Source organism: Excalfactoria chinensis, chromosome 3, assembly GCF_039878825.1.
Source record: "Excalfactoria chinensis isolate bCotChi1 chromosome 3, bCotChi1.hap2, whole genome shotgun sequence".
Classification (NCBI taxonomy): domain Eukaryota; kingdom Metazoa; phylum Chordata; class Aves; order Galliformes; family Phasianidae; genus Excalfactoria; species Excalfactoria chinensis.
In genome coordinates this window covers 66,617,955-66,762,133 of record NC_092827.1, presented here as the reverse complement: position 1 = coordinate 66,762,133, position 144,179 = coordinate 66,617,955, and the positions used below count along the sequence as shown (strand labels likewise).

General features: G+C 42.8%; 2 protein-coding genes across 2 annotated transcripts; one reads left to right on the top strand and one right to left on the bottom strand.

The window, feature by feature from the left end:
• Nucleotides 1-28,117: 28,117 nt before the first annotated feature.
• Nucleotides 28,118-72,142, bottom strand: FAM120B (family with sequence similarity 120 member B). Its single transcript, XM_072333217.1, has 10 exons — nucleotides 72,063-72,142; nucleotides 68,425-69,470; nucleotides 65,847-66,027; nucleotides 61,410-61,505; nucleotides 54,743-54,915; nucleotides 51,733-51,825; nucleotides 38,853-39,059; nucleotides 34,687-34,795; nucleotides 32,862-32,975; nucleotides 28,118-29,862 (listed from the first exon to the last, which is right to left on the bottom strand). Exons 2-10 carry the CDS (start codon nucleotides 69,442-69,444, stop codon nucleotides 29,801-29,803), a joined length of 2,055 nt encoding a protein of 684 aa, XP_072189318.1. The 5' UTR covers nucleotides 69,445-69,470; nucleotides 72,063-72,142; the 3' UTR covers nucleotides 28,118-29,800.
• A 5,101-nt stretch (nucleotides 72,143-77,243) lies between these two features.
• On the top strand, nucleotides 77,244-85,625 carry DLL1 (delta like canonical Notch ligand 1). Its single transcript, XM_072333216.1, has 11 exons — nucleotides 77,244-78,236; nucleotides 78,353-78,664; nucleotides 78,781-78,841; nucleotides 78,960-79,217; nucleotides 81,431-81,491; nucleotides 81,954-82,084; nucleotides 82,250-82,419; nucleotides 82,558-82,774; nucleotides 83,468-84,260; nucleotides 84,375-84,492; nucleotides 84,886-85,625. Exons 1-11 carry the CDS (start codon nucleotides 78,177-78,179, stop codon nucleotides 84,889-84,891), a joined length of 2,187 nt encoding a protein of 728 aa, XP_072189317.1. The 5' UTR covers nucleotides 77,244-78,176; the 3' UTR covers nucleotides 84,892-85,625.
• Nucleotides 85,626-144,179: the final 58,554 nt, after the last annotated feature.

The following is a 144,179-nucleotide window of genomic DNA, read 5'->3' as shown; positions in this document are numbered from 1 at the left end:
TTATTGCTGGGGAGTTGGACTAGATGACCTTTAAGGGTTCCATCCTACTCAAACGGTTCTATGATTTAATGGCTAAAATATGCAAGTGAGGGAAATTCAAAAGAAACAAACACGGAAGAACACCTCCACAAATTCAGCAACTTAAAGTGATTATGTTAAGAGGAGAAAAAAATGTTTCTGTACCTCACTCAAGGACTGACATAACTGTGCCTTTTTGGCAGCCTCCCATCAGATCTGCACTCCTCTCAGAACAGCTACAGCAGTCCAGAGTTGGAAAATACTCCTTCCTTTACCCTAACTTTGTCAGAAAAAGCCCTTTCTTAGGTAGCATTAAGCCAGAAAAAGGCTTCATTGCTAATTCTGTTCAGCAAACTGACAGTGAAGAGAGGATGTGAAGGCTAGTTGTTGGTTCGTGGAATGACTACACCAGCATTCCCTGAAGGGCAGACGAAGCCTTGGCCCTTCTCACTGTGCAGCTGCAGGAGTTATTTGCCTCCCAGACACCATGTGGCATCAGTTCCTCTTCTTAATTAGAAGCAGCATGAGCAGGAGAAGTTTGCACACCCAGCCAAGCCCCCTCAGTGTCTTACACAACCGCTCAGGAGACATGTAGGCCCTTGTGGTTGCTGAGACTGGTCTGCTTTGCAGGAAATGCATTGCTGCAATACCCATGCTACTTATATGCTGTAGCTCTCTGTCTCTCTAGCCTGTAGGTTTGTGGGAGTGTGTGGTGCCCAGCACAACACAACTCCCCTATCAGCTGCGGTTTCTGAACTCTTACACAAACAGTTGCTAATGATAAGATGTCCTTTGTTCTCAGTGTATAAAAATAAGCAAGCAGTTAAAAGCTTTAAATGTTCAGCTCCGGCTTACCCGCATACAATGGCAAAGTGGTCAGTGGACTTGGGAAGAAACAAACCCAAGCCCTTTAGCAGTGCTTTCACTCACCTACCAAACTCTTCTCCATTTTTACTGCTGCCTCTTTGGCAGTACAGAGCTCTTCACTCAATTGTTAATACACTGAAGGTCACCATTTCCTAACTTGGCCTGTTGGCTTCTTCATGGGATTTACAAGCCCTCTCCTTCTCCTGGTGATCTGATTTCCATGTGTATGAGATGAGGTGAGAGTTTGGCCACTTCAAAGCCTCGGAAATGGACTCCCAGCACCGGGATGCTGAAAGAAGGCAGAGGAATCAGCATGAGAATGTTATCCTGACACCTTGGCAAGCATGGGAGCCCTTGAAAAAATGTTTATTCAGAGCTGAGGGATGGCCTAGCTGAGGAACATTTTATTTTTCACTCCTAGGAGTGCGAAAGGAGGGCACACAAAGAAATTTATGACTTTCAGTTCCCCTTCTGAGACCTCAGAGATGCTACAAAGTTGTGGGAAAACAAAAGGGCTTTGCTGCTCACAGTTAGCTTGAACCTGCAGCTTGTTCTTCTGACTGTATTCAGGTAAGATTCAGGGGAAAAAATGATGTTAGCAAGAAGAGTATCAGAAAAGAGAAATGGGATTTTACCCAGGCTTTCAAAACCAAACATTATCCTTCTTTTCTCTGGCTGGGAACGCTCAAGGCACGATATGGTATGGCCACAGGGCTGTGAAGGGGGTGAGATACCTAACAGTGATCAGCAAATCTGGTCAAGTAATGAAAGTTACCATCTGCCTAGCAAAAGCTGTGAGCACTTATCTGGTGTTCTTGAAAGAGCACATGGCATATTAATTAGTGTTAGACACTAATGAAAATCTGGCCCAGTGATTACTGCTGAGCCAAACCAGTGGCTGCCGCTGCTGCTCAGTGAGTGGTGCAGAAGAATGTGTCACACAGATTGGATATTTCTAAACGTTTTGTTTTGAAAAAGGGCAAGCCTCTCCAGCCTCCATAACACCTCTCAGAAGATCATCCCATTAGTATATTTGACCTTCATGGAATGGCAGCAAAATGTAATTGGAACTACCTCAGTCTAGAGAGGCTTATCTGAAACCCAGAAAGCCCACTCCATTCTTCTTACCTGAACACCTGTGTCCCCTAGGCCACGGGACTGCAGCCCATTCCTGTGCACCAAGCGAGGCTTTCACTTTGGAAAGATGATAAATTGCTGTGCCCTAGTGGAGATTAAAAGCAGGTAAACAAACAGCGTGGCCTTGACCTATTGCTCATACATTTAACACAGGAGAGTTCACCCAGTTTCTAAAGTTTACCTACCTGTCAATGATAAGCAGTGTACATTGAGTTTCCTGTTTTAACCACCAGCCACTGTCTACCCTAGAAATGCGTTACGGGGAAACACTTCTCTACTCCAGACCATCGAGTCCATTCCATGAGCAATCTTCTGACTGAAGCCAGACCTGCTGTGGTGGAGCTAAAGTAAACAGGTGTCCTAGTACAGTAGTTCTCACTGCCTGGTCTTTCAGGACACCTGAATGAAACTGATACATCCATCTATACATCAGAAGGTGGTGGCATAATCATGCCAACATGACTTGAACCCATGTGGGCAAGATCTCTTCTATGGAGCACTTTTATGGGAAGCGACAATTCATTGCGAGTCATTTGGTTTTCAAAATAAGAGCAGCCCACTAAGTTAAGTCCATGCATATGTGTGCCCATGCTTGGTAGTCACAGCAGACTGTTTTCCAGTTGATACAGTGTACATTTTACCATCAAAAATTAAAAAAAATATAATGGTAAGTCATAATCTTTTGGTAAGGCATTTGTGTCTCAGATGGTATCATTTGTAGATCGCCATATTCGGAAGAACAATAGGTCCAAGAAAGAGATTTCAAGTACCGGCAGAGCTCTGGGGGAAACAAGTTGTCTTTCCTTCTCTGGCAGTGATGTGGCTTACAGGGGGTAACATTCATCTCAGGCCAACAAGCCAACAAAAATCAGGTTTCTAGTTGGATGTAACACTTCAGTCTCCCTTTGCATTCAGAGACACAACCAGCACATGCTATTTTCCCACATGTTTTAGGATGGAATGGACTGCACTCCGGAAATTCCTGTTATCTCTCTATTGGCAAAGGAAAGAAGACAGTGTTGATTTAGATTTGCATCAGAGCAAGTTTCAGACAGCTAATTCTGGGTGAGAAAGCTCCTTTAGGCTTCGTAGGTCAGGTGCCTCCAATGAGTTGAGAGCAAGTGGGCCAAACGTCCTTGTCAGCTTCATATTTTCAGTATTACGCCTCTTCCAAAACTGATCAGAGCAGAACTGCAGAACAGATGTACACATATTACAGGCTGTTTACTTGGACACTTAGAATTTTAAGTCTTCAACTGTGTGAAGGCAAAACAAGAGCAACCAGAAACAGCTGCGGTGATTTTGCTGGAAGAACTGAAACTTCCAGCCTGAGCTAAGATCTCACAGACATGCTGGCCACTGTGGCTAGTGCTGTACTCACCAATGTCTTGGAAGATCAGATGATAAGCTTGTACACCCACATGGAATTTTCCACAGTAGCCACAGGAAAAAAACTTAATTCCCTGAATGAACCTCAAACTTCCTAGCAGGGCATTTTAATTCTTACATTACTGAAGACAGAGCACAACTGACTACTGCATTTGGTGGCAGTAAAATTGCACTGAAAAAACGGGTTATAGGTTTAAAGAGCTCCAGTAATTATAATTGGAATCCCCAATGAAATCCTGAATTCCATGCCTGAGTGGCAAGAGTCATATGCAAAGAACTTATAGGAAAACTGAACCACAGAAGTTCATCTTTCTCAACAGTGTTACAAAGAAATGTTCCCGATTTCCTTGTAAATCATCAAGCTAAGCCTGTATCTGAGCCAGATAACCCAAACTGATAATCTGATCTGGTGCAGCAAATCCCTCTTGGTTGTTATTTTGGCCTCTTTTTTTTTTTTTTTTTAATTTTTATTTTTTTCCCCAGCATCAATAGTTATATTTGATATGCAAGGCGCTGGGATAATTATCACATCTGTTTTCTCTATTACAGGCTGCTTTTTTAGCCATATAATCGCTTACAATCGGATGGAGGATCCTCTGTGTGTTTACCAAAGAAGTCTACCAAGAGGCATCTGCTTCATTTAGTTTAGAAGGAAAAAAAAATTAAAAGTCAAAACTGAATACTTACCCTGGGGCAATGCTAAAATTAAGCTACATACTGAAGTTCAGACTGCTGTTCCATTAAATACATTTTTAATGTCTCCTTGTTAAACCTGCTAGCCTCTCCTGCACCAGGCATGCCGAGATCTCACAAGCATCCTTGCCAATACTATGAAGCGACTGATGCTAACCAAGAATAAAACGCAACAAAATTCAATTCCCAGACTAAAATGAGCTTGTATTTTATTCTGTTATAATAAGTAAACTCTAATTAAATGTACTAAGCAAAGCTCTGGCTCGCAGAAGCTCTGCACAGACTGCAAAAACTCTGAAGGGGCAGGAGATGCTTTATTTGACAGCTTCTGCTAAAGAAAATAAAAATAAATACTCACACGGAACATTCACATAACCCCTTGCTCATTTCAGAGTCTGTGGTTTGCAGATCACTGCAGAAGAACTACAATTGCAGGACTTGGCTAAGTGAATTCCCACACATCTGTCTCTAAGTCTTGTTGTTCTTTGAAGACGAAGGAAGTTTCAAGGATTAAGATCATATTTAAAATCTTTATGAGGCAGCGTGACAAGGTACTTTGTGCCTGTGTGGAGATGGAAAACCAAAGATTTATGATTTCTTCTATCTTATGCTACTAGCAAGACTAAACTAACAGAGCACAACCTTGGGTTGCAGAGCAGAGACATCTGCTGTGTGAGAGATGGCACTTCTCAAGCTGTGGGCATCTCAGCTGTGATCCACACTGCACCATTTGGCCTTCTTGTAGAGACGTAGCCAGGCTGCGTGCCCTGCGTTCCTTGTTCCCAGGAGCAAACAGCCACCAGCCTATGATGATGAGCTGGGCAGGCACGGGCAGAGGTGGCCACAGCCTGATGCTACCAGGAGGCTGCACAGCTTTGCAGGACGTGGGGCATGCACTGTGCCATCTGGCTCACAGCTGGGGTTGGGTAAAAATCGCTGTATTCACTCCCTGATAAATTCCTGACTGCTGGCAATATTCTCTATTTCAGCGAGGTTCTCTAGCAAGCAAACACAGAGGTACTACAGAGCTTGGGACAGAATTATACTGAGAGCTACAGTGCTGTGGTCTTTGATAGGAGCACAACAAAGAGAGAGGCTCTCACACCCAGCTTTTTCTGATGGTGATCACCTGACAAGAAAATACCCTGAGAAACCTGATTTAATTGAACGAGTTTGAGCAGACTGTGTGACTAAATGAGCTCCAGAGGTCCCTAACAGTGTGAATTATTCCGTGCCCCAATGATTTCATCTCCTTTTTATTCCTCAGATTTCCTAAGTTTAAGAAAAAGTCATCTCAGGTTGATTGTGACTATGTGCTCTTTGTATAAACGCAACTAGGAAAGTGTTCCCAGGAGCTAAAAGCCATTGCCCTGGGTCCAAACCCAGGGAGCAGGTTTACTGAATTAAAAGCATCTCCTCCACTGGGGACACTCCGTTTATACTGTATATGTCTTGCTGCTTTTCTCTGGCACTGATCAATTGTTTATTTCCGTAGCTGCCTCCTCAAAGCTCCTTACCTAATAGGGTTCTGATTGCTAATATTCAATTGTCCAGTGCAGAAGATGCTTTGCACGGGTTTTACGTTTGCATGAAAGGTCAGGGATGTGTGATGGCTTCCAAAGGGATCTGAAGCTATCCACCAAGAGCTGTCAGTGTCTACTGATGTTAATAAAACACTCTGTAATATTTCAAGCACAGCTTCACGCTCATTTACTGCTATTTAGAAAACCCAACAGCGTGAGGTGGGAGTTAAATAAAAGCACATGTTCCAAAGTCACAGAAATGACTATCAGAGATTGACTTCTGGTTCCTCATTCAGCTGGCTGCTGTCAACGTGAAGAACGAAGCAATTCCATTTTTTAATGCCATGTAAATTATACCGCTGTGTTGTGATACATCAATTAAGTTCTTTGAATAAATTAATCAGAAAATTCTGTAAGGATGCTTCTCTGCTTTCTGAAGGGAAAAAACAATAAACCCAAACACAAACCCGGGCTTGTGTTTATCTCGTGATTTGTTTTCCTCTGGAGTTAATTCACGGGTTGAAATCTCCATGCATATACATTCACACATGTAAATAAGGAATGAAAAGCTTCACGTTCTGCATGAAAGGCCCAAAAACACTTCTCATAATTTGACTTAATAGATGTTAGCAACATGCCAACTAAACAAAATGCCTTACACGCATTTACATGAAGCATCAGTTTTGCAGCTGACTATTGCTCCATTATTTCTACTAATTACATATTTAACCGCCTTAAGGAGCAGTTATACTATTGATTCAACTGGAAACAGCTTGCACAAAGCCAAAAATAAAGCAGCATTATGAAGTCGGACTTTTACATGCAAATACAGGAGCCAGTCAGTGATGGTATCAAGCAACAGTCACGGAACTGCACTAAGAGCTGTGCCACCTCCTCACAACCACGTTTGTTTCAGCTCAGGTTTTAACATGAATCAGATGGGATGGTTAAAGTCAGATGAATTTAGGGATAATATGGTACATGAGAACATCTTCCGGTGAGCGTGAACACACCAGTTCTACACAAAAGAACAAGAGTCAGCTTCACAAGTCCTGAATATCAGCAAAGCTCTCATCGCTGCATTAAGAGCTTGACTCATTTGTATTGTCAGGAGCAATGCTGGCCTAATTTATCAGAAAGTAACAGCCTCTTCTCCCTATGTTAGTGCAGTCAAATAAAGGTTATGTCCAAGTTCTGCAGAAGCATGAGCCAGACTGAAATACGGTAAAACCCAACACTCTTCCTCTCCTGCGTTTGACCGCTTCATCCAACATCTAAACATTTCTTGCACACCTCCAGTGACAGTGGCTCCACCGCCTGCCTGGGCAGCCTGTTCCAGAACCTGATCACTCTCTCAGAGAAGAAATGTTTCCTAACATCCAACCTGAACCTGCCCTGGTGCAACTCGAGGCCATTCCCTCTAGTCCTATTGCTAGTTACACAGGAGAAGAGGCCAATTCCCACCCTTTCAGGGGCTCATGGAGAGCAGAAAGGTCTCCCCTGGGCCTTCTGAGCAGCAGAGTGGCTGAGCTTTGCCAAAGAAGAGGAGGACATTCCCTTGTATGGAACATGAACTGCTGATTTGTATTTCTCTCACTTTGACTTTTTTCTTTGCACATTTCAGTTGAATAAAAACCCTCATTGCTTACGTGAGAGGATCTCTTTTGCCACTAAAATTTCTTGCCTAAAATGTTTGAAAACTGTGCTAAGTTATTCTTTATTTTCCTCACTGGACCCACTTTGCACCTATGATCTATCTGACACTGTTAGAGACTAGACTGAACAGTTTACAGATAAGTCTAGCTACATAGCCTAGATGCTAAATTGCTGCCCATTATCAAAACTGGTCCCTGTGATGTTTTCCAATAGTCAGAGTCCAAAAGGGAACGCTATAGCCAGATCAGCAGCAAAAATGAGCTCTTGTTGATAAGGAGACAGTGGGTTTGTTGTTGTTGTTTGGTTTTTGGGTTTATTTTTTAATTAACCTATGTGTCTAGGGATTTTGTCTGGCAAGTGAAAGATACACATTGAACTCCATACGCAGTGGGAGAAAGTGTAGATATTGCACACTTTTAGTGTATTCCTGCAAGTGTGATTAAATGTACAATATGTGCCACGTACTTTCAAGGGAATGTGTGATTGTTTCTTTTGGAATAATGAGCAGAGCACTGCTTGATGGTGGGACTGAAAAGCTCCCCCAATCCCTTTGCAAATTCAAGCCTCGTCTACTGCATTCTGGCAGAAAAACATAAGCATTAACGCTCTTAAACAATGTGGGGTTGAAGAAAAGGGATGGATGGACCGAGGGAGGGGAGGTTTGTAAATATTGCCCACAAATCATTCAGTGCTTCTTTCACAGAGCAGTACTGAAGCCAGACTAAATTGTCAGTCCACTTCCCCCGCTCTCCTTCCCACTCAAGTCATGTCTGTTTACCCTCAGCAATGACAAAATGTAGACAACTGTCTGCGAGGACTGTGGTGACATTGGCACACACATACCAGACAAGCAGAATGTTGTGGGAAACAGAGATTGAAGCATCTTGATATACGAGAAACAATTATCATGGGAATTGTTGTTTCTCAATGCAACAGCTATAATAAATAGTTGCCATATGCTAAGCACAGATGCCTCCTTGAAAAGCAGCCCTGTGATGGCACAGCCCGTGTTCTACGGAGTCTGGGGCTTTGATGAAATGATCGGCTTTCTGCAAGCAGATCTGCGGCCCCATGGAAAGGTATCTGAGGGAAAAAAAAAGGCTCAGTAGCAGCTTTGTGTTTTGCTGGTGGGTTTTGCAGGGGAATCTGAAGCCTGACCCTTCAGTCAGCTGGGAGAACTGGGATGGCACTTTGTAAAATGGATTTCACCTCTGCTTGCTTCTCAAAAACAGATAAAGGGAGAGGCACAGAAAGCTCTGTGGGGAACGAGTGCCAGTTGCCTGCATTATGTGCTTACCAGAACTGCAAGTGCATTTAGTGTCCTGCTGGGCTTTTGGGCTTTGATTTAAGGATGTAGAGATGGAACACTTCATACGCATGTATGCACACACATGCATGTATATATATACATTTCCACCCCTATATCATAGGATTGTTCTGTCAGTCTTGATAGGAAAGAGGGAGAGGCAGATGAAGATTTCTGTAGCAGAGGCAGATAAAGGAATGAATGGAAGACAGTGAGGTTCTCCCTCCTATTTCACTAAAACATCACAGGTGATGGCACTGTTCCATGCAGAGAGCAAATCAAAACAATAAAGAACCTTAACAGGTCGAAGTAAACCTGTCAGACCAACTACAGCTGGCAGGACCAATGCTACCTCACCATGCAGCTAAATCCTAAGTTTTCCCTGTGCCACAGAACCCCACAGGCACATCTCTGGCCTTTCCCACTGATCATTTTTTAAGGTGAGATTAACAATTTCAGTGCCTAAAAAGGCAGAGGGGGCCCAGCCCATAAAATACACAAAACCACCAGATTTCAGTCAGAGCTAGAAGGGCTGGTTCCTTTGAAACAAACAATCAGAAGTGTTATCTGTACCATTACTGTCAAATGGTAAAGAAAAAAAGGAAGGGGGGGTGGTGGTGGAGGGAAGCACAGCACAATTGCCTCTGTGCTTTCCAAGGCAGTAAGCATGACTAGCTCTTACAGCACTCAGCACTCCTAGCTATTGCACTATAAACATGCCTCTTTACCCATGTGCAAATGGGATGGCAGGCTCAGCCTGGCCATCTAGGCACTGCCATAGTGCAAACATCTGCTTGACACTCAGTGCTGTGCTGCCGGCACACACCAAAGCTGCCATTCAGACAGATGCCGCTAAGTGAAAAAGCCAGGGGTGGACATCTAAACTTGCCTGCAATCTCAGTGTGTGTGTGTGTCACTTTAAGGGGATGGAAGGGCATATATTTGGAAAGCCAGCTGTAAGACCCTTTAGATAGGCTTTGGAACAAGCCAGCCCATCATGCACAGCAGATGCCGGCTTCATAAATGTCACAGAAGGCAGTGATGTAACCTGCTGCACTTCTTGGCTGACATAATTTATGTGTGCAATCCTACAGAATGCTAATTGTTTATAAAATACATTTTTAAAAGGTTGGTTATTAGCCAAATTACTAAAACAGAAACCTTGGCTCTTTTCCCCTTTCTCGTGCTATTAACATACGACAGCGATTAGCGACAAAAAGAAATTTCCAATAACTTTGAAAAAAATAAATAAATGAATGTTCATTCATACGGTCTGTTTTAATCAGAAACTTTCTTTTTATCTGCATTCAGCTGCGTGCTTTGTCAAGTACTGTAACATCAACAATACCGGGAACTTCCTTATTATTATCCCATTTATGCCAAGGGTTCTGATTGCTACCCCCCACTCCCATCCCAAATTTAAAGGAAAATGGAAAACTGTTAAGGAAAATTAAACCCTGCCGAGTGGTTGCTATGCATTTTGAATAGCCCTTTTGTGCGTGTGTTATACATACATACATACTACATGAACCTTTTATTGGCTAAATTTGTATCCAGTGTATGTTTATTAAACAGCCCCCAAAAAGCCCCCGTTAAGAGGCTCCCGCTTCCAGCACGTGCTGAGTTTGCAGCAGCACTTAGCAGATAGCTGAATAAAGGATGAACGCTCAAGTGTTAAAGGCTCTTTTTATAGCATATGAAGACTTTACAGCTTGACATGTGGAGTTCTCTCAGTAGTTCCCGTTTCCAGGACGTTTTTTGCTCTCCTTTTGAAACTTCTGAAAGTTTGTTGTTGGGTTTTTTGGGGTTGTTTTTCTTTTTTTAACAATCCAACTCAACGGTCATTAACATAAACAGGACTTTAGGCAATGGGGGCACCGATATACAGGCTACTTTAATTCTGTGAATCCCACAGCGCTGCTTGATGATGGGCCATACAGATGCAGCCCCCCTCCTGCACCTGGCTCCTTCCAGAGAAGCCCTTCCTGCCTCATGGGGCTGCAGAGAGGGAATGAAATTCCACACTGGCACCAAGGTCTGCTTAAATTTAGCCATGGGATTGGAGCCACTTTACAGTCTTTACTTAAACCTTCTCCAACAGCACCTGCACTGAAATTAAGGGAAGCTCTGCAGGAGTAAGGACTGCAGGACTCAGCCATTCAACACTTAGGTAACGCTGTGCAGAGCAAACTGGCTACTGGAATAAGGCTGCCCTTGGCTGGAGTGATAAAAGGAAACCACTGAACCCAACAGCACTCCCCAGCAGTTCAGGACAGTGCATGAAGTGGAGAAATGAAGCCAGAATGAGGAAGACAGAGAAGCAATGACCAGTTACTTTGAGGTGCAATTCAGCTGCAGTGCAAGAGTTGGTACTTGATAACTGTGAAAAGCTTCAGGAGATGTTTCAGGACAAGAAACATTCTGGCTTCGCAGTTTATGTGAAGGGGGAGCTCAGACGCATCAAACAGCACCCACGATAGACCCAAACTGTGCTCTTGGAGGGCAGGAAGGTGGGAAGTTTTCTTCCTCTTTAGGTTCATGCTCATTAAGGGAGGCAATTTCCTTCTGCTTCCCCTGGATGAGAAGGCTTATTTTGGAGATGTTTGCAAGTGAAAATTCTCACACTCAGATGAAGGGAAGGGTAGAAAACCAGTAGCTGATTGAGTTCATGACAAGATGTGGGTGCTCCTGAATGGTAAATCATGGGTGTATCCAGGAGAAGTGACACACAGCACTCTATGGAATAGATTAAGTAGAATGCAATGGCATTAATTTCCTGCAGGTACCCTGCCCTAGCCTTCCTGTACGGATCCTCCCAGCTGAACACACAGCTCAGGCACCAACACACAGTTGGCTCATGATCTGAGATTAAAAAAGATACATCTCCAAATAACTTCTTCGCATCTTCTTACAAGCTCGGGTTGAAACCCTTTTATAAGCATTTCCCTGCTGCCACAGGACTTCTCCGCAGCTACATCATTTGTACATTTATTTCCTCATTTGTAAGCACTGCAGAAAAATTATTTCAGGTGCTACACCAGTATTTTTCCTTGGCAGATAAGATGTTAAATAGCGCTTACTGCATGTTCTGGATGTGGGCTATCACGGCTCTCCAGAAGCAATACCTGCTGCTCACATCACTCGCTCAGTCTGAAGGGCAGTGGCTGCTTCTGACTGTCCCTTTCCATCACTTTTGTTGTCCCTGATGACTAACTTCTGATAGACAGTGCTGGGAGCCTGTCTCAGGCTGCTTGACCCAGCAGCTATTGTTAGCTCTGCTTTCTGTCAAGTCTAATTCAGAATGCTCCTTAGTCGGTGTCTGCTGTGTCAAGAGTTCCTGTAGAGGGATCTTCACCTAATCTCCTCTGGGATATCCCTAAGTGTCTTGTTTTCTCTATTCCTCCTGCTCAGGCTCTGTCCCTTTTGGTTTGCATGCCAGCTACATTCTCAAGTTGACAGCAGTTTCTAAGAATCTGGAGGTAACTTCAAGTATCTCTATTACAGGAAGAAATTCCTCCTATTTTCCCCAGCTCAACTTTGCATGGACTAAGTAGTTTCCTTGGCTAATTACTGTTCTTCTCAAAGACAGACATGGTGTCTGTGTTTGACCCCTGAGTCTTCCAAGGTAGGAGAAAAGAAAAAAGAGGCAAGAACAACCAGTGGTTTCAGGCACGCACTGTGTGTTTTAAATAGGACCAGAGCACTGAACAACTATGTCCATTTTTCTAACAGCTTGTCATCCCCTGCAGTAGGTTTTACTTACCAGGAACGGATGCAGGAACTTGATGTATCTCACTATGTTTTCAAAGGAGACAAGGAGAAAAAGTGACATTAACATTAGATTCCTAAATGCGCACAGAAGGATTTAAGAAAGTGCCTGAGGTACCAAGGAATCAGAGCAGCAGTCACCAGGATGTCAAAATTACACTCTGGGGTTACAATCCTTTAAGTCTCATGTAAACAAGCAGCTGGATTGAGGAAGATGGTTCCATTTGTGCTGTTATTGAAGAAAAGGCATCGGCAGAAGCTAAACCTTACTAGGTGCAAGCAATCCGTATGGGAAACATTATGAACGTCTCAGTCATGGGAGAACCCTCAACATCAAGCACAAAGCAGAAGTCCTGTAGTGATCATGCTCCTTCAGTTCCTTCACTTCTGCCATGGAATATTATTTCTTAGCTTTTTAACAAATTTTCATATGTGGCTGATTCTCAGGTTCACCTGTCTTAGTTATTATGGGCTACTTTAAAACATCTAAATCAAAGCAGTACAAAGTATTACATAGACAGTCTGTTTGCCTTATTTATCAGACGAGGTAATCTGTTAGTACTTGTAAGTTTGTCTGCTCCTTTCCACTGATTGTCTATGTGCAAGTAATCAAAGAAACATTACCGGGAGGTCTGTGCTAACACTGTTCTGCCTGGGAAATTACTTTCTGAAGATAATCTTTTATTTAACTTCTTGCACTACCAAACACTGCTGGCCGGGCCTGGTATGGGTATTTCCAACAACATGAAATTTAGCCAAGTATGTTGTTTTGCTGAAGATGAAATACTTCTCAGCTACATATCCATTTCAACAATTTTCTGCGCCAGACCCCTCTAGTCACTTCTTATTACAGAGAGACTGGAGAATGAACTGAAAGGGTTGAATTTGCAAGGCTATAGACATGAAAATCCAGTAAAAAGGGATTTATTCATCTGGTACAGAAGGGAAGCCAGAGAAATATTGGTAATATCAGGAATTTATGGGAGTCAAATAACACAAAGAATTGCATGAAAGCAATCTGTTTTGAAAGGAACCCATTTTTGCATTATTTTTGCTGTTGTATCTTAAGAGTTGTTGAATTCTGCCCTTTCACTAAAATTTCACACCCTCTACTTGGTTGAAAATAAGCTGAGATAGCACATCTGTCACCCTCCTGTTACTGACTGGTTGCTCATAAAGTGGAGGTACAACACTTTCCCTCTTAATCAAAGACTCAAAGTAGTGAGTCGTATCACTTGAAAGGGAAAATGTCGAGTTAGTTGTATTTATTTATACAAATTAGCAGAGCCTGCATTATCTCTGTGCTTGGCTGCTGTAAGAGAACATGTCTGTATGGTTTAGCAGTCTGAAGGTAAATCACAAATGTCAAGCTGATCAGCTTTTCCAGAATGGTCACCAAATGAAAACTGAAGCATTCTTTACCTGTGCTCAATCTGCTTACATGATAGTGAGCTTTGCTGAAACTTCCAATACGAGCATCTTTTACTGACAGTTTGAAATATCAGTGTCATGTCAGTGAAGGCACACTTTGTACAACTTCAGAAGACCAAGCTCTAACCTACAGCCACATCTGAGCACGTGCTTGCAAATGCTCTTCCGAACGCTGCGTAGACTTGCAACTAGATTCTGTTTCAGGATATTGCTAAACAAAAATGTAGCTCCACAGATTTAGTACTGTGAGAAGCATGAATAACTGTGGCAAAAACAAATGGTCTTTGGATACATCACCGGGTCAAAGTTTTATATCATAAAGTATATCTTTGTCAATCTGCGTCCGATGGCAATTTGTGTCTTTGAATTTTTTCCCTATGAAGGGGAAAAATTCAAAACAATAAATAATGTTTCAATGGAGAAAAAGATTCTTTGGAACCTGAAAGACCACGTTTGAAGGAGATACTAGGTATTTATCAGCCAGAGAGACAAAGGAGAAGGGCTCACTTATCCAGACAACCTGTTGATGGATATGCTTGCCAAACATAATTTAGTGGTGAACACTGAGCTGAAAGCAACCAAGTAAAAATCAATAGGCATCCAAGTGGTGCTGTGCAGAGCAGTTTTACAGAGGACTGCAGACATCAAAGTATGCAGGGAGAGTGAGCTGTGGCCTTTTCAGCTTTCAGAACTGAATTAAGTCAAACGCACATGGTTTCTTCATACAATGCTAACAGGATAGAAGGAAGACTTAAGCTCATCAGCAAGAACAGAGCAAAGGATAAACCTCTTTGACTAAGACTTAGTTTATTTAGTCAGATGGGGGAAAAAATGGTACACCAAAGCCCCCCTGAAACTACCACTATCCCATCTGTCTGTGTTATTAACAAAGACTCGTCCAAAGGCTGAGTGGTGTTAACAAGGCATCGCTGCTCATTTGAACTATATGAAGGTGTAGAAAGCCATAAAGTTAAAGCATTCACCAGACAAAAACAACAAAAGGTGGTGAGAAATCCAAGAGGTCCACTACCAGCATTCATTTCAAGGGCACAAATGCAGGCCACAAATGCAGGCCACAAAATCCAAGTAACAGAGCTTTATTTCTCTTGTCCCATCAGCAAGTTAAACCTCATCACATACGAAAAAAAAAGGTGCGCGTGTGTGTAAATCACAAGTATATTATGGAGTTCTCTGTTTAACTATGATCTTCTTTTATTATTAAACCACACATCACCACAAGAAAACGGAACTCAAAGTGCCATAAGAGAAGGAAGACGTGTTATATTGTATGCTGAAACGATGGGTGAAATCCAGCAGTAATGTGGATCTTGGCTAACGCACAAGAAAGTTGGAAACCAGACACAAAACATCATTCACTGACAGTAATACAATAACGTGCCCCCCTGGGACTGGTGCATGCAGGGTACTGATTGGCCCACACGTCTTTTTGGGATGCAATGCTGTTAGTGTTTTTTTCAGACAAAGGAAAATTGGGAGCCCTAGAACCCACGCAAAGAAAATGGCATTATCAGTATAGCTTTTCAGAGTTCGGACAACCCTGGGAGATTTCATCAGGCTTCTTTCAGAAATTACAAGTATTCACATGCCATCTGTTTGTCCCTAAAAGTGCAACAACTGATGCCATTATCAACTTTTCTCGGCTAAAGGGGATGAAATTGACTCCAGCCAGCTTCCCCCATGCAAAGATTGCTTATTCCAGCATGAACTGCATGCAAACTATTAAGCCAGAATTTGGAGATGATTCCTGCAATGTGAACTCACTCTGCTGGATCCAACAAGTTATGGCTAGACGATGGATGCCAAAGGGAATTTGGACATTTATTGGAGTCATCATCACCCAAAACAGTCTTGAAGCTTATGAATTACAGATGTGTAATGTCCATTCCTGCCAAACTGACGAATTCTTATGCATTAGTAATGGATTCAAATGCACAAAGATACGCAAGTTCCAAGCCATACCAACTAAGTGACTGGCAACAGAGTCTTCAGTGAAGACATGGAAGAGAAATATGAAAAAGAGAATAATCATTATCTGAAATGCCATCTGCAAAGCAGCGTAGTGCTATTCAAGACCTGTGGCTCAGTGGCTGCTGGCTGGACACCCACCTGTACTCTGTAAGATTTCCTCAATGAGTTTCTTTCGGTAGATGAACCTGCTGTTAGAAATGGGTAAATTGTCCTTTATCCCCAGCTTTCCCTAAATGGGAAAACGTGTTTCATTGGTGATTACAAGCTAGTGCTAGCACTGAAAGAAAAGGTTCTGTTCTCTCCCTGCTGTCACTGCTAAATTCCATCCTTGTGGTACCATATCTACTGACACAGGGGTTTGCATAGTCATGTAGTGAAATAGCCTGGAGAATGTGGGTGCAGATACACTCTGCCAGCACACCCCTCCCCCTCACAACCTCTGAAATAATCTGCAAAGCTTATTTCCAGCTGAATTTCTTCCAGTTCGCCATTAGGCCGCAGAAAGGAAAGTACGGTAAAATAGGACAAGAGTGTGAACAAGCAGCCAGAAGCTGAGGAAGTGTGGAACAACTTCTTTTATCAACACTGACAGCTTATGCCAGCTTAAAACATTCGTCTGACTACAACTCTGAGATCCTCCAAATAGCATCTCATTTCAGCTTATGTATTACCATTCCATAACCCTGTCGTCACTGCCTGAAGCTGGTCTAAACGCTGCAGGAGAAGAGGGTGGGTTTTTTTGAAAAGAGAGTGTTTGAAGAAACTCAGACTCAACTTAGGAAAGCCCAAACTGAGTAAAATAAGATCACACTTATTCAGAGAGTGATTATTAACCTAATTTCAGCACTCCTCTCACAAGTTACAGAAGAGCTGCTCCCCATTTGCTTCTTTACTTGCACAATACACGCAGTTTGTTGTGCAGGTCTGGCAGGGTCCAAAACCTGTACAGATCTCAATCTCTGGTGGGAAAAGCAAGCCATCTCCCCACATCTCGAGATTGCTTCTTTCTGCTCACCAACAGCATCACAGCAGCAAGTGTCATCTTGAAAACTTTAGGCCAGGGTTGTAAAATAATAAACATTTTTCTCCCCACCAGCCTCCATCCTCAGAAAGTTTCAGTTTTGACAGGGCTATGAGAAAAAACCTCAAACATTTATGTTATCCTTTGCATATGGTTCATTTCAGATGAACTTCTTAGCTTCAATTCACTTGCACTGTCTTTTGCTAATAAAATATTTTAAACGCGTGCCATGAAGTATTATTTTTTTCTTCATAATTTGCTTTATTTCAGCACAATTTAATACACATGCTAATATTGCATCCATGTGTACTTTAACACAAAAAGGATAAGGAAACTGACATAACTGAAATTGAGAATTTCAACCTTACAGAAATACAAATGATCAGTGAATAAAAGTGGCACATCTATAATGCAACAAATATACATTTCTGCTTTTTTTCATTGATTCTGAAAATAAATACCCCTAATATTCATTTTCTGTGGATGCCTACTTGCCCTCCTAGAGGATAGCATTGGAGCAGCTGTAGTGGTACCCCAGAGTCCTGTTTGTTGCTGTAGTGGTACAGCTGGTGACAACTTTTGGACAAACAAAGCATCCTGCGGCACTGTCCCAGAGCTGCCCCTCACTCACTGGTTACAATCTGACTTGTATTTTTTTGTAACATTGATTGTTGGGGCAAAGTTGAACATTCTGAGCTGCTGTCAGTCCTCTGACATCTGCTTTGGCTGAAGCCAAAGTCTCTTTGAGATCAGGAGGTTTTACATGCAAAACAGACTCAAGCCAATTCAGATGCTGATTTTAACCTCCACAGCATTCAGGTACAGAGAGATCTCACTTCAACCCAATGATTCAAACCCACCTTTATGTAAAAGCTCCCACCCCTTCCATAGGCAGCCTACAAGACTCCAAAAAACTTCTGGAGTTCCAAGAATCATTCTTTTCCCTCACAGCCCTCTGCATGCACTAGCAAACATGGTGATGATAATACCAAAACCAACAACCAATTCCTACCCAAAGGAGGGTCCTCACATTTGGGATAAAAGCAGGTGATGCCTTTCCCCTCTCCTCCCCGGCACAGCCTCCCCTCAACAGGAGCAGGCAAGAAACATTCTCTGAAAGTGACATATGTCTAATTGGCTGAAAGGTAATATTCAAAGGCCCGCTGCTCCTCTCTGAGCTCAGGGACTGCAGCTGGCAGAGTGTTAAATCAGTTAACAGTTGGGCCCATTACTGTGCTGCACCACTGCTGCTGCTGCTGCTGTTACCGGGGCTGCTGCCGAGCTTGGCTCATTGAGCCCCTCAGTCAATGGAGAAGGCATCTCTATTGTGCACCTCAAAGCATGCTCACAGCCCCTGAAAGAGAAACAGGCCCCAAACTACTGGGGCAGATCGTATGACAGGATTACTTGCTTGTTGTTCCTCTTTCTTTCTTTTTTTTTTTTTTTTTTTTTTCGCCTTTAAAGGACTTCTATTGGACTATAGGAAGGAGTTACGTGAGGGGGAGACCGTATTACATAGCGACAGCTGGAAAATTGGGGACTGCGGACTAGTAACAGAGCTGGGTTCCTTCTGTGCCTGCTGGACACCTACCTACGGCATCTTTTAATTAATTTGTGTGGAGAGAGATCTGCGTGGCTCGGGCAGCACACAGCAAATCCTCATGCAACTGATGTTAGCAGCAGGCTGCCCCCAGCCATAGGAACGATGGGATCTTTTCCCAAAAGCGCACACAACAGCCTCACTTTGCACTGAGAGCACAGCAGTGCAATCAGGGATGTACTGTTTATTAATCACACTACAACACCTACTACAGTTTACCTTTTAGACCTCTGCTACCATTTAAGATAAGGACAGTAGCTGTTACAAACCTATAAATGAAAAACAGCAAGAGTATACAATTCCTATTTGGAACTCTGGCATGACCCTTAGCCACTTCCCTTTCCTAGAAATGCTCAGGCATTACAAATTACAAATTACAAACTGGTAACAGATAGGCATCTGTCTCATCTCACCTTGTTTTGTGCCACCTCAAAGGTTTGTAGTTATTTAGTTGAACACTCTTGCTGTTCATAAATCACTCTGTAAATCCACACGGCAATTTAGCTACATAGCCACATGTAGAAATTAATGTAACTGCTTAATCTCAGTCAAAACACTGTAAAAAACATGCAATCCTGTCCTGCATAGAAAGGCTGCTGGAGGCTGGACAGATAGCGGCTCATACTATCAGTTTTCCCTCATGTTCCTTGATTTGTGTTGTCAGTTCTTAGAGCAAAGTGTTAAATTCTGCATTGTTTTGATTCAAGATGCGTAGCAGCCCAGGCCTGTAAAATCAGCAACCCCCCGAGCTTTATGAAGTTCTTGGAAGGGATCAAAAGTTGGCCCTGTTTTCAATCTATTTATTTTTTTTTGGCACGGTTGTACCATCCTGGCAATGTAAAGGGACACCAAAGCAGATTGAAAAGCGGAATGGCACCAAACGAGTCACTACAAGAGAAGGTATGAATCTAGAGTGCCCAGGCTCCACTGTGGTAATTGTGATGAACTGAAGATAAGCGCCTTTATCATAACCACAGTAAACACAAGGCAAAAGACTCAGCTTGCTGCTTGACAAAAGCACAGCGCCTCACGCTCGCCATGGAATACAAACCAGCACAGGCACTTACCACAGTGAGGCAATGTGAATCCCCACCCTTGCTGGCCTTGTGGTAATTTGTTCATTGCTCAGCCCCAGGGTGAATAAAACCAACCCATCGTGCCAGAACATCCTGAAATAGCAACATACGCTGAAGCTGTACGTTATTATTGTTAACACCTAGGATTATGTCAGTGTGTATCATATCTTATCCAGCTCTGCCACGCGTGCCATGTAGCCTCTGAGCGCACAACATTATTATACTGTTCAGTCATTTAATTAAAACAATAATTGGTGCGCAGGGTGAAAAAGAAGTAGCCCTTTTTCTTCTAACTCTTACAAGAGCCTACAACACTTGTGGAAAGATGGCACAGGTATCTGGAAGGATGAGTTAATAAGAAAAATGGGAAGACAATTTCTGTGCTAAGAAGAGGATTTCAGAAACAGAAGAAGCGAGGGGAAGGAGTGGAATGGCCAACCAGAGTGAGCAATTGCCAGGAATACTGAGAGAGAAAACAGAAAGGACAGGCTGGAGGAGAGAGCCTAAAAACTCTACTTTTTGCTATACGGGGACTATGCATAGGAAAAAAGATTTTGGTAAAACAGAAAAGTGACAAGGCTGTATGGAGGGAGATGAATGGAATCTTTGGTGCTGGGGCTGAGGGATGATGGAAGTGCCTGATGTACTCCAGGGACCAAAACTGTAAGGTCAGCAGGGAGAAACGCCAAGGAGTACCAACAGAAAACAAGAGGTTGAGGCATTTCACCACCTCACAGTGTTTAACACCTACCAGCCATCACTTCTTACCCCATTACCACACTGCCGAATCTAACCATCACAGCAGCCTTCCCAACAAAGTTCATTTGTCGGACACTGCTCTTTTGCCTTCACATTAAACACAGAGAGAACTAAAGGGGACAGCCTGCCCGGCCCTCATTTCTGGTATGCAGCTCCTGTTGGCACCATGGCTGAGCAGGGGCCCTTGGTGTACAGTGAAGGGCAATATGGTCTAGTGATCTCAGCAGGCGAGGGCTGGGAGGTGGGCATGCCTCGGTTCTCATGCCAGCTCTCACACTTTGCTTCTCTCTCTCTAACATGGGAATACCACCTGCCAGCCCCATAGGCTTGTCATGAGGATTGATTAACGCTTGCAGACATTTTTAAGAGGGGGGAAAGCTCTCCAGACAGAGCTGCAAAAAGGCTGTGTGCGGGCAAATAGTTTTATCACTGCTGCTATAGCTTATCATCGCTCCAGCCCTACAAACCAAGGCCGACGTTGTAAAGAGATAACTACATTTGGATCCAGTTATGCCTGTAAGACTTGTGGCTGTCAGACACAAATACAAATCACAATAATCACAGAAGCAAGTGAGTCTGGCTGAAGGGAAAAGTCGCTTTTGCTCAGCCCCATAATCAGGTCTGCAGCCCTGCACAGCATCAGGCCTACAGCACCTCTGTGCTGCACCAGCCACAGCCCACAGGCCCTTCCCACACACACCTCCCTGCCAGCAGACCTGTTCCTGCCCTTAGATCTGAGTTTGCGATGGCAACAGTTGATCACAGCCACCACATGCACGTGGGTTCCGCTCCAAACTTCCACGTTCGCCCCAAAACGTGCAACTTGAATCCTGTGGAAAGCAACCAGTGTAAGGACAAGGCAGGGACACGGTAACCCGTGCCCACCCGGGGCTGCCATTCCAGAGCACAGATAAAAGTGAAACCCGAGCAGAAAATGTTTGTGGTGCCACTGGCAATCAAGGGCTGGGTTGTCCCAGCAACGGGAACACTTCATCAGCTCAGCTAACAGATGGTCAGTGAGCAACAGGCAGCATATGTTCCAATAAGCACTGACATCAGCACAGATGGAGGGTGGGCAGGAGGCTGGCCCTGAAACATAACCTGACATTTCCTTCTCATTTGGTGCTGCATTGTTATAACTCACACAGGAAGATTAGCAGGGAAAAGTGAATAGCATTAGGGAATCTGCTCAGGAACCGATTACTAACACTTCAGTGCAGTTTTAGATTTTTACTTAACCAGAGTGCAACATTGTTAACAACATTCAGGGGCAGAAAATGAAAATGCAGTGGGCTTTAAGGACGGGCTTTATTTTCATCACAGGCAGGTTTTCCCAAGAACACTAATTAACAGATTACCACCTTCTAGGGCTCTGGATCTCCAGTTCCACTGATTTCTACAGCTTTTTCTTTTACCCTTTCCATCCCTCCCCCAGCAGAATGCACCCAAATGCCCCACAGGATTAAATAAACCCCCACGACACATTGTCAGAAAGGGTATAACTTTCCTCTGCCCACAAATAAACTTTAATGGTTGCTACAAAAGACAGAAAAACTAAGAGCCATGGAGGGGAAAAAAAAAGGACAAAAAAAAACCAAACCTCAAGCATATATCCTTGCTGATGAGAGTTCAGTAAAAAGCAGGAATCAAAGGGGACTCTACTGCTTGGAAAGCAGTGAGAGATTGATCTGGGAAACAGGGAATCAGTATGCAAACAGATTGCGTGCATGTTGTATATTTATAGTCTTGCACTGAGGATAATGGGAAAGCATGCTGGACGGCTCCAAAATGCCTCTTTGTGACAGACAGCAGGATTTCGAGCAGATCTATCCAAGTGATGTTGGCACACCCCCGTATCACAGGCAAATAGTAAAGAAGTGCAACATGCAGCAATAACCTTTATTTGTCTTGTAACATGCCTTTGGAAGACTTTTCTTCCATTAACACATGGGAAAGTTTAGTAGGCAGCTTTCTTTGACTCTAGTGGGGCTTGGATGCACATCCATTTCTTGAGCAAGTAGAGGAAGAGACACTGAAGTGAAACTAGTCTTCAGTCCTAGAGGTCTCTGAAGGAGTTCTGGGGATGCCAAATGCTTTCAGCTCTGTTCATTGTATCTTTCTTAGGTGTTTTTGCTCAAAGACTTGCAGTCTGGAGCCCACCCCCCAGTTCATATTTGATTCTGAAACTGTGCTTGGATACTACAGAGTCCTACAGGCCATTCACATTAGGATCTCCTACTTTTAGCAAAGGGTAGCACAGACAGCCAATTGCTCACATTTCAAGTGGCTTCTAACTTTGCACACGTCAGTATCTGCCTCAGCAATGCATAATTATTAAGGGTAATGTTACACTGGCATTTAGTAGCCACTTGCTACAGACATTAACAGTGTCAGTAGATCTAAGCTCCATACAGACTTCTAGAGAAAAGCAGGCTGTGCTCTAGCAGATCGCAGCGAGTGGCACAAGAAACTGGATGTCTTAACCAAGGTCATTAAGTAAGCAAATGACAGGTCTGGGAAGGTGCATGGGAATTAATCAGGTTTTCTAACTCTGTCCCACAACCTGTTGGTTAGACAGAATCTTCTTAGAGAAGGCCAAATTCATTGAGTCTGAGAGACTGAAAAATAGACTGAAAAAATACCACCCGTATCTTTATTTGTACTATTTGAACCAAAATAAGAAGTAAGCAGTGCGTAGTCAACTGAGATTGTCCCTTGATTGACACAGTTTGTTCCCCAACACATAGAATTACTTTAGTCAGCCAGGACTGAGGTAACACCGTGCTATTCATGGAACTCATACTAACATTGGTGTGGATACAGAAGTGCTTTCAATTCCAGATGGCCAACATTTTTAATGTTTTCCAGAACAAATCCAGCGCTTCCAAACAGTTGCATGTGGTTAGATAAATGATCAAATAAGTGATTCATTAGGTTACTAATGGTTTTATGTACAAAAAGATGTATGCTAGATACTAACTCAACTCAAGCGGCAACTGTAGAGCAGCTGTACAGATTCTAAAGGGCAATTACAAGCCAGTTTAATGGCTTAAAACTGGAAGGTGTATTTAGTTTAGATATCAGGAAGAAATTCTTTACTGTGAGGGTAGTGAGACACTGGAACAGGTTGCCCAGAGAGGTTAGAATGCCCTCTCCCTTGATGTGTTCAAAGCCAGGCTGGATGGGGCCCTGAGGAGCTTGGTCTAGTGGCAGGTGTCCCTGTCTATAGCAAGGGACTGGAACTAGGTGATCTTAAAGGTCCCTTCCAACCCAGCCCATTCCACAATTCTATGATACAACCCATGTATTCTCTTGAACGTGGGTTGTGTCAGCTCATTGCAGCGGACATTTAGTCAACACCTTCTAAATAAACACTGTTTCTTGGTGGAGCTTTTGGATGTGGAACCAAGTGCGGTCTGGGGGCCCTGGGCAATGACCAATGTTTAGGTTTTGGGAAGAGAGGCTGGGATACCTCCATGCAGAGTTTTCAGCCAGTCTGATTCCCTGACCATAAACAAGGCATGAGCAAAGTAAGCCAGATGACAGCAGATTTCAGTTTGCTACTGCCCACCAGGAATTTTCAGCAGCTCACAGACCAGTAAAGGTTCCAGACTCTCATTCTTCTTTATCCTAATAGCTTTGCTGTACACAAACAGAGCAGGAAATATTCCCCAGGAGATCAAGCAGGCAGAAAAGGATGTGCAGTGGCAAACACCTGGGAATCGCTGCAAAGTACTAGTGCAGACAGCCTATAGCATATGCTCTACACCTACAGCTACCATCTCTGACAGGACAGACAAAGCTACAGTCATCATAAATTAATACAGGACACCCAGAATCAGTTTACGGAAGACTTCCTGTGCAACTGCCTTTGGGACGTGGAGGGCAGGGGTCATAAAATATAGAAGAATCCTTACTGAGCACAGCGCCTGAGGCCTATGAGAGATCACAGCAAATGGTGTACTTGCCTTGCCTCGCGTCCCCATCGATATGAGGGCTGCAGTGATACATTAAAGCATCGCTAATAGAGGGACCTCAGCAAAATTTGCTCGGAGAAAGCATAAACAAAGCAGTTCTAACGAGACTCAAGCAATATTAGGAGCATATTTGTGCAGGGACTGGCAGTGTTTTACAAGCAATTGCAGGTGCCTGATCTTAATGCTAGCAACCGCTCCTTTTTGTCTGTACTGTAGCCAGGACTTGTGAGCGTGAGAGAGATTGAATGCTTTGTAATGAAGGTATATTGTAACATTTCTCTCCAGGTGGCACTTTGTTAACAACAATTAGATCCTGATTGATCTTTGAAGGGCTAATTCTTATGTGGTTTGCAAGGGTCCTACAAGGAGCAAGTGTTGAGTGGGGGCACTTTAAAAGTATTAGTGAAGGGGGAAAAAAAAGAAGAAGAAGAAGAAAAAAAAAAGAATAGTGCCATAAGAAATTTGCAATACAATGCTCGAGCCTCCTTTGCACCCCACAGTAATTTGTTCTTATTCCTGTTATTATCCCCTCGGGCACTAATGGTCACTTTATTAATTAGTTGAAAATTGCATTCTAGGTCAAATGGCAGCTTTTTTCCCTCCCATTGTTGCAAATTGCTAGTGGTATGGCCCAGTAAATGGCAGTGTTACTGCAAAATGGGAAAGATCCTTTGCTTTTCAAGATAAAGCCCATGGACCAGCTGCGCTTTCCATGACATTTCTAAGCAGAGCATTTCCCCAGGCCTGCTTTTAAGCAGTTAGAAATTAAACAGAACTCACTGTCATTGTTGAGATTTCTAATCATAGGCTGTTACTGTATTAGCTCTCACTCTCCTCACCCTCCCTTCCCCCCCCCCATTTTAATTCTAGCTGAGCCTGTTTTCTAAGGTGCATCTCGGCAGTGCTTAGCCCCATTTCTTAGTAAAGGAGGCAGAGTGTTTAGGTGCCTTCGTTTATGATGCTCTAATGGAAATACTTCTGAGACATCTGCTTTAGCAGAAGAGGACAGATGCTCAGCAAGTGCAGAGAAATATGGTCCTGCCTGTGGCACCTGAAGTTAGAGGCTCAAAAACTAAAAATCACTCTTGCAAGCATTGCTGGCAATGTAGGATTAGAGCAAACCGCAGCCTCAGAAAATAAAATTGGAAATGACAGATTTTTGTGAGAGCTTTTCATAAAGAAAACTCCTACCGAGGACAATAGGTGTTTAGCCTTTAGACAGGAGGACCAGCCCACCAGAAGTGAACATCAAAGCATTCTATTTTCCATTAACTCCTTTCTGCAGCCTACTGTGCTGGATGCAATCTGTCACGCGAGTTGTAGCCCAGCAGTCAGGACACCTACCAGAAGTCAGGTCTGGGCTAATTTCCCAGCCTAACGAATCTAAAAGGATGCGGTTAATCTGAAGATATTTGTGCAAGGCATCTAAAATCAAACATAAGCCTTCGTTTCTGTTTTTCAAGCAAAATTCTCATATTCTCATTCTTCTGTTAATCCTCTTCTGTAAAAACACCTTCACACTGATTTATCACCTTTTTTTTTGGTGGGCCCAATCTAAATCCAACTTAATGCAGGAAAGAAAACAACCCTCCCTGTGTCCTCTTAGAGATTTGAAGTCATACAGAGAAAGGAAACCTGTAAAGGAGGAAGATGCTTCACCGCGTCTGACAGGAACTTCACACATGCTACCCTCACATACCTAGAATTATAACCATTATAACACCATTCCTTTTTGAAGGCTTGTATCACATCTAGCACATGGAAAGGAGAATGCATCGCATCCTCCAGCAGGCTGGACATTCACCCTCTCAAAATCCAAAAGCTCCAGCAGGCCGTAGCAGCTGGAGCCCCTAGTTAATATTACATGCACAGTTAACAACCCCTTGAATCACTGCACTCTGGGAGCACAAGCACCAGAAGAGCAGCATTTTTATTATTATTTTCTCTTTCAAATCCTAATTTCTAAAACAACAATTTATCAGCCTCGGCAGTTTGGGCTTTCTCTGTAGACAGATGGGAGTGTTCATCAGGGAGAGGGAGGAATAACGTGGAGGACTGATCAAGCAATAACATGTCAGTGTAAACAAATGCATAATCAGAGACTTGGGATCTCTTCCTTAGGTCCAACAGGCAAGTGCGAGGACACACAAACTGGCTCCTACTAGCACTACTTTTTTATTACTGGGAGCCAGTATTTCTTGCTGAACTATTTATTATCAAGAATTAACACAGTAACCACTAATGCAAATGAACAGAAGTCCGTTCCCAAAGTAAGAGACAGTTGAATTTACAGGTTACTGACTACTTTTGTTTAATTACTTCAGGAAATCAAATGTTACCTGTATGTAAAGCACAAACCATGGTTGCTGCCAAGACTTGCAGAGGGGTCTCAAAGCTGCCAAACAAACCTAGATGTGCACAGAATCTGTTCTCACAGAGAAGGCAGCAGAGAAATTATCTAACACCTACAAACAGAAGCTTTCTCAAAGGCATAAGTACTGTGATTTGGTCAAATTAATGGGTGAGAAAGGTCTGGGTGTCAGCTCTAAGGTCTATGAAAGCAACAAATGCAAGCTCCTAACTAGAGAGAGCTTTACAGTGACAAAGCTGGTGTAACTTTTTCAGGTTTTCAAGCTGCTTTCAGTGGCAAGCTATTCCACAGAACATATTTCTTACTTTTACCTTGTCCAGTTACTATGGTGCCTTCAAGTCATTCTTACTGATAAACCTGTGCTGTTTGGGCCTTAAGCCCCACTGCCACAGAACAGCTGGAAGCGGGAAGGGCAGGTGCAGTGAAGGTGCAGGCCCACAGTACCTGATCAAGAGCAGAGCAAGTCTAGTGATGGCAACAAGGTTCATGTGAAGTCTCATGATTGCTGGACAAGTCCACAGTAAAGAGGCACAACCACAGTGAAACCAGGAAGCAAAACATCTCTTGTTGGTCACTATTTCTGTCGAGTCAAGGTAGACCAAATTGCTGACATTAATGAATGTTCTCTGAGCTTTTCTTCAAGAGGAGACGATAAATAAATGCACAGTTTCAATGAACATTTGGTGAAAGGCAGCTACACTTCATAACGGCTAGAGAAAATGGTAAGCAATCTAATCAAACAAAATAAGAATGCTTTTCCTGCATTTTGTTTTAAATTCACATAGATTCCTTCACCGATTCAAAGTAACCCTACAGTCCAATTGTTAATGCAACACTATTAGGCTGGAAGCTTTAAGGCTGTTTTCCTGTACATGAATTCCTCCTGCTTTGTGGTACTCTGATCAATTGAAATTTCAGTAACACTGGAAAATAATCCCTTTATCTTTCAGCTTCCTCCTTCTACTTTGGCTCTGTGATTCCAAGTGGGAAAAAATCTTAGCTTGGAATCAGTAACAGCAACTTATGCTTGAGGTCTAGTATTAGGAGGAAAAAAAAAAACCAACACAAATTCTCAGTCTTAACAGTTATTCAGTGGTCAGGGTAATTATTACCAACAATTCATATCATACCACAGCTAGCACAGCAAAACTCCCACTCTAACCGTATTTCATTTTCTTTACTGAGGCCATCAGAAATCTTTCCTCGTATCGGAATCGAAAGGGGAATTACTAAGAAATTCTGGCTCATAGTGGCATTTTTTTCATATACACTATTAAATGTGACATTCCTGAAACTAAAGTACTTTCCATAAAACTCAGACCACGTTATTCCAAAAGCTTTGAGAGTGGGAGGGAGAAGAAAAAAAGAGAGGAGAAAAAGAGAAAAAAAGAGAAAGAGGAAAAGACAAAAGAGGTAGTGCAATTAGAACCACTGACAGATCAAGAGGAAAGCAAGCAGGAGTATCCCTATCGAGACAGGAGTCCTGCAATGCCAATCAGATACTATACTGTATAAAAGCTGTGTCTGCTCAGAATTAGAAATCCTGTGCTGCTGTCAATTTATTTGTTTAGTTGTTGTTATACACAGAGTACAAAAGAATGTATTTATTGTGTTACAATCAGAAAAAGACACATTAGAAAATTACAATATTTTCATCTACTTCCAGTATTGAGTAGTGTCATCTGGGTGACCTAAAAGATAAACAGCTGTGAGGACCCAAATAAGACATACAGACATCAACACTGAAACAATTCTAGTAACAAAAAGTCCTATGAAAAGCTTCGATACCAAACTGCTCATGAAAGCCACGTGTGCCTGAAAAGCACTATTTTGAATTTCCTTAATTTTTTTTCCTTAGATAAAAGGAAATCAAGGGAATTTAGACAGAAAAGAATAGGTGGATGCCAAAGGTGTACAAATTCAAGCCAGACAGAAGGCACTGAATGTCTGGGTGTTTGTTTGTTGTGTTGTTTGTTTGTTCTTTTACAGCAACAGAACTATAATCTTTAGCTTGAAATATTACGCATTCCGTAGAATATAACCTAATGTAACTTAAGCAAGAATTGGGTCACAACATCTTACTCACTCAGCACAGCAAAAATCTTGCTGATTCATACAGAGATCGAGAAGCAGAAAATAACTCTAAAAGCAGTTTGGAATAGTCAACATCCTCAATAACTAAAGATAGTCCTGTGAAAATCTGCATGCTCTACCAGATTTTAAAACTTCCTCTTAACATTTTGCCTCTGTCTTTGCATATCCTTTATTCATTTCTGCTGCTCAGTCTTATCAAGCTTTCATCACATACTTCCCATACAAAGGAGAACAGAGATTATGACGTAACTTAATATACTGAAAATGCTGAAGTACAAAACTAAAGACATAATGATTCCAAAGCACGTAAACAGAGGAAATCCAATCAGTTCCATAAACATTAACCTGAGTCAACCCTACTAAAAGGTCGCTAAGAAAACAAAACTGTTGAGGATTACATTGATGAAGACCATTTTCGATTACAATGTTGAGATTTTGGATAGGGAAAAGTCTAGTTCTTATAAGTATCATTTATTGCCAAAGTAGGGCAGGACGAGACTCAGATTCTTTTTCTCCTCTGCAATGTTGTGGTTCAGTCCACACATTCAGATGGGAGAACTGCTTAAGTACTGAAAGCAACAGCAGTTTTTGGCTCTTTCAAGAAAGCGCTGCATTTTGTTTTGCTGGCAAGTGATATTTCCATGGCAACAATGATGCCATGTTTCAAACTTTTCACCAGGTTTCAGTCCCAAAGGTGTAACCCTTAAGATTAAGATATAATACACCCAAGACACAAACCACAATTCAGCATGAATATTCCACATGATTCATGATGAGCAAACTCTTGGAGCATACAAAACTAGAATAGTCAAGAACATCTCATGATGTGGTCCAAGTGCGTTAGAATTTCTGTTGTCAATGGCACAAAACTATGTAGCTATACCTGGACAAAACTCTGCTTCAGCTGGTACCATTAACCTAAGCTTTCAGATTCTGGTCTCATAGCAAGTTTAGACGTAGCAAGGGATTCACATACGAAATACCCTCAGCTTTGAGCCATTCCTTCTGCAGTCATATAGTTCAGTTATTCTGTAAAGTTTGTAAGAAGAGGTTCTCACAGACAAAAAACAATCTCAACAGCAACGATCCCACCGTCTTGCTCAGCTATCTCATCACATTTACTCTTTACCAAGGAGGAACGTGGAATCTTCTCCTCTGGTCTGGATGTCCTGATCTGTATCTTCTACCTGAAGGAAATCAAAACAGGAAAAGCTTGTTTAGACTGTCTCCAAGAAAAATTATATTCATATATTTTGAGAAAAGAACATGTTCCTCTTCAGTTGGCATGTAATTATGGATAGTATTTGGAGATGTTAAAAGCTAAACTCCATGATGGAAGTGCTCTTGCTGAAGCTCCTAGGCTTCTGTAACTTTTAAATCTATGGCCAAGTAAGGGCTCCTGATAGTGGACTACAGAGGTCATACATACACTATGGTTGGTAGATCAGACTGTGTGAATTCAGGAAATGAAAATACACTATTTAGAACCAGATAGAAGCTATACTAAGAAATATTTTCATATCATTTTAAGTGTGCCATATACAATACTGATTTACTTGTACAAGTTGACTTTTTTTCCACTATCTTTTGTACACTGACTTAGAACTAGGTAGTAGTTTGTATTGAAAAAATATAACTGATAAAATCTCAATGTTTGTCAGCTGGGCTGCTGTAGAGAGTGACAGAGATACATGCTAATAGCGGTTTCTATAGTTCTTACTGCTCAGTTTATTTTCAGCTCTTTGCAGAAAGAGGTGACAATGTGATCCAAAACACAGTGGTTTTAATTGCCAATTAATCAAGTTTTGTCTATCAGTAGGTTATACGGCATATGATGCTTCAACCAGGAACCCAGAATTCATAAACTCCTGCTTTATCTCAAGGAAGACTTTTAAACACAAAACACAAAAATTACCAAGAGCTGCAAAGCCAAGTTTTTAGCTGTTTTACTTCTCAATAACAGAAGCCTAACTTTAGCTTTAAATTAGACACCTAGAATCTATTTAATAAGCATCCTAATGGTCAGGCATTCAGAATGCAATACAGAAAACTCAGAACACTAAGCGGCAAGTCTTCTAAATTAACAAGAAACACTGAGGATAAAAAAACTTCTACAAGGCTTTGGTGTCCCACTGTGTTACATGGATGCACTGTCTCAATTTGTAACACACAGCCAACACATTTATCAAAGGAACTTAAATAAATAAATAAATAAAATACCCTGCCCCCCAGATCCCCATCTTTCAAACCCCAGATAGAAGATTAGATAGTAATTACAACAGACCAGTGGTTAGTATTCATCACAACACAGGGGATACTTCAATTCTTATTCTGCCCGAAGGTATTCAAACCAACATCTCATTGAAATACTAGCAAGCCTTAGGTTTATGCTTTCTGGTGGAGGCACTGTTTCCTCCACTACTGAAGTCAAGCCATTGTCATGGAATTCTTAAACATTAACTGATAAGCACGAGCAAAGAACACTTAATCACTGGGTACTTTTCTAACAGAAGATATGGCTCCCATGGTTACTGTACCATTAACTTTTAATGTGTTTTTTAAAATGCATTTTATTTAATGATTTATATGTAACGTAACAGCAGGAGATTCGACATTTAATAATGGCCTCGCAGAAGTCTAGAGGAAAAAATCAGGGCCTGAACCTGCATCCTTCGGTCCAGTGAGACAAATCACTGGGTTAAGTGCTCTAGCCACTAGGCCAAAAGAGTTCCTGATACAAATACAGACGGATAGCAGAAACATCATAGGAAGTTTTATCACAAGCTGTCACACTTTCTTCATTTTTATTCCGTTTCTCTGATGAGAGGCACACAGAACAGACAGAACAGCTACATAAAGAACCAAATCAAATACCTGTCTTAACATCAGCAAACTTATGAAGAAGCAACTCTGTCAAAACATCAACAATCTTGGCAGGTCAGATTAAAATGAACTCTGAAACACTTCAAGGTTCTTTCATAAGGAGAAACATGTTTTCCTACTAAGTCATTATTATTTATAACAGAGATTTAACTGCAATTACAGCATCCTATTTTAAGAGTGCCCTGAGGGTAGTAAATAAGGTTTAATTTTGCCTGTGCAGAGGAAGCCATAATATTTTATTAATGTTACTGAATTCTGATTATAACACAATTCATTGTAGTAGGTGTGGAATATACTTTATGGAATACGTCTAGTGGTAAGATCTGTGGAGGTGAACAAAATGCCAGCAAAAGTGATTCCTGAATAGCAGGCTTTTTGAGATGGCCACAATGATAAGTTTTGGTTTTTGCTTACAGTCAGCATGAACACTATTGCTGTATTTGCTACACATACCATCAAACAATTTTATCCCTGAACTAAGTGATAGCATCTCATTTTCAAGGATACAACAAAAGCAGCTGACACACATTTAAAGACTTTACTGTATTTGTTTATTAACGCTCTGCCCTAATCACATCAGTCTTCTTTGGAAACATCATCTGGAAACACAGAAGAAATTTAGGCTCTGCAGACTTAACAAAATAACTGATCTTTCATAGATACTTCTCTTCCTTTTGCTTATTTTCTTTAATCCATGTTTATACGCCTTCATTTATAATGGCGAGGAAGTAAGATTGAAGTAGTATCAAGTAAGTGGAGTTATCCACAGTGATGCATTGCTGAAATCTCTGTTGTGTTCAAGAAGTGGGATTGGTAGACGATTCAAGATTAATTTTTGTCATGACAAAACAGGACTTCCATTTCTATTATTTAGGTAATGGTCTGGAAACTGAGACCTGATCTAGAAAATCATGTAAAAGGTGTTTATTTCCACGCTTAATGATTTTCCTAAAGTATGAACTAAGATTTGCAACTAAAGACTTTACACTTACACTTCGGTGCAGTTGTGCCAACCTCATTTTAGTTCGATTACAGTTTTAAACACCACTCAGATGAGACCAAGCAGGTGAGGTTTGAATACCACATGAAATATTCTTTTTTCAGAACACTTGGAGGAAAGGAAGGCTTACTTCACTTGGTAGTTAGTTTCTGCTAATGGTAGTACACAACTATACATTTTAAGAGTTCTGTTGCTGAGTGCTGCAAACACTCGATGTATAAGTATATAGACATATAAACTGTACATAGACATAGAGCTGTTATATTGTTCACAGAAAGAATTCCAAATACAAACATCTTTTACCTTGTGGTTGAGGATTTCTCCCGAGGTTGCCCCTCATTTGGTTATGATATGGAGAAACAAAGGAGCTTCTGTGTGTTTGCTGGAACCTAGGATTAGGTTCTCTTTGGTGTGCTCCTGAAAAACAGAAGTTACTAGCCAACTTTGATGGTATAGATGATAAAAATGAAGAACAGAGAGAACATATTCTTTTGTTCTTTTTTTGGGGGGGGGGGAGGAACACATTTATTAGATTTATGTCAAAACAGTTACATACAATTACAATTCTTTCGAACTACTCAGCCTAATAAGTATGGTTCTTGTCCTCATTTCCATCTATAGACATCCTGATTACAAGCCGCTAACAAGTAAAAGCAGATAATTTCCTGACACGGATTTAGAAACTGAAGTCATTAGAATGAAACAGAAACCTCTGTTTAAATTAGAATCACAAATCATAATTAATATGCTTAAGTACTGCTCTAAAGCAATAGCAGACACTAGACAGATTTGGTATCATAAATCACCAACGGATACCCTTAGTTCTGAATGCTACCCACCACTATGGTATAGTACCATATCCAGAAGTGGACATAAGTGCTGTTACGTAATGCAAAGTTCTGAACTAACAGAAAATCATTCTGTCTGTCGCAATTTTCTCAAGAAATTTTTAACAGGTAAATTTTATCCTCACAGACATCAAACTCGATTGGTAATAAAGATAATACCAGCATAAAAGCTCTATTACCAAGTGATTCAACCACAATCCAATCATGCCTGAACCAGATCAAACGTACAGTGCTAGGTGAGTCTGTCATGTATAGACCGATAACTAATGAAGGCAGAACCACTTCTCTACTGGTAGACACTGAAACCACACAACAGCTTATATGAATAAAAAGGTCCACAGAGAGGTTACCTAGACCATCTATCAGTTTATACATTCAAAAGCTATCAAAAACCCTTCCTTTCTCTCACATAAAATGAAAAAGCACTCAAATTCATAGAGAGAAGCTGACATACAAAGGGAAGCTAAAGGTTCTTGGTGTTTAAAGATTATCAAAAGCTGAAGGCATAAACTTTTCCTTAATAGAAATATCTAGCAGATAATGCGTACACTGTCTTATCCGTATTTCAACAATATACAAACACTACTTAATAACAGCATTTTGTACAGTAATGATGACACTTCAAAATCTAGTCATTTCAGAGTGGATTATTTCAAAGCCTCAAACACCTCAGTAATCAAGATGCGTGTGAATGATGCTGAAAACATTTCAGATTTTTCTTATTTTTATTTTTCCTGAAGGTCAGGCACATCAGGTGGGAGAATGATCGTCTTTAGTAAAGCAAGCCACACAGCTGGAAAAAATGTAAGCCAAGTCTTAGGCTAAATGCCCTTCTCCACTCTGCCCCAAAGTTTGCCCTGGTTTTGAACTGCATCAGTCTGTCTTCAGTGCCTTACTCAGACCTTAGACTATCATGGCTAAAATAGCTCCCTTGAGGGAAAGGCAGAAAAAAAACTGTCATTCAGTTCTTCCTATAAAAATAACTTTAGTCACTGAGCAGATAGCAGTGGTTTCTGTCAGTGAATAATATTTTATTTACTGCGTGTATCTCACTAGCTATGTAACTCGATGGAAATACTTTCTCCAAACTTGGGTAATCCAATCCACGTGAATTCCTAAAAGCACGAGGTATTTTCTTAAATCTCTCCTTTGGTTTCTTGGAGAAAAATCTCATGATTTATGTAGCTTGACATGCTCCCTAGGTAAATGCGGTTGCAGCTGAAGGGTAACTGAGCTTATCAATACATTGATTTGCTTGAGAAAATTAATATCACACCAACCTGTGATGAATCCATTCCCTCTCGGTCTGCTCTGTATTGTTCTTTTATTCACCGCACAAACCTTGCAAATGAGTGACTTCAGATTTTGGAAGGGTGTATATAAAGACTCCTGCAGACAACAGCATTAACATTAATGGCTGTTTCATCTTTCTCTCTTCAGCTGTAGCACAAACCAATGACACATACAACAACCAAAAGAATTTTATTAGCCTACACTCATACACATGTGAAGATGTCAAATTTTCTGGTTCACATTTTTTTGGAAACAAAATTAAAACGTTTCATATTCAAAGTGGGTTTTTGGAGGGGTCAATAGAGGTGCAGAAGGAATGTTTTTTCCTCTTCTGGTTACATTTGTTTTTCTCCTCTGTTCACATTTGTTTATTACTTACTTCCATATTCTACTGTTTTGAATCTGCAGGTATTGCTACCTAGGCTTAAGTCTACCAGCAGAACCTCAGAGAGTGACATGTAAAGTCTCCAGATAAAGTGGGATGAGCCACTGAAAAATCAAAGTATCTTAATCTCATAAATTACAAACACAACAGCAATACATCAGCTTTAACTTCAGATATTTGTTATCTTATAAAATGGAACCTCGTCTAAAGAGACATGGAGGAACTAAACACCAGCGTTTAACCTGTGTGCTGAAAAATTCTGATGTCAAAAAGGAAAAGACAAAACTACTTGAAGACTCAAAACTAAGAGATGTGGTATATGAGGACTGTTCTGATAGCAGTGCCTCCTATTTTATTACACTGGCACAAAACATCAGAGGCAAGTGTTGGTGATACGGCAGTAGAGGCTGAACCTTCCCACTAATATCCCACTGCATGTTGTTGCTGTGCAACTGATGGCAGCAAAGGGGCATTCTGACCAAATGGCATCTGACATGGAAGTGAGTATGAAGTGGAGATGTGTAACTGAATTTCTCCATGAGATTAAAACAGCACCCACCAACATTCATTGGTGCTTGCTGAATGTTTATGGAGACCTAACAGTGGATTTGAGCACAGTGAGGTAGTGCTTGGTGTGTTTCAGCAGTAGTGACAGCAGATCACCTCCACAGTGGGCCACTTCCACAGATGGTTACAAGTGCACCATGCAGGCTTGTTGGCAGAAAAAGCACAGCTAATGATAGTAATTATGTTGAAAAAGAGTGTTTTGTAGCTTCTCCACCAAAAAGTGCTATTGTGCTCTTTGTATCTGTTGTAGTTTCCATGGAGATAAGCAGGAGGCATTACTTTTGCAGCAACCTACATATCTAACTTTACTGGTTTCAGTGAGCTTTGTAGAAGTGTCACATCCTAAAATCTTTTCTTTCGCTTATTGATTTATACTGGGCATATGGGAAGTGGTACACACGGAAAAGAATGAGAAAAATAGTAGATCATAGAACATCATCATAATTAGTGATTTTCATAAAACCGAACTGATTTTTAACAGGGTGACAATTCCACTTTGTAACCTATGTGGTGGAAAGGGAGCAGCAAGAATGAGAGAGTATTATAGGAAAAGGTAAAAAGCCAACGTGTGCCAGGATTGGAGGAACTGGAGAGGTTTAAGAGTCTGAATCCCTGAACTCTGATTCTGAGATCTACTGAACTCCCTGAAGTAACTGTCCAGATACCTAGAGAGACCCTAGCAGTTAGGAAACAAGCAGGGAACACCAAAGCAGTAACTTTTTCCTCTTATTTATCTTTACAGTAACAAAACACCCACGTAGCATACCTTTTCTTCCCCCCTAAATACAATGCTCTAGCTATCATCAGGTTAAATTTATGATGGATTGCTAACAAACAAGTGCTGAAAGACTTTGGCTTCCAATGATATGTTAAGCTCTGCCAAGAACTAAGTACCAGTTTTATTTATTAAGTTGAATTTATAGTTATAGGAGCAACCAATCATGTACACTTGTTGTCTTGCCAGTGTCCCTAGCTAAACTGGCATCTCTCAGCAATTCTCCCAAAAACAGATGCTTGCTTTTCGAACTGATAAGCTGGAAAGCTATTTTACTAGTCTGGAAGCTCTCTCTGCCATATATGTACCATAAAATCATACCTAAAAAATAAAAAAGTTATTTTAAATTAACAGAGCTGGGCTATTTTTTTCTCCCCACAGAACAGTTTATCTGGGGTTTATTTAAACTTGAGTATCATGCCTTCTAAAATCCTATCCTAGATATTTTAGTTGGTCAAATCAAACTCCAGCTCTGCTCTAAGTGTCTTTCCTCACCTCCCGAGACATGCTAAAATAGAACTTCAGTCTGGTTACAATGAGATTTTCAAAGGTTAGCTAAAGCATACCAGCTAATATATTTTAGAATAACTCTCAGTCAATATCTACGCTTTTCCTTTCAGATTTATGTATACATATGTTAAAAGCTGTTAACTAATCTGAATTCTACCTGAATGGAAAAGAAATAGTTTCACAGAGGTGTATGCAATTTATTTATTTACTTATTTGATCATTTAGATCCTCCATTGTTCTGCTAAAGTTCTACATGAAAAACTGAATGAATAGCTGTCCAAATCCAAAATCTACTGAAATCAACAGACTGATGGCCTTGAGTTGCGGCAAGGTTTACGATGGATATCAGGAAAAACTTCTCTACAGAAAGGGTGGTCAAGCACTGGAATAGACTCTCCCCCAGGGAGGTGGTTGAGTCACCATCCCTGAATGTGTTTAAAATCCATTTGTCCTCGGGGACACGATTTAGCGATGAGCTGTTAGCGTTAGCGTAGTAAGGTTAGGTTGTGGTTGGACTTTATGATCTTGAAGGGGAATGGATGCATTCAAGGCCAGGCTGGATGTGGCTCTGGGCAGTCAGGTCTAGTGGCTGGCAACCCTGCCCATGGCAGGGGGTTTGAAACTAGATGATTTTTGAGGTCCTTTTCAATGATTCTATGATTCTATTAAGGTTTTTTTTCCAACCTGAGCAATTCTATGATTCTGTGATTCTATGATCAGTAGGAGACACAGATGGAGGTGATAGTTTTAATCATACAACTGACTCCAAATGGAAAGGATTATCATCTACATTTCACCACCTATACGCACTCCATTCATCACTCCAGATTAGGATGTGATCTAATTCGACACAAAATTGGATAAGAAAACTACACTGACTGTTATGAAATGTACAAGATTGAAATTATCAAAAAATAAAACCTATTTCTCTATAATAATAGTTATTTTAACCTCAAGTAACAGATGTAACAACAGATAAAAGACATTTCAAAACTAAAACTTTCAAAAATAATAACTGTATGTGTTTTACAGTTCAACACTGAAAATAGAGGTATGAATTTAAGGTCTCAAGAGTGATCTACATAGGTGAGTACAGATGTCACTAATCTACATATATTCTATACTGGTGGGACATAAGCCGGTAGTTGTCTGAGGTTAATACAGCCTTGCACCTTGTCAAGCAGATCTTATCTCTGAGGTATCACCTTAATGCATTACCATGGCCCACACCAAGCAAGACTACCGTTATCTGTCAGCTCTAGTTAATGTGGACATGTTTTAAATTACACAATTATTAGGTAACATAGCATGAAAATTATAAGAGCTCCCAGCTTCTGCAAAATGAGATCAAGTGTTAAATACTTAAAGGTACAAGAAAACACAACATACGTGGTGAGATTCTGTAAACAAATACCTAGATGATACCTTCCTCTGACTTCCTGTTCCTTCTGGAATTCACTAAACCTTCACCTCAAATTATAAGTTCCTTAATACCTTCAAAATATCGCTCTTAGGTGCTTTAGAAGTCATACCTAGTAAGCTGGTCTAAATACATCCTTATGATTTTGCCTAAAATCTTACAGCAGAAAGAACTCACTATTATATATTTACAAGTACTAGAAAACTGCTATGGTAATTTTCATTTTTTGAAACTTGTGAACATTTTTGTACTTCCTTGTATTGTTTTCTAAGTATTGGAAACAAAAAGAAAGGCAGACATTTAGCTTCCTGCCTAGTCTAGTATTTCAACCTTATTATGGTTTATCTGGCAGGAAGGATGAAACAGAAATAATGAAAAGAAGAAAAACACAAGGAAAGGAGGCCAGTGCAACAGTAAATGTTAATATATACATAATTATGGACAGGCAAACTTTTCAAGGAATAAAAAACCTCTCTAAGAGGATGCAATTACTCACATTGCCTTCCAAAAGCTCCTCCAAAGAGCAACTTCGGTGTGACTTTTGGTATTTTTCTTGAAAAAGTTTTCCATCAAACACTTTCCAGGGCATCAAATCATCCATGCTGAATGGAAACCCACAGGCACTATTGGCCATGAGCAATACTGTAAGGCCACGAACCAAAACAGCACCAAGATGTACAGCTCTGGAGTCCACCTGCAGAAGCTGATAATTTAAAGAAAAAAAAAAAAAGAAAAAGAGTGAGAAAAAAAAAGTAGACCTCACAAATTAGGGAATATAGGCAACTTAACCATGACACAACCCTAGAAACTGCAGAGCAAATGAAAAATAGCCCCCAAACTGTGACAACTGTGGTTTTCTATTGCACGGCAGAATTAATCAAAGGATTCTGTATCTAGTTTTATTCAAGAAAATGAAATTACAAATTAAATTACAAGATTTGATGGAACAAAGTTTATCGTGCCCAGGCTTCAGAAATACTTTAAAAACTCAAAATTTTCTTCCAGATTATTTCTCTTAAACATGGATGTTCCCAGAAGGAATACAGAAATGGTACGACAGCATCCAGAAAATGCAAAATGAGCCACTCAACAAGACAAGTAAAACTTCTGGCCAAAATTAACTCAGTGGGTGAATTCAACACTCCTTTGTGGCAGAATGCAGCAAAATGGAAAAGCCTTGAATGCAGTAAGCAGAAAACTTTAATTTTCAGTATTTTGTAGATGGTACAAAGCTCCTCAATAGGGAATGCTTCTTCTACACTCTGTACTGCAGCAGACTGTCAAGACTAGGAGGGGTTCATAATGATGTGGACATCAGTACTGTAATCCCTAGCAGCTGTTGTAGCCTTAGAGTACAGTTTTCCTTACAGTGTAAGTTATACTAGCAAATGGAACAGCATCCAAAAGAGTCCAGCACAGAAAGTACAAAGACATGGTTCAAATTCATCTTAACTCTACTCTTCTGAGAGCTTCGTTTGTCTGAAGGGCACTGGAAAGTCAGTTTTGTTTGCCACATGATAAGGAGGACATAAAACTATCTGACAGAAACCAAAGGAGGGTGCAAAGAAGATGAAGAGTCTGGAGGCCAAGATGTATGAGCAGCTGAGGTCTCTCGGTGTGCTCAGCCCAGAGCAGAGGAGCTGAGGGGAGGCCTGATGGCCACTGCAGCTCCACAGGAAGCAGAAGGACAGTGCTGAGCTCTGCTCTGTGTGACAGCGACAGGACCCGAGGGAACGGCATGGAGCTGTGTCAGGAGAGGGGCAGTGGGGGCTGGGGACAGGGTCTGCACCAGAGGGTGGTGGGTGGGTGGTCCTGTGTGGAGCCAGCAGTTGGATTCAGTGCTCCTTGTGGATCACTTCCAACTCAGGATATTCTATGATTCACTATTACTAATGATAATATCGTCTTATATCTTGAAAGGTTCCCAAAAGATTTACAGGTATGCACATATACCATCTCTATTCCATTTAAGAAAAATTACAGGTAATAGCAGACAACCTGAAATATCATACTACTGGATCAGAACTTTTTTCCCATCATGGTCCATGTGCCAAATCCAGAAAAGCTCTGCTAGCAACATATAGCCACAGAAAACTTTTCAAACAAGCCAAACACAGTAAATCATTGGGAAGAATATAGCTAGAAGTTAGTCAAAGAAAACAACATACAACTTGACAATGTGAAGATGATGTCTGTGATAGGGATCCCACTAAACATAGATAATGGGCAGGAAAGCTTCGTTTAAACTAACTTGAAGAAGTGAGGTTACCTCCACTGGCTGTCTTTCTACAGGGCAGAAGCAAAAGAGGACCTAGAGATGATGATGCTGACAAATATACCAGGCAGGGTCACCCAGAGCTCTCTAAGAATTGTGGCCTCCAGTGATTCCCAGAGAGGCATCAAGCTGACCTTCAGGGCACTGATCCAATGCAACACTCAGTTCCTGAAATTCACCCAGTGAGACAACCAAAGACAACCACAGACATCCAGACAAATGCATACAACACAAGCTAACTGGAGCAGTCATTCAGAATATAAAAGGCTCATCATTTACCTAATGTGATGCTTCATACTCCACCTCATGCTCCACCTCCTCACTTTTATTTTAAAGTATTTTCAGGATAGGATCAGGCTACAAGTTTCAGGAAATTACTGCCTCCAGCTGCAAGTAATCATCTTCTCAGCCTAGACCAGTAACTACATGCACTCTTACATCTCAGTTGCTCTGGCAAGTAAAGCAGTGTTTTGCAGAGCACTTTAAAATGCTGACAGGTCCTTAAATTAGGAATGTGGTTTAAATGAACCAGTATTATTTGTACTAAAGTAGATTGTAAGAGTGCACAAAGCACACAGCTGGTTATCAGGTTGCAGCTGAGAGATTCTTACATCACGCTAACTTAATTGCTCCTGATCACCTGGCTAAATCTCAAGACCCGCTAAGAAAACTAGTTCACCTCAATTCAGGCTTTAAAATAGATTCTGCTTGGTTTGTGGCTGAAGTGAGACTTTATGAGTGGAAATCAAATGCATAGGAACTACCAAGAATCTTCACAACTTCCTTTTTTTGTAATTTCCTCGACAGAATACTTTGACAAGTACTGAATAAAGGTAAGATTTTGCTATTTAAGCTTGTATGGAAAATGGATGTATCAAGCTAAAATTAGCAGCAGAGTCCAAGAATGACAGTAGGAAGGACATTAATCTGTTGAACCAAATTTGTTAGACAAATTTTTATCAATGTGACTTACACAACCAATATTCTCTTTATTATAAATACCTATTTTTTTATTCCTTGGCATACAGATCAGTATCTTCTATCATTGAAGTCTCAGCATTGATAACATCAAAAGATTTAATTGTTGAAAAGAAACTTACAAATACTAATGAAAGCAGGTATTTAAGGTGATGATAAGAAAACAGTAAATGCTATCTTAAACAGAAGCAATGACCATTCATACCTTTTTGTCATTTATTGACAGCGATATGCTCTTACTGTCCATTTTAATCCCACTGGTACCAAGGATGTAGAACAGCTGTTAGGACAGATTACTAATACTATATATAGATGCCAGATGTCATCTGGGCCACAAATCTTTAAGGCATCTTAAAGATCTTCAAATCTTTGTTTTAATTTGTTCTAAAATTTCTAAGCATACGTACAACACAAGTATGCGATTAACCTATCTTTCTCCAATGACGTTATTCACGTTAATGCAAAACAAATACATACATGTTGGCAGAACAAGCGTCTAAATGAGAATCTGAATAATCTTCCTTTTGATGGTGACAGACAAAATAATAAAACATAGAAAAGGACTTGGAGGTTTCAGTTTGAATGACATCTCAAGCTGGAGATCAGCGTAGTGCTGTCATTGATGCCACTGTTCCTTAGTGAGTATGAAGTCTGAGCTAGCAGTATAACCCAGGCAATGATTTCCAGCTTCATATGTGATAAGAAAGTCGCTCGTGGCAGGTTTTACATGTCCCTAATCTTCACTGTCTAGGGCTAACAACCCAGATTTTTTCCCCAGAACTAATGCAAATGGTGGGAGGTGAAGGGAAGGCTTGATTTTTTAATGTAAATCCATATTGCTAAGACTGAGAGAAGAGCTATCAACAGTGATTTCTTCATTTTAATAAGACAGGAAATGGATTTGCTAAAGGGTAGTTTTTCTATTTTCCATGTCTGCTAATGAAAAATGAAGAAAATGAAAGTGCAGCAAGTCTATAACAATAAGCCCATGCAGATGGCAAACCACAGAGTTGCTTTGCCATGGGAATGCTGACAACTGCTTGGTGTTTGCAATGCAAAGATGTCATGACAAGGATAAGTGGAAAATTCCAAAAGAAAAGAAGACTTGCCTTCCAGGGCATTACACCCTAGAGATTACTTCTTATTGGAAACTGTGTCTGTGCTTTTTGCTATTTTTATGGACTCAGAACCCTAGTGAATCATGTGAGATACACCCCTGTGATCCTGCTGCTGCTACTCCTACCATCAGCTGATGACATCTGTGTGAGAGAGACAAGGAGTGCGTGAGAACAGCTTCTCTTACACCAGCTGCCTGTGTTGTGCTCCTGCCTCTGCTCCCACCAACACCAGTTCCCCATCCTCCCAGGGTTTGGGGAAGAAAGATCACATTTCCAATTTGCCAACACTGATGGAAGACTGAGAAGAGAACTCAAAGGTCACAGTCCTCTAAAAGTCAGTGTAGCAGAGGTTATGGATGTTGCACTTAGAAGGCCTGAGCTGAAATGGATAACCCCATTTGAAAAGAGAAATGCAGCAGTATCCACATGAGAAAAGTCTAATGCTTTTTGTAACAATCTGAGAAATATCTTTGCTAGAAGAGACATCATCAGAGAGCAATTTCATACTACGCTTGCTTCTGCTCTACAAACACAGTGTTTCAGCTGATGGACCTTGTAATTTCAGGCTGGTAACTGTGCTCGTATGCATCCTCACTGACCACTGAGAGGGGCTTTGCAAGAAGGAAAGCGCTTACTCCCAGATGCAGTCAGTAAATCTAGACCAAAAGACCATAATATATACCCAGCTGAAGGTTTTTAAGTCACAGTAAAAAGTACATACATACATGGATCTTATATACAATAAGCAAATTTTCAGATCAAATAAAATTAATTAAATCGTTTTAAAAAAATTAAAGAAAACATTTTCATGATGTAAAAATGCCTTGATACTTTAAGACCTTTGAGTCTTCTTTGTGGATTCCCAAATGCTTTCTTAATAAACGTATCAACTTTATCTGATGTGCTTCAAAAGCAGCACTTTTGTGTGATGTGAATATGACAAAAACAAAAACCCACATATCTTTCACCTTGAATGCTGAAACTCTAGCAAATGTTGAGAGCTCCAATCCTGTTAAAAAGACAAACAGGCTCTACCATGCTTAAGATGTGACAGTAAGTATCTGAATGTGCCTAATATCAGAAGAAACAAGTGATGGCCAGGAGCATACTCAGTGGCAAACAGGTCTTCATTTCTAGAAATCAAGACCAATAAATACATGGTAATGATGTCACAGTTCTTTATCTGCACTGTTTTACTCCTCATCTGTACTTTAATGCACTAGATATTTTGTTCTATTTAAGAACTGGTTCCTTTAAGTAGGCATTTTAATAACATTCTGGGGACATACTTTATTAATCATTAATACACATTTTTGTTACATTGGATTTTCAATTAAGGTTGTTCTTATGCATTTTTCCCTCATTTGCTGCCTTCTTCCCGCAGTTGGGTAGAATATAAAAGATATAAACGTAGCCAACATTCAAAATGTTAATTTAAAAATAAATGCCTTTAAAATGGCACCAAACTTTTTCTTTCTCCTTTCTCTCAAAGGAATATTTGTGTTTCTGTTATGAAAAGGAAAGTGCAGCTCTCAAGGGTAAGTTAGTACTTGCTTATTTCTGGTTAAAAGTAATCAAGTGAAGAACGGTAATTAAAAATCAGTGAAATTTGATTGCAGCAGTAAGCTGCTGGAATTCATGTGATGGTGATAAAAATCTAAGTACTTTTCCAGTTTCACCATTTCTTTTCAGACCCATTTGAACTCAGTGTATTATCAGTATATGACTTGGTATATTACTGCCCTCAAACACAACTTAAAACATCAAATATTTACCATAGGCAATTTATGCTTGAGCAATAAAGGTAGTAAGTAGATTGTATCTTGAGTTCTTGTCATTGAAACAGTAAAGCTTAGCTTTGCCTGGGAGAGGTAATGCACGCTGTGATTCAGATATAAACAGATAAACTGTTAACCAATGACAGCTTTACTGAACTTAAAATGTGCTACAATGGAAAGAATCAATGAACTGATTTTTTCAACCTCAAGACAAGAGTCACCTCCAGAATTCCAGGTGTTCCTGCCTTCTGCCCTTTGTATAAATTCCAATTGCAAGTTGTCAAAAGATCCATCTGTACTGGAACTATATACTTTGCTCTTGCAAAAATAAGCTCAACTGGTACAACAGCAGTAAATGCATGGAGCATTATCAGAGAAGATAACACTGACGAAACAGTATGTTTACTTGGCAGCGGTCAGCTTTTTGCAATGGGTTGCTGGAAGTGTAGTAAGTACTTCACCTGCTCCCTTCACCTGTCACAGTGAGAGGGGAGTAAAGTGCCTGTGTTTTGAAAACATTGCTAAGGTTTATTCTGATAAAAGATTATGGCTTAGTTTAAGCTCTTCCTGCTTAAACAAGGTGTGTGCAAAGGAAAATGGGGACTGAAAGGAGGAGATCCTATGAGGGTATCTACCAGCAACGGAAACAAGAAAAACCAGTTCTTAAACACTCCTAAAGACTTCATAGTAAATATTTAGCAGTAAACAACCCAATTGTTCAGTGTTTATATCTGGAAAAAGGTTTATTTACTGTGTTTTGTCAGGAGTTTGATGTAAAATGATACACTGCTATTTACATGAGGCCAGAAACTCCAATGAAGTTGACCTAAACAAAGCTTTGAAACTGCTTTTACATTTAAGCAGGTAATTACAACAAAAAAATACTACTGCTAACCAGCCTATGATCAGATAAAAGTCACCTTCAGTTGCAGAAAGACAGCTTTTTAATTGCTCGTTTCATTTGCAAAGATACGAATACTTATCGGAACTCTTAGCAGTGATTACAACAAAATCTAGCAGAAACGAAATTTCTACGATGATGAATATTACACCAGTAAAAAGGTTCAGCCCTTTCAAGTTATTCACACAGTTATGTCATGGACAGCACGCTAGCACTTGCAGAAAGGTTAGAATAGCATCACTATTCTTATTGTACCCACAACTGTGCTCAATTCTGAGATAAATGACTGCAGGGCTAACAACAGTCCGCAATGCATGTGACATTCTCAAAACATCTGAGTTACAGCACTCAGGCTGTGATCCAGCCAGCAGTCACATCCCTTCCTCAGAAATGGATTCACTGGGATCTTAATTCTTACCATCTTAACACGCTTTTCTCCCATGCGCGTAGCAATGTCTCTCTCTCACTTGGATGTCCTAAGAACACGGTATTTCCTTAAAGCTTCCTCTTATGTTGGGATATTTAGAGTGCCCTCCTTCCTCTTTTTCCCTATTTAGAAAATCTGCAGTAACTTATTTCTTTCCTTTCTTACTTCTACAGCACTGTCAAACATTCCTGAAAACAGCCAACATATTCAGAGGCCATTAGGAGATAGTAGAAAAAAATAGTTTAAAGAACTGTACAGAAGTTCACCATCCTCTCAGTTCCATTAGTTCCCATCATAAACCCTCAGAGTCTGAATTTCTTCCACTCCCTTGCTTTCTGAGACTCACTCCATATTTCTGTATTCTATTACACACTGATGAGCACCTCAACACTCAAAATCAAGGGCTTCACTTCCCACCACCAGCATCTTAAACACAAGCCCGATCTAAAAATCTTATCTACACCTTACCTTAGCCCTTTCCCTTTGTTTAATTCAAGGACTGGTCCATAAAAAAGTTACAGGAGTAAAAAACGTGCCAGGAACACAGCTGCTCAGCAGAACATACTTGGTTTCCTCTGCCGCAGCAGCAGACTATAATGGTAAAAGATAACAGGTTAGGTGTGCAACTGTTCTCACTAGTGTGTGCCACTCACTACTGTCCTTCCTCATGGATGTTTTTCACACCGTACTGTGAAACAGTTGTTGTGGATTCAAACATCATTGCAACTACAATGAAATATTGACAGGTGAGAGTTAATTAGCCAAGCTTAGAATTTACTTTGTCCCTGGAGTTCAAATAGATGTTCACTGCCTCAATATATAACCATTCCCTCAAATCTGTTTTGAGTGCACACCTTTCAGGGACCTGATCTATTTGTGACTGAAACCAACAGAAAGACCAGTGGACTTTAGCAGAATTTAGAACAGGTGTTGCTTGGCACATCTGAAGCTCTGTACCCTTCAGAAAGCTCGCAACAATAGTTACTCAAGTCATGTCTACTACCAACGAACTGAGATGGTTAATACAGGGAACTTCAGGAGAACAGTCACTGTTTGCCAGTGCAATAAAGCGTTTTTCCTTCTTTCTCCCTGCTGCCAACCCCCAGTTTCTTTGTATTGCAGAGCAGCTGCACAATTAGATTACTGATACTAAGGTTCACCTCTGAAGTGATACGTTCCAAGGTAAACAGTTCTGGCTAAAAGACTTTCAGGTGCTAAGTCCACACATTGAGGAAGAAAAGAACTATCTGCTTCTATTTCAGGACAAGTTTCAGGTCCAAGACAAATCAAACCACAGGTAAACACAGCAGCATCTCAGATGACTGCTAAAGGATCTGCCAACTTTCAGCTTGTAATCAAGTATGTTCAAGATACTGGGAATCAATTTGTAATTAAGTTGCAACAAGGCATCCACTTCCAGAACATCAATTTCTTCTGGAATGGAAAAACTGCCATACATGACTTGAAAAGTGATAACTTCTGGTACAAAAATATCCACCTTATGTTATAGCTTAGATGAACACACACACAAAAAAAAAAACCTGAAATTTGAGAATCCATGCAACCATACTATATGACCATAGTTTTAGCTGAAGTGCCAGATCGTCTTTTACCTTAAACATCTTGAAATAGCAATAGAACTAGACAAGGGATTTTCAAGACATACTGCCAACACTGAATAACTTCAGCTGATTCACTGAAAATGACCTTGAGGCAATGAGAAGAAAGCTGTATTTCTAAAGCTGAACAAGGACCGAAGCAATCTCAGCTTGAAATCGCATGCTGTACTACTGCACTTTTATTCCAGATTAGCTCAGAACACTGAGAAACCTAAAGGCGACAGGAGATGAAAGAATGGGCTGGGAAGGAACGTTAAGACAGTAAACCACCTCAGCCTGCACCTGTTTCCTTCTGACTAGTTACAATTTTTCCCTATCATCTTAAATACACCATTGTCAGATGCAAATTTCTGTAGGAATACAAAGCCCTGATTTAGTAATTGGGAATGCATTGATACCAAAATACACAGATGGAAGCAGATTCTGAAGTATCTGTAACACTTTCTAAATAACTGAAAGAACCTGAACTGTTGAAGACATACATTTCAAGTCTGACATTCTTACGTATCATACACAGCCAAACAAACTCTTATACCAGGGGGACAAAAGACATAATTGCTCCAGGGTAGATACTACAGTGCAACTGGATGCAGTATGGCAAAGCTGTAAGGAGCTTACAGATGCCATAAATTCGAGCAGTATGTAGTGCCTATGTCCATCCAAGTATCTCACACTAACACTTTGTTAGTGTTTTATGGCATACATATAACTTTTAAAAGCACTTACAGAACTCATAGAATCATGGAATCATCGAATGGCCTGGATTGAAAAGGACCACAATGATCATCTAGTTTCAACCCCCCTGCTATGTGCAGGGTCACCAACCACCAGACCAGGCTGCCCAGAGCCACCTCCAGCCTGGCCTTGAATGCCTCCAGGGATGTAGCATCCACTGCCTCCTTGGGCAACCTGTTCCAGTGCATCACCACCTTCTGAGTGAACTTAAATTTCACACATCAAATTCCAGGCACGCATGCTTTTTAACCAAGTTTTCCCAAGCAATCTTTGGCTGCAGTATTTGTAAATATGTGATTCAAAACTTTCTACCACTGAAACAAAGGTTTGATATGTTCCCACACTTGAAGAAATCCTAGAAGAAACATATCATTTCTGTTTGTAACTCACTGCGGCCTCTCCTATTTGAACAGTACTCTAGACATGTTACAGGTGAAAGATGATCTGTTGTCGCACAGGGCTGGCACAATATAAGAAACAACACTGCAAGCAGGACTGCTGGTGGCTCTTTTTCTCTACAATGGCTGCAAAGTTAGACTGATGGCTCTCTGGGCTTCCTGCCAGAACAGCACACCAGATTAAAATAGAAAGAAGGGAAATAGGCAACCTGGGGCCCAAAAGTTAATTCTGACCTTATGTATATAAGCTCTACGGGAAGCTTGGGCAAAGCAGAATACTAATATACCATATAAGGGGCACACAATGAAACCAGATTAAGAAAAAAAGAATTTACAAAAGCTCTTGTCTATCGCGTTCACATTTTAGTATTTTGAAACCACTGATCTTGAAAAATAAATCTTCATGTGTAAGAACCGAGTAGTTAACTTCTACTGAATAGTATAACATGCATTGGGGTAATACATCCACAGGGCAGTTTCTTTCAGTGGAAGTAAACTGTGTATTTTTTAAGGCTTTAACCGTATTATTCAAACCGTGTCCCTTTCTATTCCATGTAGGCTTATGGATCTCATTAACTACGAAATATGGATAGCATATCAGAAAGCAGATTTGGAAGTGAAGGCTGAAATAATCTTAACACCACAGGAGAAAACTGGGCTCCATTTACATTTTCTCTCATGTTAATAGATTTTTTCAAATATTTTCACTAATGGATTCTTGCGCAGAAATAGAGCAAAATTGTTTTCATCAAACTCATGTTCTTCACAGAATTGTTTAGAAGGCTTAAACATCAACCCTGTATTATCGTTTAAAGTATAAAGACTGCAAATAAGCAGGCACTTTCATAACAATTATAGATGCAGCCCAAGTTAAACACAACTTCTTTGAAAGCTTTGCAGCGAGTTCTTCCCAAGGACCACATTTAAATTTTCAGAGGAGAAGAAAAAGTATGTCAAGTAGCTTAAACTGTACTTTTCCCTTTTCCTCCCATAAAACTCATATTTATTAGCTGTGTGCTTGAATCCTCTACTGATTTTAAACATAAATACCTAGAAAATCAATTTAATAAATATCGAATGCAGTGACTTCACTTTACAAAGCACCTGCAAATGGCAACAGTAACCCAAGCCCAACATGATACTGCCTGCTTCAGTAGAGTGCATGATACAGTATAATAGCAGCTTCACGTGTCAGTTGCTTTCATGCCAGCTTATCTCCCATAAGCTTTGTGGGTAAACTGCAAAATGTTGTGAACAACTTTGAATTAGCAGAATGACTGCTGGAAACTATTACGCATCAATGAATATTACATGTTTGGATGCAAAATAAGTTTCCTAAACCACAACATTAATGAACGAACAAAGACATCCAATTCCAAGAGAACAACCTTCCAAGCACTTTAGAAATTTACATAACAACACCTGTAGGGGCATCTATAACAAATTGTTTCAATACTTCCTGCTCATGCTTGGCTGCCTTTGTGCTTTTGCTGAATGACTGCCACATCAGACTTGGTAAAATAATTATATGCTCAGTGTTAAGTACATTGTGTGTAATAATGGCCTCAAGACAGAAATAAATCCTACATTCTTGATGTTTTCCATACTGCTATCATTTCCTTGCTTTGTTTCTGGCATACAGGTCTAACATTTGATTACCTGCAGAACAAATCTGTGGTGAATTTGGGGGAAAAAAAAACTAAGACTGGATTTCATCTGTCAGAATGAGTCCAATAATCTATCTGGAATCACACTGTTCTTGTTATTTTGGTTTCCATGCATTAGAAACTAACAGACAATAACAGCAGCAGCTGAATTTTCTTGTTATCAACATAAAGGACTTACTAAACTCTAACATGGCCTGGTTAGAGTAACACAGATTTTCCTGGAAATATAAACAAGATTTTCTGAGTGAAAGTGAATTGAAGTTCCTACCACTTCTAACCCATCCTTATTTTTAAGTAAGCCCACAACTGAAATAGCCATTGACACATGCAGTCTGTGCTTTATGCTACTAATAACATGAATGCAACCTTAAACTGTGACTGAAAATACTCTTGTGCAAAAGTGCAAAAGATATTCAAGAAGAACTATTTAGAATGTTCTACTGCAATAACTAAGAAACTGGTTTTCAAAATGTGAATTCAAGAAGATAGGAAAGGGGAAAAGCACAAATTTGCACAGAATATACACAAAATCAGTCACGAAACTTGCATCTTAACCATGAATTCCAATCTCCATCCCTCAATCTCTTGACTACACAGCATATGAAGGAGAGCATGCTGTTCCTCTGAGGTACAAAAGCAGATTGTAGAAGTCCTTGTAAATATCATATCCTTTTATATTTCTGCCTTTATCAACACACTTCTATTACTAATATATCACATAATGATCTTTACTTGACTGCTCAAATGTGCAGTCTCCACGTCTAGGTGTTTCCACAAGCAGCCATGACTATGTAACCCATAGTTTCTGCTGTCTTTTCATTCCCTGCTAACCATTTACTAATAAAAAACAGGAAATAAAATATCCAGCACTACGTTAGATAAGATTTATGCACAGATCATAAACTCTAAGAGATTAGACTAGACCGCATCAACATGGTAAATTAAAAATAGTTCTCCGTAACCCAATATTATAGTCTAGAGTGACCCAACAGGTCTTCACTACAATGGCACCACATTAGGTAACATTCTTTTTGGCTGGTTATACATTCTGCCACAAACAGTAATACCAGATTCTACTTAGTGTAGTGATTTTCATACAGCGGATGCTCTGAAACACTGTTCTTCTAAAGAAAAAAACAAAACAAAACAAAACAAAAAAATGAAGCAACATTGCAGGACAAGATTCACCATTAAAATTTTCCATCATCTAAACATCCAGAAGCCAAGTTAGGCGGAAACCTGAGACTCATTCCTTCACCCTAGGAACCCAACCACTAGAGAATATCCTTTCTATTTTTTTTCCCACATGATTAACAAATACAAATATTTACATGAACTGTAGCACTAAAAGCCTACGTGTTTACCACCACATTCAGTTCCCATATCTGAAAAAAATTAATTAAAGCTGAATCCTGCCCAAAATTATTTATCTGTGAGTTTCTGTGAACACTGTCTATTACTCAGTTACTCCAATCAGTACCTGCAGACTTGCCAGTTCAGCAGCTGACTTTCCTCTGAGGCAGAGAATGAGTGCCACAAATGCATTTAAGTCTTCCAGGGAGAGACTACTGACCTAAAACAGATGAAAAAGTGACAAGTTATTTGCAGGCCCTGAAGAGAAATTTTGTGATAACACACAGAGGACCTCATGGAGGTCCTCTTTTTCTCAAGTACACCAAACTTAAATCCAGGACCTCATGGAGTTATAACAACCATGAATTCACTGACAAGGAAAAGACGTTTAAATGGAACAAAAACTTAAGCTTCAATATTTGAATGAAGTGCATAGCTCACTATACCCGTGTATAGCATATACATACAATTTCCACATACTTAACAAAATGCCCACTCTTTATGTATTCCCTTCTCCTGTTCCTTTGGCACTTTTTAACAACAGGAAATTTCACAGAATCACAGAATGACCCGGGTTGGAAGGGACCTCAAGGATCATGAATCTCCGATCACTCCACCACAGGCAGGGCCTCCAACATTTAATACTAGACCAGGCTGCCCAGGGCCCCATGCAACCTGGCCTTGAACACCTCAAGGGAAGAGGCATCCACAACCTCTCTGGGAAGGCTGTTTCAGCACCTCACCACTCTCATAGTAAAGGCTGTAAGGCCTACAACTCCACATTGCCCATCTTCTAATGCCTTGATTTGCATGGAAAGTTGTGCAAACCCGATTTCATGAGTTTCTCATTAAGTGAGTTTCTATTCATGAGTTTCTATTAAGACTAATATAAATTACAAACTAAGAGGAAAAAATGAATGAGAAAAATAACAAAAAATACTGATGTAAATCAATAGGAAAAAGAAACACAAAGAAGACAACTATGATTACTTCATTCATTTATTTGCTTAAGAAGAGCAACCCTTAAGATATAAATTATTCAACCACTACTGAGAATTGTTCTGTTTTGCTGTGTTTTTTGCTTATCAGATCTTACTACTTATCTCACTGTAAAATACTTTCCTCTGTATGAAGTTATTAAAACTTGCATAAAGCATGAGAATGTAAGGGATATTAGAGAAGTTTTAAGTTTCCGAATGTTCCTTAGCATTCATTAATCCCACTAAGAAGGCTGCTAAGATCTGATGATGGCCCTACCTTACCCTGTATTTCAGCTCAGGTGTCACCTTTGTGTAGGTGGCAACAAACCCATGAATTTTATATGACCTGAGGGAAATGATGTTAGCCTGCCCCAAGGCAGCCTAAAACTATACAGCTTAAGTCACCACAGGGTTAACAATCCACCTTAGCTCTTTAATGCAAGTGCAAAACTGAAGTGTGAAGACAAGAATTATACCATGGTTAGACAAACATTGTTTTCTCAGCTATAAAAACAAATGGAAGCAATACTCTCAACTCAAAGTGCAGTTGCTGACACTTACTCTTGTTCTTCCTTTCAAACACCCCAAGAAAACAAATGGACAACATCAGAACACTAAACAACTAAGCAATGAATCACATTTTAATCCCAATCTGATCACTAGTTCTGGTTCACAGGGTAGATTGTACCTGTGCAACTCAGAGCGCTGAAAATGGGACAGGTGTTGAGAAACTGGCACTGCCATGAAAAACATTCCATCACCTGGCATGCTGCCTTCACTGTTCTTGAAAATAAGCACCACAAAACTCTTTTCTTGTGTTTTTTAACATCAGTTATTCTGAAGACCATGGCTCTAAATGAGATTTCTTTCATTTTATCAGTATTCTGTGTTCACGGCTCAGTAAATCCACTTTTCTGTAGGTGATCTATCCTGCTACTTAACTTCTTAATCCCACTGAAAACATACCTCTAATAATCTTACTATGGAAAGGTATACAGAATAGCACGAAAAAGAAGTGAAACAGTGAAAACATATCATATCCAAACATGAAAAAAAAGTAAACTATGCTTTTAAAGCTAAGTACAAAATTCTTATTTTGCTGCATTGAAATGGTTAAGGCATGAAGTGTGGTTTCATGACTTTGATCTTCAAAAAATACTTCCATTAATATTCTGCTATACTAAGATTAAAGGAAAAATAAAAGGGGGCTGTATGGATCATTTGTTTAATCCCCATACACACAGCAACACTGCTCAATGCGTCATCTAAGACTGAGCAAACATATATGAAGAAAAAAAAAACAATAGGAAACCTGGAGAGAATCTGTTTTCACTTATCACAAACCAGTGTAATTCCGTTACTAAGACAAAACAAGTAAAGAGTAAAATGCAAAACATGGAATGAAATGCAATTCAGTGTTAGTAAAAGTGCAACAGAGTTCTCTAGATTAGATAAAGGCGTAATAATTTTCTCATTCTCAGAGAGAAAAATATACTTGTGAGATCACATTTGAAAGATGGCAAGTAAAGACACAACGTTATACATAAAAGAAATTTAATTAATGAAGTAATATTGCATTTCAATTTGCATTCCTTTTTGTTACAAATAAGCCAGTCTGCAGGCTGCCAGGTATTTATGGGTATCTAACAGAACTATTAACTAGTGATCACCTATTACTCAGACTTTAATGAGAAGAGCCATATCTTTAATTCAGACTTCAAATGGAGTAGATTACAAGCTGGTATGAAGAAGTAGTGAGAGCTAACTAAATACTTATACTGCCTGTTGGCATAGCCTGCACGGTCACTTGAAGGGATGTCTTCTTTTGATGACACTACAGAAACACTTAGAAAAGCTTTCACTTTCAAACAAGTCCCCAAAAGGGTGAAAAACTCCTCCGTTTACACTCTCTCTCTGTTTAACTGCCCAAGGGGCTTTGAGTTATGATGTACTACTAAAAATACCGTGTTTCTTAAACAGGATGATGCACGTCAGATGGGGTAATTAAAATGCTGCAATGCATTATTATTGTATTTGATCAACTATGCCTCCAGTAATGATTATGAGAAAAATTGTCCGCAGGCCAGCAAGGAAGTTTACTAGTCAGTCACACCTATAAGGGCGGACAGCTGAAGAAACAGTAACTGTCTCGGTTACCTGCAGCATAAGGTAGGTCAGCAAGCAGCAGAATGCTGCAACAGGTGCTTCTAGAGCTTGGAGCTCTTCCATCGCATCCTGAAGGTGAAAGCATGCCAGAAACGTACTGTACCGCTGCTTTTCCACGTCAGGTCCTTTGGCAAACCACAGTGTTTTCAAATTAGGTGTTCCACCTACAAAAGAAATCCATTATTTTATGTTGGCAGCAACAAGATAAAACACACTTTCCAAATTACAATTTGAAAGGAAACTACTTATCTGCTTTTGGCACTTAAAAGGACCACAGAGTGACAGTAACATTAATTTGACAAAACTCGGCATTTGGAAAAATAAATAAATAAATAAATAAATAAAATTAAGGTTTTCAATTCAAACAAATTGTATAGAAAGGTGAGCTACAGGAAAGAAGGGGGCAGACTCTTCAGCAGGGTGTGTTGTGATAAAACAAGGGGAAATTGTTTCAGGCTTAAAAGAGGGCAGATTTAGGTTAGATATAAGGAAAAGGTATTTTACAGTGAGGGTGGCGAGGCACTGGAGCAGGTTGCCCAAAGATGTGGTGGATGTCCCCGTCCCTTGAGACATTACAGGCAAGGCTGGATCAGGCCCTGGGCAACCTGATCTAGCTGTGCATCTCCCTGTTCATTGCAGGGGAACTGGACTAGATGGCCTTTAAAGGTCTCTTCCAACTTTAAGGATTCTATGATTCGATGAATATAGTAACATTTAAGAGGGCTTAATTCAATAGTTACAGAACACAGACAGCCTTGAGACAACAGATGTTCACCCTTTGCAAGAATAAAGTATGGCTTAAAGTATGTCCTTTTCCCTGCTCCCCAAGAGTATTAAGCAAGGTTAGTTTCATCATAAAACATATAACAACACATCTTTCTTTTCTCTCCTGGTGACAGTGCACTGTTCTCCCTTGTGGTATGCCAGAATCTCCTTTCTCTTGAACACCTCCTCTAAGGAACAAGCTGGCCACTTATGCCATTTTACTGGCAAAGCCAGATGTTGCACTCAACAGTGCATAATTATTCTGCAGTAAGTTCACTAGCAAGTTTGGGGAAAAAGATTAAAGAATAAATAAATCGAGGCTATCTGGCACTCTGTAGTCCATAGGCAAACATACAAAACATTACTGCAAACACATGCAAAACAACAGTCACTGGTGATGTATAATATATCTTTCCAGGCTTTCCTATCATGCCATTCACCACAGTGTCTAAATCTTTAATATTTACCCCCTGCTACCATCTCCCAACTTGTGATGTGTCATCCGATGTAAAATTTGTTCCCTATTTAAGTGACATTTAATCCATTATCCAAATAAACACTGACACACATGAAATAACAGAACAGCTAAGTGGCTATGCCTGAGAATCCCAATTAATGACAGATTCCTACCATAAAGCACTGCTGCTTCTGTAGATAAATAAAAGAGGTGTAAATTTTAAATGTGGACCAATTAAGCTGCATTTGGTAACACCTCCTTTTTTTGAGATGTGCAGCTGCTGTAGTCCAGCTAGGAACACTTGGTGGTAATAAATTGTTAAAGTGACAAGGTGCTGAATCTATACAGATAATGTTTATTTAGCCAAGAAAGCTCATTAACCAAATGGTACTAATTCTACAGAGAAGGTGAAAGTAGAAAGTCCTTAGTATTTGCTTTCTTCATCTCCCCAGTGTACGTCTGCTTTACTAAGACCAACTTTCCCATCCAAATTTTTAACGATGCAAAGAACTATCACTGTACAAATGGTAAGTTTCTCATCTTTGTAGGAAAGAAATATGTTGTACATAAGAACAAATGAACAAACAACAAAGAAAAACACCAACAAAATACATCAACAATAACTTGTTTTGGGTTAGAAACGTAGGTTAGCGATACCACAAACACCGGTGGCCAGAGGACTAGTATGGACAGCATGATACAGCTGGTTTACATAGTGGTAACAGTTGCTTTAAGGAAATAACAAATAACAGAGTGAATTCCAAGAAGAAACGCAAAGGTTACATGCGTAAGAACAAAACAAAGCCAACTTTTCCTACCAAGGCTATCTAAATGTAAGGCACGAGACAACTTTTACATAGGTAAGCCCAGTAAGTTTTGATGGCTTCTGCTTTCCCAAAGGTTCAATGTTCGGCTGCACGAGGAGAAACTCCAAGAATCAGTTCCCTTTCTGACTGTACTTTGTAAAAACGAATTGCATCCAAGGGCATACCTAATTATAGAAATTTTTCTTTCTTCAGAGCAAAACCATGAACTACATCAATAATCAAGGCTACATATCTATACTGACAGAGCTCAACAAAAAATTCAAGACATTTCTTCCATAAACAGTTCCTTATACTTTAAGAAGTGAAACTGACTTGTGCCTGGGAAAAAGAGGTACTGATGAATTATGAGTTATTTACTCTGGGAAAGAAAACTTGACACTATCTCCTTTTGGCACATACTGCCAAAGGCACTATTTTTTTGAAAGAGTCTCAATACATTCTACAAATAATTAAATTCCAGGTCATAATCGAGAGAGAACCATTTATTAACCCTTAAATGAAAGATAAGTAAAGCAAACAAAAACACTGAAGTTTAACGATTCCCTCAGGATGATGTGTACAGTCAACAGACCTAAGATTCATACAAAGTAGATCCCTGAAACAGATTTCTGCTCTAGTTTAAATCTTACAACGTACTGTGCAGCAACTGGAAAACACTCCTAAAAGAGAAAATTACTAGGACAAGAATGAGAAATATTTTGCTTTCTTAACACATCTAAATATTTACTAAACTGACTTTGAAACTGCAACAAACACAAGTGAGTAACAAAAAGGAGAGAAATAGAGCAAAACATGCTTAAAAATATAACTGATACATCTTTACAGTAAAGATTAGTCATGAGAAAGGTATTTGCCCTATTTGGGTCATAGAAATCATAAGGTCCTACGAAATACAGAAAGAGACTCAAATGCTGAATGTGCTTATGGTTATTCTCAACATACACAAAACTGTGTGAAAACAGTATTTGGTAGTATATAAACTGTAGTCCTTGGACACTCCCAGAAAGAGAACATCACAAAGAACTCCACGGGGTCAAATAGCAGTACTTGCATAAATATAAACACGGTCAAACAATAAGTGAGAGAAAAATAATTTGCTATTTTTTCCCCCTTTTCATTCATAAATTTAAACACGCTGTCATCATGAAAAGTATTTCATTTGTTTGAACTTCAGTAACCCATTTATGAAGATGCACTGCATGCAAAACACATTAACACTACGGTGTCACTGAACGCTGGGCTTACACAAAGGTGACTCACATTCTTATCAACTTAAATAATATCATCATTCTGCACATGGGCATAAATGTATAATATTAAACTCTTTACACCACTGAACACCAGTAACAAAACACCAACATTTCATTGCTTTACACGCTCATGGAAACACTGAGCAACAAAAATAAGATGATTAAAATGTACTGCACAATGCTCGGGGTACAGATGTGTTCAGCGTTAACATACAACCAACCTTGGCCAACTCTAAAGATGATAGAAACCCAAATGCCAATTAAATCTGAGAATTAAAGAAGCATTCAGGAAACAGTATCAGAAAAAAGTAATTTGAACATGAGCTTACTCATGATATATTCCTGCAAGATACAATGATCAGAAGACTGAAAGTATATCCAGACTCCTTCAGGAAAAAGTAGCCAACATACACAACCAGCTACAATATCCCATATGTTTGCAGAAATAAAACGAAATGTAAAATCCATACACACTTCCAGTAAAGATTTAAAAACTTTGTTCCATAACGAACTGTACAGACATCAACTGGATGTTCACACATTATGTACGTTAAACAGCAATTTCTTAGATCATAGATCTTCTAACAAAATTCATTCCTCAGACATGTTTTAAAATCACTTTAAGTAATGCTCTGTCAGTTATGGGAAACATCGCAATCACACTCATTCAGATGAAAGGAAACATTCCAAAAGGGAGAAAAAGAAATAGAATGAGAGCAAGCAAATATACTAATACAGAAGATTCTCCCAAGAAAAAATGCATGTAAATTATAAACGCTGTAGTTTAAATATATTTTAAACTATCATTTTACAGCCTTTAGGATTCAATGTTTCATTAAAAAAAAAAAAAGCTAATATTCAATATATCACTAGCAAGTTTTTCATATTCAAGACAATTTTGCTGTTTTACACACAAAAAATCCATGCATTGGTAAAAACATATATATGTATTTTTAAGATCAATGTGAAATCTATAATTCCTAATGAAGCACAATTCAAAATTCAAACCAAATATTCTTTCTTTTTAAAATCTAAATCAAATACAAGAGTCAAGATTTCCCACATATTCTCAGTACACTTCTAAAGCAGTTACTATGATGCTATTATTTCTTCCCCCAAAAAAATTAAACAAAGAACTTCCCCAGACCAATTGCACCTGTGATTTTCAAATAGTTCCTACAAAGGTCTCTTCTCTTTTTTTGAGTAACCTGATCTTGATTGACAGCTCTGAACTCTTAACTTCCCTTAAAAACCTCTTTAAATGTAGCTCTAAATGTGATCCCTGCCTGAAAAATGTGATGCGCTGTAGAGAACCTTATTTGGTGAATTAGAAAGACGTGCTGTGGAAAATAAAAGATGCATGAGCGAATGTAAGGCATACAAATATGGACTGCAAAAATTTTAGAAAAATATTTGTCTGCTGAAGGAATGACAACAGAGCACTAAAAATAAACACTAGAAGTCCTCCACCCCCTTTTTAATAGTCTGCTAGCACAGCCTTTCATTACTGAGTTAGTAAAGATTATGTCTCCAAAGATAATGTTTTTACAAACTCCTGATATGCAGCTGCTGTACACAAACAAACTCAATCTGAAATCCTATTTATTGTCAACATGAAGGTGGGTTCTGTGTGTTGTATGTTTGCAGAGAAGTAGAATCAGAGTACATTCCTCCCGAGAAAGGAAGACGGTACTATATTACCTAGAAAGGAACATTTCACAACAATAAATACCATAATATTTACCGCGCAATCAGAGAGTAACTACATAGAAATCGTTTATACTTTGTTGAATTTGTTTGTTTTACAATCGCATGCTCTCGCACCGCTATACGCTGAAATAAAACAGTTCTACAGGACAGGCAAATCAGTTTTTATCCTGCCTATTCATATCCATCTGGAAAATCTCACAATGATTTCATGCCATCATCGAGTCAACCAGATAATTGCCCTGCTAATAACATACTGGAGCTACTGTGCAGTGAAATTATTGTATATCAAATGAAGGGCTTGTTTGTACTTTGTTTATATGACTCAATTCTTTCCAAACGCGTCCTTTAAAAATGATTTTGAACAGGCTGCTATCTAAAGATCAGCTGTTTTCCTATCAATCTTGAAGACTGTTCTAAGGTACTACCAGTTTTAATAATGAAGATAAACATACAACCTTAGGAGACTTTAAGAGACATTTTACTGTAACTTCTAAAGCAATCCCTAACAACAACAACAACAACAAAAAAGGCAGCGTGCTCCAACCTGATGTGTATATTCACAAAACAGAAGTCAAAGGATTTAAACCAGATCAGAAAGAGGACTGCTATGCAAAGCTCTGCGTACTGCACAAAGTATTAGAAATTGCTCTAAAAATTCAATTAGCTGATCATTTTTCTTAATCATATTTTCTTAAGATATCAATGGTATATCACTGGAAATGTTTTTTCCTATAAACACCACAGATCCTCTGAGCTCCTGGACCCACATACTATTGGTTGAAGAGAAAGAGAGGTATAGCTGTGAGAATAGAGTGGTTACAAGCACAGTAGCATGGTCAAATTAACAAACAGAACAACTAATAATGCCAAAATAATAAGATATAATAATAATAATGCCAAAAGCAATAATGCCAAATAGTAATGCCAAAAATAATAAGAAAAAAAGAACTCCAAATTGAAAATGATATAGTACTGTTTACTTCCTATGCTAAACCTGCATAACATGACATAGTTTAGTAATAAAGAGATGAGTGATATATAGTGCCCAATCTTTTAACTAAAGTGCCCTTCCCCATAAACACAGCCCTCATTATAATGATTTCACAATGTTCAAGAACACATCTTTTACCAAAGGAAAGATGATACAAACATACAAAACACTCAGTGCTTAAGACAGTGAAAGACACCACACAAAAACAGACAGCCCCAATACACTTCTGTTGAAAACTGGGTTTTCTTTTCTGAGTTGTCTCAGGTGATCTAAAATTGCCATATTCTCCACCAGCCTCATTAACTCATTCTCTCAGCTCCACAGGAGAATTTTAATTATATCCCTGCACACCGTTTATTGTGGCCTCAAAGCAGTACTTAAAACATTTCAGGAATTGTTTGCATTTTAGAATGAACGTCTGAATTAGCACTGGGTTCCACAAGACATGGTAATAAGATATAGCTCAAAGCTGAATCCTCTTCTAATTACACAGGGCAAATAGAAGCAATTATAGGCATACAGCATTTTTAGTTTAGCTCCTAGATTTGCACAATCACTTTGGATATCCTGTCTGATGGTGCCTTTGGATGTCTGATGTCTTCTAACATAATATTTCAGTGATGTCAGTATTTCATATTTAAACACTTTTTCTTCCTACCTGGAACAGAAGGCTGTATGGGTTGTATCAACTCTGGCTGCTGTAGAGGATTTCCACAATAGACAACCCACTCTTTCACCAAAGGACGGGTTCCATCTAAAAACGGACAGAGTTGGGTGAGGAAGACAAGTGCAAGTACTGATATTCGTATAAAAATGGTGGTAAGGATTCTAAGTAATAGAAAGCGCTTCATAATGATGTGTTTGTTTGGCTTCCTTAAAACCAAGCCAACCAAGAAAAATTATTTTTACTATCTTTATGACAAACCATCAGGACAAGCGAAGAGAGTTCAAATTATGCACAATTAATGCTGAGTTTTGACTTGAGAATTACAAATGAAAAAGTCAGTGAAGAACATTCTACAACATCTTTCACACAATTTTAGGCCCTCCCATTCTAAGATAGCTCAGGCTGCTGTGGTGTAGCTTAGGGACTTGCATGAGCTACCTCAGCCTCACAGGGCCACATATGCAGCCAGTCCTTAACATGGCTCTCCTCTCAACTTGGCCTGACAGTTCCCATGCCAGGACTTAAGATAAAATCTGTATAGGAGGCTTTAACAGCTATCTATTTCAAAGCTCAAAGCAATAATCCCACAGCAAAATGCAGAGCTTTCAGGTGCCACTGTTCCCAATCTTTTATCTGGTATAAAATGATTATTTATGTCTAATAGCTCAAGTGGCATGTTAGCCCTCAAACCCCAACTGTACCCCACCATCCCATATAAAGACTAAGGCATTTCTTAACTTAGAAAGTTTCTCTGCTTTTAAGCTACAAGCTCTGCACCTCATGCCAACTTTCATAGTTGACCTCACATTTAAAATCTGAGGGAAGCTGTTTCCTGACCTTGTCCATAGTTCCATGCAGAAAATGATTGCTGGCATAGAATTCCTCAGATATGGTGCTAGTCTCAGGGATATGGAAGAAAAGAACATGACAAAATATTTTACTGCCCTGCTTCCTCTTTTTTCCTTAACCATGGACCTACAGTTCAAACTCATAGTAAACTGAAGACTTAGCAGCTGCATTGCAAGCAGCCCTTCACCTGTGCTTAGGATGTCCTGTTGTTTGTAAACTGCTGATACAAAGAATACAGTGAAAAATTCCCTCAGCAGGGGAAATAAACACATTAAGCTGAGTATTCCAGTACATAAATAGTATCCCATTTTGGTAGCAGAAATATATGACTATTTTCATAAGATGCCACGTAAATACAGCTGAAACCCAAGTCCTGCAAATTCACAGCACATTAATCTAGCAAGAACAAAATGGAGATTTGATTACACAATGCCAAATCTCCTGGCATGGAATTATCGCTAGGGGAAAAATAAAAAGAAAAGGTTTAACTTTTCAAAAATTTCCCCAAAACAGTGCACATACAAAATATCACTAGTTGCGTTCAGAAACAACAGCTCCTTTGCTTAAATAGATTCTGAATGAACCATGAAAGGTCTGCCTAGCAGGTAAACAAAAATTTCAGCTATGCACAAAACACCAAAATCAGAGACTGCTGGAAACTCAGTGCTCATCTACACCTGCAACAACAACAGCCCTACTGAGCTATCCCTGGTGGTAACTAGCACAAATTCTCCTAATGGCCTGTTTTTGACAGTGTCAAAGGCATGGTCAGTCTTGGCTGCTAATCTTAGAACTGGGAGTGATGCCAGGACTTCCAGGAGCTGGCCACGTGTTCAGGCCACATTACATAACCTTGCAACTGGTGCAGGTATTTCCATGAACTGAGCTCATGCCAAAGCCTGTCGGCTTTGTTCTGAATTCTTTGTCCACAAAAGAGCTTGGCTGTACTACTTACTGTTGTTTCTCCCTCCTCTGTAAATTTTTCTAATAGTATAATAGTTCTAGGAACAACGCTAGAAGTTGTCAGCTTACGTATCACTATAAGCAATACTTAACCTAATGATGAGAAGAAGCTCATTTTTCAAAATCACAGGCAACACATGCTGTATTTATCAAGATCACCATCAGTCCCCTATTTATTTTCAATGCATCAAAATAAGGCTCCAATTCTGGTAACATTTCAGTGAGTAAAAGTATGCACGTGCTCACCATACACCAAATTACATTCAAAGTCATAGCTCCACGAGCAATTCTTCCAACACACTTGCTCACTTTTTCAGGTAAGAGCTGATTTGTTCATTCCTACTCCCTGCCATTCCTTCACCATAACTGTGACTACAGAGTTGGACATGGAAACAGAACCACGTTAGTTAGTTAGTTGGCAAAGTGGCATATTCTATGCAAGTGATTTCAAAGGATATGATATCCAGCTCCTGTTGATTCTTGGGTATCTTAGGCTACTTGAAACCCTCAACCTAAACATTCAAAACTTACAAGAGCAGTTTAAATAATCTTAACTAAAACTGCAACAATTACTTTTATACTGGCTGCCGTTATTTCTGTTTTACAGTAAATAAGCAGATTTGTGAACTGCAGAGAGGTCAGTACCCAAACTGCAAACTGGAACGTCATATAGTCAGCCAACCTGGTGTCGCGTGAGCTACACTGGCAGTTTTTTCATGATGGCAGCGGACTCCATGTGCACTAATTTAATTTGTTGTTAATTAACTGGTTGATTCCTTCCAGCAAACTCTTATTTTAATGCTAATTCATAGTAATTCTACATTATATGACAATCTGCATACAGCGTAGTTTACATCTCCCCTTTCTACCTCCCACTGAACTACAAAAAGTAACTGACTTTATCTAGGTGAAACTAGTGAAAGATTCTACTTTGTAGAGGACGCTACTGCCTTGTAGCTTTAGAAGCAAAGTCATAAAAAAGTAACATGGACATTCACTTACAAATTTCCATAGAGCATGATGAATGGTCTACACTTCTGCTCTGGAAGCGACTACAGACTGGAGTAAAATACCAACCAATGAAATACTGGAAAGCGATGTAGTTATAGCAGCTAGTAAATACATGTACTAAAAATGCAGATTTAATATGGGACCCGTGCCAATATGCTCCATGTATCCCTTTGGAAAGGTAAAGACTGGGGGCGTTCAGCTTAATCTACTTCAGAAATATTTTCTGGAATTTGAAGCACGAACTGAGAGCAAGTAATACGTGTTATCTGTGGTTTTATTTTAAAAAAATAATCACTTTCTTAAAAGAAAATTCTCCTTCATGTCCAAATTTCATATTCACAAGAATTCTAAATGAACGTTTCTGCATTTCAATTCTAATCTACTTCATCTGAGTACTACAAAAACTAACACAGATGCAAATCTGCCCACTGCCCTGCCATCCCGCAGCAACAATTGTTAATTGGAAGTTTTGGTTCGGGGTGTTTCTGAAAACATCAATGAACATCCTGCTGCGTAGAGGAATAAACAAAACCCAACCAAGTTATAATTGTCTACAAAATTTAAAGGCAGTAGGCCGAAAAATGAAAGATGACAGATGTGCATGGCTACTGCTGAGCTTTTTGTTATTGTCTCTAAAGGACTATGTAAACTCTGATTCAGTTTTTCCAATTTTAATTTTTTCTTTTTCCTATTATGGTGTGACTTCAAACTCCAGCTGGTGAAGGAAGTCAGGTACTTAATTTATAAGGCCTTTCTTTGAATTTTGAATATTAAGTTGATAGTTTTGCACTTTCGTTAAGAAAGACGTAAAGTGATTAGCAAGGAGAAAGCAACATATTAAAAAGAATAAAAGCGCAATTCAGTTTTAATTTTCAAGTCGCTGCCTAAAAGCCACTGAGAGCATAAAATAAAAGCCACCACATCTAGAAGTTTAAGCAATGGAAATCTTAAAAATTTCTACAAGGATACACGCAAATAATTCTGCGCCTTAAAGAATAGAAGCACAGATACACCCACTGCAGAATCTACTTACACCACTGGATAAATAAATCTTACTTTCTCCCACCTTGATATAAGCACTAATAATCACCAGCATGACTACTTGTGTTTGTATTACTGCAATAAATACATTTGCCTATCAAATGTTCTTAGAACTGCAAACCTAAAGTCAACAGAAGGTAAAATGGTAACAGTGCATTACTGTTCTGCAGAAGTATATTACAGCTCAAACTAATTCCTTAGGAGCTATACTTTCTTAAGGAATATAAGGTTTCATTTCCCCTCAGACTTTTACAATGGCCTAAATGTCACAGTTCTGCTCAATCTTTTCATCATTAACAACTTTCATAACTTCTCATTTAACCAAATATTTATAAATATTTTAAATATTTATAAAAAACATCTCTTTAAAAGCACCAAAATTTAGCAACACATAGAAAAACAATCTGTGAAATTTTTTGTTGATTCCTTACAAAGTACATTTCAGCTGCCCAGCTTTTATCCTAAATGCCATGAAGAATTAGCCACTGAAACAATGAATTCAAGATTTCGGATTTCAGAATTTAAAGTGTATTTGAATAGTGGTGAAAGGAGCCTCAACGTTACCTGTTTCTGATTCCAACAAGACAGAATAAATATGCTGACGAGCAGGGCGAAAGATGAGTGACTGTCCAGGAATCTCTGTATCACAATCATCTTCCAAAGAGTTGCTGCACTCAAGCACTCCATTACTCAGGATATTGAAGATTGCATGATTTTCAGATTGGATGTGATGTTCTTTAGCTAACTGTTTGTTCAAAGAAAGAAGGCATTATATTCACAAGTGACAACAATCAAAGAGTAAGAACAGAAAAAAACAAATGCATTCACTACTGGAAGACACCATAGATGTAGAAAAATGAACTGCCTTCCTAGAGGGACTGCTGGTCTGGAACATCTTACATGGAAAAGCAGAAGAGTTGCTTATAGACACCTAACCCTAACCTGGACTGGGCGAGGGTAGAGCCAGCCATACGTGGTACTTCACAACCTCAAACCAAACTGCAGGGGTGCTCAAACAATTGAGTGAGACCTATTATTTCCACAGGATACCACTAGTAGACTCTCTTGGATCCATGCTATATGGTGAACAGGCACTGAAGTTTCTCTGCTCAGCATTCCCTACGTGTCATGCTATCTATACGACTTGGGCTGTGCATATACACAACTCTCTCAGTCTCTTTCACTGGGAGTTACAGATTGGAGAAACTCACTGTCTCCACAGAATTCCAGCATCAACCAGCATGGGAACTCAGGAGTTCAAGACTGCAGTCAAGTACCGGCCATTAAGGATCAAAACCAACTCAACTGAAATGTCCTACTTTCCAAAGAGCTGCACATGTGAGCTTAAAATGAACAGTAGGCTTCTGCACACACTGCCAATCAACAGAGCGTCTTCTTATAGCAATATATTTATGGTTGCCCTGGAAGAAATACTTAGTATTCAAACCATACAGAAACAATGCAGTATCCCAAATCTACTTTTACATCAAACAAAACCAAACCCGAGGGAAGCAGTAATGTGAGGTCATGTCCTTGAACTTGGAACTGGGCTGTATATGCCAGTTATGTGTCTTTTATGTAATACGCACAGCAAATGGAATTATTTTAAAGGTTCCAAAATATGAAACAAAGCACACCGACAGCATACAAATATCTAAATGCCTGCAGTAGAAAAGCAGAAGACTAGTTAACACCTTCAATTTTGACTGTGATTTCTTTGGCTCATTGACTGGCTTAACATAGAATTTATGCAGCAAGAGTGAGGCGTTCTTTGATGAAGCTTCTAAACATTAATATTTTCATACAGTAGTAGCTCAGCACAATGCTAGAGCACTTCAACCCTTAAAATGAAAGATAAACCAAGAAATAATGACCTCTTGTCATAAAGACCACGTGATACGTTCTCTTAAGGAGTAAGGATATTACTACTATTGCCCTGGCTGTAATCCAACATAGATGACTACGTTCTACCTAATTTTTCCTTGCACTTCAAACACGGTATTTTTCAGCATTTCATTAGGATGTACTGATGTTTTTTTTCCCAATAGTATCACCTATTTAACTGGTACATGAAAAATTACACGTATTCTGTTTGTGTGTGGTTAACATCAAACCCAGACATCTGCAGTTCAGCTGAAATGAGCATTGCATAGGTTTTAATTTAACTTTTAAGTGCGTTGGAGTCTTTTTGAAAAGGAAAATATACATTATAGGATTACATGAGAGTAATATAATGAGGAAACAGAAAAACGGTTTTAAAGGAAATTAAGTATAACAGACAAAAAAATTCTCACGTTGAAGCCTCCACATAGCTAACAAAACAGGGACTAACAGTAACAGCTACCTTCTCCTTTAGACTTTTTAATTAAACTTCCATATATTCTCTTAATTGCCATGAATTGGCAGTTATATACTAATGTTACTACTGCTGTATAGACTCTGATGCAATGTAGCCCAGGTGGTGTAAAGATCAGTGCATGTTTTCTCTACTATCCAGTCAGGTAACCCTAGTTAATATATCCAATCTGCAGATGGTACCTCTTCACAACCCAACACCAGTGCATCTCTGTCCATGCAGGAAGCCATATGTGAAACTTCTTCATGCAGACCTGCCCTTAAAGGATTCACAGGCCACTGCTTTTGGTTAATCTGTGAACAATGTATCTGAACAGCAATTAGTATGGTCCTAAAATTATGAAATATAGATTTATTGGAAACTTTTCCAACTCCTCCATGACAGCAATTCCAAATTCCACATTCTTTGCACAGCTCCCCTTTAGTACTTTGACTACCTGTGCCAGGCACAGCCAAGCAGACCATTAACCAGCTGTATCTGGCCTGCAGGTTCTCAAAAGCAAAAAGCAAGTTATTCCACTGTACAGTACATGGAAAGTGCATCTCTTTGCCCAACTGTGGGCTCATACATGTGCTGCTTCCCATTATTTGACCTGTCTGATACTTCAAAATGAGAGGAACAACTTCATTAAAACGCGCTGCATCTGCCCTGAGCATTACATATACAATGCTCCTAATTGCGGCTCCAGCAAATTTAAATGCATAATAGGTTCACCATACTCAGTACCAGCTTTCACTAAGCAGTCACGACAACAAAGTGCCCAGTAAGCTTTAGAAGCCAAAGTACCTGAAAGATTTCCTTGTCTCGACACATGGCTGATTCTTCTTGACCTGAGAACATTTTGGAATTTCTTGCATCAGGAGGAATCCATGGAGATTGCTGCCCTGGCAAAAGATAGGACTCCATTCCTCTGTGAAGTAATGTCTTGTCTGATCCCAGAGGTAGCATCTCTTCCAAGTGTTTCAGGCTGCTGTACGAGCATGGCATTTTGGAGATATAATTTGCTACAGCTAGGATTATGCTTGTTCTTCTGTTGTAGCTTTTATTCCTGGAGGGACAGGTGACTAAACATTTATGCCAAAAGCCTTCCAGCACGTTTTCTGGAACAACATCATTGCCAAGCAAGCAAGCAAAGAGAGGAAGGTGCTTCATACTAAGACCTAGTGCACGGCAAACATCTTCTCTGGAGTACATGACAGTGACTAGTCTGTCCAAGCAGAGCTTCTCAATGGAAAAATAAGGACATGTATTATAGATGAGGTAGTCACTATCTTGCCCAAGAATTCCCATGCAGTTATGTTCCAAACCATATGCAGCCACCTCAAAGTCAGCCTCTTGCAATGTGCACACGGTTTTTTGACCAAGTGACTTTAGGGCAAACCGTGTAAAAGTAGGCAAAGCCGAGGGAAGAACAAACATTCCTCTCCCCGGCTGTTTCCTGTGAGTCTTGATAAACTGAAATAGGTTGTCTATTTCCTTCTTATTCTGCTGCCTCCGTTTGATCCACTCATCTCTTTTTTTCTCTTCGACCACTCCATCAAAGTAAAACACCAACTCGATACCAGCTGCTTTAAAAGTTTCAATAAAATCCTCTAAAACGGTAAGGTACTCTCGCCATTGGCCCCCACACACCCAGGATTCTGGTGTGTACCAGTGTCGAACACAACTCATGGCATCTACTACAATAACAGGCAGGACATCCGGATGATCGATGCGGTGTTTTTCTGCCATCTCTTTCAGATCTACCATCCTGCACGCATCAGGGCAAACTCTCGCCACAAATCCCTGCAAACCTTTAATGCCCATGGTTGATTTTCGAAGCTCGCAGCAGCCTGAAAGGAGAAAAATAAAAACAGCATTCTGAAATGCAGCACTAAGAAATGCTACAGTTGGAAAAACAGCTCGGAAATTGAACAGTGTTTGTCTGCTTTTGCTAATAGCTGGCTCTTTTATCCTGGCCTTTAAAGTGTCACATCCAGTTTTCTTCCCATCACCAATGGAATATATAACCCATTTGTTTTGCCTCCCATCTCTGTTGTTTTGTTTTGGTTTTGTATGAGCAAAAACTGCAATTATCAAAATATTCTCAGAAATATGACTTCAAAAGCTTCACAAGAACACTCTTAAGTATAAAAAGTATAGGCTTCTAGAAAAAAACAAATATAGATGTATTTTAAAGCCTTACAGCATCTCACCTGGCCGTGTGCAACACATGAATTAATGGCTTGATTTTCACGCTAAAAGTATATTAGCATCTTGTAGCCAGCTGAAAAAAATACTGAATAACCTTAGAAATTGGTCCTGTACCTTCACTGTTCAAACTGGTCAGCTGCCATCAGCATTTACAGGCAATGCTCCATCACTGGGGCACCAGTTCCAATACCTTGACATTATCAGTATCACCAGTTTGCTGTGGATCTACTTTACCATGCTGCCATTTGAAGACATAATGTTATGACATACTGATGACTACGGACTCACATATACTTAGTAAATCTACAAATCTGATAGTGAAGTTAACTTATTAAATGCGATTTCTAACATGCACAGCCAGTTTGAATCAACCTATTTTCAAAGACATACATACAAGCACTGGCTAGAAATTAAATCATTAAAAATGAAACAAGACTATTTTCTAGTTGCAAACAGCCAAAAGAATGAAGCACCGTCTCCAACTTCCGTAGCAGCACTTTATTTGGAACGCTAAATGAACCAATGTATATCTTCCATAAAAGAGTCGCAGGATAAAGTTAGAACCATTTATGACCTCTGCTTCATTTCTAGAAATCTCATTGCATATTATTAGCTTGGCACAGCTTTGATATTAGATGTGTTTTTTATCGCAATGCTATTTTAAAGGACTCTGCAACGCAAACTGGAAGAAACAAGTTGATTTTCTCACTGAGCTTCTCTTTCTTCTTTATTCTCCAAAACATCTGTTTTGCTTTTATGTTGACTTTACTTCAAAGGTGAACGCCTCTTCAGATAGTGAACACGTTCACTATGCTTTAATTAATTTAATTAATTAATCAGCTTAATCCATTTTGTTTTGTTTTTCATGCTGCTCTGACATTTCAGTTACAGGTTGTCTCCGGAGCATTGCACTGCTACACTGAAACAGCTGCCCAAGGGAGCGGTGGAGTCACCCTCTCAGGTGGTGTTTAAGGAAAGGGTAGATGCTGTACTTAGGGACACAGTTTTGGGGGCACATTGGTGGTAGGTGGACGGTTGGACCAGATGATCTTAGAGGTCTTTTCCAATTTTAACAAGCAATGGGTGTGAAGATATTCACCTTTCAAACTCACTACGCAGAGGCAAAAAGCCATAGCAGGTCTTACTTCTGCAGTAATGCATTGCTTCCAAGTAACACTTATGAATCAGTGCAGCTACACAGCTAGAGCAAGAAATGCAGTAAACAACTGACAAAATATACCGTGCCATGTGCAACTGAAAGAGGCATTTTCCCCACCTTCTGACACCTGCATCTGAAGATATTCTTGCCTAAAATCTCATGCAAGTCCATGATATTATTATTACTATCAGATAAATCTCCATGACCAGTAAAGGCCTTGTTTAATCAAGAGCCGGTTAACAGCCAGCCATATAGGCAAGAACATTAGCTGTTACTGCCATTTCAGCATGACCACAAGCATTTACTGGAAACATCACCCCCAAAAATTCAGGATTTTATATTCTTCCACCCACCCTGTTTCACCATTAAACAGAAACCTCCATGTTAAGGAGAACGCTCTAATCCACCAGTGGCTGTGAAGGGAAGGCAAACATTCTGCCTGTAGTGTTTCTGTCAGGGGTACCTCAGTAGAACTGGAGCAATCGTTGAATCATTGGGGTTGGAAGGGGCCTCTAGACCAACCCACAAAGAAGTAGGACTAAAACGCTTTATGTTGGAACGCTACGTTTCTTAAGAGAGAACATATATTGTGCAACTAAGGCTGGATGCTTGTTACTTTTGTGATAGGCATCTCAGGTTAACGGAGGATTTTAGCTGCTCCTCGACTCCTTTGTGACCCAAAATAGCCAGTTTCCCTCTAAGTGTTGAGTAGGCCCGAAGATTCTGAGTATCCCTCCACCTGGGGACAAAACACCACCCACGGCCTTTCCAAGGCAACAACCTGCGCTACGACAGCCGTGCTATGCCCACAGAACACCGTTCCCCATAGCAAAGGGCAGCCAACAGCACTCCGCACCAAGAGCGCAGCCCACCACTTCCCGCTCACACGCACCGCCACCCCCGCGGCCCCGCCGCTCTGTGAGCACAGCGAGCAAGCCGGCTGAGGTGCGAGCGGCCCGCGCACCCAGGCCGCCCCTGGGGCGACGGTGCTGCCGGCCAGGAGCGGCACCCCGCTCCGACCCACCCCCGAGCGCCCCCCAGCACGGCGCGGTGCGGCACCCCCGGCACTGACCCGAACAGGCCCTTCCGCTTCTCCGAGGGCGGAGCCGCGCATGCGTGCAGCGGCAGGGCCTGGGGAGCTGTGGGTCGGGGGGTGCGAGCCCATTCGCCTCACAGTGGCGGCCTGGGGCGGGGGGAGGGTCTCGGGTTGTCTGTGGCCTGGTGTCCGCCGGCATTGTGCGGGCACAGTGGGGCCGAAGGGCTCATTGTGCCCCAAAACAAACCCGGGCCGAGGAGATGACAAGGGTTTGCACCAAAGTGAGCTGGATAAAAAATTAAAGAGTCCCAGCCTTGCATCTGAGATTTACGTCATTTTGCGTTTGTGGCGCTCATCGACCGGTGTTTGCAGAGAAAAAATAGCCGTGTTTGACCGACAAAGTGACCCCCGGGACCCTGTGGGGGGCCAGGCAGTGTGAGGTGGGGGTGGGTTTGCCGTGCTTGAGGTTAGCGAGGAGCCCCGTGTCCCCGCTGCGTGCCCACCTCTGCCCACAGCCAACAGGTGGGGCCTGGATAGCTCCACATATTCTCAGGCGAAGGAGGGGAGCGTGGCAGGCTGAGATCTGATGTTATTGCCAGGGAAAAATTAACCAGAGCGGTGCTCTGGGGAGCGCAGATTAATATATTTGGTGGCTCGGCGTGCACAAAGCCTGGCTATTGTGGCCGTGTCTGAATGCCTGTGAATAGGACGGAGCATATGTGGCCTGTCACCGCAGGTGCCCACATCTGTTCGTCTCCGGGCAGATGCTCTGAGAAAAGCAGAGAGCATTTCCAAATGCACGGCCCGCCCCGTCCGTACCCATCCTCTGCCTCATAATCACCTTCTGTGGAGCTCTCTCCCCTGCGCAGAGATGCGGGAAGAAGTAAAAACAACACAGTTTGGAAGTGGCTTCAGAGAGCCCTGCAGACATACAAACAAACTGCCCCTATGGGGGCTGCAGGATTGCCCTGGCTATCAGAGGGTGCCTCAAATCGGTAGGCACCGTTCGTGCTCTTCACATAGTTCCTGGTTCCTGGGGAACAAGTGTGGGGTTTAAAAGGTGAAAGAGGCTGCTTCTGTGGCAGTGGGGCTGAGCTGCACCCAAACGGGTGCAGTGATTTGTCCCCACATCCCTTCTGCAGAAGCGAGGAAGGAGCTTTTGACAGATGGGTGGGTTGCTGGGGAGTGGGTCATCGTGCAGGCTGGGCACCCTGGAAAAGGCATCTTTCCTGGGGAGAGAGCCCAAGGGCCTGAGGCACGGGAAAGAGCCGAGGAGCCCTGGACGGGATGCCCGGAGCCTCACAGCAGGTTCTGCTTCCCGCTTCCCACAGTGTGCCCCTAAAGGATGTGCATCGCGATCCGTCCCGTTCTGGAAAACACACACACACACACACACATACACACACGAGCGGCCAATTTTAGCCCTCGCGGTTTCCCACGAGCGAAATCTCATCGGAGACGAACCAGGGAGCAAAACCCAAACAAACACGGAGCGCAGAGAAACGGGAGGGGGGGGGGGGGGGGGGGGGGGCTCACTTTCTCCTCGTGCGCCATCGGTAAAACACATATAGGGGCCACTTCGGGATTTGCCCGGGGATGGGTTGGAGAGCAGCTGGCTGCGGTAATCGCATCGGCAGACAAAGGAATGCCCCGCCGGTCCTGGGATCACAGGTAAACACACGGCCATTGTCATGGAAATGAGGGGCGAGGATAGGGCCGGAGCAGATGATTTGCGATTTGAAAAAGGGGGCTGGGGGGGAGGGAAGGCCCGGAGCTGCTTATCTATCATCTGGCCTCGCTGTGTGCCAGCTGAGCCACGCGACTGCCCTTTCTTATTCTAATCAGCACATGCCTTTGCAACTTTGGGCTAACCTACATGCAGAACTCCGTAATCCCCTCCCGCACACTGCAGGCGCGGCCCCGGGGCACCGTGCGCGGGGTCCGGCGGTGGCCGAGCACCGCCCGGGGCAGCGCGATGCCAGCGCCCGGCCCCGGGGAGGACCGGGATGGCCGGGACAGGTGACGCGGGGCTGAGGCCTCACGCATGCCTCCGTAGGGGCCGGGGGGCTAATTAAAATATTATGCACACTCGGCTACACATAGCTCCACACGTAGGCACCGTTCGCCATATGCCCGCGGCCCCCCCCCCGCCCCGGGAAGAAGGCAGGGTCGGGGGGAGGCCTTCATCCTCTGCTCCCCCTCCCCGCTTTGAAGTGACTTTTCCCATCCTCAGATTTGCCGTAGGGAGTGCGATCCACCAGGGAGAGCGGCAACCCAGACGTCCCGGCCGGGGGTGGTGGTGGGGGGGGGGGGGTGGTCACACCGCGCAGTCCCCGCTCTGCACACCGCGAGCGCGCACCTCCGCGGGGGCGGCCCGGGGGAGCGGGGTGCGGAGACACGCGGTTGGGAGCGAAAAAGCGCCATTTGGTTGGGAGCAGATGGCTGGCTGGGGGGCTGATCGCGTCTAAAGGCGTGTCATCCCCCTTCAGCGAGAATCCCTAAGGACTCCCCTTGTCTTCAAAATCAATGAAAATTAAAGTGCAGAGAATGGATGAATAGTTAGACCTCGAGTCCCTCCTTTGTTCGCCTCAGCTACTGGTGGGCAGGAGTTAAACTACAACAGCCTCCTATAGAAACACTTAAGTTAAACAGTCTCCCCGTTAGCCCGGCATCTGAAAGAGAGAGGGAGAGGGGGGAAAAAAGCAGAAAAAGGAGCTTTCTGCTTGATTTCCCCAATACAGAATCGCGTGGCATAAATTAAGCCGGAGAAGAATGAGCGCCGTGGGCAGGATCCTGCCGGCTCTCACGGCGCCTTTCAGTCACGCTCAGCAGCGGTAATCGAGAAATCTGTGCCACGTCAGTTTAACAAATACCCGGTGTCGGGGGGGGGGGGGAGTTGAGGGGTTGGGGGGGTGGTCGCAATTCGGGGGCACGGTTTTAAGGGGCTTTTCTTCTCCCCCCCCCCCCCCCCCCCCCCTTTTGCTGGGTGAAAGCCATCGCGCGTGGAACTTTTTATTTCCACTTTCTTAAGCAAGGGGATGCTCACGGACCAACTTTCTATCCCTCTCCTGGGCTAAAAGATCCTTGGCGATCCTCGGCAGATCCATCCGCCCTCCGATCTCAGCTATTGCCACCCCTCCGCCCCACTCGCTTGGTAAACCCGACACGGAGGGGGTCTGGGTGTGTTGTTGTGGCTTTTTCTTCCCCCAATTCCCTTCCACGAGGATAACGCCGCAGCCAAGTTGGCGGAGCGGCACTGTCGCTAGGTGGCAAAAGCAATGTGCGAATGGGGCCGCAGCAGCCGCTCTCCCAGCTCCGCCGCCGGGCACAGCCCCGCTCGCCCCCGGCCGCATCCTCGGGCCGGGCACGGGGAAACGTAAACATTCCGGCACAGTGCAGGCTGCGAGTACCGGGATGGGGGGGGAAGAGCTTCTCCTCCGGTACCTGCGTGCAGGTGGCTGGCTGGAGCGGAGCTGGTTTTAAAGGAGAGAAGGCAGTACCCGCCTGGGTCCCGAGGCTACACAGCCTCGTGGGCAGCGCGGTCCAGGAGCAGGCAGTGAACGGGGCTGAATGGGCTCATTAGCGATTTTCTTTTAATTGGTATTACCCGATGCTTTTACTTGAAGAAGTCTTTAAGATTTTTCTTTTTTCTTTTTTCCTTTTTTTTCCCCCTAGCGCATTGTAACATAATTTGTGATCAAGACATCTGCTTCAATGAAAGTCACATTTTGCCATGCAAATGCACGTTCCCACCCAATAAAGTCGCCATAATAAGGCTTTGAGCACGGCATACCTACAGTGAGGTTATTGTAGCCAAATCCTCTCCTTTCGCACACCAGCTTAATCTGCGCTGAAATGCTCTGTTACAATTAAAATGACATTTAGGGAGACAGTTACACCTTGCATCCTAATGAACCCGCGGCCGAAGGTGTTTCGCAGAGGGCCCGACAAAGCGGCAGACCCCGTGCCAGAGCCGCCCCGCAAACTTTTATCCCCGATCGCATCCGTCATTAAGGAGCTTCTCGAAGGGGGATCGCTCCTACCCCTCTCATCTCCTCTCCACCGAACTACCTCGCGATGTTTTTACGACCGAAACAAAAGTTGCGGGGTCTGAGAGATACGTGAAAAAATAACAAGGGGACGGTTGGGGGAAAGTCTTTTTTTCTTCTTCTTCTTCTTCTCCACGGAGCGGGGAAGTGCTGGAAGGGATTGCTTTAAAAAATGTGCGGACATTGTTGTAGAGGCAGCAGCGTGCGCCGAGGGGAGCTCTTTCTCTCCCTCGCATTGTGCGGGGAGCAGGTGCTGTCTACATTACCATACAGCTGAGAGCACAAAGAGCTAACTGATTCAGCCCTCACACAATAACAAACGGCCTTAATGACAGCCACGCGAACGACACACACCAAACTCACTTTTTACTAAGCTGAAGCAGGAAAAAAAAAAAAAAAAAAAAAAAAAAGGAAAAAAAAAAAAAAAAAGAGAGAGGGAGAGGCCGAGGTTGTTGGCGATGATGATAATAATCATAGAGGGGTGCGGGACCCTGGCGGAGCGGGGAGCTCTTCCTGGCGGCGGTGCTCGTGGAGACGGGAGCCGTAAGCCCCGCAGCCCCCGTTCACCGCTCCCGGGGCCGGGGGGGTAGGGGGGGACGGTGGGCAACGCCGGGATCCCGCGGGCCTCCACTGCGCTGCCGGGACGGGGGCTGCGAGCGGAGCGCGGGGACGGGCAAACCCGACTCGGGGTCGCGCCGTTCGCCCCCCGCTCCCACCCATCTCGCCGACGCCGGGGGAAATGCGTTGCGAACGGAAAGGGATCGGGTTCCCCCCGCTGCGGCTCGCTGCCGCCCGCCGGCCCCTGGGAGCCCCCCGGCAGCGGCCGCGGTCTCCGAGGCGCTTCTCGGGGCGGTGGCGGCGGCGGTGCCGGGGCCGCTGCCCGGTGCGGCGGGGGTGCCGCCCCTCTCCCCGTAGCAGAAGGGGGATTCTCGCGGTTCCCGAATTTGTAGGAATGTAAATGAGCACGTTTTGTGAGCGCGGAGGGGAGGGGGAGGAGGGTTGCACATTTTACAGCTCACTGACCATTTGGCGATCCATTGAGAGGAGGGTTTGGAAAAGTGGCTCCTTTGTGACAGCTCCAGCCAGATTGGGGGGCTGCTCATTTGCATCTCATTATGCATGCGGGCGGCCGGCGGGATATAAGGGAGGCCGGCGCCCACGGAGAGGCAGATCCTTCGCGTTCACCCTCGGAGAGAGCCGCGGGGCCGCGGCGCAGAGCGGGCACCCCCTGCCCCCCCGCAGGAGCACACCCGGACACGCTCCGTGCGCCGCTATTGAGACACGAGCTTATTTGTGTTGGCTGGGATTCTTCTCAAAACAAAAGTCAGCCCACAACAACGAACGAGCGGGAGCTTCTTTTGCAATTAAAAAAAAAAATAATAAAAACAATAAAAAGAAAAGAGGAAAAAAAAAAAAAAAACAACAAAAAGCCAAAAAACAAACCAAAACAAAAAGGATCAAGTCTCCAACGTGACCCGCTGCCGCCGCTGCCGCTTGACACCTTCCAGCCCCGACGTGCGCAGGGCGAGCGCTGCCGTTCGGAGCAGCTCAGAGCAGCGCAGAGCAGCCCCGCACCGCTCCGGGAATTATCGCCGCTGCCTCCCCGTCCCGCGTTGCCTCTGCGGAGGGATTTCCAGAGCGTCGATTTGTGACCTTCCTTGGGAAGCCTCTTCTCTGCCTCCGTTGGGAATTAAGTTGCTTTTGTTTCATTTTTCATTTTTTTATTATTATTATTCTCATTATTATTTTCTTCCTGGAGAAAAGGAGGAGCGCCGTGGATTGGGCAAGAAAAAGAGTTTAGCAGATTAATCTTAAAACTTTTTTTTTTTCTTTTTTTTTTTTTTTTTCTTTTTCCCCCCCTTCTTTCTTTCTTTTTCTTTTGCCATCCGAAAGAGCTGTCAGCCGCCTCCAGGCTGCACCTAGAGGTGTCGGTAGGGGGATAACAGTCAGAGACCCTCCTGAAAGCAGGAGACGGGACAGTACCCCCTCCGTCTCTGCGGGTCGGCTGTGGCCCCTCCGTTTTTTCCCCCTCCCCGAGAGACACTCTTCCTTTCCCTCCACGAAGACACAGGGGCAGGAACGCGAGCGCTGCCCCTCCGCCATGGGAGGCCGCTTCCTGCTGACGCTCGCCTTCCTCTCGGCGCTGCTGTGCCGCTGCCAGGTAAGTGCCGCCCGCCGTCCCCCGACGGGCTCGAACGGAGGGAGCGGGGAGGGCCGCCGGCTGCTGCCCCGCGCGCAGGGGCCGCTCCGCGGGCTGACGGCCGCTGTCCTCGGCAGGTTGACGGCTCCGGGGTGTTCGAGCTGAAGCTGCAGGAGTTTGTCAACAAGAAGGGGCTGCTCAATAATCGCAACTGCTGCCGGGGGGGTGGCCCCGGAGGAGCCGGGCTGCAGCAGTGCGACTGCAAGACCTTCTTCCGCGTCTGCCTGAAGCACTACCAGGCCAGCGTCTCCCCCGAGCCTCCCTGTACCTACGGCAGCGCCATCACCCCCGTCCTCGGCGCCAACTCCTTCAGCGTCCCCGACGGCGCGGGCGGCGCCGACCCCGCCTTCAGCAACCCCATCCGCTTCCCCTTCGGCTTCACCTGGCCCGTAAGTGTTGGGGCGGGGGGAGGGAGGGAGGAGGGGGGCCTTCCCTGGCTGCATGCGCGGCGCTGCCCCCCAGCCGTGCCCGCCCTCACGGCTGTCTGTGCTCCTTCTTTCCCCAGGGCACCTTCTCGCTCATCATCGAGGCTCTGCACACCGACTCACCCGACGACCTCACCACAGGTACCCGGCCCCGCGCGGGCCCCTCCCCACCGCGCTCCCTTCTCCCTCCCGCTGAGCATCTCCCCTTGCCCAGTCCGCTTCGGGCTGTCTCATCCCTCATCTCTCCGCTCTCGTGCAGAAAACCCCGAGCGGCTCATCAGCCGCCTGGCCACCCAGAGGCACCTGGCGGTAGGCGAGGAGTGGTCCCAGGACCTGCACAGCAGCGGCCGCACCGACCTCAAGTACTCGTATCGCTTTGTGTGTGATGAGCACTACTACGGGGAAGGCTGCTCTGTCTTCTGCCGGCCCCGTGACGATGCCTTCGGTCACTTCACCTGTGGAGAGCGTGGCGAGAAGGTCTGCAACCCAGGCTGGAAGGGCCAGTACTGCACTGAGCGTGAGTGTCCCTCTCGTGTCCCCTAAGCTCTCAGAGGGGGGGGTTCTCTAACCTCAGACTCTGTGGAGAGGCAGGTGTGTATGTTGCGAGGTGCAGGCTTCATCCATGTGGAGCATAGGCAGTCCTCAGTATTAGCATAGAAACTTAAGCAGATACATCTCAGGTTAACAAAATGGCAGTGCCAACATCACTTGCTTGCTCAGTTGCCAAGCTGATGGCAATATGTTCAACAGTTGCTTGGGGATGTATGACATCCATGGGTATGCAGCTCCAGGACAGGACCTGGGAGTTAGACTAGGTGACCTTTAAAGGTCCCTTCCATCTGAAGTGATTCAGCATCCCCATGACAAGGCTAGAGGTAGGGTTGCTGTGGCCTGATGTCTTCCCACCTTGCACTGAAAAAAGCAGTGGGATATCCAAGATGTCCTCTGCGGCCTTCAGGCCATATCCTGCTCCTTTGGGACCCTCACACACTGTTGCTGACAGGGTGATTGCACCCAGGGCCACCAGAGCACTCAGCTTCCTCCCCAGCACTTTCCTACTACCAGCATGAGTAGGCCATGGGACATGAGTTTTGAGTGAGCCCCAGCTTGAAGCTGTTGAGGAATGCAGTGTATTGGTACAGCAGGGAAAGCTGGGGCACTGAGCAGATCCCAGAGGGACAAGCAGACGTGGTTGCCAGGTACTGCTGGTTTTCCAAGAGGAGCCCTCTGTAGATACACAGCTGTGTACGGGCAGACGGATGCTCAGCTCACTGTGGTGTGTGGTGGCATTCTGTGTGTGCACACTGAGGCGTGTGGGCAGATGACACCGGGTGAGCCCTCCAGGCAGGCAGGGAGAGAACAGTCACAGTCCATAAAGCACCGTGGTCCCAGCTGAGCTGCTATATCACCCGGCCCAGACCAACTTGCTCACACTGCTCGTGGCTGCTGAGATGCTTCTAGCAGTTCATCTTACAATGTTGCACAATAAGCAGCAGGCAAAAGAGCTTTCGTTTCCTTAGATAGCATTTTAAATAGGAACTAGAACCTTTCCCATGATCAAAAGTGCTCGTCCCGGCTGTGTCAGGGGGTGGGGTGAGAGGAAGCCCTTTGATAACGAGTCCTTTCGGTGCTGTCAGCACTGGGGATGCCTGTGCACCACCGCTCTGCCCGCCGCCCAGCTCAGATCTGCCCATCTCTGTGCAGAGGACGCGGCTCCCGAGCCGTGTTTATGTGTGCATGCGAAAAGAATGTCTTCCCGTTAGCGAACCGAGCTCGCAGTGGCAGATTGCTTCCCGTCTCCTTGCCCTCGGTTCCATTCTTTCCAACTTGGAGGCGATCTGATTATCAGCACCGATTCTTTCTTTCCCTTCCCCCTCCCCCTTCCCCCCTCACACCCGCCCCAACTTCCCCGCCTTCCCCTTGCATGCCATTGTCTCCGGCTGGCTTTGTTGAATTAAAACTTTGCAGTGCCTGCTTAATGAGTTCCATAACCAGGCAAAGTAATGAGCAGAAGTCCCTTTCTCCCTCCCCTCTCCTCCCTCCCGCTGGCCCGCTTACCTCCTCACCATGCTCGGAGCTGCCCGCTCCTGTTCCGAGCGGGGGGGGGGGCAGAGAGGGGGAGGTAGGGGGGGGTGGAGGGAGGAGGGAAGAAGAACTTTAGACTTATTTATTTGAATAAGAAAAAAAGTTTTTGCAGCGAAATCACGCGCGTGCCATAGATTAGCCGTGGGCAGGGATAGGCTGCCCGGCCGTCGGCACCGGCCCCATTGGCTCCGAGGCCGGGGGTATTGTTGCAGCGGGGCAGCTGCTGGGAGAGAATAGACAATAGAGCAGCTGTCTTGCACTGGCACCCTGCACACCAGCTGTCCACTCTTATCTGCACACACACTTTCGGGGGATATTAAGAGGTGGAGCTGTGTGCATAGAATTGGAAAAAAGGACTTCTGACCCTCGCTGGGAAGGGAAGGGGGGCGAGGGGCTGCGGGGAAGGCAGCAATTGTGAGCCTTCTTTTGTCTGTGTGCAACTGTATTAAGAAGAATGCTCATCCCTGGCGATAAGTAAAGTGCCCGGCTACCAGGCGAGATCAATACTCCTGCAGGCTCCAGAGATTAACTCAGCTGCTATTAACTGCCCGGCCCCCCACCCACGGGGTGCTCTCGGGAGGGGATTCTGCAAGGGGAGGCGGTGGGCCCTGGTGCTCAACCCTTCCCTCCTTCCTCTGTTCACAGCGATTTGCCTGCCTGGGTGTGACGAGCAGCACGGCTTCTGCGACAAACCTGGGGAATGCAAGTAAGTTTTCTGCTCCCCCCTTCCTCCCTTCTTTGTCTTTAGCTTGGAAGCAGCAGTCCTGCGAGGGTCAGCTTCAGCACCTTTCTTCGTCTTAGATAGTAATTTAAGCAGTCCAGGTGATGCTAGATCGAGGCATTAATCTACAAGTCAAACATCGCCGTCATTAATATTAACCTAATGAGTTTACGGCGCAGTGTGTAAGGTTTGGCTGCTTGTTATTAGAGTAAACAAATTAACTACCTGCAACCGTGGCTCTATATGAGGAAGTGCAAGAGGTAGCTGGAGCTGATGAAAGCTGATGCTGCAGTTGGACTCGTTGACTTTCTCAGATGAAGGATCACTGCAGGCTTTTAGGAAACTTGATCCCCAACATCAGAGTTTGCGATAGGGTTTCCAAATGTGAGAAGTCTAAATCTGACAAGACTTTGTTGTTGACTTTTGCTTTCTTATTTCTTTCTTCAGGTGCAGAGTGGGCTGGCAGGGCCGATACTGTGATGAGTGCATCCGATACCCGGGCTGCCTGCATGGTACCTGTCAGCAGCCATGGCAGTGCAACTGCCAGGAAGGCTGGGGTGGCCTTTTCTGCAACCAGGGTAAGTTCTCGGGCTTTGCCTGAGCATCTCCCTCCAAAAGTAGAAAGCAGGCAGCTACTTCTAGCTCATGTGTGCTATGCTGGCCTTACAAATGAGCAAGCATTTTGACCGATTTCTCTCTTCTTTAATTAATTATTATTTTTATTATCTTTAAATCGTTCACAGACCTGAACTACTGTACTCACCACAAGCCATGCAAGAATGGTGCCACATGCACCAACACTGGTCAGGGGAGCTACACTTGTTCTTGCCGACCTGGGTACACAGGCTCCAGCTGCGAGATTGAAATCAACGAATGTGATGCCAATCCCTGCAAGAATGGTGGAAGCTGCACTGTAAGTTTGAGTTGGTTGTGCTGGGTGAAGCCCCGGGGGATGGGTCAATGTCAATTCGACTTATTTTTGAAGTTCTCCTTTGTATTTTAAAACAACTTCAGGTAAATATTTTCAATGTTTATCATGTCTTTCCCTCAGGATCTCGAGAACAGCTATTCCTGTACCTGCCCCCCAGGCTTCTATGGTAAAAACTGTGAGCTGAGTGCAATGACTTGTGCTGATGGACCGTGCTTCAATGGAGGGCGATGCACTGACAACCCTGATGGTGGATACAGCTGCCGCTGCCCACTGGGTTATTCTGGGTTCAACTGTGAAAAGAAAATCGATTACTGCAGTTCCAGCCCTTGTGCTAATGGTAAGGCCAAACATACTATGGTGACATTCTAAAAGGAGACTGTCCAGTCACTTTGCCTTTTGGTCTAGGGCTTGTAACGAGGCCCAGTGATAAACCATGGACCATGTCATGTCAGTAGTTGACTCGGTGGAGAAACTGTACTTAAAAAGGAATGATGTGTTATGGGCCACAACTTCAGATAGTGTTTTCTTAGGGGGTTATCGTGGCTGTGTAACTTGGCCCAAAACTTCATGCATACAGGCATGGAGGATTATATTTATAAAGACTCTTTGAAGCCGTACAAACACTGAGTATGATTAACTATAATCCAGCAATTGCAATCTTCCTGTTTTGATTAAAGTATTTAAGACTTTCTTTAATGCAGTCCTGCTCATCCACTGTCACTGTAACTCTGTAATGTGAGATTGTGGTGTGAACCTGATCTGAACTAGCTTCGTAGTCCCAGCTAGATGAAATGTCAAAAAAGGAATGGGATGCTGAGTGAAAAATAGATTTGATTAAGAAATACCTTTCTTTAAAAAAAGGTACTTTTTGTGGTGGCTAAGACCTGGCAAAGATGGAGCTAGCCTCCCAGAATGGAAGTTTTTCTCAACTGTGGGCTGTAACAACGGCCCTGAGAGCAGCAGTTGGGGTGTATTGCGGGGAGGGTCTGTACATACACCACTCAACCTTCGTCCCGTTTGCATCTTGCAGGAGCCCAGTGCGTTGATCTGGGGAACTCCTACATATGCCAGTGCCAGGCTGGCTTCACCGGCCGGCACTGTGACGACAACGTGGACGATTGCGCCTCCTTCCCCTGCGTCAATGGAGGGACCTGTCAGGATGGGGTCAACGACTACTCCTGCACCTGCCCCCCGGGATACAACGGGAAGAACTGCAGCACGCCGGTGAGCAGATGCGAGCACAACCCCTGCCACAACGGGGCCACCTGCCATGAGAGAAGCAACCGCTACGTGTGTGAGTGCGCTCGGGGCTACGGCGGCCTCAACTGCCAATTCTTGCTCCCCGAGCCACCTCAGGGACCAGTCATCGTTGACTTCACCGAGAAGTACACAGAGGGCCAGAACAGCCAGTTTCCCTGGATCGCGGTGTGCGCCGGGATTATTCTGGTCCTCATGCTGCTGCTGGGCTGCGCCGCCATCGTTGTCTGCGTCAGGCTGAAGGTGCAGAAAAGGCACCACCAGCCCGAGGCCTGCAGGAGCGAAACGGAGACCATGAACAACCTGGCCAACTGCCAGCGCGAGAAGGACATCTCCATAAGCATCATCGGTGCCACTCAGATTAAAAACACAAATAAGAAAGTAGACTTTCACAGCGATAACTCCGATAAAAATGGCTACAAAGTTAGATACCCATCAGTGGATTACAATTTGGTGCATGAACTCAAGAATGAGGACTCTGTGAAAGAGGAGCATGGCAAATGTGAAGCCAAGTGTGAAACGTATGATTCAGAGGCAGAAGAGAAAAGCGCAGTACAGCTAAAAAGGTATCGTGTTTACTCGAGTGCGGAGGGTGGCTTTACTCTGAAGGGTGCCTGTGTCACTTAAAGGTAGCGTTAAGCAACAGCCATCTGATCTGTGTTGTTTGTTTTTGTCTTCAGTAGTGACACTTCTGAAAGAAAACGGCCAGATTCAGTATATTCCACTTCAAAGGACACAAAGTACCAGTCGGTGTACGTCATATCAGAAGAGAAAGATGAGTGCATCATAGCAACTGAGGTTAGTATCCCACCTGGCAGTCAGACAAGTCTTGGTGTGTGATTCCCATCCAGAGCAAGTCAGGGCAGCCAAACCATTCTACCTGCTGCCACAGTCATCTGTACCTGCTGAAATGTGGCCACCTTCGGTCTGTGGCACCACAGATGTTGAAAAAACTTGTGGATTAAGATAAGCACCAGTGGGGGTTACAGGGACAGCAATTTTTTCAGGCAAGGGTCTAACTGTAGTGCAGTTGCAGCCTACTAACCCTACTGACTCATTCTTTCATATGCTTCCTGCAGAGCCCGCTTTTGCTCCGCATTGAGGTGAAGTCCTGACCCTCTGCATCCTCGAAGTCCTCTGCTTTCTTTTTATTAACCTCTTCTGGTCTCTGCTTCTGTTTTCTCTCAACAGGTGTAAAACAGACGTGATATATATGGTAAAGCTTTTGTTCAGAACAATTTCAAAGGAGACGTGCCCCAATGAATGCTGCTGAAAGAGGAATGAGAGCTAGATTCCTTCACTGACTGCTGCTGAGAAACTAAATTCAGGCTTGAGCTGGTTCTCTACTGAAGTTAGCAAAGTGACTGCAAAATAAAGAAACAAGATGGACACCAGGCAAGGGTCTGTGTTCAAGGATTACTGTTGCACTGCCTTTTATGAATTTTATCATTGCACTATGGTCAGTTGCTTTTCTATATATATTTAAATGAATGGACTTAATTACTACATAAGAAGCATGCACTGCCTGAAGTGTATATTTTGGATTCTTATGAGCCAGTCTTTTCTTGAATTAGAGACAGAAACACTGCCTTTATTGTCTTTTTTGATACTAAAATGTGTTTTTACTAGGTGAGAAAAAGTGTGTTATTTTTTGGAATCTGTAAAAATATTTTCCTGATAATTGTAAAGCTTGAGTATTTTGTGATGTTCCTTTTTTTTATAATTTAAATTTTTTGGTAAATATGTACAAAGGCACTTCGGGTCTATGTGACTATATTTTTTTGTATATAAATGTATTTATGGAATATTGTGCAAATGTTATTTGAGGGTTTTTTTTGTTTTTTTCTTTTTTTTTTCTTTTTTTTTAACTGTTTTGTTAATGAAGAAATTCATTTTTAAAATATTTTTCCAAAATAAATATTATTGATGATAACCAGAGTGCTACGTTTATTCCATAGCAGATGATGAGCCAGACTAAACCTTGCAACAAGAGGTCTGACACGTTTCTGGGGACTCGGGGGTAGATGGGATAGACCAAGGTCCATCACAAAGAGTGGGGAACAACTTGCTGTATGTTGACCCCCCCCCCCCCACTCACCCCTTAATGTTCTGATCTATTAACCCCATGGCTGCGCTCTCTCTTAGCCAAAGGCAAATGTCTGTAAAATCCTTGAGTAATGCTTGCTCAGTCATCTTGGACTGTATATGTATAAACATGTACAGCATCACTTCCCAAGGAGGAGTGATGCAAATGCACTCTATCGCAATGCAGGCACGGGGCTTGTCCTGGCTCAGCTCTGTTTCCTGCTACTTTAAACACTTGCCTGCAGTCCATGGGTGTTTGAGGCCCACTAGCTCTGATCCTTAGTGCCAACCTTAGTGCCTACAAGAGCTTCCCCAGCCACTCCAGCCTGGGGATGGCCCTTCCCAGGATAGGAGGACACAGAGTTGGCTAATGGCCACAGTTCTCTTGACTATGACATCTATCTCAAGTATGTTGTACCTTTAGCTTCAACTTGGCCCATGGTGCCCGCTGCCATTATACTGGGTCAATGTGTGACCCCATCCCCTGGTTTGGTGCTGAATGCTCAGCCCATTTCCCAATGTAGTTTGCCCTAATGAGCAAGGAAAGGAAAACCTAGAAAAATCATTTATGTTTTGATCCATTCAAGTGGATTCCACCCCAGTCTCTGTGGGTTACCTCCTGCAGCTTCTGGGAGATGAAGATAGTCCGTTCCCATTCTATTCAGCAGAGGTGAATTCTATCCCAAAAGAGTAGCATGCAGTAGCACATATAATCAAGCAATTACAGCAAATGGTGATCTATAAACTGTATATGTGCTTGCCTTATTTTAAGTGTACAAAAATGTGAGAGCAACTAGAACTGTACTTCTGTATGGGGTCAGTAGAAAACACACACTGACTAAAGGGGCTTGTCCATCTATAGGGTCTTCTCACTGAGTCAGCCCTTAGATGAGATCTACTCAGTTCCCCAGAAGTGACCTAACAAGGTATATCCTACTCATTTATTCTGAAGTGTCTTTTTAGGGAAGGTTTCCATGAGGAAAGCAGCATGGAGTCACTGTGACATGTTTTGTGATGGTGTGAACAGTATTTACAAGCAGAAGGCTGATACAGCCAAAAAAATCAGTCAATAAATCTCATAGTGACCCAGGCATGACAGTGTGTATGGCAGTAGGGTGCTCAGAGCAATGCAGTCTCACAAACTGGACAAACCTTGAGCAAATTGCTTTGTTACTTTTTGCTCCTAAGCTTTTTTGGGGCAGGCTTTTCTCTCATGACGTGCGGCATTTCGCACAGCCAGTGCCAGTGTCTCAACTGGGACATCTTAATGCTACTTCCGTATAAAAAACAGCAACAAAGAGAAGTCACTGATGGCTGAGGGCCTCTGTGACAATGTTAGGCCTCCAGCACCAACTCAAGCATTACATAGTGTACTGCCAGGCAAAGGGCTGGAGAAGCACGCAGCCCCTTGCTCTGGTGAGGAGGCACAGCATCAGCATGTAATCAGCTTCATGTAAAGATAAGACTACTTCAGAAAGCTGAGATTGTTTCCGTGTGCTAGTTACTGGATATGCTGAGTTTGGTGAACAAAAGGCACTGCAGGAAAAGGGGAGAGCTGGGCTTTGTCCTTCTGAAGCTCTTTCTGCAACCACAGCTTCACAGATATCTCAGTGGCTTCTTCGGCTCCTGTCTTGAGCATGGCTGGGGCTCTTGCCTCATGCAGCATTTATTCCTTGCACCATGTCCTCCATGGGGCTCTTGGTGAACAGACTGAGGCATGCAGTGGCAAGCAATGGATCCTCACTCTGCATCATAGCACCCAGTTCTTCTAAAGGACAAAAAGAACGACCTAGGCAGCATGCAGAAGTCATACAGGTGGCTTTGGGCTCTGCTCTGCCCAGCCCTGTGTGTGAGGAGAAGGCCAGCTGGCTGCCCAAAAGCAGCAGGAACCCCCCTGTTGGCAGGGTCTCCTGCCTCCTTGGTCTGAAAAGAGAGGAGAGCTGGCGTGGGGAGGCCGTTTAGCTGGGACAGCTGAGAATTCAGGGCCTGATCCAACACCCATTAAAATTATTGGAAAGGCTCCAACAAGCTCAGGGACACGTGGCAGTGTGCCCCTTCTGACGCAGCACATCCTGGGGCTGCAGCATGCACTCACACAGTGTTAAAGCTCACGGTCACTCCAACCACGTCGGTGCCACCCCAAGACTCATCCCTGGGATGGGGGCTGGAGAAGGCACCTTCAGGGTACGTCCTACCTGCACGCCTGCTTCTTAGTGGTGAGTGGTAGCATCCTGTAAACTTTTTTGCAAGGCTGACACGGACAGTATTTGTCAGACACTCAGATTAGTAGGGGGGGATTTTTGTTAAGTGAGGCACGCACAGCCTTCAAAATACAGCAAGTGGTGGGCTCAGAGTGCCTCAGGTTTTATTGCAAGGCGTGTTTATGCATCTCTTTAAACTGATATTTGTACTTTGTGCATCAGGACCTAGGCGTCAGGAAACTTGGGTACTATTCCTGGCTCTGCTGCAGACACGATGCATGACCTTGGGAGAGGAAGGATGGTCTGGTGGTCAGGGCGCTGCCCAGGGACCCAGGAGGGCCCCCTTCTATTTCCAGTGCTCCCTCCAGACTTCCTGTGCAACCTTGGACCTGGGTCACTTAATCTTTGCAGGGCCTTAGGAAAGTAGGGGCCTCCTGGCTGTGCGGGCAAGGAGAAGTTCAGAGGATACTGTGGTGGTGGGGAATGTCAAAATACCCTCTGAGGTGAGCAAAGCTATTTCCTACCTCCATAAGTCAGACTGCTTGTCTGTGAGATGGAGAGCTATTTTTGTATAGTGCTTTGAGATGCTTGCATGGGATAAAGATTCCCATTACAGCTGAAACATCCATCATCTGAGGGAGGAGATGCAAACCCCACACTGGCAGTACAGAGACGCCCTCCCAGGGATGCAGCTGCAGAGTTCTGAGTGCATGGGGTCTGCCACTGTGCAAGGACAGATGCCCTATGAGGCAGCATTCAAGTGGGAAGCAGAGCAGAGCTCAAAGGGCCATCACCCTCTGCTCGTGGGGATCCTCTCTGCTCCCTTCCCTCCTATGGAGCTCTTCTTCCACTTGGCTGCTAAGGCTTGTCGGTCTCTATTACCTGCCATGTGGGTCAGAGGAAAACAAACACGGCAGGAATGACTGCAGCCCTGAAACAGCACAGATAACTGTGCTCGAGGGACCAGGAACTGTTTAATTTCCCAGCAGAGATGTACCCAGAGCATCACTGAGTGCTGTGCTGAAGGATCCTTGCTCCATGGCATGGAGGGGGAATGCGGTGCCTCAGCTGTGGGGTAGCGGTAGGGACAGTGCAGACTCATGCCAACTGCTCAGGGTAGCAGTGGTTGTGCAAAAGCCTGCTCTGTGCATGGGCTATATACGACTGTGATGATCTTTCTCCTGGTGTAAAACTACACCAACAGAACGGCCACTGTGGATGCAGCTATGTCGAAATAAAGGTCATGTATATCAGGGCAAAGAAATTCCCTTCCCTTGTTTATTTATCTAAACTGCGCTGGTAAAAGCAGCTTTACACCATCATATTCTCCAAAGCACAATTGTGCTGCTATTGAGCAGCAGGTCTAAATCTGCTCGGACAAGGTTGAATTTGCACAGGCTGATGCAATGTGTCGGTTAGCGTGTGCATCTCTTTGGGGTGATTTCCCAGCACACTGAGGGCTAAGCAGGAGAAAGGGTTGGGAGGGGGCGTCCCCTGTCCTCTTTCACAACATGAAACATGAACTTTGCGAGGGGAAAGGACTTTGTATGGGAAAGGATAGAACAAGAGAAACTTCTGGCCTGCTCTTGGTGCCAGGAGACACTGTGGAGCCACTTCTCCACCCAGCTCCCAGCACCACGGGGGCGTCAGCATCGGAGAGGGCTTGTGAGCATTTTGAACCAGAATTTTCACCTGCCAGAGAAGGTTTTCAAGTTATTATTTGCTAAAAAAGAACATTTTCAGCGGTAAAGTTGCTTTCCAGTGATGGCAAACTGGAATATCCGCTTGTAAAGCTCCTGTGGGTTTCACTTTCTTCACGAAGCAAGAAAGCAAAATGACAAGCAAGCACTTCTCAGAAGACAGAAAGTTCGTTGAAAACTTCCTTTCTTTCTTTTCTTTTCAAAAATAGAATCAGTCTGGGAATTGCACCTCATTAACAAGTAGCAAATGTTACTTCTGATTTTGCTGGAGCACGTGAAACTTTTAAAAGCTGCGTTCTGCCCCTTGCCCCATTTTCTGGCCCTCATAGGCAGCACGTTAGTGGCACAAGGAAGGCTGCGTCAAAAACAAGCAAATGGCAGGATTTGGCCGTATGTCAGAAAGCACCTTTAATGTAACCTGCACAAAGGAAAAGTGGCATTCTCAGGAACAACTGATTGCGTAAGACACAAAGCATTAGGAGAAATAAGCTCCTAGAGTACAAGGCCAACGCTTTACCATTTATAACCTCTCCTGAAAGTTTTCAAGAGGCGTAGAGTCAAAATACTTAATCTGCACTTGAAATAAAAAGCTCCACACACAGGAGAATGGGGCCTTCAGTACTTGGATCTGAGCAACATATCCAAAATAATTTGCCTGTTGCTAGCGTATTTTCCTTTTCAAGATACCAAGAGTTTTTTCCTTTACGAGGTTTTCCATATATGCAAACACGGGTGTTTACAAAGGCCACCTGTCTGAAAAATGTGAGCCCTTTGCTTCAGTCTGGTTTTACCTTGTTCTGAATCAAAGGGGCTGTGGAATTCTCCATTGCCCACAGTGGTGATGGTCTGGCACAGCTGCCACTGCTGCTGTTGTGAGTGTCTTTGGAAAGACAGACACTCAGCGCTCCTGCTCCAAGCTGGACTGTTCAGAACAAAACCAAAAACAAGTGGAAGGACAACATATCATGCTGGTTGGAGCTTGCATCTGAATTTTCTTTCTTACTTTCCATATCAGCTTCAAGAAAGGAACCATGAAAACCATGTAATGTTGTTTAAGTTCTTACAATTTTCTTCAGGAAGTGTTATCTGGAATGGCAGTTGTGAGCACACAAACTCAGCAGACTTATCTGCGTTATCTAATTACCAGACTATAAAGTTCTGCTGACATTTCCTTTTGATAAATACAATACACTGCTTTCTTTATCTATCTATATTAAAGAAACAGTGTTCTCCTAATTCCAACCCCATGCATGCATTTAACTAGAACAACGCTGTAAAACCCAAGACTAACAGAAATGTTGCCACAACTTCAACAGTCATAAATGAAAGCAGTGGCTTTCAGATGAAAAATATTATCTAATTGTGGTAGGAAACCACTGCGAACCTCAACATTTAAACTACAAACAAGCATGGAACAGATTTGACTGATGTTAATTAAGCAAAAAAGAGAGAGGTGGAAAAAGAAAAAGGTAACAAACAGCACAGATATTACAAGTATGCTTGCATTTCTTCCCTGCTGCTGATGTGCTTAACTGTGGTGCAGAAATATGTCAGTATTTATTGAAAGATTTTCAAGTTGTGATTGCTATAGATGGCTGGACTTTCACAGCTCTCTTCTCATGCACAAGAGAGTTCTCTATGGTCATTGGAAATGGGGCTCCCCTGCCCCAAGCTTTGGCACCAGAGCCCTGCAGGTAATGGACAAAAGGGAATGGTGCCTCTGAAGAACTCTTGTTGTTCTCCGAGCTCCCTTGCTTTCCTTTCCTACACCAGAAGAGGTCTGGGAGCCTCCTGTTCTGGGAAGGGAAGAGGCAGGAGGCAGCCAGAGGGGTGTTGTGAGGAACCTCCTTGCCTGCTCCACAGGGGACCCCAGCAGGGCTTGCTGTGAGCTGGAGGCTCAAAGATAAAACCAACACCAAAACACTCAACATCTGTAGCATGCAAATTCCAGCTTGTAAGCCTTTTGAATTTCCATTTGCCTCAGTAAGAATTAGGCACAGGGAAGTTGGGGTGGTTGAGAATCTTTTGGCACCTGTATGCTTGCAAGGAAGTGGCCCTATTTGTCACAGACAGGCTCCATCAGAGAGTCAGAGGCAGAACTAGGAGATGAAGGTGGAACTCTAGCATCGCCAGAATAAAAAAAGAGCCTGTAAATGACAAAGAAAAGCTGCATTACCATAGTGGGGTAATTCACAAATGCACCTTTCAGATCAAAGGTAGTCATCAAGTACCGAGGATGTTCCACAGTGCGTTCAGATAGGAAAATACCCATTTTTGTCAGAAATGCTAAAGGAAGTGTTAATGACAGGAATAAATAACAGGTGCTGGGAACAGCTGTTACTGATTAATGACTTGTCTTTTTTTCCCCACTTTTTTTAATAGGTTTTCTGCTTGGAGGAATCAGAAGTTTTCAGTAACATTTCATTCTCAGACATTTGAGGAATGCTTTTTTTCCCTTTCTTCATTAAAGGACTCCTCAATTATTTCTAAGGCAAACCAGATTCAAGAACATTCGAGCTCAATTAATATTTTGAGTTTCAAGCCATCAATAGTTGAGGAAAATCCGAGTTTTAATGGTTTTCAAGTGCACAAATAAGCTTTCTTTCTTTCTTGCTTTTCCCCCTTGTTGTAGATGCTAACGAGCCTTTTGCTTTTTCACTCTTTCTGGTTTGCTTTTTTTCTTCTCTTTCTCTCCTTACCTCTCCATCTCCCTCTTGCCGTTTATATGAGGTACCTGGAGGTGGTCTTCAATGTGCATATTTAGCCTTGAAGAGGTCTTTTTTTAAGTGTGTGAAGAATTATGAGATTAAATATTGCCAGAAAGGCTGCCACTGCTGCCATTTTGCAATGATTAAGTAATTGAGAAGTCATTGAGAACAGCTCAGTGGAAACATCTGCTCTGTGCCTTGAGGCAATCAAGAGAAGCAAACAAAATAGTGTGATGGAAAACACGCTAATAATTAAATCATTAATTTTTATATAACAATCTAATTTTCTAATGCACCTACATCTACTTCAGAAAACGTGGCAAGTAGTATAATCTCTTGTTCTCCAGTACAGGAACTTAGGCACAGAAGCATCTTGGTCTCTTGAAGTCATTGGGGATGCTGGTATTAACTCAGATGGGACTAGGATTTCTTACAGAAATGAGTACTTACTGTAGATCATCCAAGAGGCCTTTTCAGTAGCCTACAGCCCTAGCTTTTTGCAGTGTAAAATGGACAGAAAGACAGAGTCAGTTCCCATCTCTACATTTCTAAACAAATAGGGTCAAAAATGAATGTATTTCAGAGACTGACAGTGGAGGTGATTATGTGTGTGGGAAGATTTATATACCGTGAAAAAAAATGCTAGAGTTTACTTAACAAGGGGAACATAGTAATGCATGGAACAGTGAATAGACCTCTTCTACTTGCCTGCTGGAAAAGGACAGAATTGGAGAAGCTACAACAGAGTTCATCAGTGGAGTTTTGTCCCTTTGAATTTTGATGCCATTTCAAGAGCTTAGCAGGCTTTAGAAAAGGGTCGTTGATTTTATCAGTAGCGAAGATCTTTACAGCTTCATTAGGGAGAATAAATACTAGCATGCAAATCCTAACATGCTGAAGCATAATACAACCATTAACTACTCAGGACACTTTACATGTTACTTACCCTCCCAAGCCTAGTGGCTTTGCCTCTTTCTTCTAAAACAACTGTTTGAGATCACCTCCAAAGGTAAGATGCAGTATTAACTAAAACAGTGGTTTAGTGACAAGGCTGAAGTGAAGAGTTGAGATTTGCTTCCTCACTGTTTTCAGAAACTCAGTTATCTGATCTCATTTTTCCCTTCATCTGAAGATAATGCTACCTATAACAGTATCATGCTATCTTAATCTTTTATCGCTCATAAACTGAAAACACACAGTTGCGATGGAGCCATAACTGTGGAAGGGTACAGCAGCAATCTGTTACCTATGACAGTTCAAAAGAGAAAAGCAGATACAATTGTACATAAGAGAAGGCTATAGTCAGGCCAAAGGCAATGGTCCTTACTGATATGCATAACAAAGGCCATTAGCTCATGGCCTAGGAGGAGAAATGAACCCCTGTTCTGTGCTGTGCACAGCCGTACCCACCATGTGCGGTTCCACGTGGAATAGGGTCACTTGCTGTGTCCCAACTGCCACCTCGTGAGCCATGTGGCTCCAGGGCTACATGTGGAGCAGTCCCACTGCAATCCTAGCATTGCCTTGTGCCCTCAAACTGCTTGTGAGATGTAGAGACTGCATTTCAAGGTAACACAGACACATAACTCTAGTCCAAAGCAATTCTAGAGCATCCATGCACTCTTTTCATTATCCATCTACCGTACTTCTCCTCCGTGACCACACCTAAGATTTTTCTTTTTTTTGCAGCTGACAAGACTGAAATAAAACATGGTGCTATATTTAGATTTGCTAATTGTTATGAACAAGACGCTTCTGGTTCCAAGAAAACATCCTTGCCTAAAACAGTTTCTGATAAAGCGAAGTGCCGAGCTAATGGATCTGTTCAGTTTTATATGCAGGCTGTGACCATCCTGGACCGATTTAAAGATGTTCAGGAAGTATTCCTTCTGCCCAAAGAAATCCATTCCACAGTTTTCAGCATCCCTCTCTGACAACCAGGATTTCAAATCCCTTTATCTGGAGACAAACAGAAAGTGTGTGCTTGTGGTGAATAATTTGAGCTGATATTCTTGCCAGCTGTTAAGGGACACATGCAGAAAAAAAAAAAGTCAGTGACATCTGGTCAACACTGATATTTCCTAACAGGAGTATTTGTTTCGGCATGGGGAAAGGGTGGTGGGAGAAAGAAAAATGCCATCTTCGTGCACCCCTTTGCCCCCTTTTGAAAAGTGAAAGTGATAACATTGACCACAGCAACTGGAACAAAAATTGCGACTTACATCATGGGGAAACAGTGACATTACATTAGCCCATATTACACAATGGTTGAGCAGTTGCTTTCACACACTAAGCTTTCAACTTTAACTTTTTTTTCCCCCCTTAAGCTATACAATGGATTTTTTTGCTGAGTTGGAAAATATCAGGAGACAGGCAGAAAGCCTTCCTTTTGTTCCTTCATCCTGCCGAGCACCTCATCATAAAGATTTTTTCCCTTCTGCTCTGTTTTGCTTTCCTAACTTCCTTTCCCCTTTTCACCCTCCCCCACTTTTTTCTCTCTTCTTTCTTTCTTTCTTTCTTTCTTTCTTTCTTTCTTTCTTTCTTTCTTTCTTTCTTTCTTTCTTTCTTTCTTTCTTTCTTTCTTTCTTTCTTTCTTTCTTTCTTTCTTTCTTTCTTTCTTTCTTTCTTTCTTTCTTTCTTTCTTTCTTTCTTTCTTTCTCTCTTTCTTTCTTTCTTTCTCTCTTTCTCTCTTTCTCTCTTTCTCTCTTTCTCTCTTTCTCTCTTTCTCTCCTTCTCTCTCTCTTTCTCTCTCTCTTTCTTTCTCTTTCTTTCTCTTTCTTTCTCTCTTTCTCTCTCTCTGTCTTTTTCTCTTTCTTGCTTTCTTTCCTTCTTTCCTTTTTTTCTTCTTTCCTCCTTTCTCTTTCTCTCTTTCTCCCCTTCTCTCTTTCTCTTTCTCTCTTCCTTTCTCTCTTTCTTTCTCTTCCTTTCTCTCTTTCTTTCTCTTCCTTTCTCTCTTTCCCTCTTTCTCTCTTTCTTTCTCTTTCTCAAACAAATGTGACTAATTAACAGCAGGACTTCTTTCCACCAAATTGTAAAATCGCCTCTTTTAACTTCATAAAGGTGATAAGACCACATCCCCATTTGTTCTTAGGAAGTGAGCTTTTTAACTGCCTTCTAAGTGATTCAAGTGATGGTCTTTCTGGGTCTCAGATTGGAAGAGAAGTTGACTTTAGTTCAAGAGCGACTTCAGATCTCTCTCCTCTTTCGGGTCTTTTCACGGAAGTACACCCAGCTCAAGTCAGAAGATAATAGAAATCCCAGAATGGAAACACATTAAAAAAAAGTTGTTTCCTGGGGTCAACAAAGGACAGGAAAAGAGCCAACAATTACTTAAATAAACAGTATTCATAAAAACAAAACAAAAAAAAAAAAAAAAAAATACATGCCTATACAAACTGAGTTCCATGCGAAGGAAGCAATGGTTTAAAGAAAGTCAGCGTTCATTCTGCTGAAGTCCAGTAGTGTTAGGAAAAGGAAATCAAAACCAAGTGGAATTCCAGCAGTACTTACCCTCATTAAAACATCTTTCTTTCCCCCTTCTTCTTACTTCACATAATACTCTGCTCTTTCATAACACTTTTCATCCCAAGAGCAGTAGCAGCAGCAGGGGGGACATTTCCTGGGATCAGTGACTATCTGGAAGCTAATAAACTTCTGCAGCATCTCCAACCAACAGCTCCACCAGTAACTCTTCAGAAACAATTTGAACTCCTCAGGCATTTCTGCTTACTAAGATAAAGAACAGAAGAGTGCTAGAATAATTGGGATTTTTGTACTGAATTCTTATCTTAGAAAAATCTTGGCAGGAAACAAAGAGATGAATAGCGACTTTAAGTTGAATGTGAAAGATGCAGCAGCAAGAGGGGAATTCAGTCTTTGTTTACTAATGACGACTGCCTGCTGTCGACATAGCAAAAATCAACTGTCCCAGCAATCACTGTGGAAATCTATGGCTTCTCAGAGGAACTGCAGGGTAAGTGCAGGGGAGAACAGGCAAGGGAAACTGCCCTGCTGGGAGCAAATGCTTGGCCTTGACAAAACAGAGTGCTCAGGCCCTTATGTTGTGGCATTCAATGTTGGGGAAGCCATGTGCTCCCTGGCAGTGACTCAGCTGGCAGAAGTGGTCCTGCAACAACTTATCTGGCTACTGAACTCTGATGTTCTTTAGCAGGAATCAGTGTGAAGGCAGGAGGCCAGAATGCAGGACTCAGAAATCTGTGAGAATGGTGGGTCTGTCCCTCCTTGAGGTCCCTTGCACAGACATGCAAAGCTGTACTATTTATTTTCTTTACTTCTTTGGGTTGGAGCTTCAGCATTTCCCTCTGTGTTTAGGTGCTGGAGACTGGCTCTCTGCCCACAAGGTGGGTGAGGTGCTCTAAGACGAGCCATCTGATACCACAGACCTAGAGTCTCCATTAAAGGAAGAAGCCCTAGGTCTTTTGAATAGCCATTTCCAGAAACACAAAACCTATCGGAATACATGTTGGGATCAGCAGAGCCTCTCAATTCTATCTAATCTGCTTCTTCCTAATTGTAATCATTTAGGAAATGTGAGTTCAAATGGGTAAGGCATTTAAGGCCAAGTGTGAAGTGGTATATGTACTTGTGTCTCCAGTTTGCCGTGGTACCACTTTGTACATTTCAAAGTCTTGTGGATGAAATACGTGTCTTGCTGATGACCACTAAGAAGCCTAAAGTCATTAGCATTTCAGTCCTCAAAATAAGACTACGTCGGTCCACTGGTTTATCTTCCCTGTATATATGCAAAGGCTGTCAATAGTCTTTAAGAAAATAACAGTGCACTCTGAATCAACATCAAAAGGCCCAACAAAAGGTCCCACTGACTCTACTCTGTGGAATGTTTACTATTTTAAATAAAAACACCTAGAAATAAAGGAACAAAGAAGAAAAAGCAAAAAGAATACCTCACTTAAGGACAAAGGATATATATATACATAATATATACATAAATATACATGAGGGCTACTCTGAAAGTAATGTCTATTTTACTATGTGGGCCCATGGTGTCAGAGGCAGGTGCTGATGGTATGACAGCAGAGGTTGAGCCTTCCCACCAATATTCAGTTACATTTTGTTGCTGTGTGACAGATGGCAGCTGAGGGGCAGTCTGACTAAATGGTGTCTGACATGGAGGCACATATAAAGCAAAGGTGTATAAGGAAATTCCTTCAGATGGAAAAAATTGCACCTGTTGACATTGACTGATGCTTGCTGAATATTTATGTAGACCAAACAGTGGATATGAGCACAGTGAAGGGATGAGAAGTATGTTTCAGCAGTGGCAACAGCAATGTGAAAGACAAGTCACATTCTGGATGTCCGTGCATAGATGTCACATCACAAAATGAAGAGCGTTTTGATTAACTCACACACAAATGGGCAGATTGCAACAAGGGAACTGTGTACAAAGCTGAATATTGTCTTCAGTGCATTGGAAATGATGGTGGCAATGTTGGAATATGGCAAAGTTTGCACCAGGTGGATCCTGCGAGTGCTCATATGGGAACAGAAAGAACACCATACGCAAGTTTGTTAGGACTTATTGAACCAATGCAAGGCTGAAGGTGACAGTTTCCTGGGTCACATTGTTACAGGTGACTAGATGTGGTAAAATTACTATGAGATGGAGTAAAAATAACAATCATTGGAGTGGCAACACATGAATTCTCCATAGAAAAACAGTTCAAGATGTAGCCCTCAGCTGGTAAAGTGATGCATACTGTCTTTTGGGATAGAAAAGAGGTGATCTTTATGGATTTCCTGTAACCTGGACAAACTGCATTCTGATGCTGCCTAACTTCTAAAGTTAGGCTGGAGAAGAGTACAACCTTTCTCTTGCAACATGAAAACACCAGGTCCTTCACTAGTTCGAAAACCACAGAGCACATTGCCAGTCTTGGCTGGACTGTCCTACCACAGTCACCGTATAGTCTGGATTTTGTGCCTTCTGATTTCCATTTGTTTGGGCCAAGGAAAGATGGATTGCACTGGCAGCATTTTCTTAGCAATTATGCCATCAGAGCATCTGTGAAATAGCGAGCCCCTCTACTGGTGCAGATTTTACGAGCGTGGCATACAGGCTCTTGTTCATCACTGGCAAAATTGCATGGGTAATGGTGGTGACTATGTTGAGTTATAGTATTTTTAGCTGAGAATTTGCTCTATCAAATAGTGTAACTGTGCTCTTTATTGTAGTTTCCATAGAAACAAATGGGAGGCATTACTTTCAGAGCAAAATGTGTGTGTGTATATACATATGCACATGCAAACATACCCACGTAAACCACACACAATGTCAAATTTGTTCTCTCTCCTAAATTTTTTTAACTTAATAAAATTGAATTGTTCAATTTCAGTCTTTTTGGAGACTCTTAACTCTAACACAGTAGTTCCCTAGGCAGCTAGCAGCAACTAGTATCTTCCTCAGGGCCTTCCCACTTAGCATTTCTTTTCCAAGAAGTGTGTTAGCATGGTCAGAAGGGTCTAAAGCTTTTGGATCATGGTTTTCACACTGCACAGAAATGAGAATGAGATTCTGGGCTAACTGCTTTGCTCCAGTGTTCTCATCTCCAAAACCAAATTGTTGGGTTTTTATTTCCTGTGTTGTTGTGGATGCAACACTGAACATTAGCATTCCATTTAGTGCCTCCAATAGGAAGTAGGAAGTAGTAACTGTATCACTGTTATCAGGAACCAAGTGGCAATCTCAGTGAGACCCCAAACAGCTCTTCAGGGAGCCACAGTATTCTAAATACAGAATAATCAATGCTTCAGGTGCAATGGCTTGGGAAGAAAAGTACTGCATAATGAGGTGAGCATAAGTGGTGAGGTTCAGTGGGGAGTGTCAGTGAAAGCCTTTTGGATTATAGTTCTCTGAGAGCAGTCAGAACTGTTTATTTAAATTGTTTATCTTGTGTGATTGAATTTCAGTGATATTACCAAGGAAGCAGCACTGAATTATAGAGTGCCACTGGTCAACTGAATGTTAGAGAAGAGTTAGCAGGTGAAGTGGAGGACATGAAACACTTCTCTGGTAGAACAGTGAAAACGAAGCTCGTCTGTCAGGACAACTGCTCAGAAACTGAACTTCACTTTGTGAGGATAAGCCTAGAAGGTGTGCCAACAACTAGCCAAATAGTAATTTTACATGTCTCATTCAACAACAAAATCTAGAGTCACCAGTGAAGGGTCAACTTCATATTATGTTTGTATAAATACATAATAAAAGCATAGGGTGGGTTAGAAATGACCTCTTTCAGCACCTTATACAAGAGCTGAACAGGACCATGACACAAAGATATTAAGTCAGAAACCCAGCTTCCTATTGTCTGGGGAGAACCTAGCATTATTTGGCTTCTGAGCTCTGCATCACAAAATATCCTGAGTGCCCGAAATTCTCCCATTGTCACAGGAGCTGCATGGTGCCAGGGACAATCACTGGCCTTCAAACTAAGCTTGTTGAACTTGGATATACCTGCCCTCCGCTTGAGTGCCCTGAAGAGGCTGACCTGTGCGTGTCCGGACCTTGCCTAATGCACCCAAGAGCATCCAGGCTCGCACAAAGGATGCTACCCATGAAGAAGCAGGATGCTGCTTACCTCAGCGAGTGCATAGAGATGGGCAAAAAAACTGAGCATGGAAGGATGAACACAGAAACAGAAACAAAATCAAATTGCTTCTGTGAAGTTCAGATTGCAAGTTCTGAAGAATGAGTATGTGCTGAAAAAAAAGCCTGCTGGGACTGTGACTGTACTATTGCCATGGAAGCTCCGGAACAAACAAGTTTTGCATAATGAGCACATTAGGCCTGTGTGGCTAGTGATCTTTCAGAACCTCACAAGCAACAGAGGATTAGCCTTACGAGAGGCTATTTTGGGTCACAGAGGGTCTTCAACTGCAAGGTATTTCCCATTTTTCTGTTCCTCTTTTTCTCTTGATGCTTTCTGATCCTCAGCAGAGAGTTTGACATGACAGTGAGGTCAGCTTCGGCAGGTAAGATCAAAGTCAGAAGGCAAATGCAGCCTCACACTGTGCCCCCTGTCCAGCCCTTTGTCATTAATGGAATCACAACCCAATGACTGCCGCAATTCTTGGCACATACGCCACTGTGGGACTAAAACCTTCCACATCAATTTTTTTGCAGAAACACAATGGCAATTTCTGGTCCTTGTTCTGGCCTGTCATCTTTTCAGTGATTGCAAGGAACAGAAAAGAAAAGTGTGTATGGGGAGAGCATAACGTATTGTACCGTAGGTGGACGGGGTCACGGCGCGTGTGCACGGCCTGAGTGGCGGTGTGTAGTGCATGCCCGGAGCAATGTGCACTTACAATTAGTTGAATTTCACTGTGTTGGAGATGGAAGCTGACAGGCCACCACACAAAACCTCCCCGCAGCCAGACTCACGCTGAGATCCAGAGCGGAAAGGGATTTCAAGTGAAAGGCTTTGAAGGCTTTAAATATGGAGGCAGTGAATTCATGCACTGTTTATCTTTGCGGGCCTGGCTTTGACTCTGTCTTTCATTTTGTTTTAATGAACTAGGTGGTCTCATGTAATTCCTAATTACTGTAGAACACCAGTTCCTTAAGCCCTCCAGTTTACGAGGTATGAATATTCACTGGGCTCACACAAATTCTGACGAGGTCACACAACTGCAGTATTTAGACAGAAACAGTTTGAAACAGGTATATCACCACAGAACTGACTACTACAGAGGCCTAACAGCATTTGCATTAGCATGTGCTGGGTGCTCCACTGGGGTACTGAATTACATGGACCAGAGGTCTAAGTGACTGTGGAAATTTCTGTTTCTGACTGAAACTATGAAAAGAGTAAGGTCTTCAGAGGGAGGTCTGAAGGCTCACAGGTGCAATTCACCTCTACATGAGGTTTCTACACATCCCTGAACGCTTTGTTAACAGTTGTATTCTAAGAGACAAGGACATACATAACATACACGTACTTTGCAGTTTGCCAACTGATGCTGTATAAATCACATTCTTAATATAATTCCATACTCTTCTGTGAATCACAGGCTTTGTATTCCACAGCATAGCATGGAAATGGGCTCATCCCACAAGTTCTCCACCCCTCCTTGCTTATGGCAGGACAGTCACTGTAGATCTTTATCCACAGTAACAAAATGCAAGTTGAATTGATCCTTCTGGCAAAGATGTGAGCAAAGTGAGCTTAACTTTGATTAATCAGAGAAAGGATGTGAGGGGCTATGAGGCTCCAGCCATATCCCAGACACTTTAGTTGTCCCAACACTCTTCTCTGACTTACTCTAAGTGCTTGTTCTTCATCTTCCTGTCTGGTGACTGACCAAGGGCAAGATAGAATCAGTACCTGTTGGAACATTGCCTGTTCCCACTCCCTTTCCAAAGGTTTCAGCTAGCAGGGAGTCAACAGCTCTATTTTAGATTTTGGAGATACAACGAGCATTCACACTCTTCACATACAGAGCTACAAGGTGCACAGATAGCCCTGGTACAAGTCAGTGTTCAGTTGTATCCAGACTGAAACTGCTAAAATTCCTATTCTCTTTCTTTTCTTGACAGTAATATGGAAGATCATCAACAAAAACTGAAATTTCTCCCATGCATACAGATTACTTACTTCTCTTCAACTCTAGAAGTTACATACGCTGATGAGGACCACTGCCACCTTTCCATAGATTGTCTGTGGCTGTGGTCTGTCTGACAACTGATGAGGAATGGCAGAAACTCAGAAGTGCACTTTGTTGGGGACCATCCAGTATTTTTCTTGTGGTGTTGCTTTGCACAGCACCCACTCTGCCAAGTAACAGATATTTGATGTAGATGCAGGAGAGGACATTTTGTTATATGTGACAGAGGAGCACATGTGGCAAAGACTTAGCTGTACTAGTCATGACTTGCAAAACCCAGGTTCCCCTCAGTTTTTTCAAGCATCTTTTTCTCTTGTCCCTTTCCCATGCACCTATGTCCCATATCTGGAATATCACACAATCTGCTTGCGCAGTGAACTATCAGGGAGAGTTCATTCACATGTCAGAAAATGCACATGCAGCGTGGATTCTTCCACCTAGAAAGCTGTCTGATGGGGCACCTCATTCTCTTGTATCCTGTTCATCTTTGAAAGAGGAAATGGATACTCAGAAATGGATTTCCTACTTTGTGAGGCTTCATTTCATGTCTTTGCCATCAGTTCTGATTCCCAATGCAGACTTTCCCTCTTGCCTGTAGCGATAGGCACACATTTACCTTGCAGAAGACATCTGCACCATTTGGGTAGGCTTCAGAGGACCCGTTGGTTCTCCCAGTTAATTAGACCATCCTGGCACTGATGACTGGTATCTCCGATCTCCCATGGCAAAGTCATATTTCCTAAGGGGCTTCCAAGGGAAACAGGGTGGCCATGGTTTAAAGTGTAACTGAAAGTCCTCTTCATATTATTCTGTTCATAATACATTATCTGATCACAATAGGAAAGGTATCAGCTGATCAGGGAAACACTGATAAAATTCATGATTAAAACCATCCTCTCCAGGGCATTACCTTTTATTAACATCTTGGAATTCATCTTCTGTTTCTTCCTTTATTATGCTAACTACTTAGACTGAGCTCACTTTGATATGCTCCCTCTCACTTGAGCTGGCTTCATTAAAAGCTGAAATTCTCTGAAAATGTTATTAAAGCTGATTTTATATACCTGCATGTGAGTAATGTCCTTCCACTGATATCAGTGGAAGTAGGACTCAGGCTTCCTCATTTCCAGTGGAGATGTACCTCACCCCCCAAGGACTGGGTTTGGAAGCTCAGCTGGTCCTTTTGGACTCTTGTGCTTGCACAGAAACTCATGCTGCCAACATACAGCTGCATCATCACCTCAAGGCTCCTAAGAAGTCTTTACCACTTCAGAGGACTCCCCTTTACCCTCACATCTTTTGTTGGTTTGAAGAGCAGATGTGGTGAAGGCAATACTCACCTGGAAGAGGGAGCAGCTGGACAAGAGGAGGAGGTGGTTCAGCCCTACTGCTTTTTTTCCATTTTTCAGCCTTTTAGCTGAGCTGGCCTTAAAAAGTACCAATTATTGCCACTTGTAGCAATGGCCTTGATGATGGGGAGAGCTGTCAGCTGGAAAGTGGACTGACACAACCAGTTCATTTCACATAGGTCAGCAAACAGCCATCAGATTAAAATGATTTTTGTTCACTATCAACCTGGGCTCGATTGGAATCAGTGACCCGGAGATGAAAGGCTCAGAAAGAGGGGTTTTGATTTTGTATATGGTCACACATCACTTCTGTCTCCACCTCACTCATTTTCTTGTCCAAAACTCTTTCCTTTTTTTTTTTTTTTCTTTTTTTCCTTTCTTTTTCCTCCACCCCAAAAATTATAAATCCATCCTCCACTCTTTTAATTGCAGTGCGCCATATGGGGATCTGTTAAGGTTTTGTTAAGGCTTCAGTAATCTATTAGTCATCCTCTCCTTTGTATTACAAAAGATCTATCCTTCAAGAGGCAAGTATTGATTTCAGCATTTCTGCAGCAGTTTGAGTTTGGAGGGCACTTTGTGAACTAAAGCAGAGACTGGTTTGAAATCAACGGTGACAGCATAATAGCATTAACAATATCGGGAATGATCTTGCAGATCAAATACAAGGAAAACTTAAATGAATTGGAAAGGACATTCACTGGTAGCCCAAATCTACTTCATCTAAAGTGAATGTTCTCTTGGGTCTAACACTTCTCTATCCTTTTTCAAAACACGGGCAACCCTTTGATTTTATTTTGCCACCTTCTTCTCACTGTTTCCCCCCACCCCCTCCTTTTGACATGTAAATCAAGCTTCTATCCCCCCTTCCCTTCTATTCCCCTTCCTTTTTTTTTTTTTTTTTTGGTAGGAAAAACTGATATGTTTGGGGAAGTGAGTGTGCTTAAAAAGTATTTTAGTGGTAATATATTGTTCCAGACCCCCTCAGTTTACAGCTTTGTTTGAGAGAGCTTCCCTCTTATTTATACTTAAGTCCTACTGCAAAAACAGGCGGTTAAACATTCCCCTGAGTTAGGGTCTTTTTTGCTTATAAACTGTGCAAGATGCTCACAAAACTTGATTTTTTTTTTTAGGACAAGGACAGTCTTCCTTTGTATGTATGCCAAAACAGAAACAAAATAAATGGGGCTCAAGTAATATTTTAGTTTATAAAAAGTAGACCAATAAACATGTGGGACCCTGTAATGGCTCTCCCTACCATGCTCACGACATTCTCTTTTTTTAAGGATGTCAAAGAATATCTGCATTAAAGTGCTACATTCTCCGTTCTCCTAAATGAATAGTGCAAATATGGTAGCCCACTACTTAAGTCAATGCAATTTTCAGGCATTCAGACCAAGGCATTTTCCTAGGGAATGTATTCCTCTGTAAAATTCATCATCTGTGATAAACTATTCATTATGATTAAACCTGTAATCCGTCTCCTAAAACACTGGTTATTATCATCCTTGCTACAGTTGAGCAGTATCATCATCATCCTCACCGTGGTCATTACCATATGAATCGCTAGTAATAACTGATTTTGTTGGGATAATTGCTTCTTTGTCATGTCTGCTGTTGCATTTCCAGCACATTGGTGATGGCTGAAGACCAGGCATTGACAGTAGGAGGAGTTGAACCTGCGAGCCTCTCTGGAAATACTATATTTTAATTCCTCCAGATACTTCCATTTAACCCACAGAAGCCTGCAGGGACCAGCCTTTGTTTTGAATTTTTTGTCACTGACAAGGTGGAGTTGGCTGGCACTGGCAGCCGAGTAGTTACAGAAAGTTCTTGCTCTTTTTTAAGAGAGACAGCCCTTTTCCTTTAGTTGGTAATACTGAAAACATGGACACCAGAAAAGTAATCCTGGAAGGTACCTTTGGAGGTTGTCAAATCCACAGCACTGCTCCAGGAAAGGATCAGCTCTACATATGCAATCTATCTCCTCTCCTGACAGATATTTTCTAGTTGCTTTTGCAAGGCCTCCAGTGACACAGATCCTGCGATCACTCCCAGCAGCCCATCCAGGTGCTTCACTGTCATGACGATCAGAAATTTTTCCTAATGTGTGAATGAACTCCTGAGTTGTGATCTTCACAGCGGATAAGAAAAGTAGACTATTCTCTTCTTTCCGACAGCCTGTTCTTGAAGACTCATGCTGCTGTCCCTCAGACTCTTTTAATGTGATGATCCCAAGTTATATGGTCATCCCTCATCTTCTTTGGGTTCTGTCCTGCATTTGCACAGTCCATTACTGCTGCAGTTCCAAGGGAGTGACCTTTCTTACCTTGAATGTCTCTCTTGTGAATTTCACCCTTGTTTATCCATTTATTTATTTTTTAACCAGTTCACGTGCTTATCTGCCTTTTCTTTCTTAAGTAACTCCAATAAAATTTCAGTGCTCTTTTTCTGCAAACTTGATAAAAGTACTGCTTACTGAATTAACCAGATTGTCAGTGAAAACTACCAAAAAGAGGAGTAGATAAGATCTGCCTTCACAATGGATGTGCCCACTCATGGAATACTGGGTGATATTCCACAGAATCATTAAAAACACTTCCTTTTCCAAGCTCTTGGCAAGCCCTGTGCTTCCCAGCATGGAAATGAATGAGACATCATGGCAGGGAAGCTTTTCATGAGCTTATCCCAAAACTGTGAGCCTCCTATACAATTGTGAGTTGTATAGGTTGCATTACTTGGTCTGCACTTATAAAATAAGCATTTTCTTGTTCTATTCAGTCAGTGCTACACTGATATGAAGTACAGATGGTTGTTCAGTGTCCGAGGTCTCAAATTTTTGACATCTTTCAATTCAGGAGTACCTGTGACTCACTCCAATTTTCTGATCGTAGAGATTCTCTTTTTCTCTCCTATCCTGACATTATCTGCTGTAAAGAGAATAGATCTTTGCGTTTATAAAGTACATCCTAATATTAGTTATTTGTGAAAATAGATAAAATACAAGCCAAATTAATGTAGCAGTGGCATCACTCATTCGAAGCATACAGCAACTGCATTCTAGCAGGGTCCTGGCATGGGGCTAGTGCCTGTGGATTTAGCAGCTGCTGGGATTAATCCTAATGTTAGCATTAACATTATTTTGACCCTGAAAAACTGCTAGTCTAAGTCGTGCTCTTGCTCTGGAGAGTTTACTTCCAGCATTAGAAGATTTTGACCATTGCTTTTCTCTACCTAGAATAAACTCTAAAAACAGGCTTGTTTCTGATCATAAAATCATGAAATATCCCATGTTGGAAGGGACCCATATATATCAACTCTAACTCCTAAAATTGATGAATTTCTCAGTATTATTTGAGGGGTGTGTGGCAATGGTCTTTGATTGCTTTTTGCCCATTTCTCATGCACACAGGGTACAACGTGTTAAGTTATTGTATGGTATGATGGCTATGTGATTCACGGTAGCTCATTCCATTTGCTCAGTGAAGTAACTAGACCCATGATATCTCCAGAGTGGGAGCCATAGTTACCAGGATGCTGAACCTTTGCTAAGAAGTGCTGCAGAAGAAGCTACTGTAGATCCATGAAGCATTAATACAACTGCATGGCCTCTAGAACAAAGTTTCCTTGGTTTTGATGGGGATGGAAAGAGTTTGTGCTTGCCTGGAGTGTGGGCAGAGTCAGCTTGTGTCAGCCTACAAAGCAGCCAAACCCTAAGACGGTGATGCAGAGTCTAGGTATTTCTTTAATTTATTCTGATTCATTTCAAAAACTTTGGCCCACAGAGCTTTTCTGAAATGCTGGCTAACGAATTGTTTTCCAGCCTGTGTTTAAGCAAAGTACACCAGCAGCAATCCAAGGAGCAGGTTTATGGAACAACGTTCTTCCTTTTAGTGCACTTCTGGATGAAAGCTCCATGTTTAGGATACCCAGTGACCAACAGAAATGTGTTAAAAGTCTCTGATCAAGAAAGCCGGATAACTCCAACACCGAGAAAATCTCCAGACTCTGTATTGCCGATTACTTCTCCAACCAGTAGCTGGTTTGCAAGACCACAAAATCTGGTATCGTTCAACAGAATGCTGATGGCTAAGTAGAAATGGTCCACAAATAGGGCTCAGTGCTGCTACAGAAATATGAACAACAACAGGAGAGGCAGCACACAACATGACTAATGATGAAGTAATTAAAGCTTAGAGAAGTGTTTATTGCTGGATGTTGTGCAATTCTCTAAAGATGTTATAAATATCAACAAAGTCTCTCTCTCTCTCTCTTTTTTTTTACTTTGTTTAGTTCCTTTGCTGGCTTATTTTTGGGTACAGCTTCTGTCTACAAGATATTTCTGGGTAGACCAGGGATTGTATGGTATGTGGAGCAAAACAAATTGTGTGAATGCTGGTAAATGAAAATTACAGAGCTTTGTTGGGCTTTCTTGACTATCTGTTGTGAAAGGAAGTTCGCTGTCTCTGGATGCAGTATTAGGAATAGAACATGATGCAATAATTATAGTAATAGTAAAATTATAGTAGCAACAATACCCCCTTTGCTCTTTCCCCATTGATTTGCAAGAACAGTTGGCTCCAGCCCTCTGTGTAATGTTATGCTGGGATGCAGTTACTGGCTATAGGAGGCACTACTGCTGGACAGTGTGGTGACTTTTCTTAAGATCTAAAAGTTTATTCTCTGTGGGCAGCAGTTGTATTTAAAATTTGGCATCCAGTGCTTGTACAGCATCTTGGCTTCTATGTCGTCTAATCCTTATTTTGGCATTGTTTCCACGAAGCTCAGACTCAGGGATCTGGCACCAGACCCCACTGTGTTTCTCCTCTCACTTTTCTCCTACTGCTCCCCACCAGCTAGACTGGAACAAGAAATAATGATATCCTACATTTCAAACGACTGACAGGCCTTGGTCTATGTGGAGGTGACTTCTCACTGAGGGAAATATTTGACTTGCAAGCAGGTACTGAAATCCTGTTTAGAAAAATCATGACTGTATGTCAGTGAAAAATCAGATTATTATTTTTTAATACTTCTTGAGAGTAGAGGATAACAATGCAGCTAGTAGCACTTTCTTCAGTGAGGAGTAAGAACCACTTCTAGCTGGTGAGTGGTACAAAATGCCTGGATGTTGCTCTCTGTTTAAAAAGCAGCTGACAACATGTGAGCTCCCATGTTCAAACAAACAGACTTATTTCAGGATGAGAAGAAGGAAAGACAGTAGCCTAAATCAGCTTGGGGCCCTACCTTCCTCATATCTTTTTGCATTCAGGGGGTTTCTAATGCCCATCAGTCCAAGCAGATCAGCGCTTCTTGTCAGCTGCCTGTCCATTGCACACATGTGGCATGGCTGCAGCATTCTAAGACAGTCCTGCTTATGACCACACACCTACCACGTGCCACGTGAATTTACATTTCTACCTAGGATTTCCTGAACTGATTTTGATGTCTTCTTTGCATGCTTTTGCTTCTTATGACCTGGTCATAAGAACACAGTGGCGCAGCCTGCAGCTTCATACTGCATCTAAAGTTCTTGACGTGTGGCACGTATCTCCTGTTGTCTTGGAAAGAGGACAGCTTTGCACAGACTGCCAAATTGCTTTCTGTCACTTAGACTTGCTTTAAGGAGTATCTCACAGTGTTGATATGCCAAAAATGCTGTATATTTTTATATTTTCTCTGCATAGAAGTGATATTTTGCTCTAACTGCACACTTACCATAAGAACAAACAACGAAGCATCAGCAAAATACCGAAAGCGGCGTTTGGAAATAAGAAACACTGAAGAAAAAGATAAAGTAGGGAACAAAGGATATAATAAGTGATAAAAAGCAGAAAACTGGTAAGGGAAGTCTAAAGTTGGGAAAATCCCTATCTGGAGTTGCTGAAGACAATGAAAATGAATTCTTCAACTATGGTGAGAACAAAAGAGATCCTTATGATGGGACATAAATATTATCAGCTAGAGATTACTATAAAGAATTCCCACGAGATGGGAAAATATGTATCCCGTAGCTATTTTTGTTCCTTTCTTGATGTGTTTCTATTTTATTATGCTCACGGAAACTCCTGTCAGATAATAGGTTACTAGAAGGAAAGCAAAGCAACATCTTCTATTGATAATCATTCATAAACCATTAGGGCTTAGTATACCTAGAAGTTCAGAAAACATCGGATAAGGAAATTTTCCTATTGTTGCTCCTTATTTTGAATTAATCACAGAATAGTGAGGATATTTCAACACTAAAAAGAGTACAAATAGTATGCTGACATTCAAAGAGATCACATAAGATGACCCGAGTTACAGTGGCCAAATTAGCCTACCTCTTATGTGTGTATGTGTTAAAGAGATTGTTTCTAATGAGCTTGACAGCATCCTGATGCAAGCATCCTCCTCCTCATCTCGGTGTAAAAAAACTGTCCTGCTAAATATCTGCATACATATAAAGGTCAGTAAAGTGATTGAGGGCAGAGCAGTCATACGTAGCAATATGATCATGGGTCAGATAAGCAGACTGCAAACCTGTGCACACTTAGGAGTAAAAAAAAGTGTGCTACTCCTTGAGAACATGAGGTGGCCTGGAATATAGCCAACCTGGAGAACACTGGAACTCACAGTGGACGAGGTGCCAGAGTTTGGCTACAGCAGCCAGGTCCAACCAGTGGCGCACAGGCCACACACTGCCTGGCACAGCTTGCAATGCGACTGCCCTCTGCTCTATACACAACTGTCACTCAGCAATGATCAAACATCGGTGCACTATTAGCACCATCTGGGTTGAAACCGGAGCACGGAGTGTAGTGCAGTGCCAGCTCAGGTTATGGCAAACAATCTTAAGCATTTGGTACATTGTCTAAACACTGGTAAAGGAATCTGAGAATAGGCTTCATGACTGCAAAAGGAAATTACCTTTTTATTTTTGTATATTTGCAGCTTCATTTTCAGTCAACATACTCGAGCAGCAAATTTTGGTATGGAATGTATACAGCTGTAATCAGACATTCAACTCAAAAATCTGATCATGTCTCTCTACTGGACTTTTACAAGCCCCATCTTAGCAGAGAGAAATATCCCACACTTCACAGTCGCACCTCATTCATGTCATTGCATTTTGAAGGTACGTACGTTTGTGAACAAATGTTTTCAAGGATGAAGCACAGTAAAAATAAAATTTCATCAAAAATCTCTGGCAGATATCACACCCATTGACCTTCATCGACAGTTAGGAACACTGATGGAGACCAAGGGGATGTATGCACGGTGGGGCAGTGAGTGGTACATTCAGCAGTGGTGACAGTGACAGTGGTAACTACGGTGGTGACAGTGCGGAAAAACAGTGTTTCGTAGCTGAGAATTTGCTCTATCAAACAGTGTTACTGTGCTTATTGTATCTGTTGTAGTTTTCATGGAAATGAATAGGAGGCATTAATTTAGGAGTGACCTACATACATGCAGCCCAAGACAATTCCTCTTCAACCAGTGTGGCTAAGGCAAGCCAAAAGGTTGGCTACCCCTGTGCTATAGCAAAGTGGGGAAAGCAGTCATTGGGTCTGTGCAGGATTAGTGATCTTGAACAGGCAACCCAGGCTGAACACCAAGAAACACCAAGAACAGAAAGATGAAAGAAGTGGCTTCCAGTGAACACGCAAAGGAGTTCAACCTGTTTAAATTATCCAAAACAAAACCCAACAACAACAACAACAAAAACCCATAAAGAGATAAAGATGGCAAAGAAATCTATGTACTTTCACAGGATGAAAATGTTCGGTTCAGGAAGGCTCTTTTACTTCAGAAGAGAAAAGCCAGACAAAACCAAACACTGAAGCCAGGCCCACACAAATGAAAACCCAGCTATTTATTTTTGAAGGGCTGAAGTCATTGAAATACTGACACAAACTACTACAGGAGGTGGTAGTATTCCATTTTTTTATTCCAACTCATTAGGGCAGAATGGGTGATTTGTTTTAATCAAGCACAGGTGATTAGGCTCAATATGGGAATAACTGGGTGAAATATGATGGCATATGGCATGCAGAAAGTCAGAGCGGATGATGTAACAATCCCTGCAGTCTCTGGCTATGTAAAATTGTGAACTCTGTCTTATGAAATTCAGTGCTAGCGAAGTACCGACCTCCAAATTCAGGCTTAGCCGAAGAGAGTCTTTAATGTCTTTGGATCCAGGCAGATCAACCTGCCATTAGTGCAGGCTTCACAAGTGGATCCTGGAAATTCACAGAACTCAGTCAACCCAGACAAGTTTATCGTATCAATCAACTGGGGGGGAAGCTGAAGAAGCTGCCAGGCAGCAGCAGATGGCCCCTGCTCAGCAGAGGCTGCATACAGAGACAGCAGTAGGGACAGCTCTAGAAATCAAGAGAATCCCTGGAAAGAGTCTCACTGATAGGAGTTGGCGTAGGATGAGGGTCCTGATATTTCCGCTTACTTACAGAGGAACAATTCAAATCCAGAGGAAGTAATTCAAGGTTTATTGTAGTTAATATAAATATTATACACACGTTTTACACTGGGAATTGATGGCACATTCATTCTCGTTCAGTGGCTACTGCCTGCTGAAAGCTCCTCTCGGAGATGTTTTAAATATTTAGGGTGTTATAAACTCACATTCACGTGTCAGCTTTGCAGCTATCTATGAAACAGATGTCAGACTTTGACTACTGCAAAATAAAAAAAAGAAAAAAAAAAGGAAAAAAAATAGGAAAGAAATAAAGAGCATTTAGGGTCTGATGCAAGCTAACAGTAAGCACAGATCTCAAGGACTGACACTCACGGACCTACCCTGCTCCCCTTTATGTTGAAGTGCAGTGGGCTGTGCTGGCAACAGGAGCGCCTCTCCCACCATCCTAATGATGCCTGGTTTTAAGTCCAGTTGTTCTCACCAGGACTTGACAACAATGTGCCTTCCTCCTCCATTTCTCACCCCATAAAAATATTAAATGCAAGCAGGACACTCTCCCCTATCAGCACCCTGTGTCTACACAGAAAGAAAGCAAATGAGTTAAAGGTAAGGTATTGGCCCGTGTTGGATTTCCTGCCTTTTGTCCAGACGTGAGACCAGCACAGGTTTGTATTTATTGATGATTTTGGTGTATGTGAAGGGCCAGTTACTTTCGTGCAAGGTTTTGTCTTTCTTCCCATGTCCTGTTGTCCTTGCTGCCGCAAACACTCGCGCCTACAGAAAGAAAGAATTAAACCCAGGGAGAAAAATAGATCAGCCTCTATCAATTGGCCTGTTCAGAAGAAGAAGGAATAGATTTTACTCTAATCTGTGCCATTAGCATAACAAGAGAAATGCTGGAGCAGTTGTTAATAACAGCAAAGAGGTTGTTTAAGTCAAGCATGTGTTTCAGCTCCACGGCCTGATTAATCTTGTCACCAATTTTTTTCTTTTTTTTTTTTTTGTCCAGAAAACTTCTCACTAGAGGCAGAGCGGAAAGGAGGGGGGAGGGGAAAAAAAAGCCAAAAAAAGCCAAAAAAAGGCAATAATAATAATAATAATAAAAGCAGTAAAATAGCCACATCCCCGCCTTCAAACCTGTCTGTGTCTCTCTGTGTCTACCCTTACTTCTGCCTGGATTAGTCGACATAAAGCTGTTTTCGACAGCCAGGGCCCTCAATGGTGAGTTAAATTTAGACAGATTGTGAGGAGTGGAGAACACGGGCCTGAGAAAAGGGACCCGGCTCCCGCCCTGACCCCGCTTTGTTCCCCCGCCGTGGTCACCTGCCACCCCGCACAAAGGGCCGCGCTGCCGCCGCGCCGCCCTGACCCGGCCCGGCCCCATTGGCTGCCGCCCCCGCTGTTGCCAGGGCAGGCCCGAGGAGGCCGGCAGGCTTAGGAGGAAAGGCAGGGAAGGCTGGGGAAGGCAGGAGGTGTGTGTCCCAGTCACCCCGATCGCCCAGCTGTGAACCGCTGGTGTGGTGTTGTAAGGCCGGTCAGGCGAGGGGTGCGCGGGGACACGAGGCTGGGAGCAAGCGTGCCTGCATTGGTATGCTGCTGCAGCATCAGGTGGCCCATCTCTCCCTCCGGTAACCCCTGCTCTATCTGAGTGTATGCCTGTCCTGCCTCTGCTTCCTTTTATTTTCATCTCTGTTTTGCATGGCGGGAGCTGCTTTGCTAAATTAAAAACAAACAAGCGGTGGGTGAATGAGAGCAGCCGCTGGCTCAGCTTGTTATCAGAACCTACCTATGCATGGCACTTGGTTGCCTTTTTTTTTTCTTTTCTAGTTTGCTTAAAGATTTGTGGGCAAAAGCATTGGAGGGAGGAGAAGAAACAGCAGCACTTAGGCTAAATACTGTGCTTACCCAAATCCCCATAATAAAAGGATTTTGTCCATACATGCTTCTCCCACTGAAACAAATAGGGAAAAGGTTTTGTTGCTTCTGTGTAGCGTTTTCTGATTCAGGAAGACGTTTTATACAAGTGCTTTTCAGTAAACATGCCAGTGCCCCTCTTCCATTCAGCAGAAGTACTGACATGCCTGAAGTTAATTCTGTTTTATAACAACAGGGCCTGGGCCAATGTCATCATCCACCCCTTGCCGAGCAATGTCTGCAGCCAGACCGTGAGCAGAGAGGCCAGCTGGTCAAAGAAGAGCAACAGCATCCCTGTGATTGGCCTGAAAAAAATAGCTTGCAGAAAAGAAATTATGCTATGAATGTGTACATTTATTTCTACTGAAAACAGTGCATTTGTACTTTACATCGCACTTGAAGCTTGGCTTCTCCTATTGTATTTTACAGAAGATCTCAGCGAGGGCTTTGAACAGCAAGTTTTACCTTGCTTCACCTTGTCACGGGGCAAAATAAACACCCAGCTCCTCCTGGAAAGCAGGCTGTCAACCCTCAGAAATAGCAGAGAATGCGGTGGTGCCTCAGGGAGACTGGGGCATGGTAGGAAAGCAATTGAGCTTGCACAGACAACTTGTGAGGAAGATTGGAACGTGTCGGTTAGAATGTTTGTGTATCGTCAATTTGAATCATAGAATGGCCTGGGTTGAAAAGGACCACAAAGATCACATAGTTTCAACCCCCTGCTAAGCGCAGGGTCACCAACCACTAGACCAAGTTGCCCAGAGCCACATCCAGCCTGGCCTTGAATGCATTTGGGGATGGGGCAGATCTCTTATCTAACATCATACCTGTCTTCCCTTGTCAAGTGCCTTATTCTCTCTAGCCTTTTAGGTGTGCAGAATGATTGTGAAACAGTTCTAAATCAGTCTTCCTTATTTAAATTGGTGATAACACTGAAATTGACTTTAAGTAGTTTGGAAAGATGTAAAGTGGTGTCAAAGAGAGTATTATGTCCGTACAGTACTTGTTCTTGCAGACACTGCACAAGGGAGCTCGTGTCGCTGCCCTCAGTAACTTACTGTCTGTCCTCTGTCCTGCCCTGCTTTGCTGCAGTTCAGATGTTCTGTTCCTCCTCCTTGTTTATTTAATGGGATTGTTGTGCCATATTGCAAAGTTGTCCCTGGTTCCCTTCATGAGGAAGGGGAAAGGGTACAAACATTCTAAATGATCCAAGTCCCTGCATACAATAGGGATCACAGAGATAGATATAAAATAACACGATTTCCCCCTTCATTGGAAGCCTTTCCCCCTGGGAGAATATAATATACATGATGCAAAATACGATGCAAATGAGTCTTAACAGGAGAACAGTAGGCTATTGCAGTGTTTTAAATGGCGCACCAATATTTGCTTTGCCGCTATGTGCTGTATTGCACCACCTGATAGTTCTTCACTGAAAATCAGAAGTGGACACAAGGAGAGGTAAGGATTTTTGAAGGACTTTGTTTTAAAAGTCCCACATTTCATTTTTCCTCTCTCCAGTGTTTCAGTCTGCTTTAAGAGGGATACCTCTGCTTTAAGAGGTATCTTAGTTGAGATGATTTCTTTTAGTGTCATTCACCTTGCTTACTTTAAATATTATGTAAGAGTGGTGTTATAATTCCATACATATTAAGTGGCCTCAGATTAATGAAAAGTTAAAAAAAAAGGCCCCAACAAATGGATTTTTAAAAGTGTGATTGCATTTGGGAGATAAAACACCACTCTCACCCTATGTATTTTAGGGAAATATATTTGAAGTCCTGATATGGATAGAGAAATTACCGCAAATAGAGCTGTAAGTGATAGCTATATTATTCAAAAGGCCACACAATTACAAATGATCTGGGGGAAAGGGAGGGGCACGGATGCATAAGAGCTACGATGTCTATTTTAATCCTACCAATTCTGTAAGCAAACATTTATGTGAACAGAACTGACTTAAAAGATCCAAGTGCTAAGGAAGCTAGCCATCTTTTGAGCGGATTCTGGTCAGAAGGTACGTCAGGGCAGTAACTTTGTAGAGTTGTAAACATGGTTTTACTGGTAACATCTGTTGTGCTTTCTCTCGCCGTGCCCCATAGTGGGCTATTCTGAACTGACACCAAGGATATTGTGGTGAGTTAAAAGTAGCTCTCTGGAGACCGAACTGCTCTGTGCTTACTGTCTCTTGCTCTGAAAGTTCCCAGGAGAAGTGCTTGACACACGAACTGTTTGACAGAAGGACAAGGCAAGATGACAGCTTGGGACGCCTATGTCCATCAGAAGTCTCAGTCTGTATCCCACTAGCAGAGGGTATTTAAAGATCAGACACATAAATAATAGCATTCACACACATTTGGTTACAATACTTAATAGCCGTATCAGGAATCGCGAGAAAAAACAATGTGTCCTTTATAGCATTTTTAAAGGAATTAAAGCCGCTAGTTATGATATTTTGTTGCTTTTTGTCTTTTTATTTGTTTGTTTTTTAAACCTCCAGTTTTCTAGCGCCAAGCTGATACTATTTTAAAAGCTAAAAAGGAACCGAAGTGTTTCACTTTCCCATCCATCGTGACCTCCCAAGATTTCCTTTCCAAAAATGGTCCAGGCTTCTACTTTTGATTTTAATGGTTTGATGCATAGGAAAGGGGTTAACTGCATAACTCAATCACACAGTATCTTAGATTACAGATAGCCTGCAAGAAAAGGTTTTGCAGTGTGGTAATAACTACCACTGCATCGTGGGAACAGGCTGTGGCAGACAATGATGGAATTGACAATGGTGCATACAAAGGCCACCTTTGGGAGAAACCATATCTCACAGCATGCTGGGAAAAGTGAGAAATAGTAGCAGATGCTGTCAGGACTATAAGCAACAGATGCCTCCTGGCCAGCGTTCAGCCAGTACAACCAGATCACACCATTCATAAGCAGGGAACATTTTTTTTTTTCCCTCCCTCTCTTTGTAGGAGGGAGGTAGCAAATACAAATATTGCGGAGGAATTAAAAACAGCAGATGGTGGCAGCAGGATTTGATGAGATCAGGGTCAGGTATGGGTATACATTTGGTAGTGGCATTAATCATCCTTTCCCTTTGGGAACTGAAAGTTCAGGCCACTAACACAGCATTAAATTGACCACCTTCAGGTTATGTTTTACTTACCCAGTCACCCTCAATACCCCCTTGTCATTCTCCCCCCACTTCAACAGCATGGCCACATAGCTCTCCCGCACAAGGCTCTGGTAGATTTAAGAGAGTTTAAAAGAACATATGTTCAATATTTGGTTAATTCAATTTGTGCTTAAATCATTAATAAGCCAGCCAATCCCGAACAGGAAACGTTAAAAGCCTCCTATTAAACTGACTGCATTATCTCTCTGGCTCTTGTGCCAAGCTGGTTGTTTTCACCTACAAACGCTCTCTGTTTATTATCGGCTTGAATATATTTGGTCACCTTTCATCTCCCATCTTAGCTTATGGCTCCCATCGTGAGAGCTCCAAAGGAAATAAGGAGGTAAATAACGCAGCCTCCGTGGAAAAACAAAGTTAGAAAGTGTAAATGAGCTTTCTTGCATGTGCTACTCAATGTGTTGGGTTCAATACAGTCAGATCATTAAAGGAATGTAAATGAACAGTTCATTTCAGAAAGCGACACAGATTTGTTTTCAGTAGCTTGTTTCAGGGTTTAGTTTTATTGTAAGAGTGGTTTGAACTCATTACAGCTCTCTGTGAGGACTTGTCAAATCCCTGCGATCATTTTTCAAAACCAAAACATATTTTCTTCTAGTCATTGCTCTATTATGAGAGTGTTTAGTAAACAGGATGATGATGAAGGTGTGAGCATTCTTCTCCTAGGGCTGTGGTTTTCTTTGGCAATTAGAAGAACACAGCCTGGTAATTAGATGATCTGCATTCTAGCATCGTCTCTGATGCTGATTTCCTCACCTTAGGAAGGTGATGTTTCTTCTATTCCTCAGTTTTCTCTATTGCGAAATAGAGATTTTTGCTGTACTTGCATCAAATAAGTAGTGTGGATACTTAAGTTATTCTCTATTTGCCTAATGAGCTTGTGGAGCCTCTGAAAAACGTGCCTGGTAGACATGCTGTGCCAGATGCCAAAGCGTGATATTTTGGTGGTTGTAACCTGAAACTTTGGCACTTAAAATGTAAGTCCTGAAACTCAGAGTGTGTAAGAGGTGAGAAATGACTTCCATTTATTGAATTCACTTATTGATGCTCTCGTCCTGGGCTTGTGTGTCATGTTCTGGGAAGGCTGACATTACCCCAGCACCCTGACCTTCCATGTCAGTAGACGTTTTGGCCATCCAAGGCAAGAACTGTCTAGAAATGTGACAGGGAATCTGGCAACCAGTTTTGGGTCAGATCAGATCCTCCAATCAGACCATTAGATTCTACTTTACACAGTGCTGTAGATATTTACTTTGTGCTTGATGAACTTTTACATCCTCCTTAGAGGTTTTCCTTTTAATTCTTACTCTAGAATTCATCCTAATTATCAGTGATTGAGGACTTGGAGCGCATTGTATCCATATGCCGGGGATAAATTGGAGGTTAGAGAGGCAATAATTAATTTATTAATCTGTCTGTTGCATAAATAGGCAAAGATGAACAGGAATGAAGAAGATATTTTGTGGGCAGAAGAGGAAGAAATATTTCCAGTCTCCTTTGCATAAGTTTTCCTTCTCTTAGATTGCTATCTTCTGCATCATCAAAATCATTTGCCTCAGGGTCTATGGCTTGATCTTTCTCCTACTAAAGCTACTTGACTCCTCACTCCTAAAATGGTAATAAGACTGCACTTTTATTTTTCAGTAGACTCTTCTACTGTAATTATTTAACAGAAATGGAGGAAGTTTGAGTGTCCGTCAGGAGCGCACCTTGGCAATAGGTGCTACTTCTTTTGCACACAGGGTGCATCTATGAAAAAGGCAGCTCAGCTAAAAGGCGGCAAGTGTAAAATGAAAGGGCATGATTCTTTATGCTTAATTGTTTCACAGAGCTCTGAGCCAGATAGCACAGCTACGTAGATCACTTGATTTTACGTCTGCTTCATCAGAAATGATTACATTTTTCCTAGTAACTTCTCTTAGCTCTTTTTGTATGCATGTTTGTCAAAGCGTAGGTTATACTGGTGGATGCACATGCAGTTAGCTAATGAAACTCACACCTTTGCAGTATTAATAAATATGATAAAGAAATAGACATGTATGTGGGTGGAAATATTACCTACATTAATGCTATCTGCTCTCAGATCATAGAATCATAGAATTACTCAGGTTGGAAAAGACCTTGAAGATCATCAAGTCCAACTGCAGCCTAACCAGTAGCCTATCTCTTAAAAAACAACCACAAAACAATACTACAACAACAAACCTCTGCTAAATCATATCCCTGAGTACCACATCCAAACGGCTCTTAAACACATCCAGGGATGGCGATTCAACCACCTCCTTGGGGAGCCCATTCCAGTACCTAACCACCCTTTCTGTAAAGAAGTTCTTTCTAATATCCAACCTAAACTTGCCCTGGCGCAACTTGAGGCCATTTCCCCTCGTCCTGTCACAAGTCAGTAGTGAGAAGAGACCTGCCCCACTCTCACTGTAAGAACCTTTCAGGTACTGGAAGATGGCAATAAGGTCTCTCAGCCTCCTCTTCTTCAGACTAAACAGCCCCAGCTTCCTTAGTCTCTCCTCATAGGGCTGATTCTCCAAGCCCTTAACGAGCCTCGTTGCCCTTCTCTGGACCTGCTCCAGTACCTCCATGTCCTTCTTGTGCTGAGGTGCCCAAAACTGGACACAGTACTCGAGGTGAGGCCTCACCAATGCTGAGTACAGGGGCAGATTATGAATGATGAAGGTTTTCTGAGACATTAAGATTCCATGTCTCTATAGTTACAAAACTGTGGGCTTTATAAAGCATTTTATTATTCTTTTGAAGGCTCTGGCATAGAGCAGTGTATTTAGGATACTGGCAAAGTTTTGATGTATTAATATTTTCTTTACTATTGCTGTGATATCTTACTCAGAAGAGAAGGTATGACAGAACTCTGTTAGATTTTGTTGGATGAAATGTTTGTATAAAAATCTGGGCAAGCACTCAATTTACACCTACCAGCAGCTAAATGCACACAGATTAGCATAATCAAAGAGAATGCTTTTATTGGATGGATATGGTTCCTCTAACTGAAAGAAATCAAGCAATCATGTTGGCCCTGACTTCTTTGAAGTCTAGAAATGCACATGAGTTTGTTGTGCAAAGTGCCAGATTGAAAGTGAATTTCTGTGGAGTTTGAGCCAGACCTTTATCTCCCAGATGTCTGGAGAACAAACTAAATTGACCCCTGAACCAGAAGCTACAGAGTCCTGTAATATGAATTTTAATGCTGGAATCCATATCTAGTTATGGAGCCAGCTGTTCCGTAATGGGAGGAAACCTGTCCTTGAAACTGAGCAATCGCGAACATGCAGGTACTGAATGCTTGTAAGCAGGTTATAGTTCTGTTCTCCTGAAATATGTTTTCAGGAAATAAAATGGAACACTTCAATATGTTGATCTTACTATGTATTACCCTTTGACATAATAGGAAAATTGGTATGCATTAATTACATGCTACTTTACCCTTAAAAAGACTCATTCCAAGGATGGGCTGCAGAGAAGGCAGAGCCATGCCCAGGGCAGTGCAGGAGAGCCTGCTAGGTTGGAAACAGAGCTGAGTGCAGCTCAGATGTGGCTAAGGCAAAGCGTGAGCATGCTCCAGCCAGGTGTGGGAATGTATATTTGCAGAGTGTGGAGCAGCTTGTACTGCAGCACTGTGTGAAACTTTCTGAGTGGGATCCTTCCTGATCGTGCAATCCTGCATATCATCATAGTATCATAGTATTGTGCGAGTTGGAAGGGACCTTAGAGATCATCGAATCCAACTCCCGGGATTCGAGCCCTCTGTGTAGCAGCGGCACTTCTACCCCTTGCGCCACAGGGGGGATTCGAACCCGGGCCCTCTGGTGTTGCAAGCAGCAATTCTACCGCTGCGCCACCGGGGCACACAAATATGTTGAAATACGGGTATCTAGAGTTAGTTCCTCAAAGATCTGGATAGACTTTAGGAATGCTGATAGTCCTTTAACTTCCTTGAGTTGCATCCAAAGGTTTTAGTGCCTCTGCAAATCAGAACATTGATTGAAATTCCACCAGCTGGATGGAGCTCTGACCTTCCACACCTGCCTCTGAGGATCTGCAAGATCCATTCTTTTCATTTACAAATTGTAAAGAAAAAGACTTGTTTGGGAACGTATTTTATATTAATAGCCTTTTGTATGTGGTCAGCGCTGTTTCTTTTAATTGCTCTTTCAACAGAAGTCGGGAGCTGTGATCGCTGATGAAAACGAAAACTAAAAAATAAATCTTTTGGAGCCTAATCAAGCTCATGAATTTGTTTTCCTGCTAGACTTGGGATAAATCTTTCCACGCAATAGGAAGTTTTTTGTTTTAACTTTCTGTCTCAAGGAGCCAATAGTCAAACTTCCCTAGTGCCCGCAAGTTCAGCTGTCATTAGTCCTTTCTTCTGAAATGACTAATTTCCATCACTCCATGTCATCTATGAATGGGAAAGTAATCAGCACCATTTAGAGAGAAAAACCACTTGAACTGCAGGATCCTTTTCTCTCTGTTGGCTGATTGTGATTTCATATCTTTTATGTAAAGCAGACTTTTCAGAGCTGTTACCTATTTAAGGAATTTTTCAATTAACATTTTTTTTTTTTCTTCAAGAGTGACCAGGGCCTTTCGATTCCACCACAAAGGGTTGGCTTACTTTTCATATAACACTGTGCTCAGCTCAGTTCCTTCATCCTGAAGGTCTTTTCTTTGGCAGTAATAATTTAGTTTAAACCCTCACCAATCAATAGCTGATCAATGCACAGCGGGAGAGGATTTCTATTGAAAACCCATTACACTTCAAGGGACTAAAATTTCTCATTTGAACAAAAAGTGCTCCAGCTTTATTCAAAATCCGTCTAATTGGCTCTTGGTTAAAAACAAAAATAAGCCTGAAAGGGAAGAAAGTTCCGTATGAACATTAAGGAGAGATCGAGTGGAAGGGCTGGTCCTGAAAGGTAATGAGAGCCTTTAGGTTTTGAAGAACTCAGCCTTTCAGGACTTGAGAAGGCTGGGCTCTAATGTTAAAGTGCATTTTATGAAGGTCATAGTTATTTGTAAATGTTTACACTAGGATTGATTTTTTTTTTTTTTCTTTCTGGGAGTGATATATATTATTTCCAAGCAATAAATCCTTCATAAGACATAGTTTTTCTGCCTGCATGATATGGAGTAAAATTAAATCCCAAACAACATGTACAAGTTGTTTCTTACCAGTATGTTGCTTGGCGGTTCTGCTAACCAGGGACTATCATAGTCACAGGTGTAAACATTGTAAACCTGATCTCAGACCTAATTGCAGTATTCCTGCAGAATGATTTTCAGTTTCCATGTGCCCTTTGAGACCGATCTGGTACAACTGACATCAAGGGCAGCTTTGCCATTGATTTAAGTGTCGTTGCATCTCTGTCCAGCCAAGACTGCAAGACTGCACTGATACAGTCTAGATAGGGCTTGTAGGGCTGCTTGCCCATACACCTGTTGCTCGCTCCTCTACTAGGAGGTGTTGACTGGATCCTGGTGCCCCTTTTTGCATTTTTGTCTTCATCTCTCTTGTGCTCCTTCCTTCTGCTGTTTCCCTTTGCTGTCTCAAGCAGATGAGGTGAGAGAGAGCTGTCTCCTCAGCTTCTGGAGCACAGGCTCTTGGCAAAGAAAGGAGCTGTACCTGTGATCTATTTCTGTGAGTGCTGCCATACAGTAGTGTGGTAGTCTCAGAAGGATGAGATACACCTCTGTGTATCTGTGTTCCAGTGAGGAACAGATGCTCAGGTTCTGAGATTGTTTTATCCAACCAGATTAATCCAGAGCACCCAGAAATCTCTGGTGTCCTCTCTGGTGTCCTGTTTGGCCACTTCAGGTGTGGTCTCCTCTATCAGTTACCTTGTCAATGAGCAGAGCTCCCCTCCCAGATCTCCTGCTGCCCAGCACCACCCCATACTGCTTTTGCTTAGTCTTTGCCCCGCTGCCTCTGCTGTGTTGGGTGAAATCCAGCCCTGTGCCAGACAGGTCCATTTAATGCCTCTGTAATCCCCGTGGGTGGGGGTGGTACTCTGTGAGCCACACGAGCTTTCATCCTGTTCTTCCGCACTGAGTCATGGGTGAAGCAGCTTCCTGAGTGCCCGTGATTTAACACAACCATAGAATGCAAACAAGAGCACAGACACCTGGTTAGTAACACACATCCCTGCTTTTTCAGAACAATTTCCTTATCCCTGGTTGTTGTTGTCGTTTAAGTGGGGAGATTGCTGTCAGAATAGATGGATTTTTCAACGTTCTTCTCCAGCTTTTTACTAATTGGGATAATAATTCAACATTTTTTCTTTTAAAACCAACTTTGCAATAAGAAAAATTGTCAACCAAAATATTCTTTAAGCAGAATTAAAGGATTCCTTCGGTGAAAGGCTTTGTTAACAATTTTGGTAGAGAAAAAGGATATCTGAAAAATACAGGAAGTCGTGCAAGGATGTATTCATTGCAAATGCTGTAAAGCAGAAAGCAGTTTTCATTTGCAGACCTGTTCCACTAAATAAGTTTTGGTCAGTTCTGATTGGGAAGTGTAGGGTAGGCAGACCGAATATCAGGAGATAAGATGTGGAAAGGAGATTTTAACTCAGTCTGTGTTTCCCATTGTGGAAGATGAAGGATTTTCCCCTTCCTACCACATGTCTTCCTACAGCATGCTTTGTGCCCAACAGGACATTTTTTTCCACAGAATTAATTATGGGCATTAACAAAGAATATATGATTGTTCACAGCGCAACACTGAAAATGCTCCAGGAAGGGGAAAATGTTAAGGTTGATTTTAATTCAGTTAATTTCAATTAGTTTCTCTTCTTCCCTCTGAGGTTTTTCATTCTGTGTGCCTGTTGATGACTATGTGCCAAGATTCTCTCTGTGACGGCTCACCTGGTCAGGCACTGGAATGGCCTGCCCAGGGAGGTGATGGAGTTGCCATCCCTGGCAGTGTTCAAGAGGTGTCTGGATGAGGAGCTACAAGATATGGTTTAGTGGCTTGTGGTAGCAACAGTAATGGGAGGATGGTTGGCTTAGATGATCTTGTAGGTCCTTTCCAACCTTGTGATTCTATGATTCTATGACCTTGTGTTTTAGCAGACGCTATCCCTACAGAAGGATCTCTTATAAACAAAACTATAAAACAGAGTAAATGCAAGGGCCAGTACGCTTCTTGTGGATTTTGCATAGGTTATCTTTTTTCTTGACTGAAATCTGTGTAGGTGGCTGGAAACTCTTTTCCAAGGAATGAGCATACAAGTGTCAGAATTGAGGCATGATGCAGCGTGCTTTTGCTGGAGGAGCCCCAGTTCTGTGGCATGGTATGGTATGCAGCTGCTCCTCACGGACACAAGCAGATTTCTTGCCCCTCTGATTCCCTCTGGCATTGTTTGGGATCTCTCAGGCCGCATTCTCCCAAAGCCTCCTCCCCAGAGATGGGAGCTGCTGCCTGCCTGTGAGAGGTGAGGTGGCCATCCTACTGTCAGCCACAGCTCCTACATCCCTGTTAGAGACTGGTTCCTATCATACTGGTTTTACTCCATGGCAATGCTATGCCAAAGTTTAACTAGATTTAATTAACAATGGACAGCAAATACTTCTGCTGCTCTAAACTTAGGTGGAGCTGCTTCCCACACCCCAAAATGTTGACAAGAGTTGTTTTTTTCTGCTGGAGCACAGCTCAAACCAGCTCCCCTCATTTAGCCTGAGAGATGGGATTCAGCTGCTTGGTGTGGCATCAGCACCTCAGCTCCCAGAAGCATCTACTTGAAAGCAGTCCTTAGGAATCACCACGTAGGCATCAGGTGCAACAAGAAAGCATGAAAATCTCAGAAGGAATCCTGTTTTCAAACTTCCAGACCTGCCTGCAGAGCATCTCTAAGGATATGGATCCAAATGACAGTGCTGTAATAATAACAACAACAGGAACAATAACATATAATGTCCACTTTTTGGTAATGCACACGGGAAATCACACTATAATATTGGCACTTGGGCAACTCCTGCATGAAATGAGACTTCACGAGCTGTCATTTCGGTGCTCTCTCTCTCTTCCATGCCACTTCCTCGCCTATTTGCCATATATTTTTTATGTAGATGTGCTTTGCTTTCTTTTACAGAAGAGTGGGGTGCCCTCCTTTCTTTCTTCTGGTTTTCTGCTTCAGCAGAAATCTTGCAAAGCCATGGACATTTCTAGTGGTGTATTCTTCCGTACTGGTGTAAAATGTTGACTGTCAGCTTTGTGTTTAGTTTTCTATACACTGAAAAAATTCCCAGGGGATTAGCCTAAGGCTCTCCAATGTCCACTGAGAAGTAGATAAACAAGCATAAGGAAGAGCATTTATTTGGACAAGGCAAAGTTCTGGCACCTTTCCTCACACTCCCTCACACTGAGGACTGACTTGAGCAGCTCCTGGGACAAGGTGCTATTCAAAGGGTGAACTCAAAGCCCCTCACTTTAACCCTGAGGAGTTAAAATCCAAAAAGGTGCATTGTACTACTGGTCCTTTCATAATCCCTGCCTCTTCAATGATAGTCAGTTCTCCTTGTTGAACCTTTTCTACTCCTTTTCTTCTCTGTTCCTCTCTCCTCCTTTTAAGGCTCCTTTGAGCGGGTGCTGCGCCTCTTGTTTTTCTTTGCTCACTTCCTCCCTCTTATTTATTTAAACCATTCCCTTGTTCATCTGCTCTCATTTTCTTTCTGCTCGTAATACCCCCTCCTCCCCCCCCCCCCCCCAAGTGTTATTCTCCCTTGTTTTTTTCTATGTGGGTGTGAGCACATTCTCCTGCCTTATCAGCTCTCTGGCCCTTTCTCTACAACATCTGAGTGGATGCTGGAATTATCTTTAGCCAGAATCTCCCTAGGGGTCTCAGTCCCAGGCTCCAGAGCTTCTGAAATGAAATGGAAAAAGAGAGACACCCTGGCAGCAGCTTGTCCCTAATGGCCAGATGGCCAGCACTCACATTAATACAATATCAGGCATTGCTGTAGTTCTGCCTTGGAAACTGCTTGCCTGTGTTGGCATCTTCTCACACTCCTCTGACAGCCATGCCAGTCCCAGCACCCTCTTGGGAAAAGAAATGGAAATGATCACGTAAATACTTTGAATTCAAGTCACTGTGCAGGGAGAATGGCCTAATATTTTCATGCGTGAATGTTTACGTTATCCCCTCCCCCTGCACACTCCCCCTCCATCCCCCTCCACTTCCATTATACATTGTCCTTTCCTGTGTGTTTTGCTGATGTTGAATTCAGCTCCCTTGCAGCCTGGGACCGATGTTTTTGAATTTACACTAGCTTTCATGTGTACATCCTTTCACACTGTGCTTTGTCGGGTGGGAGACCAGAAAGCAATTGCACATGTCAGGACTGGAAGGAGCCAAGTATCTACAAAGGAACAATGGGTTGTTAATGTTTGTCTATGGTGAGATGGAGGAGCAAGCAGGCTGTTGCTTTTCTGTGTGTGTGTGTGTATGTATTTGTGACCTTGTAATACCGTGGGGTTTTGCCTTATGTCCTGCCATTCCCAGAAGAATATGGATGTGAAACAGAGCACTTTGTGGCTGGTGACAGGATCAGAGGAGGTGAAGGTGAGGAAAAGCTGTTGAATGCATCTTGTGCTCACCACTGCTCTTCCTTATCTCCCCCACAGTGCCCTGTTCAGCCAGAGCTGCCCCCCTGGGCCTTACTTGCATGAGAATCTTCCCGCAAGTTGTTCTGAGCTGGTGCAGAATGAGCAAGGGTTGCTGGGGTCCTTCATTCAGGCTCACTGCAGGGTACAATATAGTGCTGCTGTGGCTGTATGTGCTCAGGCTTGGCCTGCTATTGGCAAAGATGTGTTTGGTGTCACCCAAACATCCAGGCTGTGGTTGCTTACCCAGCTGTGCTGCCAAGGTGCCTGCCAGTCAGTGTGCAGCAGCATCCAGCCCTTATGCCACCTGCCCACATAGATCCATCTTTTCCTGTACATCTCAGAGCTTCCCACACTCATGGCTATGAGGACCCTGAGGGAGCAGGGGCACCCAGCGTGTTAGTGCAGTTAGTTAGTCCCTGAGCTGTGGAGCAGAGAGGAGAAATATGAAGCGTGCTTTTATTCTTGCAAAGGAAGTGTCCACAGAGTCCCTTGGCAGCACTGGCAGTGACAACTTGCCAGCATGGTCCTGCTGGGACTGCTCAGGTGGACATCCCTTTGTTGGTGTGAGCCCAGCACTGTGCCCACAGCTTTGTTTGCTTTTCAACCTCTACTTGTCTCTTGCTTGTCCATCTCCCTTACAGCTTTCTAATCTTTCCCGGTTTTCTTTTACTTGGAATGGAAAGGGGAGGGAGGCTTAATCCTATACTGCTTCCTTTTCATTTTGTGAGCTAACCCTTGCTTGTTTAGGATCTGACCTTGTCCCCATTGAAGTAAATCCCAGAACTCCCCTCAAGTTCAATTAAAACAAGGCCGGGCCCTCAATCACTATTATTGTTATGTTATGATCGTGAAAATTACTACTGGTGTCACTACTATGCCTACTAAAGCTGTTGCTAGCATTTCTAATATCACTATTACAACCACTACTGTGGTTTATATCTATTTCTGCTTCCTTTGGAGCACCCTGTGAAGGCTGAGAGCAATATACGCAGCTTAAAAAATTTCCAGTTTCTGGCTGAAAAGACAAGAAGTGTTTTGGTGGGAACTTTAAGCCAGGAAATTACCCCTTATGCTAAAACAGGCAACAGCATTTAGTTGAGTTTACATCTAGGAAGTGAACAATGGCCGCAGTTAAAAAAGGAGGCTGAAACAAACAGAGCTTGCAGATCTGGCGCAGCTTTGTTGGAGATGTTTATGAGCAGCGTGGATGTCGCAGGTTGAACCAGACCGAGCTACCTTTAGACTTACGGAGACATAATGAGGGGCAGAACAGGTGGCCCAGCCCTTTATGCACAGAGGGTTGGTAAATATTTGTCAGCAAACAGGGCTGGCATTAGCGTGCAAGTCTGAGTGAAGCTTCATTAAAGACAGTTTCTGCTTCAGATCGTTAATTCATTTTAATTGTGTGCCCACCGGTCAGTGTGGGCTGGGGGGATGCAGAAGGATGAGGGGATGCCGGGAGGGGAGAGGAACGCAGGGATGTCCCTGTGCCCAGCCCACGTGTCCCTCGCCTCCCTCATCCTGGCTGAGCGGTGACAAATTTTGCACAGGACATTTCCCCCAGGATTAAATAATGCCTGGCTGGGGTTAATGGCACTTGGCTGTGCTTCATGTCAGCAGCTCCACCTAGCTGGTCATTAATCCATGGCCTCAGGGGAAGCCCTGTACTTCAATTATCATTGGATTAATGAGATTAGATCTCGTCTGTACCACTCAACAGTTAATTTCCTCATTTGAATGTTGGAAATTGTGTGAGTGATGGGTAAAAATTTTATGTTCTCCGATAAGAAATTTCTCCTCTCCTTTTTCTAAGCAGTGTCACGGGCCTTGGTTTGATTGAGGCAGCACTCCTGAGGAGATAGCAGGCACCGAGGGCACTGCTAAGTGCAGAAGGTTAAGGCCTGTGTTAGGAATAGAAATGAGACTAACCGTGGCTGTTAGAGCTAGTGCAGGGGGCTGACAGTGAATCCCGCTTAAATACCAATCAATATTAATGGTGTGGAGAGAGCAGCAGAATGGCCCGAGCAGTGCATGAAGCCATCCTCGTGTGCATGTTTATTAGGATATAAATACACAGCATGGGAACCTCTTCTGCTGATCTAATCTGGTTACATTATTCAAGACAGCTAACTACATAGATAATAAAAGCATATGCTGATATATCATTAACTTGAATAGCTAATATACAACTTAATTTTCCTCTATATTGGGAGATAACCTCGAAGCCTGTCTTATCATTTCTGTCTGTAGATTGCTGGGCCTGGGTACCTTCTGTTCACCACTTTTCTGCAAGTATGAGCTACATTTAATCTAATCTCTAATGCTAACATATATGCACCTTTGCAAATGTGCATCCCAAAAGCACTAACTAAAGATCTATATTCCCATTACAAATCAAAACTAGCAGCTTCTGTCCAAAGACTGGATCATATTAAGTATGAATCCACAGTGTAGTAGGACTGAGAAATGGAGACTCGTTTACCGTGTGTGTGTTGAAAGGCAGAGGTTGCAGAGTGGAGTTTCCTTTGGCTTTGCCCTAGATACTTCCTTTTTCAGCCCTAGATACATTCACCCCTAGTGGGATGGTGGCCACCCTGGGAGAAGGTGGATGGAGGGACTCTCAGAATGAGAGCCAGGGCATAGGGTTTGTACAGTCCTCAGCAGCATGGTCATAGATTTAAGAAGCTCTTGTGTTGTTTCCCCAGTTTTCTACTAGCTGCTTTACAAAGTTGCCATTGCTTATGTGCTTCTGACACCAGCGTGAAAAAATTGCTCTAAGTGAGTGGGACCAGAGCAGCGTGGCTCTGTACTCCCTTCTTCTTTGTGCAGCTGATGCTGAGATCCCAGGGGAGCAGAATCCTTGCTGGGTCTCCAGTCACAGAGGGAGAAATGAATGGACAGCAGGATGGGCCACTGACCCTTTTATCAGTACTAAAGACATTGGTTAGAAAATAGCCAGAGGCATTGCGGGGTCCCAGTGGTGGTGTTATCTAGCCCAGTACACATACCTCTGATGGTGTCTCTGCTATGGTCTTGTATTCATTGGAGGAAGGAGTATTAGACTCCTCAAAATAGTTACAAAATAACTAATTCACGCAATGTCAGTCATTGTCTGAGTTACACCAGAAGCATACAGGGCTGTATCCCACACATATACATACGTAAAACGATTCTGTCTGCTGTAACCAGATGTCCCCATTATCCATGTAAAGGATAGAGGGCATCGTGAATTTTTCATGCAGAGTGATTTCCATTTAAGTGCTGATCTGGATAACATTGATCTGTAGTCCTCTGGTCGTGCTATTATTCTTTCATAGACATGAACAGTTTTGATTCTTCCAAAGGGAAATATATATATATAGATATATATATATAGCTTCCATGTTGGTGCAATGAGTGGGACACAGAATAACAAGGAATATTGAATGGGGTAGGAAGCCTGCGTGTCATTTAGCAAATAGAAGAGTTTTATAGAGAGCTTTCTAAAAAATGCAAAACATGACCAGAAGTATCCCTTAGAAAAATGATACATTTGATTATTATGGCCGTAACAATGAGCTTTAGTTACAGGAGTGGTAAATTGAGTATCTCACTGGGGACGAGGATGCAGATTAGACTTCAACTTGGAAATGATATACATTCACGTAAGCTAAATTTGATCCCAGTCTGACTTTGTAATGTGGTGTGGGGGAGCAGAGAAAGTAAGAAAAAAAATAAGAGAGAGAGGGATTATAGGGTGCGCTGACCATATAATGCCTGTGTCGTCTGAATCTGATCCATCTAAGGAACTAGCAGGATGGCGTGGTGGGGGCCCACCTTGTCTCTTTCGTCTTAAAATTTGAAGAAAGGAACTGTTTTCATAAAAAATTGTCCTCTAGTAGTGGTTTATTTTGTCATAATCCTCCACAAAACCACGTGAGGATGGGGCAAGTGTACTCCTACAAGTAGTTCACCTGTACACTCAGACGTGTAGCAAACATCAGAGGAGCCATTACAGCTGTCAGGGGTCCATGATGGAGAAGTAAGAGAAGCACCTCTGCATCCCATCTCACCATGCTAGCAGGTTGCAGATGGTGGGGCAGATCAGGTAAGGGCAGTTCAGGGTTATGTCTGCCCTGGTCTGAAGTTAGCCCTGCGGACAGGGAGCTGCTCACTGCAACGAGCACCTGAGTGCTCAGCATGGGAGGGTGAGCTCCCACCAGTGCTTTGTGGCTAAAAACAAGCCTTGCTGGGAGATGGTGCAATTTAACCTCGCCAAGATAAACCACCTCATCTCTGTCTTGCTTTGAAGATGGGCTGAGGGGAGAAAACCCATCAGTCAGCTTCCCCAGGTCATTTTTTCTGTGTAGAGATGACAAATACCCACCTTGCCTTATGACTGTGACCCACATCCTGTGAGATGAGATGCTGCTGTGCGAGGTAGAATGGCATCTATGGGAAGTACGGTTCATACTCGGCCTCTCTTGAGTGCCAGTCACTGCTCCTGCCACAGTTGCACACCCCAGCTGAACCTTCTCCCCAGCACTTGGTGTTAGGCCCTGCCTGCCATCTTGCTACAGCATGGCCAGAGCTGGGACTGGAGGGTCCTGCGGTGGGGTTGAGGCCCGCAGCACCCTCCCACAAAGGGAGAAGAGAGCGCGGCGTGTTTAGTCTCTTGCTCTCTTGTACAAACATGACCTGAAATCAGTAGATTTGCTCACTTCCACGAATTTTTCACTTTTGCTTCCTGTGCTGTTGAGCATTCAACGGACCCCTCGGTACCAGGTAGTTGGGGGGCTGGGCAGTAAGGCCCTATCTCCTCCCCCATCCCTTTTCTCATTTGGAAGCCACTATATTTTGCACAATCTGTTCAGCCCATCTCCAGAGGTAAAAGGCAGAAACAGTTGCCAGTTATTCGGGGCTCAGTGATCAGCGGTATCAATGCAGTCCCTTCATTTGCCTCCTGGCTCTGGCTTCCTGATCGGTATGGCCGTTAGCAGAGACAATGCCAGCGGAGCAGATGCAGAACTACAAACCACTGAAGGATGAAAGGGAGAGAGAAAAGTCTGTTTATTGCAGCCAGCTCTAAAGAGGGGGGTGGGTGGGGGTGGGTGGTAAAAAAATGACCCAAACTCCATCCAATTAAATTTTCTAATTAAACTGAGGACACACACATACTCTGCCTCTCTCATTCCCTTTCTGCATGCACACACCCCCGTGCACCCCCATGCCTTCTCAGTGCTGGTCCTGCTGTGGAGCTCATCCTGCCAGCATTGAGCTGGGTGCACTGCAACAATGTGAGAGGCTGCGGACATGGCAGTGGTAGGATTTTAACAAAGAAGCTCCAGTAACAACATTTAAGGGAAGAGCTAACGACAGAAAAATATAGAATGAACAGGGAGAAAAAAGAAAAGAAGCAAAAAGTGAAATGTGTCACCTTCTACATCTTGTTTGCAGAATCATAAAATTCAACAAACCCCATGAAAGACTTAAACATTCCTGATGTGACTAGCTGGAAGGCCTTGCCCATGAAGCTAGCCCTTACTGCTCCCCTCTCTGGTCCTGCCATTTGTTGGGGACAGCAGGGTGATGCACTGCTCCAAGGTTACTTTCTTTAAGCAGTGCTCAAAGAGGAAGCAAACAGCTCACAGTAACACCCCAAACTACAATCAAGGTAATCCTGCTCATCTCCAGCTCTTCCCTCTGGGGTGTCCCAGGAGCTTCAAGAAGGGAGTCAGGAGGCACCAAGTGTCTGCAGGATGGGGCTGAAGGCTGGCTGGATGTTTGCACCACAGTTGGTGATGCCAGTGTGGTGGAAAGGATGATCTAATGTTAACAGAAGATTTGGGCTGGGATGAAGGTTACCTGGCAGGAGTTCACATGAGTTGTGAGACAGGGAATTACATACAACAGTCACTACCATCAATTATGGTGTACTGGGGGGCTACTCTGTGAATGCGGCTGAAAACATATCATTAGACAGGAGGCTGCTTCTGTTACCAGGTAGATTCTATGGTGAAGAGCCCATCTGGGCTCAATAGTCATGCTTGTGTGTTCATCCAGGCCTTTGTCACCTTCAAGCAAGATAAAAGTTGGGCTAGGAATAATGCAATATAATCTCTGAAGGCAAGGCTCGTCCAGAGTGGCCAGCCTCGACTCTGTTTTGCTTCTCCACCTTGGTCATCTCTTCTCACTGTGTTTCAGAGACAACTAACTCCAGTACTGGCACAACCCAGTAAATCACTGAGCCCAGCCTGCATGTGGTGTTTCTGGGTAGCTGACTCAAGTGAGTGAACGTGATTTTGCTGACATCTGGTTTTAGTTCTAGTGAACAGAGAACTTGAGGTCAACAGTTCTCAGTTTGGTAATTTCTGAACTGAAACAGAGAAAAAGCTCACACAGGTTGTGGGCAGCTCTGTGTACAGGACTGATGCCACAAAAAGTAAAACTGAGCAATTAGCAGCAAGCCTTCGTTATGATGACTTCACACAGGTAAACAGGAGTGAAACTGATAGAAAGTCGTTATCTGCTTGGCCTGTGGTATACTCCACAAACCTTGCCTGTTCAGTCTTATTTTACCCGTGAATCTGCTCACTGAAAGCTGCAAGTTATGCCTCTTGACTTTTCTCACAGCATTATTCATCCAGAGTTACGGAAGTCTTTCAAGGAATGGAGACTCATCAGATCTCTCTGTTTGCTGGGAGAATTATCCTACTGCTTAGGATGCAGCTCTGCAAAGACTGCTGAGATCCCACCCAGACACAACTTTCCCAAAGTCACTGCATGCTTTTTTTCTGCCCTATTCTCCTGCAGTGCTCTGGCACATCAATCTGTGGGAGCTTGTTTCAGATTAGAAAACCAGTTTTTGCTGACTGCTAACTCTGTAAAGGAACAGATCAGAGGAGAAACTAACAGTTGACCCAGTTTTCAAACCAGGACAAATCTTAGGAGCCAAATCACTGGCCCCTAAATACCTGTTTTACTAATCGAAAAGAGGCTTGGGGGATGTGCTGCAGGCCAGGGTGCTGAGCTTCACTGTCCAGATCTGAAAATTGGGTCTTTCATCCCAGGAGTGCAAAAGCAGAAAGGATCTCCAGCTGTTGTCCCAGCTTCAGAGCGTCACCTGCAGCAGCATCAATTTCTCTTAGGAAGAGCCTGAAGAAGAAAACTTGGGCTCTCATTTCTGGGGGACTCAAAGTCTAGGAGATGTGCACAGGGGTGTGTGAAAGGGGTGCAGGATCAGGCAGGGTTTGGATGGCATGACCAGGGAGAGATGGCCCAGGAAGAGAGCAGAGGCATTAGTGGTCAGATCAAATGGAAACAATGTTGAAGGGTTCTCTGGGTATGTGAGGGACTATGGCTTAACATCAATGATCAGGCCACCTCCGGCACTCCTTTGGTCCTGGAGTTCGGGTTGCTTGTGTTCTCATCTGTCTCCCCATGCCCCTCTTTGGTTAGTGGGAAATTGTGTGTCTCATTTCTCCTGCCCAACAGACGTGTCACAGCTATGACTTCAAGAGGGTTGCAGGAGAGCAGCAGCTTCTGGACCTCCCTGGGCTTCCTGGGTGTTCAGTCTGCTCCCATGAGATGCCAGGCCAAAGCATCCACTTCAAAGGCCGGATTAGACTAGATACAAATAGGAACTGTGCCACTGACTTCTATGTGGACACACTGAGCCTGCACCACAGGTAAGCAATGGAGCTCTTTTCTGAGGATACGACTCTTAACTTTTCCATTTCTAAGTACAATTGACATTTCCACTTATGGTGACCTGTTCTTAGTGGTATTAAACCATGTTCTGCCTGGTCCAGCAGACAGCCTCTGGTCTTTTCTGTTTGTTTGTTTTGTTAATATATTATTTTGGACAAATAGGAAAATATGCAGTTATTTTGTTTCATTTAACTCCCTGAAGATCCCTACTGGTGGTTCTGACAGCATCGGATGCTCAATTCACAGCTGTGCTTCATGACAGCCATATCTGCAGAGAAGAACTGGTGTTCCTAACCAATGAAATGAGAGCGGTGCTCTGACCTTTCTGAGGAGTTAGAAGTTGCTATCTATATTTGACACATTATGTGTGTTCTCAATGGGGAGATATGACCAGTCGTGTAAGAACGGTAACACAGAGATGAGTGTTAGACAGACAGAAGGATAGGCAGAAAGATCATCTACGGCCAGATAACAAAAAATGCCCAGCATCCACTCTTCTCAGTAAAATAATTATATATTGTGAAAAGGAACAATGGTTTAACACTGCAAGATATGTTCCTTATTAGAAGTTATTCAGAATATAGTAGGATCTGAGGTTTTTTTCTTGACTCAGTCTTTTCGTTACTTTTGCTGCCAGGAGGCTAAAGGCAGTATTTGTTACAGTTACACAGGTCAAAAGTAGTAGCCTACAGATGTACTTTCTGTGAGAAATTGACATTCAGAGGAAGACAGATGCTTTGTGATACACCTCGCTATATTTCAGGGCAATTTGAAAAGAAGCTTTACTTCCAAAAATGCCTTTTATATCAAATCTCTCTGTGGAAAACAGAATGTGGTGATGTATTCCTTACTCCTGCTTTTTCCCATGCCAGAGGCATACACTGGACAAATGAGGTCTCGTGCTTGGCTCTGTTTCTCTGTTCTTAATGGAAGAAAATGGAGAAGTCCATAAGCCAAAAGAAATCTTTTCTTTTATAGGTTTCTAGCCCAAAATGTGTTACAAGGCTGGCTGCCCAGCCACAAACTATTAGCAAACACACCAACACCTCCTGCTGCCAATCCCCACAGAAGACCCAGATGTGCAGGTACCTCTGCAGGCAGCAGCATCCCTGTAGGAGGTGTGAGGGGTCACCTTTGCCTGGCAATATGACCTGGCTTAGAGCACTAGCTCTGATCTAGCAGTGATCAGCACTGGAGAGGACAATGACTATATTTATCTGGAAGGGCAGACCACCTTTCCAACTGCTGATGCCAAGCTAATTGGCGCTGGGAACAAAGATGTGTCAAGTATGTGGTGGGATGATGGAAGAAGTCAGAGTGGTTTCCTTATGGCTCCATGTCTCCATGACTGGCTCAGGAGGCTGTAAATCAAGCACCACACTGCAAAAATGCAAGCTGGTGATCCTTCTGCCAGGTTGAAACTTTGTGTGAAAGGATATACTCTCACATGCAGAGTGCAGCTATCTTCTTGGTTTAGCAAGAACTAGTGGTGGTTGGTGGATGGTTGGACTGGATGATCTTATAGCTCTTTTCCAACCTTGATCTTTCTGTGATTCTCTGACAGCTTCCTAAACTCATTCAAGGAATCAAGTACTGAAAATAACCCTCTGGTCTCTAGATATGTTGGGTGTAGACCTGACGGAGCATATTTATGGGTTGTTTTTTATCTTATTTTATTGCAACTTTTGAGATCCTCAAGGCCCTTTAGATGGGATCTTCAAAGGTTCTGAAAGGAAATGAGGTGTTGACTTTCCACCTCAAGCTCCTTTGAAAACTCCCACTTGGATTCATTTAAATGCTGTAAAAACATGTGAACAATTTCATTAGAAAGGTGCCTTTTAGCTGCAAGCTTGACATGGGCAGGTGGACTTGGAGGTCAGTTTGAAATTTAGGAGAAGGAAGAACAGTCAAGAGGAAGAAAACTTGCTGGAGCATTTAGAGAGAGTGTGCTTTTAGGCAATAAATCAAGCATTTCTAGGTGATACCTATCCATGCTGTACCTTTCCTGTGGCTTTGATTGAGTGTTCGTAGCAAAGCCTCTGCCCTTGCAGTCCAGAATGAATCTAAAGGTAAGCTGATCAAAAGGTATAATTCCACTTAGCTTTTTGATCTCACTTCAAACTTTTCTTCTCACCACACATTTATATGATGGTTGACGCTGTGTGATTTTGTTCTTGCCTAAAGCCTGTTGGTAGTGCAAATGTGCAATAAAATAGTGACTGGTCCTGTGAGCAAAGGAGTCATCAGACCTCATTTCCTATGGGCAATGTGTGTAGGCTGAGTCCCTGTTTGGATTCTTTGATGTCTAATAATGACTGAGAGACTCCACATGGCAGGCTCTTTCTGTAGCTGGCCTTTCTGGAATCTTGTGTGACGGTGATGTATAAAACATCCCTATCCCTCTGGAAAATTATTTGAAATTGTATGAATTCCAAAGTCTTTAAACAAAAAGCTGACATGGCAGAAACAGGATCTGAACTAAAAGATAACTCCAGCTATCAGATCCGTGGTACAGGATGACATTTGCTTTTCCTGCAGCAACTAATGCCATATATCCACATATCCACTTTGCAACACCTTTTTTTGGTGACTGGATGTCTTCGCTACTCAACTTATCAGCTGCAGAAATGATAACCAAGAAGGTACTTGAAGAAGCAGAGCACGGAGACAACAAAGGTGAGAAATTTTTTCACAGATGGAGTTGCTCTCACACGTATGTCTGTGTCCCACACCATGGTGGAGATTACACTTAAATAGGAGCTATTCATTTGCTAACCACAGTTTGATCCGTCTGCGGATCCCAATCGGCAACTCGGCCTCACCAAGTCCCTGAAACACTGTTGGCATTGTTTACTGCATGTGGTACCAGGGAAAAGCTGGTGTTACTGTTATTTAGCACCAGCGCTCTCTAGGCTGCCAAAATCCTTGTGCCAAAAAAGAAAGGTCATTTGAACCCCAGTGTCTGACAAAACAAGCCCAAACCGTCTACTGTGGGAACACACTTTTTCTTGGCTGATCCCATTCTGCAGCCAGAATGGGTAACTGCAAGCTCTTCCCCTCCTGCTGTGTTTAGAGGTGAGTCCTAAAATCCCAATGAATCATTTTGTTTGTCTTGTGACGCCTTTTATTTTTGAACAGACACTCTGCCTTTTGTTAATGACAAAGAAGTGGCTCCTTCCTTCTCTTGGAAAGAGTTCCTTTTGCAGGCAGCGCGTGCGTGTGGTGGCTGATGGAGAGGCGGCAGACTGGGCACCAGAGCTGTGCTGGCCCAGCTTGGCAAGCAGAAGGTGATAGTTTCAAACTGCTCTCTTTTTCTCCAAATGTCTAAATCAGTTTTATGCATTGCTGATGAGACATTTATGTGCCACACAGTAGGAGTCACAGACCACAGAAGTCTGATTCCTACTTGTTATATGCCCTTCCATCTAATTCTTTGGACACCGAGGCTGTGTTGGAGTGATTGATTGTGGGGAATGAAGGTTAGACTCTTAAATCCATGTTTGCAGATGCTGAGTGCTTACAGCTCCCACTGCTTGGAGAGGACACTAAGACTCTGAGGAAGCAAATCCTGCTTTAGGCAGCCACAGGATCACTTATCTAAGGGCAGGAAGCTGTGGAATCTGTTCTGTTTCTGCCTTCCACATAAAAAGTAGTACATGAAGATGCTCCTGATTGGAATCATACTTCAAGGAAGTAATTTGGGGCAACTCCTTAAGTTAGGAATTATATTGCAGTGAGTAGCAAAAACCTTGCTGGGGGTGAATGCTGACAAATGCTAAGTTGCTAAGTCATAGGAAGTACTCACTCTTCTAGATACAAACTCCCTCCTGATCCAAGCATGGGTAGCTGGGAAGCACCCCATATCACATGGCAAGCCATGCTGCTCCTTTGGTGTGAACGAGGACCATACAACCAGGGCTTCAGTGTTGACACTCGTCGTTTGCTAATGTGCATTTGAACTAGTTCCAGCTTGTCTCCTTCAAGCAATGTCTAGATGGTGAAAGAGCCAATAACCTTAATAAGAGGGCAAGAGTGTTGGCCTGGTGGTCTAACCACCAGCTTGTTTTATCTCTATACTCTAGGGCTGTAGATGTAAATCTAGGCAAAACCGATACTGCCATCAACTATTCTGAAACTGATAAGTCAAGCAGTTTGCTATGCAGAACCAGCTGAAGCATGTAGCACATAGTACTTCTTATAAAAATAGGGGGTTACTTGGAAGGATGCTGAACAAACATCCTTTTCTGTGAATCAGGCTAGCTGCTACATGCACTTTGACTTCAGCTCCTCAGTTTCTTGATACGCAGTATTGTGCATGATTTGAAAGCCTCCTGGGGCATCCGTGCTGTGTAAATGTACATATGATCAATTCTGTACAAAGCAAAGGAATAGCACTGCAGTTCTCTAAGATACGAACGGCTCCTCCTCTTTTCATGTATGTCTTGCTCCAAAAATAACCTCTCCTTCCTGCCTTTGGTGGTGCTGGTGGGCTCTCTTTCAACACTGTGTACTTCATTTACTTTTTCATGAAAGCCTTTCCGTGATAAACAAATCCCATTAGAAATAGTTGCGTGACCTTCAAGAGGGTATCTCCTCCTGCTGTTAAGAGGCAGCACTACTAGCCGATAAGCAAGGTATCCACGCTGTAGCAGTTTGTTTGCAATATAACACAGCTGAGCACAGGTATATTTTTTTGTGACCTCTGGGGGTTCATGTAGATTTCACCCTTCCATGTAGATGAAGAGTGATAAATACTGCCTTGCTTTGTTAAGGAACAAAACAATAAATAATTGTGGTCAAAGTGGCAACAGATCCAAACCATGATGGATCCTCACATGGGTTATGTTCCTGAAGAATAGCCGAACATAACTAAGAGGAAGCTTCTATTATTAAATCTATGGAACAGCTCTGCTTGCTTCTTGTATTCCTTTCACAGATGACCTCAGAGTTCAAAACAAAGAACAAGACTGAAGAAAGTCTCACCCTGAGTGACTGGCCGCTGTCCATACATATTCTTTAAAAACAAAGGTGCTTTCAATGCACAGGGACAGAGGATAAAAGAACAAACATGGCGGTGCCTTGCATTTCAAAAGAATCTCTTTGCAAATGCTTCTGATCTACTGAGGGCTAATATTCTCCAGCTCTGCCTTCCTTTCCAGGAGGAATGCAGTGACACTAGTAAGTAAATGTACCTGCAGCTTACAAACAAGTGAGCATACCAGAGGCTGTCAGCATGAAGACTTTGTGAGCGAGGGCTAGGTTGCAGCCATTAGTGACTGCTCACAATTGCCAAACTCTGGTGCAGCACTTCCCTGGTTTGTTGCAGGGCGTGCTTGCTGTATCAGATTTGGCTTTGTGCCCAGAGCAGCCTGTTTTTTGCTTTTCTTTTGTAGGATCGCGGAGAATATTTTCCAATAGGATGGGTAGCTCAGCAGATAATGCGCTGGCCTTTCAGATCTGAGAACACAGTTCAGGTTCAGCTTGACGTCTCAAGCAAAATGACATCAGCTGTCCAGGCAGTTCTCAGTCTTTTTTAGACAAGATTTTTTAAGCTAAATTTGAATTTGAATTTGTCTCTGATTTTCCTCCCTACAGGTTGATTGTAATTTAGAGAGAAAAGCTAGCAGGTCCTTGGCTGGATGTTTTTAATGCGATCACCCCCTTCTGCTTCTGAGTTGCTATCCATACCTTCTTCTCTCTCCCAAACCAGTTTGAAATCTATTGGCTAATGGGACTTCAGGAGCAAGAAGGAGTCTTCTCTTTTTGCCTTAGCAGAGATGAAGATCACCTGGCCAGACCCCAGGCAGGGTGCATGGATGATGAGACTGCTGTATACCCATCCAATGGGCCTCCAGGATTGCCTGCAGTGTTGATGGCTCCTGAAACCCATCTAAGAGAAAAGCTCCCCGCCTTCACTGGTTTCACATGCAGTATTGATCAACAAACATGCACCACAGTGAGCATCCATGGCAAGCACTCCTGGAGCACTGACAAGTGTGCATCTGCCAGCTAGTACAGCCTTCATTGTTATGCACAACTGGACTTACCCAACACAAGGACAGCTACAAACAGCTGACTTTTATCACACAGGACTGCTCCAAGACTGCACTCCATTGCACTGCATTGATTCACCATCCCCAAAAGCCTTTTGAAGCTTGTTGGCTTGTTTACCAGTGTTACAGTTCTTAACATGAGCATATTATATGAGACCCCAGAGTAGGGGTCTAGCTTAGTGAATGAGCTGACCCTGCTTGCCCTGTGCTCAGCTTCTGATCTGATGGAACACTATCTAGCTTAGGTGTGGCAACCATGTCTCGGTTAGTGTGGTACTGAGCTGGAGACAGCTTAAGCTGAGTGCTGTTCCTGCGATCTCACCTACAAGACCTTCCTTCCTTTCTGGTAAGAACCGAGCTCTGTGTGAACTGAAAAAAATAGTCCAGATCCAACTCAGCTATTTTGGGGGAACAGGAGGATTCAAGACTGCTCTCTATCAAATGCTTCCCCGTTTCTCTGTCTGTATCTCCCTGTTCCTAACAGAAGTGAAAATCCTATTGGGCAGGGCAGTTCTTTCTTACCGTATTTGTACAACAGGTAGTCTGTTGGCTTTGTGGTCTGTTATCGGGAACACTACCAGCAACGCTGATCTTTTCATGAAGGTGAATAATAGGATTTTCTAGCATGCCATTGTTTTTCCAGTAAATTTCTCACATCTAATATATACGCAATTTCTGGCTCAGGTCTCTTTGATTTATGCTTTCAAGAGAAGGATTCGCTCAAACAAAAATGCCCTTCTGAAATGTGATTGCATAGTTTTGCCCAACAGATGAAGTGGAAATTGAGCAGCACCATAAAGCATTAGGTGTGGTTCTGCAAACACTGATGCTCCCAAGTTCTACTCCTTAGCTTCATCTCCCTGCTCTGGTTGGGACCAGTGTCAGTCTGTGAAGCGCTGACACAGAACACCCAGCAGATCATGGCTTTGCCGAGTCAGGAGAAGAAACAAAAGAGAGTCCATGAGGCAGGAGACCCACTAAGTTTGTTAGGTTGGTTAGGCTGCTGGGTTCACATCGTATCTGAGTGGGCACTCTCACACTCCACTGTCTCCACTTCTGTGGCAGTTCATTTGGACTGTGCTTTGGGTGTAAACCTCCACAGCTCTGGGATCTTTACATTTTTCATCTAAGCTTGGCTTCCTCTTTTATTGTTTGGGTTAGTTAACTGGTTGCTGTCGTCCTTCTCAAGTCCCTGTAACCATTTTTCATCCCCCTTGTTTTTTTTTCCACAGGAAAGTCAGGAAGAAAGGCGTTTTCAGCAAGGCCTCCCTCCTTGCCGGGTTTCGTGCACTGACTTTAATCATTGCTTTGCCTGGAAAAGGGAAAGAGCTTTTCTTAGAATGTCCTACGGTGGTGTGCAAGGACTTCCCCCCTTCTCCCTTCCTACTCATTAAAGCTCAATTGTTGACTGCTCTGGGGTCCCTGTGGATAAAGCTTGTTTGTAATGTCAATTACCTTGAGTTTATGAGTTAGGAGCTGGAACTGGAAAAAGGAATCCTTCATTTAGCTGTCACTGGCATATACTGCAGTTCACTCGGCCAAGAGGAAATAGGGATTAAAGGCCTGATCCTGCTCTCGCTGGACTTGGTGGCATGGCTCCTGGTGAGAACAATGAGAGCAGACCCCAGCCTCAGATGAGAGGGTGTCCCTAGCTGGGGTGCTCCCCTGCTCCCCCTCTCCCCAAGTGAATGATGGTAATTACTTCAGGAGAGTCTGTGTGGTGCACTTCCTTCAATTGTTCCCAAGACCTTATTTTGCTTGGTGCTCAGAAAGGGTAATTTGTTTAGCTGGATAGCAAGGCTTGTCTGGAATGACTTAATGTGTTCCTGAAGCACTTGAATAGATGGGTGATTTTGGCGGGGAAAGGCAGAGAGAGTGACTGGATGGAGGCTCTTTGTGTGTGTAGGCCCATCCTGGTCACAGTGATAAGGACAGTTTACAATGTTGGAGGCAAAGGGACACATTTTTATGAGGTATAAAGCAGCTGTGACCCCACTGTCAGTTAAAGACCTATACCAGGATATTCTGAGGCAGTGTTCAGGTGCTTTTGTAAAGGAATCGAGGTGGTTCACCTTGCCACTAGCTAGGCTTTCTGAAGGGACGTTGCTCCAATAAAAGATCACTTTTTGTGTGACAACTTGGGCAACTGGGCCCAGCAGAGCTCAGGATGCTGTGGGAGGATATCTTGGGCTCTCTGTGGAGCAGGGACTTGACTTGCAGCACAACTTGCAGGCTGGCCTTGATCTCTGTTGCTCTGGAGACATTTATATGGTGCAAGATGGCTCTGTTAGGGGAGTTCTGCCAAAACAGGAAAGTTCCTGTCAAAGCCCACAAAGGTTGAGCTATATGGCATTTTTCACCTCCGATGCCTTCCTTGTCACTGGGATGTGCAGTTCCAATGCAAAGAAAAATCCCAAACCTTTTGTCACAACATGCCGATAGAATCAAGTGGATCTCCAGCTCAGTGTGCAAAGCTGTGCTTGCAAACACATCTCTGCTGGTACCAGGGTTGGGTGCTTGTGCTTATTCTCCCACCATGGGAATCTTTTGAATCTTTTTGGAAATATCCTCCATGATGCCAGGATGCAAACTCTTAGAAAACCAGCAGCTCCACACAAAGTCAGAAGTAACAACTGTAGGAAAGCACGCAGCATTTTTCTCAACCCAGGAGACTGTAGCTTTTAATAAGGTCCCTCCTTTGCATTTCTTTGCAGGCTAAGTTGCCGGGCAAGCATGAAACAAATCTCTGAACACCTTCAGTGAGGAATACGAGAGTTATTGCTTTTCTCTTTAGAGGAGGGATGTCAGGGAATGGAAAGAAAAGCAAATGCCAAAAGTTGTGCTGTGGAGAACTGATTTCAGTAAGCCCTGATGGGAGATGAAAGCTGAGGAGACTTCCACGTCTGAGTCTCCTGGGCATTTTTGTTTTGGAAATGTGGAATGATTTCATTCCACTTGAAATAGCCTCTTCCAGCTTCTCTTCAAATAGCAGCAAGTCTCTATTAAACTCCTCTTTGCAGACAGATGTGGTTTTTTTGGTCTTTGAATTGCCATGAAACTTCCTCATTTGTAGGAAGTCACTGATGATGCAGAAGCCACCTTGCAGCCGGAATTCAAAGCTTAACCAATTTTTTAAGGATCTTCTTGAGAGTTTCAGAAACGTCATTACATGAGCTGTTTTTTTTGTAATGGGCCATGAGTACCTCTTGAGGAATCAGTTCCTGAGGAGTCCCAAAGTTCAAGAGCTTTAGGTTTATGATTTCATTGAGAGGATCATCTATTACATTAAAAACCCTGTAAGAGGGCCTTGCTTTGAGGCAGGGAATACCTCACTGCATCTGAACAGGCTTTAGGTTCCTCTATTTCCAGGCAGCAAAACCTCCACAAGAAGAGTTCACACTGAGAATGTGTTTTGATGGCAACTCCTTAGTAACCAAACGCTGAGATTTGACTCCCACTCTATATTTCTCTACCTTAAAAAAATATCGTGAGCCTTCTGAATTTAATAAAGAAAATATTAAGGGACAGAGCTATTTTTCACTCACCACTCTCCATTATCTCTTTAATGTGACAATCCCCAAAAGCTACTGAGTGCTATTGCATACAAGCGAGTTGCGACGGCACAGCAGATTAACATGTGTCAGCTGAGCTGCAGTAACCTCAGTAGCTGTTTGCTGTGAACGCTCTTGCTCTGCCCTAGATGTGAGGTAATGCTGTTTAGCTGAAAACTTGATGAAAGAAGCTTAAACTGAAACAGATTAAAAACACAGACATGGACAGCTACAGAGGTTTGGCTGACATGTAGTAACTCCTCAGGCCCCATACTGAGACTGTATGCATGAACCCACAAGCTGCTTGTTCACAGGCTCAGTCTGTTTACTATGAAAGCATACAGGTTGCT

Excerpts from the sequence above, each read along its gene's own strand:
- DLL1 (XM_072333216.1), top strand. The coding sequence starts at position 78,177 with ATGGGAGGCCGCTTCCTGCTGACGCTCGCCTTCCTCTCGGCGCTGCTG. Across the intron at positions 78,842-78,959 it reads ACCCGACGACCTCACCACAG|AAAACCCCGAGCGGCTCATC; the intron begins GTACCCGGCCCC and ends GCTCTCGTGCAG. Across the intron at positions 82,420-82,557 it reads AGAATGGTGGAAGCTGCACT|GATCTCGAGAACAGCTATTC; the intron begins GTAAGTTTGAGT and ends TCTTTCCCTCAG.
- FAM120B (XM_072333217.1), bottom strand. The coding sequence starts at position 69,444 with ATGGGCATTAAAGGTTTGCAGGGATTTGTGGCGAGAGTTTGCCCTGAT. Across the intron at positions 39,060-51,732 it reads CTGAACTGGCAAGTCTGCAG|CTTCTGCAGGTGGACTCCAG; the intron begins GTACTGATTGGA and ends TTAAATTATCAG. Across the intron at positions 29,863-32,861 it reads GAGAAATCCTCAACCACAAG|GTAGAAGATACAGATCAGGA; the intron begins GTAAAAGATGTT and ends GATTTCCTTCAG.